The sequence below is a fragment of the Notamacropus eugenii genome, chromosome 6 (assembly GCF_028372415.1).
Source record: "Notamacropus eugenii isolate mMacEug1 chromosome 6, mMacEug1.pri_v2, whole genome shotgun sequence".
NCBI classification, from domain to species: Eukaryota; Metazoa; Chordata; class Mammalia; order Diprotodontia; family Macropodidae; genus Notamacropus; species Notamacropus eugenii.
In genome coordinates this window covers 313971943-314103638 of record NC_092877.1, presented here as the reverse complement: position 1 = coordinate 314103638, position 131696 = coordinate 313971943, and the positions used below count along the sequence as shown (strand labels likewise).

Here is a 131696-nt window from a genome sequence, read left to right as displayed (position 1 = left end):
GTAACTGCATCCAGATTAAGAAGTTGTTTTGTCTAACAACATTTCTGTTACAATGGTCTCTCAAATTTCATAAGAGAATTTAAAAATTTAAAAATACAATAATAACTAAACAATATCATATTTAACAATATTAAAACCTGAAAAAACACTTCAGATGACATCAATTGCATTTCCAAATTATTACATATAAAAATCATTGATCCTATTAACTTTGGCATTTTGAAACCACTTTAGAGTTCTCAGACATGGAACAATTACATTCAATTAAAGAAATAATAATGATGTAGTGTTTAACATATGCCAGTTATTGTGTTAAGCACTTTACAATCATACATTGTTTTGATCTTCACCACAACCCTGGGAGGTGAGTATCATGTATTATTTTTTCTCTTTATAACGCAGGAAACTGGGGCAAAAAGAGATAAGATAACTTGTTTAAGGTTATATAGCTGATAAATTTGTGCAGCTGAAATGTAATTTGTTTCCCTACATTTTTCCAGCATTTTTTTAACACCTGTATTTGGGAATCTTATCTGGGATAAGAGGGATTAACAGTAAGAAGGTCCCTGAACTTGTGGAGTCTCGTGGATCTCTGGTTTAAACAGTCATTCAAGGAAGGGTTAACACGAGGTTGCTATAAAGTGCAAACTGTTTATTTATCTTTTCTTTCTTTCTTCACGCTAGGATTACTTCCAAACTAACTACCTTCCTTTATTGTCCTAGAACAATGAAGGTATTAATCTTTCCATTTACTTTTAAAACTTTTAGAATTTAATTCTTAATTTTCCTTAAAACAAATTCTAAATAGTGGTACTCCAAAGCTTACTAAGATATTTCTGAAGGGAGTGAGTTCTTGGAATTGCCCCAAGGTCCCAGGAGTTCTCCTCTTCAATCTAAAAATGATTAATCTTCAAACTCTTTTTTCTGCTAAGATTTTTTAGTAGTTCCATAACCTTTGATTATCTCACTTTATTTTATAATTCCAACATAGCCAAAGCTGAAATGATAGGGGAAAAAAATGTCTTACAGGTTAATTAGGTCCTTGAAGGCTTGATAACACTTTCTATCCAAGAAGTTTCTAAAGATTAATAAGGGCAGGGCATTCCTTTTGAATGGGATACTGTTTCTGGACAACGTTTGTGCTTGTCTACTTATGATTTCTCCCAACAATTAATCTAGGTGTGAAATTATTAAGCGACTGTTCAATGATGTTATCATTTTCCACAGATCTTTCCTAATAACGACCAAATTCTAGAAACATTTTTAGTTCATGAGAATTATTTGGATTTGGTTAACCTACGAGTACCTCTGTCTTCTCAGGTATAGTGTTCAATACTTATTCTGCTGAGATACCATATGACTCATGTATTATCCAAGTACTTTGTAGATTTAACACCCGTGCATTGAAAGTTTTAGATCAATAAGTTGCTAACTGAGCTAATTCCCTTAAGAGTTACTTAGTATGTTTTTCCAACTTACAGTGAGATCATCCAGATAAACCACTGTCTTGAAGGGACTGTCTACCTACCTATCTATCTATCTATCTATCTATCTATCTATCTATCTATCTATCTATCTGTCTGTCTGTCTGTCTGTCTGTCTGTCTGTCTGTCTGTCTGTCTATCTGTATGAATATATATGTGTATATATGGACATATACACACCTACACATATATGTATACATATATGCACATATGTGTATATATGCATATATATGATATATTTTTGATGGACCTGGAATTTTGTTGATCTTAGTTCTCATTCTATCAGTGTAGCTTCGCAGCCCCTCTAGTTTTTAATAGATGGTCTTTATATGCTGTAATGGTTTGGAAAGTTCATCACCCTACATTCAATATAGTGATGAGGTTTTTTGTTTTTTGTTTTTTTTTTACAAATCTGACTAGGTTAGTCCTTGGATAACATACAGTCTACCACTGGGCTTGTACTTAAAGCCTTTCAAACTATGTAGGACTTGCCAAGAGCTTGAACTATGCTGTTATTTATCCTTCATTCTTGAAAAGGACCATGACATCAGGAAGGCGATGCCATGACTTGCAGGGCTGTACAAGGTCACCAACCTCACTTCTTCCTCCAGAGCCATCTGGGTCTAATGGCAAGATATGGATTAGGATGATTGGAAATGGCCCCCTTAAACTATGCTAGCCAAGTCTTCAAGAATCAAAGTCTCAATGCCTTGAAGAGGCATCAGAAAAAGACTTTAGTGGAGGAACTAACTTCCAATACCCACTGATTTCTCTATGTTCTGCTGTAAAGTGGGGATGAAATTCCCTGGGAGCAAGCCCTCAAACTGGTAGAATACTACCAAATAAATAAGTCTTCTTTTCCTTTTCTTTCCATGTCATGTCTTTTGTTATAGTCAGACTTCCTAGCAGAAACTTCACTCCATCCTGAACTTGTAATATGGTGTATTGATTCACTTTAGTTGTCTTATTCAGAATGTAGTAGTCCCCATAGATCCTAATCTTTTAAATTTTCTTGATTAATATTATGGTACTCAATAATGCTATTGACTCATAGCTTTTTCAAGTGATACTTTAGAATATCTGCATTTTAGATAGGGAAATTTTCCTGGGCTTCTCTCTGTAGCCAAAATAGAATCTTCACTTGAAGACTACCTCTTCTCCCATTTATTGTATTGCTATATGTTCTTTACACTGACCATAAGCTAGCAATGTACAAAAAGGTTTTCCAGTGTAAGAAACAAATAGTTCTGTTTGATCTGTTTCACACAGAAGGAAAAAATTACAAACTTATACAACTTACAGAACTGTTTTCTGTTTGTTTTTAAAGATACTGAAAGTCACTATTTCTTCTGAAGGTTACTAAACTACTTCCTTCCAAGTAAGTATCAAATAATGAACAGTGGGCATCCCTACTTTACCCACAAACTTACTGAGAAAGATTCTAGTGTTCCTACATTATAAATAATGCTAGATAAATACTTTGGAACTTGTTAGGGAAAAATCCTTTTCTTAACATGCTAGAATGAATTTTTTTTTGTTAAATACATTTTTGGTCTTTTTTTGGTATGTGTAATATTTTTATGCTTTTGTTATCAATTTAATTAGTTATTCTAATATTTTCCCAACATTGAAAAGTGTTTGAATTTTTTGATACAATCACACCAGTCAAAATGAATCTTTTGATATTTACCACTGCTATACCTTCTTTGATATTATTTTATTAAATAATTTTGTATCTACATTCAGTAATTATATTTCTTCATTTCTCCTCTAATTTTTTTCTTTCTTGGTTTGGGTATCAGGACCATATTTGTTTCACAGAAGAGGGTGGTTTTTTAGGTACCATCTTTCCCTATTTTTGAAATTAGATTATGTGGCTTAGGGATTATTTATTCTTTTAGAATTTTTTTATAATTAATTCTGGTATTTTTTAAAATTCAAGAATAGGATAAAAAAACAAGTTAGGAACATTAAAAACAAAGAGTTAAACTATTTATGTATAGTCAAAGAGGAGAAGAAAAAGGGAAGAAAGGAAAATAGGAGGACAGTAGGAGGAGATAGGACCATCAGACCCTCTCATCTGTATCTGCTTCTGAGGGGATTAATCCTGAATTCTGAGCCTTTGTCCAGAGCACATAATGAAGCACATAAGAATTCAGGGGATTTATGTGAATTTCAGATGGATGCAGTTTTAGAGACACATCAAAAGACAGCCACACTTTATAATATCCAAGCAAAGTTCAGAGATGATATTCTCTTTTTATCAAATAGCATTGCCTTTTAAAAAAAATAGAATTTAAGTATAATTTTAATAAGATACATCTGACATATTTCTGCTCTTATTTAAGATTCTTGTACAGAAAGAAAGTCTTTATGCAAAAGAATTCTTTTGTCATTGATTTTGTAAAGACACACAGATTTTAAAATATTCACCAAATACACACATTTCAGGAGGTAATTTTTTTGTGATAAGATGCATTTGCTTCATCTTTATTACTATTACAAAGCAAAAGAACAATCTTTTTCTTTTAGCTCAAATGTCCTTGAATGTACTTTGTGACAAGAAATGCAGCACATTCTCAGCAATATACAAATGCTATTTCTTTTGCCCTTATATCATAATACTTTTTCTAAAAACTTTTCCTTTTAATGGACTGTTTTTATAAAGTTGATTATCTTTGGAACAACATGAAAAATGACTTCCATACTTATATTTATCAAAGCAAATGATTCTATGTGAAACATGCAATATGTTCAAATTGTTATAGACACCACTTTTTAAGCAAGTATTTGCACAGTGTTTCTTTCTGGCATTAGTGAAATTGTCAGTGTAAAGTTCAATACTGTATAATGCTACATAATTTTCATGAAAAAATCTATCAGTTGTATTAATTTTTTCTCTTGATGTGGTAGTCATTAATAAGTTTGTGAAATATAAAATTTCTTCCTATATAAATTCCAGCAACTTATTGTACATTTAAAATTAAGTGACCATCTTTTAACTATATATGCCCTCGGTCTATTTGAAATGTGAAATGAAAAAAAAAATGTTTCCCAATTAATTGAGCACAAAGATCTCTAGATGTATTACTGATTCCCCTTCCAACTATGTTATCTATAAGGACAACCATTCAACACTTCTTTGCATAATATTTGTAAGGTACAATCAAGTCTTTCAACATAGCTGCAGGTCGCATCAGTAATTCTTCTCTCAGATGAAAATCTTTACATTTAGAAATTCTTATACAATGCAAGTCATCCTTTTAATGTTGTAAACATGGTTTTTGAAAAGGTTTGTTTTTCGTCATAATAAACATCTACTTTTCTCTGGAAAAATTATTTTATCTTTCCAACATATTCTGCATATGAATCTCTAAGAATTTTAATTTATTAGGTTTCATGTGATCTGCAATTAAAATATTTGTATAAAGTAAATGCAGTCATTTTCCCTCCACATCAATAATAGTATATTTGTGTATCTCAATGATAAATATAATGAATTATACATTCTGGAATTGAGCCTTTTATTTTACTTTTTATTTCTGTGTTTCTGTATTCAATTTTTTAAATTGTTTTTGTGGACCTTGCCTTCACTAATTTTAACTACTCCAAGAGATTTTTCTTCAAATCTCATATATTTATCAAAAGAGAATATTATCTTACTGGGGGGTCCCAATTAGTGAAAGCCATGCTACATAGTAAGAAGTGAAAGCCATAAACTTAAACTCTATGAAAGACTGAAGTACAGACACGGTGACCTGTTAAAAAAATCATAATTCAAACACTGAGTCCCAACAGTGCTGGGTAAATGCCTGGATGTCTGGAAACCAGGTTCAATACTAAGTATAAACTAAAATATTATCTAAAATATTAACTAAGCAGAAAAAAACAAAATATCTTCCAATTCTCAGTGAAGCACCCTATGGCTCCTCCTCCCTCTGTCTGATTTCTATAATTACCACAGAGATTTTTTGGGGGGGGGTCTTTGTGGGGATCCACTGAACCATCTGGTGGCTGCCTAAGATTGCCTTTGTTTGTAAGTAATTACAATGATTGATTAAATTCCTATAATCAATCTGGAGCTTTTTGACCTCTTCCTTTGGCATTAACCTCACTCCACTGTTATGGGAGAGGTACAAGGTTCCCCAGCCAGGGGAATTCCAGGCCCTACATTTACTTTAAATAATTAGGGAACATAAACTTAAGGACCATTAATTTAAATTACATTTTGAACATTTCAAGAGACTGTAACTATTCGTGTGTTCTTTCAGTTTTTCAAGCTATTTTAAAAAAATCAACTTATAATATATTTATCAAAATGAATTTCTTCGAAAATGTGGCCAGTTTTATAGTACTCTATGAAAATCCAACTCCAATGCTTCATTGCAAAATGGAGGTAACCCCAGGTTCAAAGACTATGCCAACCAAATAGTTTTTCCATGCTGGAAGAGTTCCAGAGTAAAGCCTATTCACTTCATTCAGTATCAGTTCATGAACGGGATTTATCGGGGCCATTTACCCCGAGCCAACAGGTTTACCTGACCAGCAGGGCCTGTCGATCCTGAAGGAGCTCACTGTGAGTAACGGATGAGGCGGGAGGCAAAGATGTAAGGCAACTCCGTTTATTCAAACTAGCTCAGGCACTTATATAGTATCATGTACGCCTTAGTTCCGTAAGCAGCACAAGCAAGATTAAACTAGTTTAAGCAAGTTTTGCTACTGCTTTCCAGCCATGTTTCAGGAAGCATCTGGTGGTGAACGGGGGCGGAACCCTTCCTCCCAGCGCCATCTTGTTCATGCCTTACCAATCTCCCCTCAGATTACCTGAGCCGTGATTGGTGTACACCGTCCAAGAGAGCTGAGGGTTGGCAATTCCCTTACAAGTTCATATAAGTCTTCCTTGTTTTCTCTGAGACCATCCTTTTTTGTTACTTCTTTTGGTAAGTAGAACCAGAAGAACAGTTTACGTAATAATAAGAACACTATAAAGGCAAATACCTATAAAAGACTTAAGAACTTTGATCAAGAAGAATCATGAAGAATGCTACTTATCTCCTGGAAGAGAAGTTGGAGAATGAGGCAAACATTTTTGGACATAACCAATGTGGGAATTTGTTGTTCTCAAAAAAGTATATTTAATAAAATTTATTACATATTTATAATGATTATGTTCTTGTTTTTCTTTTTAATTTGGGTGGGTGTTAGTGAGGTGGGAGAAAGAAATTAGGGATAGGGTTGCCCTCCTACCAAAAAAAAGGAAAGAAAGTAATTAAAATATTTTTGAGATGCACAGTAAAGAAGGAAACCTAGAAGGAATCACAGAGAAGCAGAAAAGCTTCAAAAATTACATGTTAAGCTTTTAATATGCTTAAAAAGAAAAGGAAGCTGTATGTAATAGAGATCTGCAGAGACAGTAGTCAATAAACAGTCAAGACAATATACGTTTATTAAGAACCTACTGCAACCCAAACTTCTCAAGAGATGAACTCCAGAACAGTACAGGCCTATTGGAGAGAAGAGTTGGCCAGCACAGCAGCAAGAAGCTCAACTCTATCATGGAGGAAGCAGAAATTATACTTTTTTCTCTGCTGTTATTGTGTTATTCAGATAATGAAGTTCCATAGGAAGGGCCTCTCCAACAATCTCAAGTGAATTTTTCTTTCTAAGAAGGGTACAAGTCTTTTTGATATTATTAGTACGTTGGATCTTCTCTGACTTTGTCACCATGCTCCTATGCCAGATACTTCCCAGTCTCCTTTTTCATCTCCCTTTGATGGGTTGTTTTTTTCCATTAGATTGTAAACTACCTGAGGGCACGGAATGACTTTTTTTTGCATTTGTTCAGCATAAGTGCTGGCCACAAGGTAGGTGCTTAAAAAATGCTTTTTTGATTGATTGATTGACCTGTTAATACAGGCATGTAATTGGAATTCACCAGAAAGTCAAGGAGGTATTTTTTTTTAAAAAGCAACTCCAAATTTGTTTCCCTTAAATCGTTTTTTATTCTGAATTTAAACACCAAAAAAGAAAATTTGCATATACATTCAAAATTTGAAAAGAGACTATATATGAAATTATGAATTTCCAATTCATTTTACTTACTTTTTAAAAAGTATATAATTCTAACATTTTCAAAATGCTTGCACTTGTCTCTCCTGTGCATTTTTAAAATGTTCTATCAACCTGGCAGAGTTTGATCTAAGAAAGATAAATGAAAAAAGACAGAAAGACTTGTCCAAATCTATGTCATATTTCTCTCAATTGGGCCTCATATAGTCAAAGACTGAGCCCTAAGGGAGCCACTCTGTAATTGGGCTCAATTGGGGGACTGAGGTGTCCAATTTATATACCTTTTCAAAAGAGGTTGATGGGAAATACCTCTTCTATCAGACCTCTCCCTCAACCAGACCAGACCACTCCCAGCCTTGGGCTATCTAGACAGAAGAACCTGTCTCCACCCAAGCCAGAGCAGAACACAATGGAGCTTCTATACCTTTGATTAAATCATTTCAGTCTTGGATTGGGGTCTGACCAGGATAAAGAGAGTCAATGTAATGTTATTATCAGAAACGCCCTTCTGAAGAAAAACTGAACTTAAAGTCAGGACTTTGAAAGAAGGAAGCTAAGGGGGAGGGGGAGGAAAGCTCTGAGTTTCCAAGATAATGATTAGTAAAAACAATTATTTTTCACAGTTTGAATGGCTTTCCTTTTTCTATCAATACTGCTAAACATTCCTCCCATGCCCCCAACACCCACCCAATTGAAAAAGTAAGTGTAACCAAGCAAAGCAAATCTCACTTTTTGCCATCGCTAAAAATGTATGTTCTGCTCTGCATCTTGAGGACATCATTTCATGCTTTCTCATATGTCCTCTGGAGACATGGTTTGGTCATTACATTGATCAATATTCTCAGGTTGTTCAGAGTTATGTTTCTTTAAATATGTACAAATTGTTCTCTTGGTCATGGTGGCTTCATTTAGTGTCACTTTTTGAAATCTAATCTTTTGCATTTCTTAGGGCATGATAATATAATGATTACATTCATATAGCACAATTTCTTCCTCCATTTACCAAACGATGGATACCACCTCCTCCCCACAACCCACTTCCACCACCTTAAATTGGAGTTCTTTGCTTTTCTTTTTTTCCCTTTCAATTCCTCCTGGTTGGGGAGGGGCTAGGGTTAGGGGATGGGAGTTTGTTTTGCTTTAATTTAATCCCTTCCAGGTGTTATTTTCCTTCTTAGGATGTGCCCCTCTCCCATTCTCCTGATTTCCTTGTTGAGTTTTATGTATTTTTTGCATCTGTCTCTGTCTGTCTGTCTGTGAGTCAGTCAGTCAATCAGTCTGTCTGCCTGTGTCTTTCTCTGTTCAATCTGCTTCAGATAAGAGTCAGGCTCATTGAATGTTTGCTCCTGCTACTCCTTCCCTACTTTCCCCATATTTGTATATTATTCTTTTCACACACCTCAGTTATGAGAAATAGCAAGTTCCATCCCTTCTTCTTCATTTCTATACTACCATATATATCACTTTTACTTCCTTTTTTCTTTTTCTTCTTTAAATCCTCAGGATATAATCAATCTACTCCCAGGTTCTCCATTTTTTATTTTTGACTCTCTTGATACCTTCTGCAAACATGGAACTTCTGAAGGGACACTTGTTTCTTCTTCCCTAGTAGAATGTTAGCACTGCATCATAACACAGCCTCTTCCAATTGCTCAGTTAAATTTGACTTTCTCGTTTCTCTGGACTCTTGTGTTTGCACTTCAAAGTTCCTGCTTAGCTCTGATCTTTTCATCATGAATGTTCTATTCCATTAAAATATATGTTTTTCCCTTGTAGGATAATTCTCAGTTTTGCAAGGTAAGTTATTTTTGTTTGTAAGTCTACATCTTTTGCCCTTTGGAATATTGTATCACAAAGTCTCATCTCATTTATATCATATAGTTACCAGGTTTTAGGTGATATTGATTATAGTTCCATGATACTTAACCTTGAACTTTGTCTTTCTGGATGCTCCAATATACACACACACACGCGCGCACGCGCGCGCACACACACACACACACACACACACAAACCATTTCCTTCTAGATGTTTACAATACATACATACATACATACTGTTAGAAGTGAGCCCATCTAACAAGCCCCAAACAGTGAGAAAGATGCTCATCTTAAATAAGGAACAATACATGTTATGAAATCAGGAAAGATTTTATTAATCTTTGTGTCATTCCCCCTGAATGGCACGGTAGCCTCCTCAGTAAGGTTACAGGAAGACTACGATACGTACAGAAAGAGGGGGCTTCTTATACTGTTTTCCTAACTTTGGATCTCCAGTGATACCATCTCCTGGTCGTGTGACTCCATGTTCTCTCAGATAGGCACTTCCTCATACAGTTTCTTGGGCCTGTGCATTAGTTTCTGACTTCTAACCAGTCCATGCTAGGTCACGACCCTTATCACCTAGAAATGTGGAAAACAGAAATTTCTTGCCTCCCACAAAATCCCCCCTTTTTTTTCTTTATTAAAATTTTTGTTTCCACACCTAAATCCAATTAATACTTCCTCGCATTCTTTCCACTATGAATTCTTCCCTTCATCTATCTTCCCTTTATATGGAAATGGGAAGGGAGCAAAGTTGACCAATGCATTGACAAATTACAAGAGAGCAGTCCCCTTTCATAAGTATAGATACAGAGATTCAAAAGCAAAAGGTAAATTAATGAATTGTCCATTTAGAAGTTCCATCTCATACAGTAGTCTGGAGAGGAATATCATCTGATGCAGTTTTCTGGTTCAAGCCATCTTCAGCACAATATCTCTGCATCTTCTTTTCTTTATCTTCTTGTAGAAATCCAGGTGCCCACTCTCCTACAAAACTGACCTTGATACAATTTTAGATTACCATTCTTAAGCTTTATACTCTTATCACTCTTACAAAATCAAAATTGGAACTTTGGCCAATTGCCATGTTTAAGAAATTCACATTAGAACCCAGTTTTTACATTTTGCATTAATTTACTATTCATTTCCATCAGGAGGATGAGATTTCACTGAGTCAATAAAAGGCTCCAGTACTAACGTAAATACAATAAATAATCATTTTTAACACAGTACATATCATATCATAAAATAATCCCAACTTCTAGTCATGTGATACTTCTTTGAAAGCATTTACAATATAGACCACAAACCATTTTTCTTTTAACATTAACTGAGACAAAATAATAACTATGTATGCTAACATCACAAGCCCTTGACCTGATTGTTTCCACACTATTACTAAGGATTAAAGGACCCTAACTTGTTGTTGGTCTAAATCCCAAGCCTAATAGCTTAATTTTAGACTTAACCTCAGATGTTCCCCTTCCAACAATATATTATTTAATAGATCTGGTATTAAGCTTACAAAACTTTTGATTATAGGAAATGGCCACTAAGAGTAGGGACATTTCAGGGAAACAACATGTCCCTAACTTCATGTCAGTTCTAGGCAGGAGTAGATTGCCAACTGGCATTCAGCCAGAATTAAAGTCTTCCAGGTATCACTGGGGAAATTGAGTCAGGAGAATCCTAACTCAGCCTAGGCTGAACAGCCATTCTTCCAACCTTCCCATGAGATCACCACTTTGCAGTTCATACCAGCATCTCACAGGCTTACTGGCATCATAAATCAGTGGCTCAGACAGTCTCTCTTGCTGTCCACACCTAGAGTTAGAGTCAGAAGAACAGTCAGTTAACAGTTCCATAAAATCTTAAAATAGCAAGCTACAATAATCAGTTTCAGATACGGCTATAATTTCACATTGGCTAAGGAAGATCTTTAGAAGCAAGTCTTAAGTAGCTTGCATGCTTTTCTAAACTTTTTCTAGTTCCTGATTAAATAACAATCATAAAATCAAATTTACCATTATAACCATAAGTTATTGCTCCAATAGATTTAATCTTTCCCAGACTACTCTGTACCTTCCTAACCCTGCTCAACCTAAAAAATGAGCTCCATGTATGATAAGTTCAAACACTAATTTCAACTTATGTTCATGGAATGAATTCAAATCAAAACAAAACCATTTAACTTTTCCATTAACACAAAATATTTTACCAGAGGTTACCTGCCTTTAAGAAACTTAGACTGTAATTCTTTCCCCCAGACTGAAGATGTCTCTTATTTAGTCTCAGTAGTTAATTCAGGCAATTGTTTTAATGCAAATTGCTTTTATATCATTTTGTAACAGGGAAAGACCTTATTCCAAGTTGGGATCTTTATCTCTTACCCAAAAGAGTTTTAGTTCAATTCGTCTAAAAGGACCCTGGAAAGCCTCACCTTGAAAACTCCTTGTCTTGATCTCCCTCCCCTTGTTGACCTTGATGAGCCCAGAGAATATCTCCCTGTTAAAAATCCTAGAACACTGGGAGCAGCAGAAGGGGTAAACAGATTCTCACCCCATGAGGCTAGTAAGATCACTAAGGAGGGTTCCTCTTGCTGTGGACAAAGGCGATCAGTGCAGGATCAAAATTTTCTAAGACTGTCCCACCCCAACAAACTTGGAGAAGATCCTGAACCCCAGGGGGGATGAAGCCAGCAACTGCCAGTACCAGGACCCTAGGCATGCCTCAGCATCCCAGAGGAATTGGGAAGACACTAGAGCAGACAGCTGAGCTTGCCTATGCTCTAGCTCAATAGATGAGACCTGCAGTGTCCAGACCACCCCTCCCCCATCCTTGATGAGCTAGCTCCAGGGTAACTGTGGGGAAACCCAAAAAAGACCTCACTTGGCCTCTGCTTTCCAACACCAGCCAGCTCAGCACCAGGTAAGCTGCAACATTTTGGCTTCTAGCTGAAAGAACCTGAGGCTACAACACACAAAGCTTCAAGTTTTAGGCACAAGAACTGTGGAATAGAGTTCCCTGTCCCACAGATGCAGAGATCTACTTTAAAAGCCAGTAAAAGGTTATTATCATGAGTAAGAAGCAAAGCAGAAAAGACCACAAAGCTTCAAGTTTTAGGCACAAGAACTGTGGAATAGAGTTCCCTGTCCCACAGATGCAGAGATCTACTTTAAAAGCCAGTAAAAGGTTATTATCATGAGTAAGAAGCAAAGCAGAAAAGACCATAGGATCTATGTCAACATTGAGACTGTACTCCCATCCAAAACTTCAGAAGGGAATATGAACTGGTCTGAAGCACAAAGAACCTTCTTGGAAGAGCTCAGGAAGGATTTAAAAACCCAAATTAGAGAAACAGAAGAAAAACTGACCAATGACTTTAAAAATATGAAAAAAGAAATCACAGAAGAATTTAAAAGAGCAATTGGACAAATGGAAAAGGAATTACAAAACCTAACAGGTGAAAATAACTCCCTAGAAGGAACAATTAGACAGATGGAAAAGGAGATGTACAAGTTAACTGAAGAAAACAATTTGATAAAAAATAGAATTGGGCAAGTAGAAGCTAACGAATCTATGAGACATCAAAGATCAGTCAAACAGAATCTAAAGAATGAAAAGATAGAAGAAAATGTAAAATATCTAATTGGAAAAACCATTGGTCTGGGAAGTTGATCTAGGAGAGAAAAATCTAAGGATTATTGGTCTACCAGAAAGCCATGATGAAAACTCCTTGACTTTCCCCACGTGAACTGGCTCTCCTGAGGTCCATGAGCTTTTCCCTGTTACTATGTACTATCAATCTAAATCTCCAGGTTACTGGATGCTCCCATCAAGACCATGGCTGGAACCCACAGACCACCTGGGGCCACCCTTCCTCAGTCAAGGACTCCTTCCTGGTTTCCCTTATCTTGTCCATTATCCTCCAACCCCTCATGAAATCTGAAGTTATAACAAATTGGCTTACAAATATAAATTTGGTAAGTAAGCTTTTCAAAAATAATTCAAAAGATTTTACAAAACATTTCTTCATACAACAAATATTCTCCTCTTCTAAGAAGAGTTATGATTTATCACAAACCCCGTATGAACCTAATTGACAAAATTTACAAAAGATCTAAAACCAAGGCCTTTTCACATTTGGCCATAAGCTTTTATAAACGTACTTTTGCAAATTCTTGATTCATAGCAAAAAAAAATTTTAGCTAAAACTTTCTTCTTAGCAGAAATAAACTTTTTAACATCCTTAGATGGAACAGGCTTGAAAATTTCACATATACATCTATCTATCTATCTATCTATCTATCTATCTATCTATCTATCTATTTATCTATCTATCATCTATCTATCTATCTATCAATCTATCTATCAATCTATCTATCTATCTATCAATCTATCTATCTATCTATCTATCTATCTATCTATCTATCTATCTATCTATCTATCTATATGTGATATGTGTGTGTGTGTGTGTGCATTTGTGTGTATTTTTTCCCAAGGATTCTCATTTTCTCAATAGGAATTCTACAATACAGAAGCTCTTACACAGAATTCATAACAGTTTTTTTAACCAGTTCATCATTAATTTAGCAATGCAATTCCTAATATAACAACATTTAGATTTACTTTAAAATTTAAACTTATTTAAGTTTACTTAAAACTTAAAATAAGCCATTACATACATTCACCATTCAGTTGAATGCATTTCCACATCACCTTGAACAGTAATTCATCTCCTTACCACCATGGGGGCACACTCTATCACCTGATATCCTTTCAGATAGAGTCATCTCAAATTTAATTGAGCTATTAATTATCAAATCAAGTTACATGATTTTTTTTTCTCTCTTCTTAAAAGACTTCCTCACACTCTCACTACTTACTGAAACCATCTGAAACTGACTCATTTTCAATCAAAACCTTTATCTTTCCAAGTCTCTCAATCCCATTACTCAGATTATCCAGTTCCTCCACATCATAACTATAATTGTCTGTACTGGAATATCTTTCTAGCTTAAATCTACCATTATATAGCAAACATCAGCATTTTCATTGCTTATTTATAACCAAATATAAGTTTCAAATTATCAAATTTCTATCACATCCTTTTAAAACCCCAATCTATATATAACAAACTCCAAATTTAAAAGTTGTGTAACAATTTCCTCATACCCATCCTTGTGTTAAGCATTTTACAATCATAAATGTTGAATAACAATATCTTTCTGCTTAATCCTGATAGGAAGAGCATTCTCAGATGCTACCCTGTATTCCTTCAGGACAGATTTTAACTTGAATCATATCAAACCTGGATTTATAATCACTACTGATAAACATTTTTGCCCTTTTTAAAATACTCTTGCTACTTAGAAGAAAACTTTATTTATAACTTCCTATAATCTCTTTTTGATCTACTTCCTTAAAGAACTGAAATGCCCTTTTATAGCTCCCCTCTCCCTTCCAAGGTCCACCAGACCAGGAGCTTTCCCAATTAGCTCAGACTGGGAGGGAAAGGGGGTAACCTCCCCTTAGCACATGGTCTAGGCACATGAATACTGCTGTCTCATCCATCTGCCTTGGGAATTTCAGGCTCTAGAAAGAGTTGAAATCCCACCTGCTCTCCTTAAATTAGCAAAAAATCCAGATACCTGAAGAACCTCCATACTCACCCCCCTTGTCTTCATTCTTCAGAATCTGGAGAGAGTCAATGCCTTCAAAAGAAGTCACTGAAATTCCAAAGTGAACTTGCAATTTTAAACGCACTGTCTGGTATCAGTTACATTGACCCAATTCAAACCTAACATAGATTTTAGCTTTGAGATCTCATCAAATCAAAACTCAACTTTTCCCTGCAGACTACCTGAGGTTCATTTACCTTTATCTTTCTTTTCACATTCAAAAACGTGACCAGGGTTTAGAATGCAAAAAGAAAAAAATTTTTTTAACAACTTCTTAAAAGTTTTCAAACTTTCTATTAACACCATTCATGCAACAGATCAAACCAAACAGTAAAACATTTTTTTCTCTCTTTCTCTCACTCTCCCTCTAGCCCACTCACTCCTCTGAGGCTGCTGTAATCAGGGAGGGAAGGAGAGGGGAAGATTAAGAGATAGGAGAATTCCAAGGGAAAGTCCAGGTACAGCCCTTGCTACTCTGGCTGGCTACATGGTTGCATTTACAATTTAACAAAACACTTTACAAACACACAGACATATACAGAATAGATAGAACAATACAGTTCTTCTCTTTTTAATTCTTTCCTCCAAAGTTTTTATTTCCTTAAATTTTTTTCTTGTTTCATTTCTTCCAGTTAGTTACATGGTCCTTATGAAAAAATCCATTTTTCTCCCATAAGTCAATGTTTAGAGTAATTTTGGAGTTACTTTCTTCTTTTTGAATATCTCTGGATCTATAATAATTCTTTATAATGGTGGGACTTTTCTTTGATTTACTCATTTCTCCAGCTCTAGATCCTGAACTGGGGCTTTGGGTTGAGGTCTGACTCTGTCCTCTCTTGTGCTTTAGGGTGGGATAGTTGACTCTGGTTATATTCTGTGTCCCAGCTGCCCTCCACTCCCACCATTTTTAAAGACTAGAGTGCTGGATCTTTGGGGCTTCTAGTGACCCCTAAGGATAGAATGCTCAGGACATGAAGGCCCTGGACACTTGTGATTTCTCAATCTGAGTGCTGCCGTGTCTGAGGTAAAATAAAGGCTATCCTATATTTGATATTCATTGTTACCTTGATTGATTGCATAGGAAAGAGTGAACCCTTTTATTCATACCAATGGATGTCTAGACATGGGTTATATTCTGAAGATTCCCAGAGGAAAGTCTGGGGTGGGGATGGGGAGCAAAATGAGCCAAAGAGATATGGTTTTAGGATATATCTACAGTTCAATAAACCCAGGGCTTTGTGCACTGGGCACCAAGGTCAATTTGTTTGACTTATTGAATATTTAGGTTGTCAGAGTTCTGGGGCAATGTTGAATGAGTCATTTGACTCCAAATCCATTGTACTTCCTTTAATGCTTATCTGATCTTGCAGGTAACTCAATATTTATTGAGTCAAGAAAAAAAAAGAAAAAACATACTACTTTTAGAAAGGAGTCAGGACATATGTGATCTATACCTAAGGAATAAACAATGAATTTATTCATTAAGATTTTCCCTGAGGATCTATTGTAAGAAGTAATAATATTGATTGACTAGCGGAGTTAAGAAAGTCAATATAAATGACGAGAATACATTTTGTGTGATACATATAGAAACTGCAAATATCAGATGAAATATTGATTGAGTTGGAATGAATCCAAGAAAGCAGGCCCATCTGCCTTCAGGGAAAACTAGAAACCCAGACAGCTATACATAATAATTGCACTTGCCCAGACCATACTTTGATGTTACTTACTTTTCTCTTAAAAAAAAGAAGTCCCATATCTTCTGATTCTCCATCTCCTCTGACCTCAATCTCTTTCTAGCGCATTTCTGGTAAATAGTACAAGGGTGGAGCCAGTGGAGGGTGCACAGACACCGAGTGATTGAGATTCCTTCTACATTAGACCACAGAAGATGAGGACGGGAGGTGTTTCATTTTTTTCTCCTTGTAGACCCCTAGCGACTAGCCCAGTGACTATTGCACGGTAGGGGCTCAATTAAAGTTTGTTGAATCAAACTGAATTGGATCTAAGAGGATATCCCTGACCTCTCAGGGAGTGTAGCCTGCATTTGGGGAGTACCACTGACATACATGTACTGTAGTGCAACATGATTTATCTCAGTGTCCTATAACTCAAACCCTTGGGAGAAAGGGATCATGCCATCTGTTCTTTAGATATCAATAGAACCCAGTTTTGGTGTTTAGGGGTTCATGAGAAAGGTAATTGTTAGTCAACTCTAATCTAGTTCAGCTAAGGTAGACTGTTCCTGAGGGATATATAGTGTTATCAATCAGATTCTCTCTGATGTTAGTTGCAGGGCAGGGAGGGGGTAGGGAGGGTCCAGACTTCCCACCCTGAAGGAAGCTGGGAGGAGGGGAGATAGACAGAGGATGAGCCTGAAACTGGAGAACTTTTTTGGGAGAGAGAAGTAAATGACTTCAAAGTTTCCTCTGCACTGGTATGATTATTTCCATCACCATGACTGGTAATGACGTGACTGTCTTCCTTCTGCGAATTCCCTGAAGGTAGATGGATCTGCTTTTTAAGAGCCATTCCAGGTCAATCAATAATACTTTATTTAATATTTACACTTCTATATAAAATGCAAACTGTATTTTAGTCATTTATATTGACATTTTTAAACTCAGATTGTCAGCTAACATTATTATGCCTCAGAGCAGATGTGTCACAGACCCTACCTGCACTTAAAGGAAACCTTGAAGAGGGTCTGGCAAGCTGGTAGTGAAGGTGGTAGTGAATGAATGTAAAACCTCTACTCTGAAGACCAGAGGGCCCTCAACCCTGGAAAATAGAGGATGGAAAAAATTAAGATAGGAAGTATCATACAGGACAAAGGACTAGTCAAAGTCAGGAGACCTGGAATCAAATTCCAGCAGTTTCATTTTCTGGCTGTGTGACCCTGGGCCAGTCATTTCTGAGAGACAGTGTGATGCCATAGGGAAGCCTACTGGACCTAGAATCACAAGCTCTGATCTGGATTCCTGACTCTGGCTTGTCTCTCCCTGCTCCCATCTATCTTTTAGTCACTGCCAAAGTAACTTTCTCAAAGGTCTGCCCATGTCACCTCTTCCCTCTCATTCCCCATTGAATAAACTCCAGTGGTACCCTAGTAATACCAAGATTAAATACAAATTCCTCTGTTTGCCATTTAAAGCTCTTAATAATCTGGCTTTCTTCGCTTTCCAGTCTTTTTTGATTTTACTTTCCTTCACACACTTTATAAACTAGCTACTTGCTGTTCCTTACACAACATTCCATCGCTGAGAGTTTCTCTTGCCTGAAATGCTAAGAGATGTGAAATTGCACCTTCTTCCAGAGGCTTTTCCTGGTCTTCCACCTACTTGCCCTTTGTAGAGAGGACAAGATACTCTGTGAGTGTGTGTGTGTGTGTATGTATAATACACACATATAAGAGATACATGTACATATATACATCTATTTTTTGTTGTTGTCATGTCTCACTCTTTGTGACCCTGTCTGGCATTTTCTTGGCAAAGATACTGATGTAGTTTTCCATTTCCTTCTCCAGCTCATTTTGCAGATAGGGAAGCTGAGACAATTAGCGTTACAGCTAGTAGTTAAATGTCTGAGGCTGGATTTGAATTCAGGTCTTTCTGACTCCCATCCTGCTTTCTAACCACTGTGCCACCTAGTGGCTCATACATCTTGTATGTACATGGTTATTTACATATTATCTCCTCATTCAAATGTGGGCTCCTTGAAGCCAGGGTCTATTTTTGTCTTTCATTGTATCTCTAGAACTTAGAACAGTGGCAGGCATATAGTAAATGCTTAATAAACAAATGCTTTTGACTGACTGATTACTTCCTAAGTGTGTGACTTTGAGCAAGTCAGTTTACTTTCTGGGCTTTAGTTTCCACATCTTAAAACAAGAAGGTTGGAGCAGATGATCTCAAAGATTACATGGTACAGTGGAAAGATCCTTTACTCAGGGTTCATAGGACCTCAGTTCAAATTCTACTACTGATGTTTGCTACCTAAGTAGACTTGGGAAAGCCTCAGACTTGGTTGCATTATCTGCAAAATGAAGGAGAGAGGTAGCCAAGATGGCCTCTAACACTCCTTCTAGCTCTCCATCTATGATTCTGAGTTCACTAGGGTTCAAAGTTGGGCTCCCAGAACATGGCCCTAAGTTGCATAACTTTACAATAGAAGTCTTTTACCTGGGGTTCATGGATAGTATTCAAGGGGTCCATGAATGTGGATGGCATTAGAGGTGAACCTAAGGTGAATATTCTAAGAGATCAGGTGCAACATTAGGAGAAATGAGGTAGTTGTTAGTTATGCAATAGATAACAAAAAAGGAGATTAATTGTCCTAACATAGAAAGCATATTCAACATGTACTTAGGTTTGCCTTTGGTATATATTATCTCTCTCAGATCCAAATGATGGAGGAAGCAGGTCATGGGAGCACCACCTGGCAACTTGTGTTGTCCTAGGCACTTGCCAAGTCTGAGCGGCCCCAACCCAACTGAGGTGATACTTTTTAATGTCCTCAGGCACTGGTGTGCTGGTTGGTTGTTGTCCTTCGTTCTCGAAGAGGGCCAAAATGACATTACCATGATAAAGTGAAGTTTCAGTGTGTCTGACTGTGGCTGATCAGACCAATATGAGCTCAGAATGCTCTACCACAGATTGGGCACAGATAGCCCCTGTGAACATTTGGGGTGGACACTCCCACTTTGTGCATCCTATGTTTCCTTTGTGCTGTTTCAATTCTGCTTTGCTCATAGAGCACAGCACCGTTTCTGATGTGGGCATGCCATGCTGAGCAGTCCTATGCCAGTGTCTCCCATGTCCCACAAACAAATCCAAAGTTCTTGAGAGAGACCTTGAGAGTGTCCTTGTATCGCTTCTTCTGACCACCATGTGATTGCCTGCCCCATGCGAGTTCTCCATAAAATAATCTTTTTGGCATCAAGTTCTCCATAAAATAATCTTTTTGGCAAGCATACATTTTGTATTTGAATAACGTGGCCAGCCCATCAGAGTCGTGTTCTCTGATGCATAGTTTTAATGCCTGGTAGTTTAGCTCAAGCAAGGACCTCAGTGCCTGGTACCTTATCCTGCCAGGTGATGCTCAGAATCTTCCTAAGACAGTTCAAATGGTAGAGATTCAGTTTCCTAGCATGGTGCTGGTAGACTGTCCATGTTTCACAGGCATACAACAATGCGGTCTGCACAACAGCTCTGTAGACCTTCAGTTTAACAGCTAGCTCTCTGGGGAAAAAAAATGCACATGTCACACTTTTAAATAAAACTGCATTACTAACATCTTCTTCATTCTTTTGCTGTGTTGTTAAGTCTAGACAGTCAACAAAATAATGAATCAAACCCTGATTTGTGGAATTTGTGGTGTGTGAATGCTCACACTGAAAGCTGAACAATTGCTCTCTTTAGGTTCCAAGCCTTCGCCGTTATTTGACCAGAAGGCAGCAGGGGCCAATCAGGTCCTGCATACGTATTTATTTTTACTATCTTTGGTTTCCTTTGTAATCCTATGTATTTTATTTTATGCATTTAAAACTATTTTTTTAAGAAGGGGTCCATAGGCTTCAACAGACTGCCTAAGGGGTCCATGACGTAATGAACTATAGCTTTAGAGAGTGGTGCAAAATCTTGGCTTATATATATATATAAACACATGCCCTTGGCAAAAATAGAAAACCCAGGCAAATAGTGTATATATGTATACAACACATGAACATGTGTATACGTATGTATATGCATATACACACATGAATATTGTATGTATAATACACACATATTATATACACATGTGTGTGCATGCATGCATGCGTGTGTGTGTGTGTGTGTGTGTGTGTGTACCTTAGAGTTAGTATGGGGTAGTAGATAGAATGCTGGATTGATGTAAGGATGACCAGAGTTTGGATCCTGTCTTAGATACTTACTGGTTGTTTGAACCTGGGCAAGTCATTTAACGTCTGTGAACTTCAGTTTCCACATCTATTAAATGAGAATAACAATAAGTCATCTCTTGGGATGCTTTATAAATGCCAGATATTATTATTATAATAACTCTGACTCCATATCTGTGACCGTAAAAAAAGTATTGAGAGGGGAAACAAGAAACCATATTTAGAAGCTACCTATTTCTCAAATTGAGCTGGAGTTTTTCCCTGTCTTGAGGAATCTGGAAATATCAACCTGAACTTTTGAAAATGAGGAATTATACTAGTGAGTCATCAGTGACTGTACTATCAGGTGCCCAGTGGATCTTCCTAAATGTTAGCTGCTGCTGCTGGTGGGGGTGGGGGGTGGGGCTGGTTTCAGGATCCCAGAATGGCAACAGCAGAGCACTTGAACTATTTTCAGGCAAAAGGGAACCTTGGTACTCCCCTGGACCTGACGTCAGCATAGGGAAGAAGGCACTGGTAAATTCCAAACTCAAGTACTCAGATGATGTAGGTGATCGGCCTGTCAGCTCTCTCGTTAATTAACAGGGATCTGATTTACAAAACATGGAGAAATAGTCCATATGTTAAGTTCTTGGAAGGGAAAAAATTGTCATAGAAATACAGAGTGATCAGAAATCATCAGAGTGGGCAAATACTGGGAAATGATATCAAACTTGCTGAGCAGAAATGAGTCTTAAGATCACAGGATCGTTGCTTATCATCTCAGGGAGGGGAAGAGAGAAAGAGAGGGAGAGAGGGGAAAGAGAGGGAGAAAGGGGGAAAAGGGATAGAATTTGGACCTCTAAACTTTAAAAAATGTTTTAACATGTAATTGAGGGAAATATTAAAAAAAGATCATAGGATTATGGGATTGAGGACTGGAATTATCTAATAAAACTTCTTAACAGATGAGGAGATTTGTGCTCTCTGGAAGTTTCTAGTGCGTCAAACAGTTATAGAAGGGCACCCCAACAGTATAAAAGGATAAATAGTAAAGGAAATGCTGACATTTTACATAAGCACAAGTACTACTGTAAGGAACATTTGGGTCTGTTAGTTTTTGTTGCTGGTCTTTGATTTGATGAATTATTAGGAACAAGTTATTGTGTATGTGTGTGTGTATATATGTATGTGTGCATGCATATATATATGTGTATGTGTACATACACACATACATGCTGGTGGGACACTGACTGAAAGCCATCATGCTTTGCTTAGTGCTATAGTTACATATTCACATAACTATTGTAGCAGCACAGAATTTAGAGATATACCTTTAGATCATTTAAATCCCTCATTTTACATCTAAGGAAAGTGAGGCTCAAGGAAGTTACATGACTTTTCCAAGGGTTCAGTTAATAAGTAGAATGACTAACTCCTCTCATTTTATCCAGGGGACCCAAAGATGAGGAAGACTTGCTCAAGGTCATGTGCTTTATGAGTGGCAGAGTCTGAATTTTACCCATCTTCCAACTGGAAATTCTTCTCTTTACTCTTATGCTAGCATCTCTTCTATTTCTTTATAGCCCATGCAACCATTTGCCACAGTCCTTGGCACCTAGGTGATCCTCAGTAAAGGCACAGTGGCTCAGAAGGCGCAGGGTTGGTTATCAAAAGACTGTCCCTTCTTTGTGGATCAATTACACTTAACAATCGCAGTACGCTACTTTTAAATTATATTCTTTCTTTCTTGTCTTAATCAACATACCCCTATTAATAGGTTGTGATTCTGTTTCTTCTTTCTAGTTTGGGCAAATTTCTGTCTCCTGCTTTAGTTTCTTCACGAGGAAACCATACCTCATTGTCCCATGAACATGAATTTTAGTATAGTATTTGCATTTCGTGGGTGGAAAAGGGCAGAGGGTTTGGAATCTAGAATTTGAAGACCTGTTTTCACCAGTAATTTGCGATGTGACCTTGGGCAAATCAGCTCACCCTTCTGGTGCTGAGTTGTCTTCTGCAAAAGGAGAGGGCTGGACAAGATAATCTTTAGGATCTCTTCCAGATTTTTATCCTGTGACAGGTAATCTCCACCGGCCTTTACCGCACAAAAATTCCACGACCCTTTAAGACCTGACAAAGAAACTGACATTCAGTCTCCTTTAGGAGGAAAAACAAAACCCAAACAAGGGGGGGGAGAAGGCAACAGGGGAGGAAGCCAATAAAAATGTATAAATAGATGGACACGCCACCTCGTCCTCGAATAGCTCCAGGGCTCTAGGCTCAGTCCTGGGTTCTTGCCTGAGGGCCAGCTGTGCAGCCTGAAAGGAAGTGCGCGCAGGAGAGGGTTAGCTCGGCTTCCACATCTGGCTGGAGTCCCCGCCTTCCTCCTTAGAGGGCAGCAGTGGTAACTTCCCTGGGGCCGGAGAGGCTCCCAAGCCCGCACAGGGCATGCGCTCCACTTAGCACGGGGGAATTGAATAGGAAAAACAATTAGAAGAAAAACGCCTTCGCCAGCCTCCAAACATCCCGCTTCAGGTTCCCGAGTAGTAAAAACGGCTGCAGGGAAGGGCTGGAGAGAGGAGCCCACCGGCCATGGCTGTGGCACGGCGTTCTAGGCTTCGTGCTGGCTGTCCCAAGCTGGGGGCTGCCCCGCACCAGGCGCTGGTGACCGTGACCGCAGCGTGATGTACCCGGCGCCCGGCCCGGCGATGCCTTAGCGCTGACTCGCCTGGCAGTCCGGCCGGTTTCTGTCTTCAAGTAGGCTGGACATCCAGCCGCCCGTCGGGATCTTGGCTCGCCACAGACAGACCGAGGCAGACGCAGGGAGACGGGGTCGGGACCGCTTAGGGTCCTTTCCACCTGGTCCTGCGGAGTCTCCAGACGGTCCTGGACAGCTCTCCATGGGGCTGCGGGCCTGGCTGAGGACGCTGTGCTGCTGCTGCCCGTGCAGATGCCTGGGAGACCCGGAGATGCCTGAGAAGGAGCCCCTGCTCAGGTAAGGGAGATGCCAGGGGGCCATCCAGCAGCCGGTGCGCTAGAGGATGCTAATCTGGCGTCCTCCGCGAAGGTGGGACCTGGGAGACCGCTGGTCCAGAGTTGTCTGTCCCTGATACTGTTGCCATAACCTGGTGTCTGAAGCTTTTTATTCCGTGCGTGCGCCTGGCTGTGTGTGGCTGTGTGTCCCTCCGTGTGTCTCTCCGTGTGGCTCTGTCTGCCCATCCTTCTGGCCACACTAAGGTCCTCTTGAGCTCTGCTCTGGATTTATACTGGGTTCAGTGGGATCCACAGAACTTTCTTGGCTGTGCAGTTATGGCCGGAGTGTACCGAGAGGGCCTTTGAAGACACAAATGAGAGCGGATGCTTTGAAAGGGGAGGAGTATCCGTGTGTTTGTGGACCTCTGAGCAGACTGTCCCAGTTTGGAAGGGGGGAACTGTGAAGTTATCTTGACTGTTCTGGAACAAGCCACTGGGAGTGATGGGTTTCTCCCTTGGAAAAGAAGTGGAGATTGTGTTTCTGTCCTCTGCCTGGTAGACAATCCTCTATTACAAGGAGACAATTCACTGATTTTTTTAGGAGTGGGGGAGGGATGCTTTCTTTGTTAAGGACAGTTTACTCATATAAAGTTCTGGCTCTGAATAAATTGAGGCTCAGGAAAATTGCTGGGAGGGAAGTGTTCAGAATAGGGTCAGCCTAAAAACAGAGGGATCAGAATAGGAAGGGCAGAGTGGCCGACTTGAACTTTGGAAAGACTTGGGTTTGAATCTTGCCTTGATTACCTATTACTTTTGTCACCCTAACCTTGATTAACCTCTGTGGGCCTCAGCTAATAATAGCTAATAGCTTACATTTATATAGAACTCATTGTGTGCCAGTCACTGTTCTTTACAAATATCATCTTTACAAAATTTTACAAATATCTCACAACAACCTACCTGGGGTGGGATAGATGCTATTAATAATACTAATAAGTAACATATAGTATGTCCTATGTGGCACACACTGTGCTAAGGGTTTTACAAATGCTATTTTCACAACTGATATTCGCAAATGATTTTCACACCAACCCAGGAAGATGCTATTACTGATGATAATGATAGCCAGTATTTATAAAGCACAACTTTGGAAGGTAGTATTGCTCCCATATTACTGATGAAGAAACTGAAGAGAGGTTAAACAACTTGTGTAGTCACGCAGCTTATTGGTGTCTGTGGTCAGTTTTGAACTCCGGACTCAGGGTGCTTATCCACTTTTCCACCTGCGGCTCCTCCACCTGTTTCCTCATCTGTAAAATGGAAAGGTTGGATATTTTTAAGATCCTTTGCAGGTCTACATGTATGATCCTAGAAATAATATTTTTAGGGTTCTCATTTTTTAGGAGGGCAAATGCAAATGAGATACCTGGGTTCAAATCTTTCCTCAGATAATTACTATATACATGACCTTGGACAAGTTACTTAGCCTCCTGGGCCTTAGCTGTTTCCCTGTAAATTGATTCCTATGATCTTTGGTTTAGGAGACTCTCTCTACTGCAGATTTTTTGACAATTTCTAGTCTTAGCTGCGTAGGCCATTGAGAAGTTATGTGACTTGCCCAGGGTTACTCCACAAATTGACGCAAGCAGGACTTAAATCCAATCAATCAAAAAATGTTATCAAACAGGACTTAAATCCAGTTTATCAATCAGTCAGTATTATTAGGCACTCTGTTAAGCACTGGGAAAACAAAAGGAAGCAAAAGGCAATCCCCGCCATCAAGGACTTTACTGCATGCAAACAAATTTAAACAAAAGTAATTATATACAGGACAAATAGGGAATAATTAACCAAAGGAAGTCACTAGAATGAAAAAGGCTTCTTGTAGATGGTAGGCTTTTAGTTGGTATTTAAAGGAAACCAGGAAGGTCAGTAGTCAGAGCAGAAGAGGGAGTGTATTCCAGACATGGGGTATACCCAAAGAAAATGTGCAGTATAGAGAAGGAGTTTCTTATTGGTGGAACAGCCACTGGATTGGATTGAAGAGTATGTATTGGAGTAAGGCATAGGAAGAATGGAAAAATAGGAGGAGATTAGGTTATGAAGGACTTTGAAGGCCAAACAGAAAATTTTGTGTTTGATCCTGGAGACAATAGAGAACCACTGGACTTGACTGAGTAGGTGACTGATATGATCATACCTAGCTTTAGGAAAATCACTTTAGAGGCTGAATGGAGGGTGGATTGGAGGAGGCAGCCTGACCCACCAGTCATTATTGCAATAATCTGTGCATGAGGTGATAGGGTCTGCACTGGAGGGGTATCAGTATCAGAGGACAGGAGACATATTCCAGAGATGATGCAAAGGTGAAATCAACAGGGCTTGGCACCAGCTTAGGGATGTGGGAGAGAGAATGAGTCCTTAATGACTCAGGTTGTGAGCCTGAGGGACTGGGAGGATGGTGTTGACCTCTACAATAACAAGGAAGGTAGAAGAGAGGAGGCAGGTTAGTGGGAACGATAATGACTTGTTTTAGACATGTTGAGTTTAAGATGTCTACTAGGCATCCTTATTCTCCCTCCTTATTCCAGGCTGGATCTCACTTTACCCCAATCTTATGATTTTAGTAAAGCATTTTTTTTGTGCACTCTTTTAGTTTGAAAAGTTTGGAGTTAGAGGATCTGTGTTCAAATCCTACCTTTACTTCTTAGTAATCTGTGTGAAGTGGCTTCATCTCTCTGAACCCAAGTCCCATAGAGTGAGTGAGATGGTTCTCTTCTACAGGCAGTGTGGTGTGCTACACTTCACTAGATAGTCTGAATATGTTACTACACCGTGTGAACCCTGGCCAGGTTTCTGGGCCTTGGTTATTTCATAAGAAAAGTGGGAGGATTGGATTATATGATCATGAAAGTCCTTTCTATCACTCTGTCTCTGTAGGTGTGTACTGTCTTTGGGCTGAGGATTCAGAAGCATAAATTATTATTTCACACCACCAACATTCCAGAGTTTTGTGAGGTTATCCCTTTTTCAGTAGAAATTTCATAAATGATACATTTAAAGTAAGTGAGACAGAATTTTGGTGGCATGCTGTAGATTAAAACCAGCCAACCTCATATAACACTAGTAGCCTCATAGAAAGGAGCCACAATGAAATAATGAAACCTAAAACCCACCCTAAAACTCCTTCCAAAAATGTGAATTTTATTTGTGAGATAGCTCATCTTCCAAGGTAAAATGGTGGAATATTTGATGCTACAGGATGGAGAGCATCTTCAACGTTTTTCATGTTGAAAAAAAATGTAGATACTTTGATTTTTACAGTCATCAATGCAGTGAAGGCTACAATGAAGTCGCGTGGTGCCACATGGGTGAGTGCTGCCAGAAGCACCTTGGATTCATTATGCATTATATTTTGAATTAATTTTGAGTCATTGAATATTCAGAAACCTTTTACTATTGTCAGATTTTTTTGCATCCACCCCCCTGCCATTCAGTTATGTGACACCATGTGGGGTCATGACCCACAGTTTAAGAAGTATTAATATAGAAAGTAAATCACATTTAAATTAAGCTTACAAATTGCTTTCCTCAAACCAACTTCATGATCTAGAGAATGCAAATATTGTCATTCCCATTTTGCACCAGAGGAAACTGAAGCACAGAGAGATTTGTAACTTAGGCACATATGAAGCTATAAACTGATTTAAATTGAGAAGGGATCCTATATGCCACCTAATCCAATCCTCTCATTTAAGAGAAGGAACTGGATGCCTGAAGAGTTTTTGACTTGTCTAAGGTCACATGATAGCAGTGACTGGCATGGTAGCTCTTATGGTTGCTCCTGTGTCAAGTGAATGAGTAATTATTGAACACCTACTATGTGCCAGTCACCGTGCTAAGGGCTGGGGATACAAAGAAAGGCAGTCTCTGCTCTACAGAGCAGCCTAAAGAGGAAGATGACATAAAACAATTATGTATGAACAAGATAGATACAGGATAAATTGGAGGTAATCAGCAGAGGGAAGGTACAGGCATTTAAGGCATCTCTAGAGGCTTTTTGTAGAAGGTGAGGTTTTAGCAGGAACTTGAAGGAAGCCAGGAGGTGGAGATGAGGAGGGACAGAATAACAGACCAGGTGGGAGACGTATCTTGTAGAGGATGCCAGATTTACTATTTTAGTCTTGACCCTCCATAAGGAGGTTGTAAGTTCCTTTAGAGGGTAGGGAAAATGAAAAGATTTAGGTGCTAAGTGCCATGGTGGATAGAGCCCTGGGTCTAGAGTCAGGAAGACCCGAGTTCAAATCTAGCCTCAGACCTGTCACTCTGGACGAGTCATTTAATCTCTGCCTCCATTTCCTCAAATGTAAAATAGCAGCACCATGGGTTGTTGAGAGGATCAAGTGAGATAATATTTGGAAAGCACGTAGCATAGTGCCTAGAGTCTAGGTCCTAGGCCATGGTAGGCACTTAATCAATGCTTGCTTCCTTTTTTGCTAAAAATCAGTGAGTAGTTTATCTAGTTTTCAAGTTTTCATAGACTTGATATGATATAAAAACCACTTGTGAACTATGTATATTTTAAATTGCACCTAGGAAGTCTTGGTTTGCCTCTATTAAATCCAGGACTGCCTCATCTAGGAATGGACACTCAAATCTAAGGGTTTGACCATGTAATTCAATTAAAAACCCAGGACCCCATTAGCAAATCCTTCTGAACTTAGGTTTCAAGTGATAGGTAACTGGCTGTGTAATGCTGGACGTGTCAATTGATATGACATCCCAGTTCTGGGGCAGGGCAGACTTGGATGTTTGGCCAGGGTTGATAATACTGGTAGGATGGCTTTGAAGGTGGTTACATGCTCTGTACCAACCTAAATATTGGAATGAGATTCCTTTTGGAATACCAAAGCTCCGGACTCATCTGCTAAGAGCCATGGGTTGTTCTTTGGAGGAGAACCTCACATTTTTCTCTGCTCCACAATTAGCTTAATCTATGCTATTGTTTCTCTAATGTTTCTTAGGTTTTCATTTGTTTCTCCTCTCTCCACCCTCTTTATTTTTTAACCCATGAACAACTTTCTACTTTATCCAATGGTTTGTAGACTAGAGTTTTGGGGTTCCTTGGGAGAGTGTATTGTTCACAGAGAGCCTTGGTTTCCTTCCCTACAAAATGGGAGTGAGATACCATGGAAGCCTCCTTAAGACTCGGAGTTAGACTATCTTGAGTTTGAATCCTGGCTCTGTCACTATACATCACCTTGGGCAAATCTTTCAACCTCTAAGGGACTCAGGATGGATCTCTTTTATCTGAAAAATGAGAGGGTTGGGTTAGAAGATCTCTTCTAACCCTAAATCTATGAACCTGTGATCCTATCTCCCAAGTCTTAAATGCCTCACTTATGATCAAAAAGCTAATAAAGGTCAGAGAAAGAGTTGGAACTCAGTTTTTTCTTGACTCCAAGCCTGATGTCTGACTAAGTGGTGAGCTACAAAGAAAAGAGAAATCCTCATCAATTACTGATTCTACCACTTAGTAATTATCTGACCACATTGGAATCAGAGCATCACAGACTAAGAAGTGGAAGGGACTTCAGAGATTTAGACTCCTCATTTTATAGATGAAGAGACTAAGAGGCAGACAGATTAAGTTACTTGCCCAAAATTATACTGGTGATAAATAGAGCAGAGACACAATTTGAACTCGGGGGCTCTTTTTTCCCTGGACTGTAAGTTTCAGAGGAGACATTTGGGTCTAGGTCCTCTGATATCTCCTTCTACGCCATTTAGAGCTCTTTTTCATACACTGCACCAACACAACAGTCCAGTGCACAGGTAAGAGGCCCTCTAACCCCTGGAGTCTGTTCTGTAGTCTCCTGTGACCCAGAGAGTCACATGACTCCCCTTGGCTGCCCTGCAGAGTCAAGCAGAACACAATATTCTGGTGCTGAAATTGGAGACCTTGGAAAGGGAGCCTTGGTATTGTTGAAAGAGCCTTAAGAGTTGCAGCTTCCCTTTCACTGAAGGAAAGCCAGTCACGAGCGCTATTGTAAATGTTTTCAGAGGAATATCATTCCTTTCTAATTATTAATGCTGCCACCATTATATGGCAGTTATAAGGAGGGTTCATCTGACGGTATCACTTAACTGTTTTACCAAATGTTTGCTGTATTTATCCTTCCACAACTTTTAAGGGTAGGAGATAATAATGAAAACAACTGCAGTAACCACTGACATTTATATATCACTTTAAGGTTTACAAAACACACTATCTCATTTGAGGCTCACAGCAGTCTCAGGAGACAGACATCGAAAGCATAAACTAGCCTCTTTTATTGGTAAGGAAACTGAAGACGTGGAGAAGTAATTCCCCTAAGGCTGGACAGCTAGAATCAGAATCAGGATTTGAACCCATGGTTTCCTTGCTCTAAGCTCCGTAGGGGCTCTAGGATGGACCTCTAATTCACAATTCTTCAATTATGGTCCCTATATAGTCCCTAAATGGACTATATTCCCTTTCAAGTTTTCCATGTTTTCATCTAGCATGACCTGCTTTTTTCTTATCTCAAGGTCCATCTGCAGTTCCCCTGTATATTATTAGTATCCATGACTGTGTCTCTGAATGGAGAATAGGTGTTGGTTGAATGAATGAATGAATGAATAAGCATGCTTAACTTTTTTTTTTTTTTAACATTTTTCACTTAAATTATTTTTTATCTTTCATTTTGTTTCATCACCCTTGTTTTCATTTTTCATTTGTTTTTACATCACCTTCATTTCCCAATATGTTCCTTCTTCCTTCCCCACCATCCCCTTCTCCAGGGGAGCTATCCCTTGTAAAAACAGATAAAAAAAAGGAGGCAAAAAACAGGTTAACAAAAATAACCAACACATCAACGAAGTCTGTCATTTCAAATATACATACATACATATATATGCACACACACAGTGTATATATGTATGTATATACTCATATGTATACGTACATATTTACAGCATATATATACATATGTATATGTTTATTTGTGTACACACACATATATATGTACACACACATATACATACACAAAACATACACACATTCAAATATGCCTCTGCAAAGAGGGGAGGGAGATGAAACCTATTTCTTCTTTAGTGCTTGGCTTGCTCATAACTTTGTTACTTTCACTTTCTTGTTGTTTTCCAATGACATTGCTGAAGCCCTTGTGTGTCTTGTTTAGGTGGCTCTATTTACTTCACTTATGCATCAGTTCATTGAAATCTTCTCATGTATTCATGTCATGGTTTCTTATAACACATTACTATCTTTTAAAATTAATTCTTTAACATTAAAATTAATGTTCACATACAATGATTTATTCAGCCAGTCCTCAATCAGTGGGCATTGACTTTGCTTCTAGTTTTTGGCTACAAAAGAAAGTAGCATACTTCATTTTCAATACGCTTCCTGGAAATTTTGGTGGTTACCCATTAGAAAAACAACGTAGCTTCAGCTGGCTATGGGTGACTCTGGCTTTGTGTCTAGATAGCAGCTGTGTTAGTAACAAGTAGATCACAACTGGGGAGTGCATAGGTAGCCCAACTGGCTTGCCTTGTCACCATGCTTCCAGAAAATTGCCGTTTGTAGCAGTCTTATTTGGTGATTCAGGGATGGGATAATAATAGCTGACATATATATAACACTGATAATAGGAGCTTACACTCATCCGGCTCTTTGGGCACACATAGTCTTATTTGATCTTCACAACAACCCTGTGCAAGTTTTGTCATCCTCATTCTCCACCTGAGAAAGCTGTGGTTCAGATGGGGGTTAAGTGACGTGCCCTAGGGTCACATGGGTAATAAGTGGCCCAGCCAGGATTTGAACTCCTTATTTCAAAACCATTTCTCTAGTAGGCTACACCAAGGATGCTGAGGGAAGCATTACCTACATTTGTCATTCTTTTTCTAGGTCAGGGGTTCTTAACCTGAAGTCCTTCACCTTTTTTTTTTAAATTGACAATCATATTTCAATATAATTGGTTTCCTTTGTAATTCTAAGTATCTTATACATTTAATAATATTATTCTGAGAAAAGATCCATAAGCTTCACTGGACAGCCAAAAGTGACTACAACATACAAAAAAATGGTTAAGAACTGCTGTAGGTCCTCCAGCATTGAGTAAGTCATTTACATTTAGTATGTCTATGACTCACTTTCCACATCTGTAAAACACAGATCCTTAGGTCTTTGGGGGTTCAGTTCCTGGGGAGAGGCCAACACTCAGCTTGTAACCCTATACCCTGTTGCCTCTCCAATCTTTAATCTTCCTACATCCAACCTGGAAGGGCCTTCTACTTTATTTGAAAGCCATTGCTACATCCCAGCATACTGTTGCCTGGGCATCTGACTAAAGGGCCTCACGTGGCCCACTGAGTCATTCAATCATGTGCTCTCCATATACCCAAGCAAATACATTCTTGGCAAATTGTCTGCCTCCTCCTCAGTGCCTCCACTTCACCACTAATCCTGAAGACAGTGAGAACATACCTTGAGACAAATAGATTATATTTCAGCTTGATCTATGTGAGAAAATACCTCCAGATACACAAGAGCTGGTCTAATAACCAAAAAAAAATCCTCAACCCTTGCAGAAAGTAAACCTTGTGACTGTGTAGCCTTCAGCTTAAACAACGCATTCCTTACATTTTCATTTTTAAAACATTCCATAGTTGGAAATTTCAGAATTTGACACGTGCTTGATTTTAGCATTTCTTCCCCCAAAGGTTAAATACCTTACAAGACTAGCTAGACTATTAGGTGCCTACTGTACATCTAGAGCTGTGCTGGGTGATGTGGGAGATAATAGTAGAAATATAATACTATCTCCTTTCAAGGAGCTTACTCTGTAATGGATGGAAAAACAACTTATATGCACTTAATAAATGCCTGTTTCCTCCCTCTCAATTCTTAAATTCTTCATAATTGAATAACACTTTATCAAGTTTTGATTAATTCCAGCCAGGTGGCACATTGGGTAGAGCACTGGACCTGGAATCAGAAAGATCTGAGTTCAAATCCAGCCTCAGATACTTACTAGTTGTGTAACCCTGGGCAAGTCACTTAACCCAGTTTGCCTCAGTTTCTTCTCCTGTAAAATGAACTCAAGAAGGAAATGGCAAGCAACTCCAGTATCTTTGCCAAGAAAACTCCAAATGGGGTCATGAAGAGTTGGATACAACTGAACAGACTGAACAACATTGCATTCAATTCAATTCAACAAATATTTGCTTAGCACAACATGTGCAAAATCTCTGGGGAATATTATAAGATTGTCTTTGATCATAGCAGAGTAGATGGAGAATTAAGAAGGCCCTTAGAGGTCATCTTGTCCAAGCTTGTCTTTTTTACTAAGACGCAGGGAAGTTAAGTAGTCACACTCAACATAGGGGCAAGCTGATAGTAGGTGGCCCAGATGGGATATGAACGTAGGTCTCATGTCTCATATTCCAATACGCTTTCCTCTGTACCATGCTGCATCTTCAATACTTTTTAAAATATAGGGAAACCAGAAATTTGTACTCTTTGGTGGATTTTGGTATGGGCATATTTATTTCTAACTATATTAGAATGTGGCATGTAATATCAACAAATCAGATGTGGGCCTATTTTATTTTTATAGCTGTAGATTTGTTTATACCATGTGGAATCAGTAAAACTCACCCTCTTACCTCATAGTTTTGCTTTGCGTTAAAATTGAAAAGTGATTGTTATCTTCCCCATTACAATGTAAATCCTAAAATTCATTATATTTGTAACATGTTGCCTGGTTTACCATTGAGCTTAGTAAGTGTTTGAAGATTGTTTTATTTTTTAATGCCCTTCTGGGTAACATAGTAGAAATCAATTAGGTAACCAACCAGAGCTCTACCCATGAAATGATCACGATTTTGCATATGGCAGTTATAGATTGGGACTTATTAGACAGTGTTTCTAAAATATTTATTGGCACCAGATGCTTGCTGATGGCTAGAAAAGCAATTTACTTTTTGCCATTTTTTTCTGCATTTTATCTTTTTTTCCCACGACCTCATTTTTGGCATTTTTGTATTATATTGATATAGGGCAGCTAGGCAGCACAGTGGAGCATTGGAAGTAGAATCAGGAAGACTCATCTTCCTGAGTTTAAACCAGCCTCAGACATTTACTAGGTGTGTAACTCTGGGCAAGTCACCTAACCCTGTTTGCCTCAGTTTCCTCATTGGTAAATGAACTAAAGAAGAAAATGGCAAAATCTCTAGTATCATTGCCAAGAAAACCTCAAAATGGGGTTATGAAGAGTTGGACACACCTGAAACAACTCACCAACATTACATTGATACAGCATATAAAGAGGGCTACCAAGGTAAGCTCTCCTTGCCTTTGGAGGATGACAAAATAATACTATTAGTAAGTGAGAGAACTGGGATTAGAACCAGGCCCCCCATGTCATAGTCTCATTTGCTTTTCAAAGTTTTTTCAGTGATCGTGGGATTTAGAGTGGGAAGCTATGTTAGAGGTAGTATAGTCCAGTCCCCTAATTTTCAAACATAAGGAAACTGAGGCCCTGTAAAATGTCATACCAGAGTTTACTCTGCTAATATTTGCACAACTTGCTCTTGTTCTGTTTGTTTTGGATCTGTGTGGCACAGGGCAGACCAGACCAGAGGAATTTGGAAGGGTCTGGTAGAAACCTTAAGTCCAGGCAGAGACTGGGACTTAGCATGGGATTGCTGAATGTTCAGGCAGGAAATCAGAGTCTCAGGAGCTTAGAAAAGGCAAAGAGGAGACAGGAATAAGTTGGTCAGCAGAACCCGCCCTGGCCAACTGAGTTCTTCCCCCTGATCCTTGTATAGCCTCTTGGCTTTCCACACCTTGTGATACCCTGATATCTTTCTGTTGTACTACACTATTTCTGGCTGAGTGAGATGGGGAGCAGCAAGGCTGGGTTTATCCCTTTCATTCCTAGGATTACTGCATATCCTAACTTCTTTATTAGTCCCTTCTCCCTGTATGCATAATCTGCTGCCCTTATCCAAATTCCAAGAGCGTGAACATTTCTTGTCTGGGCACAGGGGAATTGGGTGCCTGCCAGCAGCTGGCCGATGAGCAGCCAAGACAACAAATGTGGATAATGGGAGTCAGAGGGGGACCAGGAGTCAGCAACAGCGGAGACAAACAAGGAATGCGAAGCCAGAAAGGTGCCGTGTAAGATGGATTCCATCACAGTGGTGATGTGGGTCCAGCGCAAGAAGCCCGATGCTAGAGAATTTAAAGAGGATGTAACAAAAGCCAGTAAAATAAGAGCACACACATGACCAGATTAGTGAAATTTGATCACTTTGAGGCTTGTATTCTGCCTCACACACTTACTAGCTGTGTGACCTAAGACAAGTCACTTAACCTCTATGGGACTCAGTTTCCTTATTTGTAAAATGAGAGGGTTGGATTTGACCTCTAAAGGCTCTTGAAACTCTTTATCTATGGTCCTATGAAGTAGATAGTAGTAGTAGATAAGGTCACTTGTGCAAAGCTTTAGGGGATACAAGTATAAGAAAGCAAGATAGTCCCTGACCACATGGAGTTTAAGTTCTAATGGGGGAAGACGACTCAGAAAGAGGGGAATTGGAAGTGGACTCTCGGACTTTTCCATGGTTACATTTGGGGGGAAGAACAGGGATCAGTTTCACAAAAACTGACCAAAGCCCTAGAGTGGGAAGAGGCAGTTGGTGATACCTTGCCAAAAGTATGCTTGTCATTCACTGTTCATGCAAGAGCAGCCCCTAACTTTCCTACCTTCCTGTCTTTGCCCATGCTATTGCTTTTGCCTAAACAGGGACTCTTTCAAGGTCTGACACAAATGCCAACTCCCCATCCAGCCTTTACTTCTTTTCATCCTTTCCCCAAAAGCCAGATGCAATCTATTTGAAATTTGAATAGCAGTGTTCCCCCCACCTCCACCTCTCCCTGGAGACTTATCATGTTCTCTAGTTACTTAAGTACTTGTCTCCTCAGCTTTCTCTTCTCTCTCTCTCTCTCCATCCCCCCATCCCAACCTATATTATAAACTCCAGGAGGAAACTATGTCTCAATAAGACTAGACTCAGAGAATGTGACTTCATATTATACCTTTGGCAGTGAGCAGTAACATACCTACCAAAAATGTTTTGAATAAAGTGGATTATGCGTAGCTTTTTGATAAGCAAATCTGGTAATGGGACAATTCTAGGTTCCAGGGAAAGGCATTATATTTAGATTACCAGCAAACACACAGGCAGCTAACATCCGGATTCCTGAAAGGGGGATATTTCTGCTTTCCTTTGCTTGGAAATTTATTACCTTTCTATTGAAAAAGAATGGAAGTTTATGTTATGTATGTAGAAATGGGTAAACTTACATAATAACCATTTTAACTATAGGAAGACTGTGTGGTTTAGTGATAGGAGATCTAGACTGGTGATCAGAAGACCTGGGTTCTGGTGCTGATCATTTACTAGCTGGGTACAAATCCCAGTTTAATCACCTGTAAATATGGGGATAATAATTCTGGGAGGATTGGACTGAGATATGTCATAGCTGTAAGTGTGGGGTAAGTTAGCAAGTTAGTTATGGATGAATGGAATCAGGGTTATGTAGCTGATACTATTTTATAGCACCTACTAAGTGTTAGGCACTGTGTTAAGTGCTTTGTAAATATTATCTCGTTTGATCTGCACAACAACTCTGGAAGGTAGGTGCTATTTTTATCCCCATTGTATAGCTGAGGAAACTGAGACAAACAGACGTTAATAACTTGCTCAAGGTCACATGGCTGGTAAGTGTCTGAGGTTAAATCTGAACTCAAACCTTCCTGACTTCAGGCCTACTGCTAGCCCTTCCATGGTATTATGTATACTGACAAAAGAAGCTGGGGAATGTTTTATGGGACTATGAACAAATCACTTAACCTTGTGGAAAATCAACTTCCTCATCTATAAAATGGAATTAATAATGCCTGTAGAGTCTACCTCCCAGGGTTATTATGAGGATCGTACAAAATAATCTAGGTTGTCCAAAAGTTTTTTAATGTGTTAAGGCTTAAAACTTCACTAAGACTTTTGGGACACCTTGCATATGTAAATCACTTTTCAAATCTTAAAGTGCTATATGAATTACATATCTTATTATAGCTTTTGAGATAAAGGGCTCTCCTTGTAATTTAAGAAGAGAAAGTGAGTGAAAAGTTCGAAGACTTAGTCTGGAGCTCAGAGTAAGGCACATGATATGACATTAGGTCATGGATCATGAATGTGATATAAACACCATCTGTTCAGAGTTTATATGAATTGAAGGCAAAGTAGCCAGGAGGAAATTCTCTGAACTGATACACTGTTAGTAATATCATATCCAATGATAATTTTCATACTCCACAGCCTCTGTTAATGTGACTTGAGGCTCCCATTCCTAAGTATCACCTCCATTGGTCCTAACATGGTGTTTTCTTTAGGTAAGTGGTTCAATGAATAAAGAACTTACCCCCTCTCAGCCTCAGTCCCTCATCTGTAAAATGGGGCTAATAACAACACCTATCTCCCAGGGTTGTTGTGAAGATCAAATGAGATAATATTTGTAAGTCACTTAGCTCATTCTCTAGTACACAGTAGGCATTTACTAAGTGCCTGTTCCTGTCCCCTTTTCCTGACTTCAGGGTCAGGGGTGTATCCAGGAGACCACACTGCTGCTTCAAGACCACCAAGCTGTTTTCATATTAACAGATCAAGATGCAAAATAAGGCTAAAAGCTATTAAAACTTAGGTAGGCAAGTTAATTTTGCCTTCAAAAATGTTAGCTTCATAAGTGTTTGGATAAGAAGGCAGACTTAGGTTAGGTGGGGAATGGAAGATTTTCTTGGTTGGTTTTTGAAGTCTTTTCATGCTCCTTTGAGCCTTAGTCTTAAGAAATAAAATAGTCACATGACCTTTGGAGGTGAATAGTAAAGTCCCTGAAGTTTATATCATCAACAAAAAACCTAGACTCATGAATGTGGGACCTTCAGGGATCTAGTCCCCCAGCTCAAGGTCAGTGGTGAGAATTCACTTTGAAACTGTCCCTAAAGAACTTTTTCCCCTACTGATTAGGCTTTGGACAATATACTATCTCTCCCAGAGTCCCTAGCAGGGATGAGCAGCCTTTGTAAACCATTCAGGATCTTATTAGCTGAGACACAATTAAAGATAAATACAGAAAATCAGTTTAGTAATTGATCCTTAGAGGAGGTTGGGGGTGGAATCTCTGAGACTTTCTAATCCTCTCTACAGGAGCAAAAAGCATCTGTTCGGTATATAATATCATGGGGGCCTCTCAGTATGCTTTTGAATGCCTGATGTTAATAAAATATTTATTATCAGCAGATGGTTGTAGAGATTGTGGGAGAGAGGGTGGCACAGGGAACAGTATGTGTGTGAGGGGGAGTGGAAGGAGTAGTAGAAGCTCTCTTTTTCTTTTTTTTAATCACTTCTTTTTTTTTATAGTTTATTTATTTTTACATTTCAACATTCATTTCCACAAAATTTTGAGTTCCAATTCTTCTTCCCATCTCTCTCTTCCCCCCACCTGATAACACCTTGCATTCTGATTACCCCTTCCCTCAATATGCCCTCCCTTGTATCACACCCCTCCCTTCCCTTATCCCCATCTTCTCACTTTTCTTGAAGGGCAAGATAGATTTCTATACCCCATTACCTATATTTCTTATTTCCCAGTTACATGCAATAATAATTCTCAACTTTCATTTCTAATTCTTTGAATTCCAACTTCTCTCCCTTCCTCTCTCTCTACTCATCCCCACTGAGAAGGCAAGCAATTCAATACAGGCTACATATGTGTTGTTTTGCAAAAGACTTCCATAATAGTCATGTTGTGTAAGACTAACTATATTTCCCTCCATCCTACCCTGTCCCCCCCTTTATTCTATTCTCTCATTTGACCTTGTCCCTTCCCAAAAGTGTTCAGTTCTAGTTACTCCTTTTTGCCCTCCCTTCTATTATACCTCTCATCTAACTTGTCCCCCTCTCCCCTACTTTCCTGTGGTGTAAGATAGATTTTCATACCAAATTGAGTGAGCATGTTATTCCTTAAGTCATATGTGAAGAGAGTAAGCTTCACTTTTCTCCTCTCACCTCCTCCCTTTTCTCTTCCATTGAACAAGATTTCTCTTATTTCTTTTATGAATGATAGTTTGCCCAATTCCATTTCTCCCTTTCTCCTCCCAATATATTCCTCTCTCACCCCTTAATTTTATTTTTTTATAGCTATCACTCCTTCTTATTCAACTCAACCTATGCCCTCTGTCTACATGTGTGTGTGTGTGTATGTGTGTGTGTGTGTGTGTGTGTGTGTGTGTGTGTGTGTGTGTGTGTAATCCCTCCACCTACCCAAATACTGAGAAAAGTCTCAAGAGTTACAAATCTTATCTTTCCATGTAAGAATGTAAACAGTTCAGCTATAGAAAGTCCTTTATGATCTCTCTTTTCTGTTTACCTTTCCATGCTTCTCTTGATTCTTGTGTTTGAAAGTCAAATTTTCTCTTCAGTTCTGGTCTTTTCATCAAGAATGCCTGAAAGTTCTCTCTATCATTAAATGACCATTTTTTCCCCTTAAAGTATTATATTTACTTTTGCTTGATAGGTGATCTTTGGTTTTAATCCCAGTTCCTTTGACTTCTGGAATATTCTGTTCCAAACCCTTCAGTCCCTTAATGTTGAAGCTGCCAGATCCTGTGTTATCCTGATTGTATTTCCACAATACTTGAATTGTTTCTTTCTAGCTGCTTGAAATATTTTTTCCTTGACCTGGGAACTCTGAAATTTGGCCACAATATTCCTAGGAGTTTCTCTTTTCAGGTCTCTTTCAGGAGGTGATAGGTGGATTCTTTCAATATTTAATTTGCCCTCTGGTTCTAGAATATCAGTTTAGTTTTCCTTGATAATTTCATGAAGTATCATGTCTAGGCTCTTTTTCTGATCATGGCTTTCAGGTAGTCCTATAATTTTAAATTGTCTCTCCTGGATGCATTTTCCAGGTCAGTTGTTTTTCCAATGAGATATTTCACATTATCTTCTATTTTTTTTTCATTTCTTTGGTTTTATTTTACAAATTCTTGGTTTATCATATAATTATTAGCTTCCCTGAACTCTACTCTCATTTTTAAAGAACTATTTTCTTCAGAGAGCTTTTGAACCTCCTTTTCCATTAGGCTAATTCTGCTTTCTAAAGCCACCTTCTCCTCATTGGCTTTTTGGACCTCTTTTTCCAGTTGAATTAGCCTATTTTTTAAAGGTATTATTTTCCTCAGCATTTTTTTGGGTCTCCTTTAGCAAGCTGCTGACTTGCTTTTCAAGCTCTTCCATGGCCTGGGCCCATTGTATATTCATTTTGGAGGTACTGAATGCAGGAGCCTTAACTTCCTCTGACAATATTCTTTGTTCTTCCTCATTCTAAAGGATGGAAGGAAATACCTGTTCACCAAGAAAGTAACCTTCTGTGGTCTTACTTTTTCCCCCTTTTTTGGGCATTTTCTGAGCCAGTTACTTGACTTCTGAATCCTTTGTCAAGAGGAGGGTCCTAGTGCTCCTGCTCACCCCAGGACCCTGCCCAGGGCTGAGATTCAGATCAGGTGCTCAATTCCCCCAGAAGCTTTATGCTCAGTGCTCCAACAATGGAACAATGGACCTTGCCTGCTGCCTGCCTGCCATGACCTCCAGAAGCTTCAGCTGCCTAGCCTGCATCGAGGCCTTGGGCTGGGGCCAGGAGTGGACTCTGCTCCCTTCTTGATCAGGTTGAAAAAGCCCTCTCATTCACCTTTGGTGTCTGGGGGTTGAGGGATCTTCAAACTGCTCCTGCTTCCGGGATTTTTTCTCTTCTCAGATCCTGGAGGCTGGGCTGGGCTCCACTCTGAGTCCACTGCAACAGACCTTTCCCATTGGCCTTCCAGGTGGAAATCTGCTCCACTCTGTCTTTCTGTGGCTTCTGCTGCTCTAGAATTTGTTGAAAGTCTTTACAGGTATTTTTTATGGGCTGTGGGGGAAGACCTAAAGTATGTACGTCTTTCTACTCCGCCATCTTGGCTCCACCCCTCTCCTTTTTTTTAGGACCTTTTGGGAACTATGTATTCAGTTCTTAATCCCACAAATTTGTTAGGTCCCCCATCTATTCCAAGCACTGGGCTAGGTGCTTGGGATTACAAGAATAAAAAAAAAAAGAAACAAAACACAGCAGGAAATAGTCCCTACCCTCAAGGAGCTTATGTTCTACCGAGGAAATACAAAATAAAATAAATAAGGAGTGTTGGTGAAAAAAGAGGAACCAGGCAGAATCTCCTAGGGAAATTTGAGGAGACAGAGAAAGCACCTTTCACTGGGGTCTGGGGGAAGGGGCAGACTTAGGGAGGGCCTTTGTAAGACATGATACCAGACAGATCTAGGCCTTGAAGGAAGATAGTCCTGAAAGACTGAGAAGAGAAGGCACTAAAAAGGGGGTTGGGGAGTAGGGAGAAAGCACAGGCAGAGAATAGAATTGGCCTCTGTCTAGCATGACTTTGTTCTCTTTCTTCTAATCTTTCCACAGGTTTTTTAAATCCTAAACCCCATATATGCTTGCTTTGTAAAAAGAGGCCTTACAAAGCCTAATCAGAAATCTCGGGACAATTTTCTCCCTTCTCCATTCTTTTGGTACAAATTTTTCATTCCTTTATTCTTGCCTTCTTACTGGTCCAAAGTTATACAATTCTTTCACTTTTCACTCATCTTGAGGATTGATGCTGTCCATGATGTGAGGGAGGAGAGGTAAAGGGTGAAATTCTCTTATAGGATATAGAGAACAGTGGGACCCAGTTAGTGGGAAGCAGATCCAAACTGGTGGTGATCTAGCAAACTGGCTGTGTATGTTGGGCATTAGAAATCTAGGCAGTCTATATAAAAATCCACGTCAACTACAAAGGACCTATGAAGAAAGATGCTACCCACCTCCAGAGACAGAACCAACATATGGAACTGTAGATTATGTAGTTTCACATACATACCTGTGCCAAATGTTGGCCTTCTCTAGTTCAGGGTTGGGAAGACAGGGAAATAGCTTGGACCTCAAATTTAGCACAAACGAAGAAACAGAAAAAAAGAAATCTAGACGGGTGAAAGGTCCAGTCCAGGAAAGTCACCGAGGGCATGGAGAAATAGACAGAAAATTGTAGGAGCAAGCAGAGAAGGTCTGGGGACCAGAAGGTTAGAGAATATTAGCAAGAATTCTTAGACAACAGCTCCATATTGGAAGCTACTCACTTTATGCCTTATTTTATTACTTTTGGACTCACAGGTGTTGACTATAGTTGGGAAGAAAATAATTCAGTCACTGATGGGTCGACCCTGACCCTGATTGATGGGACAGGCCAGGAGTGCTCACATCATTGGGCCTCACAAGACTTCTTGAGTTTCTGTTTCCTTGCATGGAGGAGGATACTGTGGGTTATGGTATTATACCCAGAAGAGAAAAGGAAATTGTGGTCTGACAGAGAAAGAGTGGGTTACGCCCTTGGTTGAGATGTTATTGTCATTGGTGAGCCAACTGAGGTTCTGGCTGATTTCTGACTTTGCTGCTTTGAGGAAGTTTAAAAAAAGTGGTGAAACTAAATACCTCTTGGATTTTCTTTAGTGATTTGAATATCCGTTCATTTTCTTCAATTCTTGAGATAGTGAGATGTGGCATAGTGAGGCAAGTGAGTAACATAATGAATATAGTACAGGATCTAGAGTCAGGAAATCCTGAGTTTAAATCCTTGCTTGTATTTAATAGCTATGTGGCCCTGAACATGTCACTTAACCTTATTCAGTCTCAGTTTCCTCATCTCCAAAAGGGAGATAATTATGGTTCCTATTTCACAGGGTTGTTGTGAAGATCAATGGGATATCCTTGCAAAGTGCTTTGCCAACCTTAAGGTACTATATAAATGTTAATTATGATGATTATTACCTAAGTCTTTATTTTGTACCTTCCACATCCCTAGTGTAGAAGGAGATAGGAGAGCAGACCATTCAGCAAATATTTATTAAGTGCCAACTGTATACATAGTGCTCTGCTGGCATGAAGGGAGATAATTTTAGAGCTAACACTTGCATAGCGCTTACTATGTGCCGGGTACCATGCTAAGTACTATACAAATAGGAGGTAGGTCCCTACTATTATGCCCATTTACAGATCAGGAAAACTGAGGCAAACAGGCTAAATGACTTGCCCAAGGTCACATAGATAGTGAGTATCTGGGTCTAGATTTGAATTTAAGTCTTCCTGAAAAAAAAATTTAGGTAAGATATAGTCTCTGTCTTCCAGGGGTTTAGGGTTAGTGGGAAAATAAGATACAAACACAGACAATTATTATAATGCTGTAGAGTGTTATTGCCTTAAAGAAGTATAAAGTACTCTGTGAGGTTTGAGGGGGAGGATCATTACTGAAAAAATAGGGATTGCTTCCTGAACTTGCACATCATTCTTGTTCAGGGGTTGTGGTTTTCTTCTCCGTATTGTTCCAATTTTGATATAGCTGCTGCTGGAGCAAGGATATATGGTCCTTAACCTCAAAATGATTTTCATCTTTTGGGAACTAAAGTCTTCCATAAGATCTGTTTATACTTGTCAACTTAGTAAACATCACAGCTAGCACAGACTAGTTAAGATGTTTATATGGCTCCTAGTTTTATCTTTCTTTCAATTATTAGATTGTTAAATTCACATTAATGATGTGACAGGAGATAGCTGAACATTTTATTTTGGCCAGGAAAAGGTTTAGATTAGAATTTCATCAGATACATTGAATTGGATGGGCCCACCAAACCTTGGGTTCCATGTGACAATTATATCTTGTGAAGCCTCTTGAGACTGAGCAAAGGAGAAGTTTTGAGTCTGCTGGGTTGCCCAGTGGGTAGAATGCTGGAGTTACTTGAAGTCGGGAAGTTGAGGTTGAATCCTGCCTCAGGCGCTTATTAGTTACGTGAGTCTGGCTCTCTCAGCCTGTCTTGTCATCTTGTAAAACGGGGATTATAATAGCACCTACCTCCCAGTCTTGTAAAGATCATGACATACATATATGCAAAGCACTTTGCAAACATTAAACAGTTATATCAGTGTTAGCAATTAGCTGTGATCCAGTTGTGGGAGCTTCAGAATAGGAGGAGTTTTCTTATAGCAGCTAATCAGCATGGACATACCTATTTGAATTGCAATTGATTCATTTTTGCACTAAAAGTGTGATAAAAGGGAGTAAGGGACATTTGTGGGACAGAAATACTTATAATTAGGTATAAGCCATAAACCTTGAATTTGAGGAATTGATTCACTTGATCACCCTCATGAACCAGAAAGAGCACGATGTTCTCTTGGAGAAAAAGAAACAAACCAGAAAGCATCTAATGGAACCCAATGGGGAATATTAAGATTGAGTCATCTGAATTCTTATATAGAAGATATAGCCAAGAGTAGGACTTCCTAAATCTTTCTTGTATTTCCTAAGTTGTTTCAACCCCCTGACAAAGTTAAGTGGATGATAAAGGTTGAACCAGTTTGGCCCTGGGTTGTCCCTTTGATCATTTATTATATTAAAGAATGACTGAATGATTTTTAGGTAGTTTCCTCCAGGGAACTGGAGCCTCTATGTATATATAGTCCCTCTTCCATCTGTGGTTCTTTTCTCTGATTTTTTCAGTCTGCATTTATTCCCCATTTTAAATGCCAAGACGAAGGGGGTAGCCCAGATGTGTGAAGAAGCATCCTTCATGTGGTGTTAAAATGGCAAGGAGACTCTCTTCCCAGAGCGTGGAGAGTTCACACTGAGCTTACTTTGTCATGGTACACAACTCCTCAATGACACAAAAGATGGATTCAGGAAGGTGCATGTCAGGTATATTATAGTGGAGTTGCTTTTCAGGCATGAATTGGATTGACCAAATGGCCACTGAGGTCCCTTCCAACTCTGATTTTGAGAAATCATTATCAGGCCTTCCTGGGCATACCTTCTTTACTTACATATTTGGCACTTTACTGTAACCAGAAATTGGAACTAAACCATCAAAAAATCATCTTGAATATGGGAAATTGGTAGCAAGTAGACTACTCCAAAGGTATTGTGACTAAGTAATAGAAATTTTTGTTGATTTGCTTTTTGCAATTTTATTTTGTTAGCGTCTAGGTATTCTTGAAAGGCTAATTGTCTAAGTCAAAGAAAGAAGGGTGCTACATATGATTGTTCTCTAAATTTACTGTACTTTGTACTTCTCTCCCTCTCTTTCCCCCCACTTTCAATTCTAGTGGCAACAATCCTTACTCCTCTTTTGGAGCAACTCTAGTGAGAGATGATGAGAAGAATTTATGGAGCATACCTCATGATGTATCCCATACAGAAGCAGATGATGATAGGATACTGTATAATTTGATTGTCATTCGAAATCAGCAGCCCAAAGATTCAGAGGTAAGTCATCTAACAATAACTTTGGAGAACCTACTCTTCACATTGTCAGGTAGGGTAAAATATTGGTAATGTGGATCTGTCTGAGGTGAAGTCTTAAGGTATTCATTGTTTGGAAGATAAATGGACTTCAGTTCTTATTGTTTTTGATTTTTCTCTTCACCAGCAAATCACTTTGGCTCTCTTTGATTAAGCAACAATAGGTACCAGGCCAAGCCCAATTTGATCATTGTTTGTACCCTTTTTGGCTCAGTTGTTTCTGTTTTGGTCAGGATTCCTGAGGGTCTTCCCCTCTCAGATCTATTTTTTTTTAAAGAGACCATTCTTTGCCTCATTTCTTGTTAAGCCTTAATCACTGAATGGATGCTGCCTCAGTCAGACTGAGACTTTGGAAAGACCTTAGCTTGAAAAGGTCAAGGTCCCCTACTGCATCCTGGACCATCTCCAGTTGTCCTGATCCATATCTGGCCACTGGATCCAGATGGCTCTGGAGGAGAAAGTGAGGCTGGTGACTTTGCACAGCCCTTCCTCACTTTACTCGAATTTACTTACATGTCATGGCATCACCTCCGTGGTGTCATAGTCCTCTTCGAGAATGAAGGACTAACAGTAGCAACAAGACAGTGACTTCTCTGCTCTTGCAGTGGTAATAGCAGAGAGCTAGAAAAGGGGGGCAGAAGGTACTAAGAATCACACAGGTTTTTAGATTACCAAAAAACTTTTAGTTTGAATACTACTACTCTAAAGATCCCCATCCAATGAGCAGTGGATTTTTTATCCCCCATATTGCTGGAGGAGCTGAATCATATTAACTTGACACCTTGCTATATACTATAGTTGCTATAAATGAAACCAGAAGGAAGGAGGAAATTGCTGCTAAATGGAAGGATGGCTCACGGGTATTCCTTGCCAAGGAAAAGAAAGGAATTGGCAGAACAGTTTTTTATCATTTGTCCAAAGGCAACAAGAAACATTATTTCATGGCATGTTTGGTCATCCCATGTTGCAGTATTAATAATGAGTATTGACAAAAAGATCACAATGAAAATAATTATAATCCATACAGCAATAGTCTTTGCCGATGATGAAGGGGTAGCATTTCTCTAAGAAGAACTTGAAAAATGCCCCAAATTAAACCAACATATGTTCTTTTACAGGGTGACTTGAGGGCAAAAGTGGGAAAAGTTGAGTCTGGGGAGAAATATATGGGAAAGTGTAGTTCAGGAAGAATAAACTGAAGTGCCAAGGCCTTTTTGATTACGAAGAAGCCATAACTTTAGATCATGAACATTTTAAAATCTGGAATGTCGTAGACGTGGCAAGCAGCAAATAGTACCATAAAGAACAAAACAGATTTTATAACAAAACAAAGGAAAAGACTAGCTAATGATATCAGAATTATCCCCAGATCAGTAGCCTTTGTAGTCAGATCATCCTCTCATCAGAGCCAAGACCAGAATTATTATGAACCAAGAAGAAAGAAGAATAATGAGAAAAAAGATGTCACTCAAGTGAAACAATTTAGTTCTGAAAAATTAATTGGAAATAAAAAATGGGAAATGGAAAACAGAAGTGATATCAACACTGAATATAATGATTTTATCCAGAAGTTTATCCAGTGTAAATTAATTGCTACAACAGGGAGACCAAAAACGCCCAGAGGAAGCAAACACCGTAGGACACATCTGACTTACTTACCAGATGGAGAGAGATGGCTGCCAAAGGCAACACTGAGTTAGAATATACACGTTTGTTTGTAAGGACAATGGATGATTATAAAGCAGAGAAAAGCAATGGAGGGTAAAATCTATTTGAAGAAGTCTTTTGGAGATATTCAACTAAGTAAAGTCATCCCAACAACATTCAAGGATGAAAATGGAAGGAGGACAAGGGATTCCTTGTGGATAGTGAAGGTACTCCAGATGCTCCTGCTTGCATATGTCTTGTTTCTTGTAGCCTCAGGCTCCAAGATATCACAGAGCCTCCTCAAAGATAGTTGAATGTCATCTGTTTGGTCTGTCTGTCCACAAAGGAAAGACCAAATGTTTGAAGCCTGGCTATTCCTCAAATTTCAGCTTGCATTTGGATAGACGCTTCACAGAGCTTGTCTAATACTTTATATATTTGAAACACATAGGACAGATGGACTGTGTCTTAGGTCCAAAACTGAATAGGAGAAAGAAATAGGATCTGGATTTCCTTAGGGGAATTGTAAAGATCACTTGCTAATCCCAAGTTTCTCATGAAAGCAAAGGCCTGTCTTTTTAGTACTGACATTTTAGCTGTGTTGCTGTATGGCAGTAAAGACATGTGGGTATCTTTCCTCTGAAGAACTAAAAATGAGTAGTACACAGAGGACAGTGAAGGCACTCATTACCAGACTGCACATACAACCAATGAAGAACTCTGAAGAACAGGAGTAAAGGATGATGTCATCCAGGAGCTACAAGATAAGCAGAGAAGCTAGACTAGCAAGAATGAGGGATGAAAGGTAGATCCATTAGACTTTTCCACTGTTACCTTTGCAATGTCAGGAAAAAGTGAGGAAAGTCTCCAACACTGACTGGACCTCTGATGGCAAACTTTTGGGAGAACATGGATAAGAGATACACAGGATGGGCAGCTATGGCTGAGTTGGGATCTGCAGTGTTGGTGGGAACTCCTGAATCAATGAGATGACAGGTCCTCCTGCTGATTTAAGCATATGCCAGCACAAACTAAGTACTATGTTGACTTGGGAGCGAACGATGTGTTCTCTGGCCTCCATGTCCTCATTTATAAAATAAATGGACTATTTTATATTGCATTATAGTCAATCAACCAACAAGCATGTATTCAATTCCTACTTAAAGTGCCAAGCATTTTGCTAGATCCTAGGAATACGGAAACAAAAATGAAATGATCCCTGTCCTCAAGAAACTTATTGCAGCATATAACCTATTGGGGGTGGCAGCATGTGTGTGTGTGTGTGTGTGTGTGTGTGTGTGTGTGTGTGTGTGTGTGTGTGTGTGTGTGTATGTGTGTGTGTGTGTCTGTGTATATATATATAAATATATGTACGTATATTTATATATATATATACATACATATATATATATACACATAAAATAAATACAACGAAATTGGAGGAGGAGGGTCACAAAGAAAATGGTATTTGTGCTGAGCTTTGAAAGTAAGTGGGGACATAGCTGAGGAGAGAGTGTATTCTAGGCATGGGGGACAGGCACCCAGAGATAGGAAATGGAATGTTATGGGTCAGGAAAAAGAAGGAGGAAGGAGGAAGAGAAGTAAGAAGGAGAAGAATATGAAAAAAGAAGAGAAGGAAGAGGAAGAAGATGATGCCTTCTATCATTCAGGGATTTCCAAGGAAAGACCTTCAGTAGTCCACTTTAACAAGTAGCTAAGATTCATTTATGATTTACCACAGATTTATGACTTACCACATCGCTGCAAACTGATGCTGTTAAAGTGCTTGAAAATAGGTGGCTCAATGAAGTACTGTACAGCAAACATTCCATCAGAAATGTTGCCCAATGTATTTGACATGCCCTTTCTTCATAGATAATACAGCATTAACTATACTGGATCGAATCATCACCATTCCTCAACTTCTGAAATCAAAATGAGGTTTTACCAGGCAGCTTTGGAAAGTTTTCACGTAGGAGTCACTGATTTTGGACCATCACGCAGACTCTGTTTTGTAAAAGTAGCTTTTAGCACACATCAAAGCAGTTCCCGCCCTTGTGAGGAATGAGTTTAATGGGATCTCACAAAGCTACTTCAGGAGGCTCTTAAGCCCTTAAAGTTCTTGACTGGGAAATTAAGAAATAGGTCAGAAGGTGAGGAATTAGTGTTTTGAGAGTACCAGTAGCTGAATATGAGGAGGACTGGCTATTTTCCCCCTTTCATTCAAAAGAAAAGGCTTCATTGTAGATGGCATTTGCCAATATTTTATGACCAAGATACTCTGACTGTTTATATAAAATGTCACTGAGTATACCCCGTGTGGAGAATGCAGATTTCTCACTTTCTTTTTGTTTTTAAAAAACCATTTCCCCCCAATTCCATGTCAAAATGTTCAATATTTATTTTTTCTTAAGTTTTGAGCCTCTGATTTTCTTCCTTTCCCACCATTGAGAAGGTAAACAATTTGCCATAGGTTGTACACACAGACTTTCCATTATCTTGAGTGTTACAGTAAAGAAGAGCTGAAAACTTGTCATCTCTTGGACTTTGGCTATAGAAAAATCATCTATGTATTTGATGTGTACAGGGACTCTTGGGTGGAAGATACCTTCTTTCTATTTGTCCTTAGGACTGGTGCCATCTTTGTTGTTGTTCTCTGGTAGAGGAAGGTCCTACCCCAATCCCAAGCTCAATTCTTAACTTTAGCCATTTCTTTTTTTAATTTTTTTTGGCTCTGAATAGTGATATTTTATTCAGTTGGAGCAACTGGTAAACAAAGAGTAATGTTGTAAATTAAGATAGTATATTCATGTGGAGAAATTTAAAAAGTAGGTATGGATCAATGGAAAGTGGAAACACAAATAAATGGTAGGGATATTTTTTCATTGACTTAGTAAGATAAAATGATCCAAAAGAGATAATAGATGAAGAGTTTGGGAAATAGGGGGAAGGGGAAGTGAAGAGGCATTTGTTAAATATCCATTATGGACCAGACACTGTAGTAAGCACTTTAAAAATATTATCGTACCTGTATCAATTTCTTGCCATCTCAGAAAGGAGGCAGGGATTAAATGAGGGGAAGGAATTTGGAACTCAGTTTCAAAAATGAAAGCTGAAAATTGGTTTTCAATGTAATAGAAATAAAATAACATTATTTTAAAAAAATCAAATTATTAGCTCATTTGAGATCATTTGAAATCTCAATTAAAATATAACGGGAGCCTGACAAAGAAATCTGATAACATACTAATGTGGCACTTCAATTGTCCAGATGATTGCTAGGACTTTCTTTTAAGTTCTCGATCTGCCTAAAGTCATGGTTAGATGAATTTATCTTTCCAATGGTTGGCTAACAAACAAGGAGAAATTCTATATTAAATATATCTCTCACTAAAAGAAACATTTTGTGGAGATTATTAACATCCCCTGGGGTTTGTGACAAATCCCTGAGAGAATTTGTGACATAAAACAAAAACAAATTCCAGGCATCACCACTCATACTCCCTTAATTTCTGGAAAATAGTATTTTAAAAATTCAGAGAAACAACAGGTGATAGTCTGTGGGTTAAAATTCATCTGGATAGGGGAAAGGAGATGGTAGTCATTTCTTTATGGGCTGAGGAGAGTGATGCAGGCGAATAACTAAGCTGCAGAGGAGTAAATTTGTCTCCATTAGAAGTGCATGACTTTAGTAAAGAAAAAAGACGTCATTAGACTTTATAATCCAAGTCAGTCAATCAATGTGTGTTTGTTCTTCGATTCCAAAGAAGACCATGCCATCAGAGAAATGATGACATGACTTGCACTTGACTTTGTTTTGAGTGAGGGAGGGCTGTGCAGGTCACCAGCCTCACCTCTCCTCCAGAGCCATCTGAATTCATCAGGATGAGTGGAGATGACCGAAGATGAGGCAATTGGGGTTAAGTGACTTGCCCAAGGTCACACAGCTAGTGAGTGTCAAGTGTCTGAGGTGAGATTTGAATAGGTCCTCCTGACTCCTGCACTGGTGCTCTATCCACTGCACCACCTAGAGCCCCCAGTCAATCAATAAGCATTTATCAAATGGTTACTGTGTATTAGATACCATGCAATGGATGCAAGTAAAAATAGTAATATTACTTAGCATTTATGTATCAACTTAAGGTTACAAAGTGCTTTACAAATATTTTCTTATTTCATCTTCACAATAACCCTGGGAAGTAGATACTTATTATCCTCAATTTACAGATGAGGAAACTGAGGGAGAAAGACATGTTTTACCCAGGGTCATACAGCTAGAAAGTGATGGAGATTGAATTTGAATTTAGATGTTCCTGATCCTATATCTGTGTCTAGATATAGCTCTGTCTACATTACAGGCATAAGGAGCAGTCTGAATAAAGGTCTAGAAGCTAGAGCCTAGATGATGCCAGCTTGGAGAAAGCCTTAATGCCACAAAGTTAGGCAATAGAGAGCCTTTGAAGACTTTTGCCTGAAGGCATGTGGCATTACTGGATCTCAACTTCTTTGGGTCTCAGTTTCCTCATCTGTAAAAATAAAAGGGATTGAACTCAATGGCCTCAAAAGTCTCTTGTGGCTCTGTATTTGCTGTATTTTTATCTATGCCAGAGTAATAATTAGATGCATTTGTATCTACGTATTTGTGCCAAGGCACATGATTCTTTTTCTTGTGCAAAGGGGAAACCAATTGGCAAAAATCTTTTCTTGGGAAGAGCAGTTTGTGTTTCTGTTGGTGGGAGTAGACTCAGTTCTCTCTTTGGTCCCTGACCTCTTACCAAGCAAGAGCAGTAGCAGTTCCCTATATACCTAAATTAGGAAGGGGAGAGGGTGGCATTCTCCTAGAGTGGCTTATGTGGTGATCAGGACAGACAATACTGAGAGTCCCTGGAGAACCATAGCCACATTTGCCGTTACTCTCAGTGGTATGGTTTTTTTCAGTTTTTAAAAGAGCGGAGGAAGCTCTGTGTGCCGTGAGAACTCAGGGAAAGCCTGACTTCTAGGTCTGTTTAGACTCTTCTCTTTGCTGGGGCATAAGCCTGACCACAACCCAGGCTCTCTTGTTCCTGATTCTGTGCTTTTCCCACTACCCCTCAAAGTTGATTCCATGTTGGGCATTTGTTAATATTCTTTTGATACCCTCTTCCCCCTATTTTTAAGTTTGTTTTCCTCACAACTGTGGAAATTAGTACTATTAGAACATCAAAACTCCTTATTTAGATATAGTCAATTTCCTCTGTTAGCTTAGTCATCTGTGCTGCTGACCAATGGTAGCAGCTGAATTACAAAAAGTAGTTTCTATCATGTGGGCGTTTACTGTTCACTCCTCTACAGATGAAATATTTGGCACAAATTTTCACAAGGCAAAAAGTTCAGACTAGTCCAGAAAACTGCTTCTTTGAGGAAAGTGATTTAATTCAATTCACATTCTAGGCACTGAGGAGACAAAGAAAAAACCCCAAATAATCCCTAGCCTCGAGTTTATTTTCTGAGGGAATACAGCATGTGAACTACTAATTCATTTCAAGTTAAAATGAACTACACTATTTAACACCACACAATTAAATAGGGAGATCAGGAAAAATCTCACAGAGGGGGAGGCATTTGTGCTAAACTTTGAGGAAACAGGGTTTGAGTGAGACAAGGGTGAAGAGGAAGGACATTCCACATACAGAGACCCATCTATGCAAAGACACAGAGGTAGGGGGATGACCTTATGACCTTGAGCAAATTACTTAACCTCTTTGGGTCTCAGTTTTCTCATTTGTAAAATGAAGTTGACTGGACTCACTTTTTCTGTCCCTTGCCATAAATCTACAATACTGTGAAACACCAGGGCAGAGCTTGATCTTAGGTCTCCTGATGTCAAATCAAGGGATTTTTCCTGCTAATTCATGTTGGCCTCCATGCTGATGCTCTAATACCAGAGCCAGAGTTTATCCAAAACTTTAATGCATAGTTTGCTAGGATAGGTCTGTGTAGCCTGACCAGCTATGGTGACTCAAGATGCCAGGCCTGTCTTAAGCAAGTCCATCTTAATGATTCACATGCGTCGATCTGGTAATCTGTCATTTGGTAGCATTTAATTTTCCTACAGTTGCCTAAACACAGACTAATAGAATACTTCCCTTGTGTGTACTTATTCAAACAAAACATAAGTAAGCTAAATAAAATAGAGAATTTATACTAATAATAATAGCTAGCATTTATATGGTGTTTTAAAGTCTACAAGATATTTACAGATATTACCCCCATTTTATCCTAACAACAGCCCTAGGAGGTAGGTGCTATTATTATCCCTATTTTACAGATGAGGAAACTGAGCCAGACAAAGATTAATTGTCTTACCCAGGATCACACAACTACTAAATGTTGGGAACCAGGTTGGAACTCACGTGTTTTTTTGCCTCCAGGTCCCATGTTCTATCTACAGTGACACCAAGCTACCTCAGTTCCATTTAACCACTTAAATTAAAACTAGTTTTTACAAAGGGTGATAGTGTGAACAGAAGAACTCCAAAGATACAGCAACAACAGAATTACAAGCATTTCACAGATAATTCATTGTGTGCTCTCTCTCTCTCTCTCCTTCCTCCTCTCCTTAACACATTCTCCCCCTTACCCAACAAATAGATAAAGGATACCAATTCCAGAATTGGAAGCATCCTTAGAGGTCATTTGATCTAAGTCTATCATTTTACAGGGGCAGCTAGGTGGTGCAGTGGATAGAGCACCAGTGCAGGAGTCAGGAGGACATAAGTTCAAATCTCACCTCAGATACTTGACACTCACTAGCTGTGTGACCTTGGGCAAGTCACTTAACCCCAGTTGCCTCATCCTGGGTCATCTCCAGTCATCCTGATGAATATCTGGTCACTGGATTCAGATAGCTCTGGAGGAGAAATGAGGCTGGTGACCTGCACAGCCCTCCCTCACTCAAAACAAAGTCAAGTGCAAGTCATGTCATCATTTCTCCGATGGCACGGTCTTCTTCGGCAACGAAGAATGAACACACATCATTTTACAGATGAGGAAACCATGAACTAGGCAATTTGGAATGACTTGCCCAAGGATTCATAAATAGTAAATGGCAGAACAAACATTCGAACCCAGATCCCATGACCTTCTCTCTGTCAAAAGCTCAAAGCTTTTTTCATTGGACCATAATTGACCCAATTCTACATTTTACTTTGCTAGAGCATATTTGGCCTGTGATAGAATTTGACGAGGAGGACAAAAAGTCTTTTTACCTAGAATGAAGCAGTTTTACATTCTGTTCACTATTCAGAATAGTCATTTTCTGTCTGAAGTCAGCATTCAAAGCATATCAAAGAGATCAGCCTACTTTGGAAGGCAAGCTCATCCCTGCGCCAGAGGCAACTTTCAATGGTAAGACACTCTTTTTTGACCTAGTCAGTTTTGTCTTACAGAAGGACAGATACATATCTGTGGGTTGTTATTTCTTTTGCCTGTGTTTATCTGAGTTCTGCATGAATTTATTTATTTTTTGTCTCGACTCAGCTCACATCAGCCTGACACCTGTTTCTGTTCTGTACAAGGATGTACAGAATGTGCAAGGATGGTTGCTGTACATCAGCCATTCTAGGTCCTTTGTTTCCAACCATCTTCCACTCGCTGCCCCCCCATCATGAAAATGATTTGGAGAATATCTCCCCTTTGTCTCTCTTTTCCTCTCCCCCCTTCACTCCCTTCTCTCTGTTTGTCTGTCTCTATGCCTTTTTCTCTCTCACTCTGCTCCTCCTTCACTCTTTCTCTCTCTGTCTCTGTCTCTTTGTCTGCGTCTCTCCCTCATACTTTATTCTTTTCCTTTTAGAGCACACTCCATTTTGCCTTTGGAGGCACAATTGTTGACTGACCTTTATCTACTTCTGATTTTTTTTTTGGCCATTTGTTTCATGTTGACCTTTAGTTGATTAGAGTTTCTATGTATAGGAATCATATGGAACCCAGAACCTTTTATCATGATCATGGTTCCTTTGAAATTCAGCCCTGAGATGTCTCTATTTGAGTATTATGAGATCATCTATTCAAGGTTGGTCAGCGTCCAACTCCCTTTATTTTTCAGTGGAGGAAACTAAGATCTGGGATGGGGAAGTGACCTGACTAAGAACATGCACTGTTTATTTCTTGAGCACCTTCTTGGCTGCCTAATTCTACCTCCTTTCACTATTGCTTGTTCTGCCTTGTCCTTTTTACTTCTTTCTAGACTCCAACAGATGCTAAGACCTTGAGAGTCTTTCTGATTCCTCCTCTTTTCTTTCCATACTGAATGAGTCACAGACTGACTTAAAAAAGTTGGTCTCTTGGTACAACATATGCTGGCCCCACACATATTTTTCCAGTGTTCTTGTGGGAATTTACATTCAATATTATATTTATATATTATATATTTGCATTCAGTGTTTAAGGTAATATCAGCTGATATTCATAGGCATAAAGCAGTAGTGTGAGGTGCTAAATCTCATCAGCAGACGCCTCCTCCCCACCCCTTGCATTTCTAGATTTTCTGAAATTTTATTTTAGGGTTAGAGAAATGCTGTTCTAAATTCATGTTTTATTGAGTTAGGTAAACATCATTTGGTTCTACTTCACCTATGAGGGTGGAGGAAGTTGAGCTGGATAAATTCATATGGGTTAGGCACATGGGAAATTAGAGATTATGCTGGGGGGTGGGGGAAGAATGGTATGATTGTAATTCCTTCCACCAGGGAGGCTAATGCTGGCAGACCTCTTTAGTTTGGGAGTTTGAGCTGAGGTAGGGCTAAGCCCATTGAGTGTCCATACCAATATGGTGACCCTTACCATGGACAGAGGGTGGGGTAGCAGGGCACAAAGGCTGCCTAAGGAGGGGTAAACTGACCAGATCATAAATGGAACAGACCTAATCTGCAAATCTGACCAGCAGTGGGCTTGGGCCCATAAGTGACTGTGCTGAAGCTCCAGGATGGGAGAGATAGGGAAACCTAATCTCAAAAAACCCCAAACCCAAACCAAACCAACTCCCCTACCCCCAAAAAAAGCTCAGGAGAAAAAATATTAGATTTAGAAATGAAAGCAAGAGGGAGAAAGGGAAGAAAGATCGAATATGCCAATGTGGAATGGGAAGAAACAAAAGACATGATGGAGAGTCCAGTTTACTTGAACCTTGTCAAAATGGCATAGCAGGAAAGTAGGAGAAAGAAGACCTTTGCCTCTAATCTCAGTTTTGACATTTATTAGACATGTGACCTTGGAAACTAGGATCTACTTTAATTATACATGAGTAGAAGGGATCAGACAAAATAATCCCTAACGTCTCATCTGACTTTAGGATTCTATGAGTTTGCCTCATTAAAGTGAATCTTCAATTAATACTTTCCATTCATCAAAATTAATTCAACACAATGAACATACAGAAAGCACCTAGTAGGTGTAAGCCGTTGGATCAAGTAGTTGTGGGTAGGATACCAATTCCCTGAGCTTAAGAATTTTAGTTGGGGAGTCAAGTCTAACACACATGATAATATTCCAAACCCTATGTCCTGATTCTTTGTTTTTCTTGGATCTGTACTAAATAAAGCGCATTGAGGAAGAGACGCTGAGAAGAGGTATAGGCTTTCTATTGGCTATAACCATGTGATGGTGTATGGCATAAATTCCATCTTTTTTGGGAAAATTATGATGAGGACTTCATAGGAAAAGTAAGTTTACTGAAATTTTACATAAGCAATATTTAACTCTCCAGCCTTTTCCGTCTCACCTAGGCCTCTCATTTGTAGAAGTATAGAAGTAAGTATATAATAGCAGTGATGATGATGATAACTAACATTTATATAGCACTTACATGTCAGACACTGCGCTAAGTGCTTTATAGTTTTCATAAATGTCATTTGATTTTCACAACCACCCTGTGAATTAGGTGCTTTTATTACGTCCATATTACAAATGAGGAAACTGAGGCAAACAGAGGCAAACCTTGAGCAAGGTCACCCCAGCTAGTAAGTGTTTGAGGCTTTGAACTCAGGTCTCCTTGAGTGCAAACCTGGAGCTGGGTTCATCTCTTTTTTAAAAAATTAATTAATTTTTTGTTTTCAGTGTGCTGGCTTCATCTTAATATTAACTACAGAGGTCTCCCTAATGTTAAGTCTTTTACACACACACACACACACACACACACACACACACACACAAGCACACAGACACACACATGTGTACTGGATGTGCTAATAAATCGTTAATGATTCTGAATATTTGCTAAAAAGAATTACAACTTATTTTTAATTTTTATTCTTTCCAGATTGGACATATGTTCTGAGTAATATTAAAATTAGCTGGCTTATATGAACTTTAGCTAGAATTTGGGATATATGCTCTTAGGTATTTTATTTGACATTAATTTTTAAATTTTGAATTCCAAATACTCTCCTTCCCTCTAGCCCTTCCCCTTCCCATTGATAAGGCAAGCAATATGATAGCCATTATATGTGTGAAGTGAGGAAAAACATTGCTTTGAACTACTTTACCATTTAAATTCATAATAAAAAATAAATGGTAATTAATCAATGTTGTGATAAATATGAGGAAGTAACATGATGAAGTAGAATTGCTTATTTTGTGTATTGCTAACTAACTTTGTTTATGACATTTCTCTGACTATCAGATGGGAAGCTCCCTGAGGGCAAAGATCATGTTCTCTATTTGTTGGTATTGCTCTCAGCACATAGCATGCCGCCTTGTATGAAATAGATTCTCAAAAAATAGCTTTTGATTGAATGAGTTTTTAGATCTGAGCTTTTTCTCATAGGAGCTCCCTTTTTACTGTTAGTGTTCTATAGAGATGGAAACTGGTCTAATGTTCAGAGAACCTAGATATAGGTATAGTTGGAAGGTCTTTAGAGATAATCTAGCCCAACCATTCTCAAAGTATGGTCTAAGGACCCTTGAGGATCCCTAAGATCTTTTCATTGGGTCTTCAAGATCAAAACTATTCGCAGAATAATACTAACCTATTCTAATATTTTAATAATCCTCCCTTTTCTGACTACATATCTGTGAGGGCATATCTGTGTATATTTTTCTGATATACTTTAAGCAGAAAAAAAAATGTATTGCAAAGAATTGGCTGCAGAAGCAGATGAGAATTCAGCTGTCTTCTATTAAGTCAGATATTAAAGAGATTTGCAAAAATATGTGAAACAATGACATTCTTCTCAATAAATTTTTTGCTTTGGAAAATGGAGTTATTTTTCATTAAAAATATCTCATTTATGTTAACATGCAATCAATTTATTGTTATTTATAAGTGAATTAATAAACATTTAAAAACATATCTATTTTTATTTTTAATATGGTAAATATTAATAGATATAATCCACATAAAGAGAAGCTCTTTGAGGTCTTTTTAAGAGTATAAAGGGATCCAGAGATGAAAAAGTTTGAGAAATGCTGATTTAGTGTAACCCTCATTTTATAGATGAGGAAATTGAGACCAGAGAGTATAAGTGACTAGTCTAAGATCCCATAAAAAATAAGCAGACCCAGAATTCTTCTGATGCCAAATTCAGTGTTTTTCGAATTGTACTGCACTAATCCAGTTGCTAGAGGGGTGAGGAATGGATTATAATTTGGAGACTTTTTAGCAGTGCTTTAGGTTAACACTCTGTCCTCTCCCTCTGTCCAGCCTAATCATATTATTGCCTGAAAAAATTGCCTGAAAAAATATGCTTTTCTGTTTGAATAGCTCTTCATTTTTTTCTGTTTTATTATTACACGTGGAAATTTGTACTGAGTATACAGAAGATGACCTTTTGCTGAAGGTCAGCTTCTGACTTGACTTAGGGTGGGCTGAGCACCCAGGGAATGGATGTAACAGGGTTCCATCACTTGGATTTGAAATGTCAGAATTTAAAGCAAGCCCTCTCCAAATTAGACAGTCAGGCTTTAATTCATTGCTTTAAAATTCACAGGGAGGCCCAGTTTCTCAATTCTTAAACAGGGGGAAAAGAACCCAACTCCACACACAATAATTAAACAGTAAACACACACACACACACACACACACAAAACAGAAGGTAAATTTAAGCTTATCTTGGCCCTGGCCTGGTTTATCAAGTTGGTGTAATAAAAAATCAGGGTATTCACTCTCTCTTCAATGACAGAAGATTTTTTTTAGGGAGGTCTAAAAGAATAAACAGTCAACAACAGTGAGCCAGTATTCTTTGTTAATAGTATATTGCATCTGGCAAAATTTTCTAGGAAAAACCAGTCACTGTGCTTGACTTAACTTTGAAAATGCTATATTTGCTATATCAAAGAAAAGCTTTTTCTTAAAGTCAAGAATGTATTGAGCCTTGCCGTCTGTCTCTCTTTTCAGGAATACACAAACTTTTTTTGTTCATTCCAAAGGCCTTTGTCTTTAACAAATCCTTTTGGGGGGGTCATGATGATTCTGGAATGTATCCAAGCAACTCTTGTCCTATGGAATTGGAGAAGAGTGTGTCTTGTGTTCTAATGATTTCTCCCTCTAAACTTACAGCAGTCTTCCTGCTTACAGATTGGGTTTAGTTGTTTCCCTCACAAGTGCCTGATAATGTAGATGATAATTAAGCAGACATTATTTGACCAGTGCAGCCACCTTTTCCTCTTTGTTTAGTGGATTTAACTCCACTTTGAATAAACTAAAATTATCCATTCTTGCTACATGAAGCCCAAGGGAGTCTTTGATTCTGAATCTCCCTGGCTGTCCCCCCATGCTTGATGTGCTCTGCCCCCACTGCTCTCCACCTCTTAGCTTCTCTTTCTTCCTTCAAGACTCAGTTCAAATCCTGCTTCTTCAATGAGACCTTTCCTAATTCCCTCTCACCCACCTTCTAAGAGTCTTTCCTTCTGAGATTACCTTCCATCAGCTTAGCATATAACTTATATGACCATATGTATCCTGTGTGCTCCTAGCTAGCTATTTCCAGGTTTAGAAGGTGAGCTTTTTGAGGGCAGGGGCTATTTTTCCCTCTCTTTGTATTTCTATCACTTCACACGGTGTCAGGCATGTAGCAAGTGCTTAATAAATACTTGTTGACTGAGATGACTGGCTGTAGTTTGCTATAAGAATGAAAAAATGGAGCCCAAGGTTGGAGGCTCCATGGAAGGAAAGGTAACCAGATGGGCAAAGAACTAGTCAGTGAGGGCAAAACTGTTCATGAGGATACCTTGGCATCCTGAAGATGTGGTTGAAAGGGTATACCCTATACAGTCAAATGAAATCATGTTTGTAAATCTCTTCGCAAACCTAAAGTGCTTTGGAAATATCCATTCTCACCATCATTAATAATAACACTAATTATTTTTATTGCCTTAAGAGATTGAACTCTACTTTTCTGCTGAGCATTTCCTCCAGCTGCAATTCCCCAAAGTGCTTTGGAATAGGATCACATTTTTTCTTAGCACTAACCAAGTCTTCCATCTTGGCTCCGTGGCCATAAATATTCACCAAGTTATTACACACGTATAATATTATTGAATATGTAGAATCCTGAAGCACAGCAGAAATGTTGGCTGTGTTTTAGAAGCCTGTCAACATTTTGGAGCGGGGGGGTGATGGTCTATTTTCGTGTTCTCTAATAGAAGGCAGGTCAGGCAGCTTATGTCAAAAGTTGGTTACACCCATTTGCAGTTATTACTACATCTAATTATAAAATAGTTTCTGGAGAAATTAAGTACCCCTCCTTTTGTTGTGATTGTTTTCTATTATTAATGAACCACTTAATTGTGATTTTTTTCCCACCTGGGCTTGGAACAGAGTTTGAAAGCCTTCTTTCTACAGAGGAAAAATGGATTTTTTGAGGCAGCCGGTTGTATGTCCTTGGTGAAATTGCGTGTAGGGCATAATTCGGTTGTCCCTAGTTTGAGGGATTGAATTTTGGATGAGGCATAGTAAAACCCGGGCTTCCATGTGTGCTCACAGGTCTCTGCTGAGTCATCGAGGGGTGTGTCTGTGTTACCTAAGGGCAGTCACCACAGAAATCTTGACATTCTTCTCCCTTAAGCCTAAAGGGAATTTTTCAGTTTTTCCACTTTGGCTTGACTGACAAAAACTATTGAAAATTATCAAAGAAGGCAATAGGGATTAGAATGCCATGGAGATAATACTGAAAGGAAGGACAGAAGAGGACAATATGGAGCTGTGGAGAAAATATTGGATCTGGATTTAAATCCTGCCTCATTTGGAGAAGTCAACCTCTCTAAGCTTCAGTTTCCACATCAATAAAATGGCAGGGTTGAACTATATGGCAAGTCCCTTTCAACTCTAGATCTAGGATATGAAACAATTTTGTTTTCCTATCGGGCACCATGGATGCTTTTGGGCTCAGATGGGAGTTAGAAGGAAATCATATTAAATTTCTTTCACACTGAAGTGTAAATGGCTGATTCAAGGATTGTAGAGGTAGAGATTTTAACTTTAAAAGAGAATTTTGTTAACCTAAAGGATTTTATAGTTGGTGGAATGTGTGTATGTGGAGAAATGTTTTTGTGCATAGGTGTAGAGGTAGTTTTGGAGTATGCTTCCAGTGGGTAGCATGGTGCGGATAAATGCTTGTTGATTGATTGATTAGTTGGACTGTCTCTCAATCCAATGAGATGTCACTTGCAGTTTGGAATTCCTCAGAGGATAACTTGGCATACTATTTTTGGACTTTTATATGTTGGCAATTGGAAACTGCCATAGCTTCCTATCCACTGGAAACAATATATTGTTGAGTCTCCTGGAAACACAAACATTTCCATGCCCTGATTGAGATGAATAGTTTCTGCTGGCATTAGCCGATGGTACTTGGGGTTGGGTAAAGATCAAGCCATTTCTTTGGCAGGACCATATGGCTTTCCCATCCCCAAACTACTTTCTGGGTTGAGTGTGCTGGGAGGACATCTCCTGTAAGTTGCCCATTGGTTTAGATTTGTGTGGGGATTTCCCAAATCTGGAATTTGAACACCTGGTAAACTAAGTGTGGTGAGCTGCTTGGGGATTTCCACAGTAATGCTTTTGATATTCAGGTTGCAAAAACTAAGGGCATTATGGGTATCAGTTATTGATTTCTTCTGTATCTTTTAAGTACTTAGTTATTTGGGAGGAGCTATGTGGTGTAGTAGATAAGAGTACCCGACCTGGAGTCAGGAAGACTCATCTACTTGAGTTCAAGTCTGGCCTCTGGCATTTACTAGCTGTGTGACCTTGGGCAAGTCACTTAACCCTATTTGACTCAGTTTCCTCAGCTATTAAATGAGCTGGAGAAGGAAATGGAAGACTGCCAAGAAAACCCACAATGGGATCATGGAGAGTCAGACATGACTGAAAGATTGAGCAACACCACCTAGTTACTTACAGTTGTCTGCTTCATTTGGGTGTGAGCTCTTTGAGGCTAGGGGGTCATATTTTTTTTCCTTCTTTGTATCCCCAGTGCTTAGCACAATAAACACTTAATGACTGAGTGCTATACTCTTTTAGCTCTCTTGTAAGTGGTTGGGGCCATTAGAGGTCCAATTAAGAATACTTAATTTAAACCCCACTAGAGTTCAGAACTAGTAGAATCACAGGTCCAGGCCTATTATTATGTTTTAGACTGGGAGGTAGTATAGTGGATAGTGTTGGATTTGGAAAGATCCTGCCTCAGATACTTATTAGTTATGTGATCCTGGACAGGGTTGCTTAATCTGTGTGCTCCAGAGGCCCCTCGGTGGCACAGTGGATAGATCATTGAAGACCCAGACAGTTTTTGCCTTTCTTTGTATTTTCAGTGTTTAGTATAATTCCTGGTACATAGTAAGGGCTGCTTGCTGACTGATTGACTGCAGGTTCCTTAGGTGATCTCAAGGAGGAGTCAGCAGAAGGGGAAGGGATAGATATCACCCCTACCTGCACCTCCTTCCCCCAACCTTCACGAAGATAGTTCCCTTCTCTCTGCTTTGCAGAAGAACAAAAGGTTTTGGAATCAGGTGTCAGTGGTCCTTGGAAGCACTGAGTTAGAACAGGAAGATGACAGGACACCTGGAGAAAGGAGGGTGTCATTTAAGGACTGCAGGTCCTGTAGGAGTCTCACCTCATTCTTCTTACCTGGTGAATAGGGGGGAGGTTTTATAGGCCATGAGCTGGGCTCAGGATGCCAAGTGGTGATGAAATCATGGGCACATAGCCAATGTAGGGCATGTAAGACTGTAGATGAAGTTGTTGACCCAGTATTGCAGTGAATCCAGGTCCTGGCAACACTTAGCCAACTCTAGCTCTATTTAGTTTTGAACACATGGTTTTCAGACAGTTCATCATTTTAAAAAAATGGTATGTAATTCCGTGTGGCCTATCAGATGATATGGAGAATCTGGGTTCCTAGCACCCTGCCATCTCCCTTTATCATCCTCTTTCCTGCTCCTGCCTCAGTCTCATCTGCTGGGCATCCTGTGCTCTGGCCCTGAAAACAATCAGACAGCACAATCCTCCAAGGCCACAATCCTTAGAGTCTTGTGCTGGGATGGAAGGTAGGACAGAGAGGGATCAGGTCTTTTAGGCTACAACAATAAAAGGCAGAACCTCAGTGGAATGGAACACAAGACTATCACATCACCTTACTGTACCTGTTTCTCTGCCCTAGTTCTAGGCAATCTTATCCTTAACATGTTGTGGCCTGCTTCTGATTTTTTTCCCACCTACTCGTCTCCTACCTATAAAAATTCACTAGATGCAATTTAAAGCAGCAGTTCTCAAACTTTTTGGTCTCAGGGACTCTTTACACTCTTAAAAATTACTGAGGACCCAAAAGAAATTTTTTAAAAAAATATGTTCTATCAATCAATATTTGCCATAAAACTGAACATTTAAAGTATTGATTAATTCATTTAAAATAATAATGTCCTCATATTAACATACATAACTTATTTTATGAAAAAGTGCAATATTTTCCAAAAAGAAACCAATTAGTGAGAGGAGTGACATTGTTTAAATAATTTCGCAAATCTTTTTAATGTCTGGTTTAATAGAATACAGCTGGATTCTTATATCTGTTTCTTCATTCATTCTGTTGTGATATGCAGTTTTTGTTGAAATATATGAAGAAAATCTGGACACACAAATATGCAGTCAGAAAGGGAGGAATATTTTAATAGGCAAATAATATCTTAGTAATATTATGAAAATAGTTTTGACCTTGGGGGCGCTCTGAAAGGGTCTTGGGACTCCAGGATACATGGACCACTCTTTGAGAAGTGCTGACATGAAGCCATGAATAAAGTAACAGGAGAGAATCTCTTAAAATTGCTCCCTTTTTTATCTTTGATCAAACTCTTCCACTTATCTTTGTATGTTGTTTTTTCTATTAATTTGTAATTTCCTTGTGGGCAGAGACTATGCCATTAAATATCATTTTTATTATTAGTCTCAGTTCACTTTGATCTTTAGTGCTTTACTGTTCGCAGTTTATATTGCTTTTGTTGGAGGGCGGGAGGGGCGGGAAGGCAGCTAGGTGGTGAGATGGATAGAATTCTGGGTCTGGTGTTAACAAGATTGAGTTCAAATCCAGCCTCAGACACTTACTAGCTGTATGACCTTAGGCAAATCATTTAATCCTGTTTGCCTCATTTTCCTGTAAAATGAGCTGGAGAAGGAAATGGCAACTCACTCCAGCATCTTTGCCAAGAAAATGCCAAAAGGGGTCATGGAGAGTCAGACACAATTGAAAAATGACTAAGCAAACTAAAGCAAACTTTAAGACTTGCTCTATGGCATAATGGATGGGCCTTATTTACTTAAGGCCTATATGAAAAGTTTTGTAATAGAAAATGGCAGGAATAATAATTATAGGAGGAATAAAAATAATAAATTAGTAATAGTGGGAATAGTAAAGGTAGGTATGTGGAAACAGGGGAGGTCACTCATTCAGTCAGGGCCAGAACACATTGTTCCCCTCCTGCAGTTTGACTTCTTCAGGCTGCTTCTTCATTCATGTATAACTGTAGTAACCCTGTGGTCCAAATTTTTATGTGTTTTGTGTAGCAAATTCAGTGGAGGTATGAAAAATTGCTGTTTTTGCAGGCCAAATCATAGAATTTTAGAGTCAAAAGGGACTTGAAAAAGGGATTATCCAGCTAGACCTCCATCATTTTGTACATTCATACAGATGAGAAAAATGGGGATAGAGAGGCCAAGTGATTTCAGATTAGATAGCTAATTTGGGTTATTATAACCAAATAACTAGTTTGGATTGTGAGGGTTTCATTCATAAGGAAAACTTTCCTATTTAAATTTCAAAAACCAAACTAGCAAACCCATGGAGTAAGCATATCCTTATATAACTTTGGTTGATACCTGGAATTAAGAAGACCCGGGTTCACTATCAGATTCATAGATTTACATCTGGGTGAGATTTTCGAAGACAGTGAGTCCAACCCTCCTGTTCTGCTGATGAAAAAGCTGAGAAAGAGTCCTTAGAAGCTGTTCAGTCACATTTTTTCAGTCTCATCTGACTCTTTGTTACCCCATGTAAGTCTTTCTTGGTAGAGATACTGTAGTGCCTTGCTATTTCCTTCTCCAGGTCATCTTACAGATCAAGAAACTAAAACAATAGGAGTAAGTTCAACTCTTCATGACCCTATTTGGGGTTTTCTTGTTGGTTTGCCATTTCCTCATTTCAGCTCATTTTACAAATGAGGAAACTGAGGCAAATGAGGTTAAGCAACTTGCCCAGAGTCACACAGCTAGTGTCAGAGGCCCAATTTGAACCCCTGTCCTCCTGATTCCAGGTCCAAAGCTTTAGCCACCGTACCACCTAGCTGCCCTCATAAAATAGTGTTAAAAGAAAAAAGTATGAAACACATTCAAATAGAATTTCACAAAATTGTCTCAATTGTAGTTAATATTTCTAAGTTTTAGATCCCTACCTTTTAGGGTTGTGAAAATCAAAGGAGATAATGCTCATAAAATGTTTTACGCATTATTTTGTGGTATATAAATATCATTATTATTCATTTTTTTCATTATTATTATCTAGCATTATTATTCAGTTCCCATGGACCATATAGTATCTTGTAATAGATACTTGTATAATCAGTCAGATATTATTTGACTGGGTGAGAAAGGTTAAACCCGAACATAGCAAATTGTCTTTTTCATCTTGGGTCACTTTCTAACAGCAATTGTCAGTTATTATTAATGTTACTGGAAATATCAATAGATTATATGACTCTTGGATATGAGTAAAGTATGAATTATATACGAGTCTCACCGTTTTCTGGCTTCCTTGCCTTCTGGCTTTTGCGGCTTCCCAGTTTAGCAAGCTGACATTTCCTGGGAGTCATAGTCTGGGCTAGTTCTTGCACGCTCAAAATATCTCTTCTGCTGGCCCTGCTAGGCTGGCTGAAATATATGCGTCTTGTCACTGCTTTGGTCTAAGCCCAATTAAAATGCTAAGTCATTATCTGGAAAGGAGTAGCAATTTAAAAACTATTTTCTGCTACAAACCTGTCTAGCCTCACCTTAGTTCAATTAGCCTATCCGGATGTTAATAATGTGAACAGAGCCCTTAGGGGATGGGAATCAGGACTGGCTAGTTTTGATTGGAGGTGGGGAGGGGGCAGGATAGGCAGGAATAGATACAGAATAGGGGTTACTGTTGCTCCGGAGAATCTCTACTAGATGGTCTTGAGCATGTGAGGTACCCACAAATAAGAGGGAAGCTGTGACTAGGGAGGTGGCAGAGGGCCAGTGAAGTCAAACTTCCCATTTCGCAGTTTTACCTGTGCCTAGCTACAGATGTGTAAAGGAGAAGCTAATCCAACACAAGGAGAGATTTGACATTAACATAACATGGGGATGATATGTTCCCACATAATTTTGATTTCTTGTGTTTGTCTCGATGTTTTGAGAGTTTTTTTTTCATTATACTGTAATTTGGAGGTTATGAATGTTTAGTATGGTAACATCTATTAAAAACATTATACTTGAATTTTTGTGGGTCACTGTTATGTGTGGGTAATTATGGGCAATGTATATTATCTGTGATAATGCTCTGGTTCTAGTATATTACTACTACTACTTCTACTACTACTACTACTACTACTATTACTATTACTACTACTACCAGTACTACTATCACATGCTTTGCTTTTTCAATGGAATTCAGATGGAAACAATCCTGGGACAAGGTGCTATCCTGCTACATTATCCTTTTAAATTCAGTGTTATACAGGTTACCATATGAATTGCTCTTGATGTTATTTTATTGGTGGCATGTTTTAAATAAGGAACAGTTTTCTATATGGACATGAAATATTGTAGAATTTTTGCCATACTTGGGTTTATTTCATATATTTTTCAGCATGGGAATAAGCCATGAGTGCAGAAGTGAGTCAAAGGCTGTGCAATAATCTACAAAGACAACGTTTATATTATGACAATATAGATGATGGTTGTTTGTAGATGAATTTTTAATGGTAATGTTCAACAAACAAAAAAATAATAAACCACTAAACATTGAAAATATAGCTGTCAATTGTATTAAAATACCACTTGGTAATTAAAAAGTCTGTTAATGGTATCATTAAAAATGTATCTCCTAAACACAAGAAAACACTGCAGAAAGTCATAGAAGTGTTAAATACCACGTATTCTAAGCTGCTTGAAGCAATCAAGTACATAAAAACATTGTTGTTATTCAGTCATGTCCAACTCTTTGCCACCCTATTTGGGGTTTTCTTGGCAAAGACACTGGAGTGGTTTGCCATTTCCTTCTCCTGCTCATTTTACAGATGAGGAAACTGAGGCAAACAGCACAAAGCGACTTGCCCAGGGTCACACAGTTCATATTTGAATTCACGTTTTCCTGACTCCAGATCTGACACTGTATCCACCACACCACCTAGCTGCTCCATAGAAATCTTCAGTAGAACTCTCTACTTTTGCCATGGTGGTGTTTGCCATCTGACTTCAGGGATGTTCCTTTTGAGAGCTTCACCTTTTCTCCTATCACTCTTTTTATGTTATGATGACAGCGACTGACATGTACTGTGCACATGAAATGTTTTTATACTTTCTGTCAAATGCTGTGGAGAAATACATTTGTTCACAATGCTTGCAACAGACAGCTTTTTTTAAATATATGTTACTCTGTTGTTATAGTTACTCTGGTAATTGGATTCATGCTATTAAACTGAAAAAGACTTTAAAAAAATTCAGTCTTAAGTATTACCATCTCCTTTTCATAATCGTTGGAGATATTAGTGTTGTTTTTAGGTATAAAAACTTCCTGCCTGTCCTTATTAGGTATAATTTCTGGAGTTTGTATTAAGTGGAGATATTCAATGACTTCAAGGTCTTCAATGTTTCCCTCTTCATATTTTAGTAGCTTCTTGATATCATCTCTTATTTTGTCTAATCTAGACTTAGGGAATAAAGGTTTTTGTGATGATTTTCCTGCTCTGGTCATGAATGCATTGTTGTGTCACTTGGAGCTGAAGTTCCTAGTGAGGACAAGTCATATGATGTGCTTTCCTATAACTTTTGGGATCTATTTCCAATTTTGCTAATAGAATGCTGGCACATGATGAAAGTATTCATTGGCTTCAATCCATTTCATACTCACTTTTGGTTTGTCTATTTTAGTGGTCAGTGCCATTGACATTGAAACATTTCCAGAAGATGGAGTATTGGTATTTCTGGACTTTTTGATGCATCCTGCCTTCTTGTGGAACCACAACACAAAGGAGCACCACAGGTTTCCCTCTCCTCCATTTTGATTAGGCCAATCAGTAACCCTTTACCACCTGGCTTATGGATAGAGCATTGGCCCTGGAGACAGGAAGACTCATCCTCCTGAGTTCAAATCTGGACTAAGATACTTACTAAGCTGTCTGACCCTAGGAAAGTCACTTAACCTTATTTGCCTCAGTTTCCTCATCTAGAAAATGAGCTGGATAAGGAAGTAAAAAGTACCTTTGCCAAGAAAACATGACTGAAAAACAACTAAACAAGAAAGCACTTTGCTATCTAGTCATGTTATTAGACCTCCAGTAGAAATGTTTTGAAGGACTTATTGGGATGAATTAAAGCCTACTATGCTAATGAGCAAAGATATCCAACAAGGAAATAATATAATTGGATTTAAAAAATGATGACTGCTGAATTCAGGACTCATGAGGTAGACTTGGCCACGAGTCTCAGCTTGTGCCCATAGCTAGTACCTAATGAAATCTGGTGTTTAATTATAAACAAGTGGGGTAACCTGTGTTTCCAAGTAATTGCTGAAAAGCTACTTTGTATGTGGTATTTTCCTGTTGGTAACCTTGACCTTTTGTAGATTATTACAGTAACTAGCAAATCTTTTTTGGGATCCCATGCTTCTCCAGAGCACTGAAATGTAATGTTTCTAGTTTATAGATTGGACTGTTTGACCTTCCTATTGAAAAATTATTTGCTCCCTATCGCATTTAGGATAAAATATAAATTCTTCAGCCTAGCATTTAAAGCTCTGGCTTTAACTTACCTTTCCAAATTTATTTCACATCACTCTTCGTTCATTTGTGGGGGGTAGGGGAAGGGGAGGAAACGCAATTATTTCAATACATTTTCATGGACTGAAAATATAGAAATTCCTCTACCATTTTGTGATCTAATATTAGAAAGTCCCCAATTACTATGTAAGGACAGATTAAAGTAGACGGTCTCATGCTCTTCTAGCAAATACTTACTGACCTTGGATAAGAAACTCTGCATTTTCTCTAAGAGGATTGCTTTCACAATTGTTGAAGTGTTTGGTCTCTTTGTCATGTCTCCTGTCCTTGAACAGTGAATGTTCTCTTATTCAGTTAATATAAATCCTGCTGCTTGCATTCCTCAAATTCCCCTTTTCTCCCTTGATTCGCCCCCTCCCCCCCTTCTTCTCCTTTCTCTATCCCACCATCTCCTGTGAAATGCTTTATTTTTCTGTTCTATGTTGCCTCAGAGTAATGGCAATTGGCCATGTATTCTACTGGAGTCTGAAAGGTTATAAAAACCAAATCTATACTCCAGGAGTCTGAGTCTGCTATCAGTGAGGGCAGATTTAATACTCCATGAAATCTCTTTCTTTTCTATTTGGCCTCCTGTCTTTGGTCTGCAGTCATTGGACACTTGCCAAAGGGTATGTCTCTTCCAAGACTCCGAGCCTTCTACTTTCCAGTCAAATTGATTGTTGCTCAACATTCTATCACCCATTTTTGTGTTTTTGCAAAGGCCAGTCCCTATGCCTGGGCTTTATTTCCTCCTCACCTTCTCTTAGAATCCTTAGTTTCCTTTAAGGCTCAGCTTAGGTCATACCTGTTACAGAAAGCCATTGTACATGCCCCCCGTTTTTAGTGCTTTCTTAAATCTGAAATTTGACTGTATTTATTTCTTTGTATGCATACTGTAGAATGCAACATGCTGGGGCATGGTGGTGTGGTAGTAGATAGAGCACCTGATCTGAATTCAAATCTGACCTCAGACACTTAGAACCTGCGTGACCCTGGGCAAGTCCCTTATCCTCTGTCTGTTTCCTCATTTGTAAAAAAAAAATGGGGATTATAGTGGCATCTATACTCAAGGTTGTTGTGAGCATGAAATAAGATAATATTTTATAAAGCACTTTGCAAACCATAAGGCACTATATATTTGCCATTATTATTATTCCTGCAGGCCAGGATTATATCATATTTGACTTTGTATTTCCAGGCCCTAGTAGAGCACCTTGCATATCCTAGATACTGAACAAATATTTGTTGGCTTCAGTTACAAGCAATTTGAGATGCATTTGAATACTGGGAATGAAATGAGATTCCTTGTAAAATATTAAAAGTTCAATGGAAACCTGAGAATATTTCTTTTGCAATCTGAGAAGACCCAGATGTTGTAGGAATCCCATTTTCATGGAAGTTCATGAATAATTATAACTGATATTTGTAAGGTTTGCAAAGCATTTCATATAACATTATCTCATTTGACCCTTAGAATAATGTCGGGAGATAGGTACAATTATTGTTTTCATTTTACGGATAAGAAAATCGAGGCTCAGGGAAATGACTTCCTCTTGGTCACACAACTTTAACTTCTGAGGCAAGATTCAAATCTAGATTTTCTGAACTGCTGAGTTTAGCACACTTCCCACTATATCCAGTTGCCTTTTAAGATTGTAAAGACTTTTTGGGTCGTCGTGTATTCTCAGTTATCTTGGCTTGAAAACCCCTTGTGACACTGACATTTTGCTAACAGTACGCAGAAACTTTAATTAGGTTTATTTAGGAATTGAGTCAGTTTAGAGCTCCCTATTTTTAAAAAAAAGTCGTTTGAAGAGAGCTCAGGAAAGGTAATTGAAAGGATAGAAAAGCTGGAAAATGGAACCCAGGAAGAAAGGTGGAAAGAGTTGGAATTAGCATGGAGAAGAAAAGGATTCTTAATAATAGACTTCAAATATAGAGAGGATAATTATAAGTAAGATGGTTATGATAAGTTATTCCCAATTGCTCTTCTAAAGAAAACCAAGCAGAAAAAAGGCGCTAACTCTAAAATATGATATATTTAGGCTACAAAAGGAAAAAAACAAAAACAAAAACCTTTCAAACTTCAAGGAGAATCCTGGGACATCAAAATAACTTCATTAGATTCAAACTCTGCTGAGCTGAAAAACTCTTCCTATGCTATACAGAGAGGGTGTTTAAATAAAACAAACGGTAAGATTTCAGGTCTCTTCCTGTCCTTCCTCTTTCTCCTTTTCTTTTTCCTCTCCCTACCTAATTATTCTAAACATCCCTATTTCTGTCCAGCTCTGGCAATGTTCTCAGCTCTGCTGAGCCAAGGGCTGTGTTCCAGCTTCTCTTACTAGACTCCCTCCTTACTGCTGATATCTTCTGTCTTCTGTCCCACGTTCCCTAAAGGCCAAATCAAAGAAATACCAAACAAAGTATACATTCTAGTGAAGGTTTAGAATATTTAGACAGGGGTAGGGAACCTGCAGCCTCAAGGCCACATGTGGTCCTCTAGGTCCTCATATGCAGCCCTTTGACAGAATCCAAACTTCGCAGTTTGGTTGTCCCGTGAAGTGTGAATTCAGTCAAAGAATGCTGCTCTTGAGAGGACTCAGAGGATTCGAGGCCACAGGTTTCCTGCCCCTGTTTTAGAAGATTTTCCAGTTTCCACACAAACAAACAAACAAACACAAAGTTTTTGTTCAACAGACTTCACTGAAAGCAGATCAGTGCTATAGTCCATCCACCAGCACATGGAAATAGTTTTGTTAAATGGAAACTATGCTAAATTAATGCCTAATACAAAGGCATTTGTCTTTAATGAACTCAGGAGACACTGGATTAGGTTACTCATAAAACTGGTGAAAACTGCTTTTTGATGGCTATTTCCAGTTCATGTACCTAGATGATAATAGTCACCTGGGAGCACCCCAGAAAGTATAGGACCCTTCAACATACAAGGCATGGTTGTTTCTGGTAGTAATAGGCACAGGAGACGGAACTCTTTTTGCAAAATTTTGCCTGGAGGCCAGAAATCAAAGTCTTCACAATAGAAGTAGCATGGTTTGGTGGAAAGAAAATAGGTCTTGGAGGTAGGAAAACTGGGTCTGAAAGGTACCATGATATAATGGCATTCATAGAAAAAAGATCTGAGTTCAAATCTTTCCTCAACTTTTTACTTGTGAGACTATGGAGGAGTCATTTCAGCTCATTTATAATATGAGGAGATTGGGCTAGATGGTCTTGAATGCAACTAACATTTCTATATTGATTATAACATTTGTTACAACACGGTAACATTTGTATAGTGCCTCTTCTGTGCCAGGCACTCAGCGTGCTAAGTACGTACAGATGTCAGCTCACTAGATCCTCACAACATGGGGAAGTAGGTGCCATTTTTACAATTAAGGAAACTGAGGCAGAGGAGAAGTGACCTGCTCAGGTTCTGAGGTCAGATGTGAACTCTGGTCTTCCTCCTGATCCCAGGTCTAGCATTCTAGCTACTGGCCACCTGCTCGGAGCCTTTTTAAAGTTTGAATCCTGTTTTCCCTTTTGTTCATCTACCCTGATTTCTTTTAGGCCATGGACACAACATAGCAGAGTAGGAAGAGTACTGAGTTAGAAGACGTAGGTTTGAATCCCACTTGAAGTAATTCTGTATATGTAGAAATTTCATTTAACTATAATAGTTACAGGATTTTGATATCTTTGGGCTTCAGTATGTTCATCTAGAAAACAAGGAGGCTGGATTAAATGATTTCTGGGGTTCTTTTCAGCTTTAAATTCTGTGATTCAATGAACCTTTGTATGTGCATACACACACGTATGGCCCTGGGCAAATCATAACATCTCTCAAACCTCTATTTTTTCATCTGTGAAATGGGAATAATAATGCTTAAGTAAGCTTTCTCACACTGCTTGTGAGGAAATCACTTTTACAACCAAATGCAGTGTGGAAGTGTGAGTGTTATTATAATTACTTCTTGGATGCAGAGGTATCTAAGTCTTAGAAAGTCCTTCCAGTTCTGTGAGTCTGAGTAGTGTATGGGGCAAAAATCAGCCCTAGAATAGGCAATGTTGAGAAGGTATCCCCTTAATAATAGCTCAGCTGAGTGGCCATAACAAGGAACACATGACCATTCCAGTATGTTTCTGGCTTTCTTCCTTAGTTTAGACATACAGAAGAATTGTGGCTTTGTGTTAACATGTTGCTTCCCCTTAGTTAAGCTTTTTGGGTCAGTATAAAAAAAGGTGAGATTTACCAGAGAATAGAGAAGATGCCTTGTCTCTTCATTAACCAGAAGCATTGTGGTGGCAATCAGGAGTTCTCAGCTTCTTGTGCGTGTCAGGCCCCTTTGGCAATCTGATGAAGCCTAAGGAGCCCTACTCAGAATCATGCTGGTCAACAAAACTGTCCTTTTCTTCTCTACCCATACAGGGGTTTAAAACCCAGGATACCAGTTCTACAGTTCGAAGTGAATTCAGAGTCCTTTAATCTAGGATCCCCTCTTAGCCATCCCCTACCAAGTACTCGTCTTATTTACTCTCTGCTTAAAGATTTAGAAATGAGGAATCCACTTGCTGCCTCTATTGGCAGCCCATTTGTTATAAAGTTTTTCTTTAGGTTCATAAATATTAAAGCTAGCAGGGACCAGGAAGGGATCATTCAGTGAAACACCCTTATTTTGTATGAATTTTATAGCCTCATTTATAGGGAACTAGAGTCAAGAGAGGTTAAGTAACTTGGCTAAGGTCACTGGTGAGAGGCAGAGAGACTCCATCTGACACATCGGACAGACTCAGCCTCCTTTCTCCCTGTCCTGGGGCTGCCTACAATCAGTTTAAAGCTCTCATCCTAGAACTTTTTTATCAGTACTCCTAATTCTGCCCTCTGGGGCCTGGCTGATCAAAACCTAATCCTCTTTTTTTCTCCTGAAAGCCCTTCAAATGCTTGACTAGCAGTGAAAGTAACAAGCCAGTAGATTGGGGTTCAAGGTGACAATAGGATCTTTCCAATTCACCCTACCATCTCTAGTGCGAGCAGCCAGATCAAATTTACCCATCCAGCTTGGCAGAAGTGGATTGGAACTCTTGAATCTGGAGGGGAAAAAAGAAACCTGCCTCTCTCACTGCTCTGCTGGCAGCATCAGCAGCTATAAACTGCCTCCTGATTATCTGAAAAACCAGATAGAGAATTAGGTCAAGGACTTCCCATGTAAAGCTTTACGTTTTCTGAGCTTCTGCTGACCCCTGGCTGCATGATATTAGTAGAAGCAGCAGCAGCAGCAGCAGCAGGAACATTTATATTTTGTAAAGTCTATAAAGTGTTTTACGTATGTTAATTTATTTGATCCCCGTATATCAAAATATATATAGAGAAAAAAAGCCATAAGTCTGGGTTTACCTTTGCTGCCTCCACATCAAACCTTTTGATACTATAGACAGAAAGGTGAAATTGGCAAAGGCAAATATAGGATGTCTTCAACACAGTGTGGACTGTGTTGTTCAGTTGTTTCAGTCATGCTTGACTTTGTAATCCCATTTGGAGTTTTCTTGGTTAAGACACTGGAGTGGTTTGCCATTTCTTTCTTCAGCTCATTTTACAGATGAGAAAACTGAGGCAAATAGGGCTAACAACTAGTAAGTGTCTGAGACTAGATTTGAACTCCGGACTTTCTGACTCCAAGTCTGGAGTTCTATCCACTGCATCACTCAGATAAACTAAATAGTTGTGCCATTTGTCATTTAAATGTAATTACAACTTAGCAGAAGCACTGGAATTTAAGAATACCTCTTAAGGACCAAGCAGCATTGATGGACACAGAACATTTGCACATACCAGAGAGAGAAAGGTGAAAATGTTTATTTTATTTTTTAAGGGAAACTGTAGCATCTTTTGTAATTATTTGTATTTAAAGTGCATTTCTACAGATAGGTGAAATTGTAGTAAATTATGGCAAAAACCATTTAAAAAACTCTTACATCAATGAACACACTCGAAGTGTAAGATTAGCTGTAGGGCTTGGGGTCAAAATTTCATAGAATCTTAGGGTTTAGAGGACCCTTAGAGATTATGGGATCATGGTACCAGAGTATTTAGAGCTGGAAGGTATAGACCTCAAATATCATCTGGTCCACTCTTCTCATTTTACAAACATGGAAAGAGAGAGTTTACATGACTTGGTCAAAGTCACCCAAGCTGGGTAGACCAATAGGAAAAAAAAAATTTAATTTTCTTTCCAGTTGCTAGATGGTTTGAATAAATTGTTTACTAGACAATTGTTTACTAGTGGGTTGAAATGCCTCCATGTGACTCTCTTTGAGTTGCTTCATTCTTTAATCAAAAATCATCCCCCTTTTGGAGAGGCAATGTGCAGATCGTCCAAGTCTGCTATTCACTGGGGATCCTGAATTTTGACCACAGCTTTGGCTTTGAAGCATCATGCAGGTGATAGAGGAAACAAGTAGACCTGAGGAGGTCTGCCCCCCTGTGGGTATCACAGGATGTTGCATGAGATTACTTCACCCGTAAGACTCTTGTCTCTGCCTACGGCGTGTGAAAAGGAGTAAGCTTCAATATCAGGCATGTGCTGGTAGATGTTCTGACAGCTGCTCTCCAGAATAAATAACAATCCAGCCAAACAACTAACCAAATGAATGAAATAAAAAAATAAAGCAATGAAGAGGAAGTCTAAATATGAATTACATTTACATGTGTGTGTGTGCGTGCGTGCACAGGACACATTTTTAAGTTCAATCTCTATTATTTACATGTTATCCATTACTTTCTTAGGTCTAGACAATCAATAGAACAATCAATCAAGCCCTAAGCTGTAACATTTGCCGATTCCCCAGGTAGAAATGCTCACACCCAAAATTTAACATTTGACTGGAGAGCCAGTAGGAGTGGGCTGCAGCCACTGCCCTCAGTGGGGTTCTGTTCCCCAGCACCACACTTAGAGACTGTCACAGATGGAAAGCGGCTCAGATAGCTTGTGGTCTTACCATATGGGTCAGGACAGGGACTTTCTTGTGATTTCACCGGCACAGTGAGGGGACTCCCTCTATCAGTGCAAGTCAATCTCTTCTCTGCAATTATTAGAGTCTTAGATAGCTTCCTGGAACATGAGAGATGAAGGGAACTGTCCACAGACAGCTATCATGACTTCCCTCCATCTTCCAGCATAACAAGAGCTGCTGGTCCACTGGTCATGAGAACAAGCCTGGTTGTGTGTCCTCTCTTATTCCCATTTACTCCCCTTTTCCTTCTACTTTAGAGTTGCCATTCATGCCTAAGATCTAGTACCTTTCCTCCCTTCTTCCCACTTCCACTCCCCACCTTTTTCCTTTCCTTGGGGTCTGGTCCTCTTGCCCTTTTGCTTGCTTGGGTAGTTGGGCATGTAGCTGCAAGAAACAGCCTCAAGTAGACAATGGAGGCACTTCTGTGTAATGCACATGAGTAGGTATACTTTCTGAATACAGAGTAAATTACCTTTCATAGGTTACTCAGTCCTCTTTTGCATTGCAGTGTTCTATGTATGACCTGGTAGTACAGTATTCTTAAGGAGAGGTTGTATCTTATTCTAGAAAGAGTGATGTGCTTAGCATCAGAAGATCTGGGTTTGAGTCCCATTTCTTTAACCTGTCATACGTGTGACCAAAGGTAAGACATTTACCCTCTGAGTCTCAGAGTTTCCCCGGTAATCAGAAGAGGATACTATGATTTACCAAAAGGTATTTGTGAAGACATCTTTGTAAAGTACAAAGTCATGAAAGGCTGGCCTCAGATCCCTGAAGATATGGGTTCTAGTCATGCCTCTGACATATACTAGGTCACCTCTTAGTGCTCTAGGCATCTCTCTTCTGTTCATAAGGTGCCTATTGACATTGGTGGAGAGTCCTATCATCTGGGAATTTCCTATGAACTCACAGATGAATGAAATCAAAAGGCCAGTCTCATCTCCTTCCCTCCCCAAACCACTTTAGAAATGTTGGGTATTAATACATTTCTTTTCCTAGGCATGACTACAGAAGGAGAAAGCATGGTGAAAATGATTTAGCAAATATTAAGTGCTATTGCTAGTGTAAATTGATGGGAAATGGATGGAGACTGTATGGGACCTTTCCTTCCATTCCATTTTTTCTGGGTTAAAATTTGACCACTTTCCCTCCCACCCCTTGACTCTGTCCAGTGATTATCTTTGCCAGTCTTTGCCAGTCTTCCTTCTAGATGGTTGACATTTCCTTAAAAGGCTGACCCATACACTTGCCCTATGCTTAGTCTAATGTGTGATAGCATGTTAAGTAAGGCATGTGCCTAATTGCCTCATGATCAGTAAAACTAGGCACCCTCTTAGGAAAAGAAGGCAAATCCTGCAGAGAAGTCTTTACCATCTGCATTTTTAGGGAGATAGATCTGGATTCCCACTTGAAACCAAACTGAATGTTTCAAGTTGGTTTCTAGTGTGCAGAACTCATTAACTTTTGGAAAGCAAGCAAATCATATGAATGAAACTGATTGTGTAAGCCTGTTTTTAAAAAGGTTCTCTAGGGGTCTGAAGGAGCCATTCATATCACACCAGGTTATATTCCGGAGGTGAGAAGAGAGTGGTGAGAACCCTGCCCTGACATTTCAGGGAAAGGATGATTGAATGACATGTTTTCTTTAGATCAAATGAGAAGTGGGGCGGAAAGAAAAGAGAGAAAGAAAATAGGTAAATTCCTGTATGTGGCTTGCCAGCGCTGACAGTTTCTAGCGTTGCTACAGAATAGAACTCTGTGGGAAAGCCCTATAGTACTTTCCTTCTTAGATCCAGGGTAGCAGTATTAAGTGGAAGGAGATGGGTGTGTATGTCTGAGAACCAGGAGTGAGGACTAAAATGGGATGAGGGTGTTGGTGATGACAGGTTTCTTCTAAGTCACAAATGAAGATTTATTCTCCCCTCCATAACTCCCCTGACCTCGCTTCCAGGCTACTTAGATCCATAAATTATTTGAGTCAAGTGGGTGATAAGAGGTCATTTATCAGAGGTTCTTAACTTGGGGTAAATTCTTTTTTAAAATTGATAACTATTTCAATATAATTAGTTTCCTTTGTAACATTATTTATTTCATTTTATGAGTGGAAATTATAGGCAGGCAGTTTGCGACTCATTACAGATAAACATGTTCTGATGACTAGAACTGTGCAACAATGAAAAAGGCAAGTCTACCTCCTGCCAAAGTAAACTTTTCTGCTACTGGAGTTTTTTTAAAAAGCAAATTGGATGCTAGATGATCCTGTATGAGGAATGTGATGGGGGGAGGAAGGGGTTGCCTGCATGGGTAGGAAGTTGGACCAAATGATGCCTAAGCTTCCTTCCAGTTATAATGTTCTGTCTAGTTCAATCTTCTTTCTTTCCTCCAGCACTTATTTCATAGAACCATAGATTTATGTATCCAATGATTGACATACCCTGGAATTTTCTTTCCTTGGAGATTGGGTGTTCCATGATTGGCAGCCATCATTGGAAGAACCTTGGTGTTAAGAAGATGAGTTAGCTTTTCTTTTCTTTTTCTTTCCTTTTTTTTCAGGGAGTAGCTAGGGATTGTTGAAAAGACCATGCAATTTTCAAAACAGCCCAGCCCACTCTCTTCCCTTTGTTCTGTACTAGACCAAGCTTATGGTTGTGTCTATGGGCTATTCATCCAGCTGCACGTATCACAGTCTGGACAAAAGATATTCTTCTTCATAGTATCCTAGATTGAGAGTGAGAAGGAATTTGAGAGATCATTACTTCCAACTCCTTCCTTCATTTTTCAGATGAGGAAAGTGAGATCCAGAGTGATTATGGTGATGTGCACCAGGTTACATAGTAAGTGGCAGATATGGGATGAGAGATTGCTAATCCATTTCACTTTCCACTGGAGCACAGACTCATCCTCTGTGTGTGTGTGTGTGTGTGTGTGTGTGTGTGTGTTGTTACACTAAACTCTTCTTAGGTGCTTGTAGATCCCACTAAGAAAGCTCTAAAGTTTTCCAAATCTTTTTGCCATCAGCACAATATCATCTGGAAACAGGAGCATGTAGACAACCTTCATATCTATAGGGAATCTCCCTTTTCCATTTGGATGCTGCAGTGGACACCCTCAAAGATACTGAAAAACACCTATTTGGAACGTGTGGTACCCTGAGGCAAAGAGATAAAAGGAAAATAAACAAAATGGACACCACGAAAGCAGAATGTGCAAAACTTTTTTCTCCTCTTAAAAATACTGCCATTTATTTTAGGAACTGGTGCAAGAGCATTTAAGGGATACAAATAGGTGCTTACTAAAGGTTCTTCATTTAATGACATAAGGTGAGGGGAACCAAAAGGAAACGATCAAATGGTTCTAATGTAGTCTGCCCCACAACCTGTACAGAAACTATGACCTTCATCCAGTAACATTTGGCTAATCTGCAGGTGGATATTAATATTTATCTCCCTAGAGCAGGTCTTCTTGTTTCTATATTTAGCTACACAGTAGTTGTCTGATTTTATAGGTCCACCTTAGTACCTTTAAAATACATCTCTGAGTCAGTGTTGTGTTTGGAAATGTAAGTTCTCTGAGGGTTGGGGCAGGTGTCTGTTTAGTTGTATCTAGTATACAGATTAGCCTAATGCCAGAGACATGTGGGCATACTTTTTGATGGTGGTGACGGAAAGTACAGTAAGAAATCTAGAAACTGCAGGATTGCTTGGAGCAGTTTTTCGTTTAAGACACTTGCATAAAATGTATATATTTTTTGCTATAACTGAGATTCTTTCATTAGAGAAACACTGTTTTGCATAAAGTACAATATACCCATTGTGTGTAGTGTCTGTCCTTGGTACCAAGAGTAGACAAAGTAATATAAATTAAAAGAGCAGCAAACAGCTCTGGCTGGGCGGGGAGAGAGGGAAGGGATCGAACCAGTCACTCTTTTTGCTTCCCTATTTTTTTTTTTAAACTCCATCTCCCTCTCACCTTCTCTGACTTGGGTTTAGCTAAATAGCATCAGAGGTTGGAGCCCAGTCATTTCAAAAGCAACATTCATGCTGTGAGATCTCCACTTGACAGTTTCTCGTGAGTACACTTTGGTGTAAGGGGAAATGATGTCAGGTGTGGACACTGTCTATTTTAGCTAGCGCATCTCTGTTCACTATGGGAGAATCTTGACTGGTAAATTACCTGGCCTTAGAATGCCGCAAGGTCAACTTGAGAAAACTTAAGCTTTTTACCTCCTTGTAGGTGAAACCTGAAAAAAATATTAAATCTCAATCTTCCTATGCTCTTTGAATCCATCAGCAAACCATATTGAAATTATGCCTTTCCTCATAAGCACTTTGTCCTTCCTACTCTGATAACCATTTTATACTACAGCTGCTGAATTAGGTGTCAAAGGGCTTGATTCAGGACCTCCCTATTGACACTTGCTACCTGTGTGACCCTGGACAATCCACCTTTATGGACCTCAGTTCCTCATCTATAAAATGAAGAGTTTGGAGTAGGTAGTCTTCAGATTCCCATTCTGACCCTAGTAATCCTATTAACCTATAACCTTCATACTGAAGTCTCCTGGTATTTCTTGACATATTAAAGGAATAAATCTGCATGTTAAGGGGCACATTTTTCTAGATCAGAGGTTCTTAACGTTGTTTGAATAATAGATACCTTTGGCAGTCTGTGAACCCCTTCTTGGAAAAATGTTCTTAAATGTATAAACTAAAATACATAGGATAACAAAGGAAACTAATTATAATGAAAGTAATAAAAGTTATAAAAATATTTTTAAAAGCCCAAATTTTATTATATATTATATATACATACATTATACATATAATATAAAATATAAATATAATATAAATAGATATAATATAATTAATATTATAGTATTAATATACAAATGTGATTAGTATATAACATAATATAAAGAATATTAATAATATGATTTAATTAATAATATAAAAGTCCCTAAATGAAGAGCTCATATTCTAGATTAACAAATCATTTTTGAAGTTCATTCTAAACATGCAGAGTTGAAATATTTTAACTGCTTATTTTAGTTTGAGTTTGAATTGATAGAGCTCTGCTTTAACAAGTAATTAAATCACAAATTTGCCTTCTCTTAGAGACCAGATTTTGTTCCTTGCGATGCATGACGAAAGAGGAACTCTTTGGCACTTTTTAATAGGTTAGACCTTCCATGATGCCAGACTGACATGTGATCAGCTAGTTTTTAACTTGAAACAATTGTAAAGTGCTATCGTCCACTCCTAGGCTCATTCGTGACAGATGAAAGCCAAGGCAGCAGTTTAGCAAAACGAGTAGGTACAGCCAACAGCCATGCGGAATCCAAGAAAGTTCATGTGCTTAGTGACCATACATGTTAAGAAAACTAAATGCGTTCTGAAGATCTACTCATTTTATGACCTCTTTCTTTGAATCTGAAAGTATCTCCTGAGGTGGACTAGAGCTAGCTCATAAGGCTTTTTGAGAGCTTATTGTAAAATATTCAGTGTGAACATTAACTCCTATGAAATCAGCAAGCAACACAAACCAAGGCTTGGTTGGTTGTTTTATTGATTGCATAGACGTAATAAGCTGTTGGAGAAAATGTTAATGATGCAGATTAAGCTTAAAAGGTATGATATGTACATTTTGGGTTTTTTTGTCAGTTGGTTGTTAAACATTTATCAGCACACCCTTGAGTATTTCTCTAGTTTGAACTGTGACTTTCCTGCTGATTTTTTGATTCATTGGTGGGAATTCTGGATGTAGTTAATACTTTCTTGAGTGTTGTGTTTTATCCTTCAGGAGGAAGAGCATGGAATTTGGCATTAGAGGGCTTGTGTTTGGAGTCCATTTCTGGGATTGTTTGACCTTGGACAAGTCTCTGGGTCTCATTTTCTTCATCTGTAGTATGAGAGGGGTTAGACATGCTGAACTGGAAGATCCTTGAAGCTCAGACTCTATAATCTTACATAATCCCATGACTCTTGAATGCTATCTTGTTATCTTTTATTAAATGACACAAATTCATGCGCTCACATTTTATTTCTTTAACATATAAAACTTGGATTTCCTCTTGTTGAGAAGACCATGTGGAAGGATTATTGTGTCATGGAAAGTGAACTGACTTTGGAGTCAGAGAACCTGCCATGCAATCCTGGCTTTATTACTTAGCCTACTTAACTTCTTACAGTCTTAGTAACTTCATCTTTAAATAAGGAGATAACCTCCAATGCCTTTCAGTTCTAGATTGGTTTTTCTTTATCTGTTTGATGTATCTTTGATTGCATCACCAAACAATTCTTTATTTTCCCTTTTATTTTTAATTCCTTTATATTTGTCCAAAACTGAGAGAGAGAAATTAAAATTGCCTTCCACTATTGTGAGTCAATAAATGTTTATTAAGCACCTATTATGACCCAAGCACTGTGATAAGGGGTGAGAGTACAAATATAAATGAAAATAAAGACAATCTTTGCCTTCAAAGAGCTTACAATTTAATGGGGAAGACAATACACTAAAAGAAGCTAAAAGTGGGAGGATAGGTAGGGGAAGGGAGAGAGAGGAGGACAGGGAGAAGGCACAAGGAGTGGGGGAATGATAAAGAAATCTAAAAACGTCCAAAAGCAGGGAAACTGGTAGGAAATGAGAAGACTGTGGTGCATCCCCTCCTTAAATGGGAGGCATTGGAGCTCATATCCTGATTTTCCAGTCAGAGTTCAATCAGAGGATTGAATGAGAGGATACTGATGAGATGTAAGTACCAAGGCTGATTCAGTCTTTCTGCAGGAGAATGAGATTTCCCAGTGATGAGTTTCCTGAGGAAAGAAGGCAAGATGGTGAAGTCCATGTCTATGTTTTACAATTCAATTAATTTTTTAAAAATCATTTATTTATTTATTTAACTTTAAACATTCATTTTCACAAAATTTTGGGTTCCACATTTTCTCCCCTTTTGTCCCCTCCCCCCACCCCAAAACACTGAGCGTTCTAATTGCCCCTATCACCATTCTGCTCTCTCTTCTATCATCCCTCTCTGCCCTTGTCTCCATCTTCTCTTTTGTCCTGTAGGGCCAAATAACTTTCTATACCCCTTTACCTGTATTTCTTATTTCCTAGTGGCAAGAACAGTACTCAACAGTTGTTCCTAAAACTTTGAGTTCCAACTTCTTTTCCTCCCTCCCTCCCCACCCCTTCCCTTTGGAAGGCAAGCAATTCACTATAGGCCAAATCTGTGTAGTTTTGCAAATGACTTCCATAATAGTCGTGTTATATAAGACTAACTATATTTCCCTCCATCCTATCCTGTCCCCCATTACTTTTATTCTGTCTTTTGATCCTGTCTCTCCCCATGAGTGTTGACCTCAAATTGCTCCCTCCTTCCCATGCCCTCCCTTCCATCATCCCCCCCACCCTGCTTATCCCCTTATCCCCCACTTTCCTGTATTGTAAGATAGGTTTTCATACCAAAATGAGTGTGCATTTTGTTCCTTCCTTTAGTGGAATGTGATGAGAGTAAACTTCATGTTTTTCTCTCACCTCCCCTCTTTATCCCTCCAGTAATAAGTCTTTTGCTTGCCTCTTTTATGAGAGATAATTTGCCCCATTCCATTTCTCCCTTTCTCCTCCCAATATATTTCTCTCTCACTGCTTGATTTCATTTTTTTAAGATATGATCCCATGCTCTTCAATTCACTCTGTTCACTCTGTCTCTATGTGTGTGTGCGTGTGCGTGTGCTTGGTTGTAAACCCACCCAATACCCAGATACTGAAAAGTTTCAAGAGTTACAAATATTGTCTTTCCATGTAGGAATGTAAACAGTTCATCTTTTGTAAGTCCCTTATGACTTCTCTTTGCTGTTTACCTTTTCATGGTTCTCTTCATTCTTGTGTTTGAAAGTCAAATTTTCTTTTCATCTCTGGTCTTTTCATCAAGAATGCTTGAAAGTCCTCTATTTCATTGAAAGACCAATTTTTCCCCTGAAGTATTATACTCAGTTTTGCTGGGTAGGTGATTCTTGGTTTTAGTCCTAGTTCCTTTGACTTCTGGAATATCCTATTCCACGCCCTTCGATCCCTTAATGTAGAAGCTGCTAGATCTTGTGTTATCCTGATTGTACTTCCACAATACTTGAATTGTTTCTTTCTAGCTGCTTGCAATATTTTCTCCTTGACCTGGGAACTCTTAAATTTGGCCACAGTGTTCCTAGGAGTTTCTCTTTTTGGATCTCTTTCAGGCGGTGATCTGTGGATTCCTTGAATACTTATTTTGCCCTCTGGTTCTAGAATCTTAGGGAAGTTTTCCTTGATAATTTCATGAAAGATGATATCTAGGCTCTTTTTTTGATCATGGCTTTCAGGTAGTCCCATAATTTTTAAATTGTCTCTCCTGGATCTATTTTCCAGGTCAGTTGTTTTTCCAATGAGATATTTCACATTATCTTCCATTTTTTCATTCTTTTGATTTTGTTTTATGATTTCTTGGTTTCTCACAAAGTCATTAGCCTCCATCTGTTCCATTCTAATTTTGAAAGAACTATTTTCTTCAGTGAGCTTTTGAATCTCCTTTTCCATTTGGCTAATTCTGCTTTTGAAAGCATTCTTCTCCTCATTGGCTTTTTGAATCTCTTTTGCCAATTGAGTTAGCCTATTTTTCAAGGTGTTATTTTCTTCAGCATTTCTTTGGGTTTCCTTTAGCAGAGTGTTTAATTGTTTTTCATGCTTTGCTTGCGTGTCTCTCATTTGTCTTCCCAGCTTTTCCTCCACCTCTCTAACTTGATTTTCAAAATCCTTTTTGAGCTCTTCCATGGCCTGAGCCCATTGAGTGGGCTGGGATATAGAAGCCTTGACTTCTGTGTCTTTCCCTGATGGTAAACATTGTTCTTCCTCATCAGAAAGGAAGGGAGGAAATACCTGTTCACCAAGAAAGTAACCTTCTATAGTCTTATTTGTTGTCCCTTTTCTGGGCATTTTCCCAGCCAGTGACTTGACTTCTAAATATTCTCTTCACACCCACTTGACCTCCAGATCCTCCCAGCCAGCGCTTGGGGTCTGAGATTCAAATGCTGCTTCCCAGCCTCAGGGCTTTGGGCAGGGGCAGGGCTGCTGTTCAGTGTGAGATCAAGTTCAGCTGCTCAGGTGGGGGCAGGGCTGCCTCAAGGGCCCCGTTCCCTCAGGGGGTTTATGCAGAGACCTTCAACAATGGATCCAGGCTCCTGCCTTCTTGGGGAGCCCCTGTCTGCTCCCACCTCCGCTGCTGCCTCCCGAGGGGGCCTGAGTTATGGGGGCACCCCACTCCCCTCTTGACCCGCCAAAGAGACCCTCTCACCAACCTTTGGCGCCCGTGGGTGGAGCGACCCGTGCGGCCACTGGAGATCCCGTCCCTGAAGCCTGCTCAGATCTGCTCCCTGCTCAGATCAGCTCCTCTTGGTGCAGCGTGGCCAAGGCAGGGCTGGGCTCCGGTCCGCAGTGTGAAGGACCTTTTGCGAGAGGTTTTCAGGCTCTCTGGAACAGAAATCTCGTCTGCTCTGTTCTGTGGCTTCTGCTGCTCCAGAATTTGTTGGCAGTTCTTTTTTTACAGATATTTTATGGGCTGTGGGTTCAGAGCTAGCGTATGTGTGTCTGTCTACTCCGCCATCTTGGCTCTGCCCTCCTCAATTAATTTTTAATTTATAAATTTAGTTGCTAAAGTATTTGGAACATGTAAGTTTAACATTGATATTATTTTATTGTCTGTAGCTCCCTTTGGTAAAATGTTTCCTCTTGGTTCTCTCTTTTTATGTTGTGAATGATTGATTTTGCTTTGTCTGATAGCATAATTGCAGTTCCTGGTTTATAAAATTCACTTGATCTATAGTAAATTTGATTCTAGCCATTATTTTTTATTCTGTATATGTCTTTGTTTTTTAGATGTGTTTCTTGTAAGAAATGGATTGTAGGGTTTTGTTTTCTTATCAAATCTGTCATTTTTTTTATTTCATAGGATTGTTTAACCCATTCACATTTAAAATTATAGGAGATTTGTATTTTCCTTCTTTTGACTCTAATGATTTCCCCCCCTCAAATTAGGCTTTTACCCCTTGTTCTTCTGTAAAGACATGTTGTCTCTAGTTATTTTACCTTAATATACTTTAACATAGCCATTGTTCCTAACAGCTCTCTCTCACTCCCAAAGCCCTTTCCCTCCATTTGTTATCCCTATTCCTAGTTCCAGAGTTTTGTTTTACTTGTTACTTTTATGTAATTATCTATATCTCTCTATTCTTTCTTTTCTGCTAAGTAGTCAAGGAAATCCCTTCTTCTTCCAACTTTGTTTTATTATTTTTTACTTTACAATTTTCATTTTCTGTGCCTTTTTCTCATTTTTTTCTTCATTATTTCTCTTTTCTAGACTTTTTACTCTTTGATGCATGGATTATATGCTTCATTTCTTCTTTAGTCTCTATATTTCTCACTGAATCTAAACTTCTTAGATAAACATTTTGAGTTTCCTCTTCTAAACAGCTCCTATTATCTTATAGATCTTGCCTTTGGTGTCATTTTTTCCCCATTTTATACTTCACTTGTGGACATACCAATTCCTGAAGGAGAGAGGAGGATAGAAATATTGCCCCATAGTAGAAATGCTTTAAAAGCAAAAAACAAAACAAAAAAGAAGCATCTATTTCTTTCATTATTTGGGCTCAAGTTTTCAGGATATGTTATTTTGGATTATATCTTGTGCTCCTTTGTTATTTGGAACCCATTTTCCTAGTCCTTCCTCTGGTTTTCAGTGGGTACAGAGGGCAGGGCCCCTTCAATGAGACAAAGAAAAGAAAGGCCTCAGCCTGGGAGGGAAACAGCAACCGTTACTATTGATAATTATTCTGAAGCCAGGAGGGTCTGGAAGAGAACCTTTTAGGCAGGGGGCAGGGGCCCCATGGTGCCTGAGCTTCACAGTTCAGTAGGCTCAAGGTTCAGGGAAGGGAAGGAAAGGGGAGGGGAGGGGAGGAGAGGGGAGGGAAGGGGAAACTTTCATAATTTCAGTTTTTCCCTCTTAGTCAGATTTCGACTCTTTCCCTATTGATGATTTTCCCTGGGAGCTGGACCTCAAAACTAAATAAATCTTTACCATAATGGGGATTTCATATTTTGCAGGTCTCAGTCTGAGCCCCCAAGTGGCTTACAGAGAGCCACAACTGGCACTGCCTGGATGTTGAGCTCTTTTCCTCAGGCTTAGTGGAGTGCCAACCCTGCTGGTATTCGCCCCAGATTTCCCAGTTCTCTGGCTGAGCTCTGAAACAACACAGAGTGCTGCCAACTGCAATACCAGCCAGAACAAGCATCTACCTTTTCTTTTCCTCCAACATGAGGTTTGGAGAGTCAGATTTCATTTCTATGGGAAGCCTGAGGATTGACTTGTATAGCTCTTTATGGTGGCTCATGGGGGAGGGACTGCTGAGCAATTACATTAAGGATTAAAGATTAGCCTTCTCATCTGTTAGTACATTGACTTGTTATCTCGTTTGGTTCATGGTGTCCTAGGCAGGAGAAATTGCTTTATCTCTTGCATTTAATTCCTATTTTGGAGATGTTTTTTTCAAGATCAGAGAAAATGTCTAGTCCTCCATCTTGTTGGTCATGTCATCTAGAAATTGTTGAAATTTAAGGCTTATAAGTTGTCATTAAATTTTAAGGATTTTAAATTTAAACACTTTTTGACTTTCTGAAGACTGATTGAGCCTCAGTTTCTCATCTTTAAAGTAAAAATAGCACCTGCTTCACATAATTGGATTAAATGAGATTTTATATTTAATATTATATATGTAACATATATACATAAAATGATAATGATGATAGTCATTATCTCATTCATTTCAGGTATTCTGATGGAATTCTAAAAGGAATAGCTCTGGGACAGGTTACTATCTTCCTATTAATCTTTTATCTTTAATGTAATGTGTAGTATATTGCATGGGGGCTAAAATGACTTTTTTCTGAAAACTGATAAATAGCATATATGGGTATATAGCTTGTCTTTTATAACTCTCTGCAGATGTCTTTGGCACAGCTTCAGTAGGACAATGGGGCTGATGTGTGCTTTATGTTGGTCATCCATGGTTTTGATTTCTTCTGTTTTTCAAAGCTTTTCATTCCATGTAATTTAGAGATTATGCACAGTCTCTTAAACCATGTGCTTACATTTTAATGGATCAATTTTATTTCTGTTTGACTACAAACAGTTATCTATAATGACACTTTGATTTTAGTATGGAAGGTAGCTACGTGGTGCAGTGAATGGAATTTTGGACTTGAATTCAGAGAGACTTGAGTTCTAATTTGACTTCAGACACTTATTTTTTTGTGTGACCACGGACAGGTCACATCACCTCTCTCAGCCTCAGTTTTCTTACCGATAAATGGGGGATAATAATAGCAACCGCCTCACAGGATTGTTGTGAGGATCAAATGAGATAACATATAGTGCTTTGTAGACCTTCAGCATAGAGAATGTGAGTATTATACTTCCCATTTTACAAATGATGAAATTAAGGCTCACATAGCAAGCAGACCCAATTAGTACTGATCAGGGAGATTGTGTGGTGCAGTGGAAACCATCACTGGATTTGAAGTCAGTTTTGAGTCCTAGCCCTGCTAGCCATTAGCAACAGAATTTTGGTTGGTCAGTCAACATGTGTTTATTATGCACTTACTATGTGTAAGGCAAGGTGCTAAGAACTGGGGATATAAATAGAAGCAAAAATATAGAACCTGCTGTCAGGAAGCTAACATTTTAATGGGGGAGATAACATACACCCAATATGTATGATGTATGCCATGCAAATGAAAATATCTCAGAGGGAAGACACTGAAGGGAGATGTTGGAAGAGGCCTGTAGAAGGTTGGATTTGAGCTGAATCCGATAAAAAATCAGAAAAGCCAGGAGGTGGAAGTGAAGAGGGAGAGTAATCCAGATACCGGGGATAGCTGATGGAAAGGTAGGGACTTAGGAGATAGACAGTCCCACATGGAAAAGAGAAGGAAGGCCAGCATTGCTATCTTGTAGGGTATATAGAGGGGAGATTGTGAATGATTTAAAAGCCAAAACAAGGATTTTAGACTTGATCCCTGATTTTGTTGCTACTGTCCTTGGCAAAGACTCTGGAATGTTTCCTTCTCTAGCTCGTTTCACAGATGAAGAAACTGAGGCAAAAAGTGACTTTCACAGGGTCACATAGCTAGTAAGAGTCCAAGGTGAGATTTGAACTCAGGAAAATGAGTCTGCCTGACTCCCAGCTCAGGAGTTTATCCGCTGTGCCACCTAGCTATCCTTGATTGTTGGTCCTGGAGGTAAAGAGTCACTGGAGTTGATAGAGTGTGGGGAGAAAGTCACTTTACCTATGTGGGTATTGGTTTCCTTATCTGTAAAAAACAATTGAGCATTAAACTAAGTAACTTCTAAGGCCTCTTCAAGTTCCAAATCTATAATCTTCTGATTAATATTAATATTATCAAATGAGGTAATATTTGTAGAGTACTTAGCACAGTGCCTGGCATAGATTAGGCCCTTAATATATGCTTGTTCCATTCTCTTGCCCTTTGACCTATGATTTCTTAGATCCGAGATTAGTACTTTTTTTAGAACATAGTACCAGCACAAATTCATTGTTACTTCTCTTCTATAAAATCCAACGTCAAAGACACAAAGGTTAGTCAGCACATGCGGTCATGACAGAGTATGCAGGGAGCCCTCTCTTTATTTGTGACTCCACACAGTGTGAGTCTATCTGTGAGAATTAGTTAGCCACCAAAGTCTATGAGCAAGGAGCAAGGTTAACCTTGAAATAGTAAACTATCCTGGAGAACAAAGGTCTTCATTGAAGAGAGAAGAGTTTTCCATGAAATTGGAGGAGCCAAGGTTTCATGAGACTTGCTCCTTAAATAGAGCATTTAGAAGCATGTCCTTTTAGGCAACACCACTGGAATGGGGTTTTATGGTGAATGCACAGGGCCAACATCCTTGTTCTGTTAAGCTCCAGGAAACAGAAGGATGGGGAGGTGTGAAAATGATCATTTATAACATGACCCGCCTATGGGCTCTTGCAAAAACACGTTCCAGTAACTGTCATTTTAACAAGTGCTTAGCTCTCAAGTTCCCTTTGAAGAAAGTGGAGAGATTCAGATTTCAAAATTCTGGCGTACGAGGAGACTTCCCAAGAAGACCAGAACAGGAAGTCTGCAGAATTGGGCAATTTTGGATAATTGCTGAGTGCCTGAGATGTCCCCTTTGTTAAGAAAGGCAGAGTTAGCTCAGAAGATGGGAGCCTGCTTCTGTCATCAGGTCATCAACGCTGAAGTTCTACCCTGTTGGCCTCTGCATGGAACGGAGGAGGTGACCGCGAATTCTTGAATGCTACCCTAGGGCAACACAGAGCTCTGTTGGATCCCTGCAAAGCTGGGAGAGCTTTGATTGCAGACCAGATTTCATGCGATCATAGATTTAACATTCTTTCCCCTTATTAGCCTAAAATTGGCATCGAGTCTCCTAGACATTGAGCCTACTTACTTTTCCACGTACTGTTCGGGTCATTCTAGGGCACTCTGACAGGGGACTGTTACTGATGGTGACTCCTTCTGTTCTATTGCAGACTCAGGCTCCATAATTCAAGGCTTCATTTGCTGCTGTAGAAATTCCTCAGGCAGGAAGTAATCTAATGAGGGGCGGTGGACTGGGTAGACTCTAAGGTCTCTTCTAATTCAAAAACTGTAAGCTTCCATTTCCTCCACAATGGGAAGCCTGTGGAGAAATGCAGCTGTTTGATGCTTCCTTTTCAATGCCAGCCAAGGCTATGCCATAATATGATCTGGAGGGTCATGTGTTTGAACCTATGTCAGTTGCTTTTAATAAAATAAGAAAGAGATAGATGGCTTGCAAGTTCTTTGACCCCATTTGCTTAAAAAGCTTGGAAGCCCAGAGCAAGGCCAAAGGACATTGTGGGAGGTACAAGTAAAGGTGACTTTTTATTTTATGATTATCCTACAGGAATGGCAAAAACTCAATTATGACATCTACACCTTACGGAGAACTCGAAAGGATGTGAGAAACAGATGGAAACGCATTTTGGAAGATTTAGGTATGGATTCTGATGGGATTGCCAGGCTCATTTTGAGGAGCTGTGGCTATTGAATGAGGTGTTTTTTTTCTTCATTTAGTGAGGTTTTTTTTTCATTGTTGCCACATTCTTATAAAAAATATTCTGATATAGAAAAACATTTTCCTCCAAAATGATCTGCCTTGGATTTTTTGTTTTGTTTTTTGATTTGAATAAAAAAATGCCCCAGTAATTGCCTGACTACTTTTTGTGAATTATTTGCTCACTTCTTTCTCTCTTACAGTCACGAAAAGAGAAATGCCTGAATGTTCCCATTATGTCACAACTCACTGTCTCAATGATGTATACACACATCTGGTTTTTAGCTACCGTATTTTTAATCGACTAATGTTGTATGGTTCTAGATATACAAAGTGGGTAGAATGCTGGACTCGCAGTCAGGAAGACCTGAGTTCAAATCCTACCTTAGACATTTATTAGCTGCATGATCTTGGGCAAGAAACTTAACCTCTGAGCCTCCTTTTCCTCAGCTGTAAGATGGGGATGATAATAGCACCTACTTCAGGGTTTTTGTGAAAAGCAAATGGGATAACATGGTGCTTTGTAAACCTTGCTATACACAAATGCTAGCTTTATTATTCTTATTACTCCCCTTATACAGTTACCAAACAGGTAATTTTTTTTGCATTTAAAAAATTATTAATAATAAAAATAATAGTTCTTAAATAGTACTTTTAGGTTTACCAACCATCTTATTTTATATTTATATTATTTTATTATATGATATTATTTATTTATGATAACCTCACAAAAACCCTGGGGGTTAAGTGCTGTTATTATTATCCCTATGAGTGGTGGATAGAGCTTTGGGCTTGGAGTCAAGAGTTCAAATCCAGCTTTAGCTGGCTTTGTGACCCTGGGCAAATCACATAATCTCTGCTTGTCTCAGTTTCCTCATCTGTAAAATAAGGGGGTTGAATCTAATGGCCTCCAAACTTCCTTCTAACCCTTGATCTATGATCTTATGACCCTCAAAGTGGGCAAGTCTTTCCTGCGGAAATGTACTAGACCAGCAATGGGGAACTTGCAGCCACATGTGGCCGCGAGGCCACCCACCCCTATGCAGCTAGACCATGGGTTATAACCTTTTAATAACATGGAGTCAAGTGATTCTGCTCTATTTTTTTGGGCACGGAGTTGGTTCTGCCTGACTTAGCAATTAGAGATACGTATTAGAGCGCTTGTTGAAGTATTTTAATTAGGTTGTTAGGGGAATGACAACAATTCACACTTACACAGCTCTCTAGCTAGTGAAGCAGCCACTATTCCATTATCTCCATTTTACAAAGGAGAAAACTGAGAATCAGAGTTAGTCATACACAGCTAATAAGTAGTAGAACTGAGGTTTGAACTCAGGTTTCCTAACTCCAAGTTAGCACTCCTTTCCACTGCACCATGTGGGAGCTTGGATCAAGAGGAAACTGGAAGGAAGAATGTCATTCATAGTTTTGGACAATTTAAGGAGGAGGGAAGGCTGAGATGGTGGCTCTTCCCACCTGGAGCTTTGAGTACCCAGAAAGAAGAATGGGGGTGGGTGGATGAAGGAATGAATGACTAGGGTTATGGAAGAAAGGCTGCAAGGAGATGGGGAGAGGGATACAGAAAATTTTGCCCATGTGTCCCACTGAAAACAATTATTTTCCTGCAGGCAAATCGTTTCTTACTCAAACCACTGCTTTAAAATTGTGAATTTTTCTGTTCTAGGCTTTCAAAAGGAAGCAGACTCCTTGTTATCAGTGACTAAACTCAGCACCATCAGTGACTCTCAAAACACGAGGAAAGCACAGGAGATATTGTTAAAACTTGCTGAAGAGACAACTATTTTTCCAACAAATTGGGAGCTCTCAGAGAGGTACCTCTTTGTGGTGGTAAGTGGATGACTTTTCATTTTCTTTGCCCTAATATTACTGCAAACTCTCCTACCTTTCTTGCTTAGCATGTGAAAGAATGGATTATGATATTTCTTAGATTGTCAAGTTCAAAGTGAGAGTAGAATCCCAGGGTATATACTCTTTGGGTTCTGATAGTCGATGCATGGAGGAAGGTGGCTGTCATGACAGTGAATTTTTGTCTTCAGAACAAGGCTTGGAGGATTGTTGACCTTTATGCCTCTCTTATTTCTGGCTTTAGCTGCTTGTACTTGCCTATATCCTTGAATATTTATATTAGGGCATGTCTTGTTGAGAGATTCCAACCCTCTCCACCCCAGCTTAGACTTTGACAAATCTAGCTTTGGTATCCCTTTGTTGGCTGTGAACTGATGAAATAGTTCATTGTAGGTAGATTTTGTCCCTTGGGTTTCCTTCTTGCCCCTTATACAAATACTCTGAAATATATCTGATAAGATTTGAATTGGGCCAATAAGGGTAGCTAATGGAAGAGAGAGATCAGCTCTCTCCCTCCCCCTTCCTTTCTCCATATCATAAGATCATGGAATTTTTCAAGCAGGAACTGGCTTTAATGACCATCTAGCCTCACCCACTCCTCCTCATTTTATAGTTGAGGAAGCTGAAGTCCAGAGAGGTTAGGGTTCCAGAGGTAGTAATTAGCAGGCCTAAGATTTAGATCATAAGGTCATAGGATCATAGGTTTAGAGCAGGGACCCAAGAGATTCTGTTTTGATAAATAGTGAGTAGCCCACCCCTGGAGATACTGTTGATGAGCTACATGTGGGGATGTGTTTCTAAACTAGCTCAGTCCAACCTCCACGTTTTACAGATGAGGAAACTGAGACATGGAGATGTTAAGTGACTTCCAAGATTACACAGGTTTTAAGTGGTAAAACTCGGATTTGAGCTTAAGTTTTGTCACTCCAAATTTCACACTCTTTCCATTGCCTCATAATCAATATCTTTACAATAGTCAACAAGTGAGAAATCCTGTTAATGAAAGGTAATGATCATGCTAGCTAGCATTTAGATAGGCTTTAAAGTCATAGAGAATTTCCTTGTATATTATTAATCTCCCTTGATGTCCACAGGAACCCTCTGAATTAGTCAGGGCATCTAGGAGTCAGGCAGTATGGTTTCAGGATTTGGAATCACTCCATCACAGAAGCTCGGAGTTGGGAGGGCTTTCAGAGGACAAACCTGGAAGGTTGGAGGTCTAGATTTGAATCTCAGCTCTGAAATTTTCCAAGGCTGATATTTGGCAAATCACTTGACCTCCCTGGGCCTCAGTTTTCTCATCTGTAAACTGGGAGGGAGAGTAATAGTATTTGCACTTCCTACTTCACAGGGTTGTGAGGAAAATGTGTTTGTGAACCATAAAGTACTTCATGCAGGTGAACAGGGAACATTATTATTATTGGTGTTGTTAGCATCCTCATTTTAATAATTAAATTTAAGAAATTTAAATTTTAATTAAATAAGTTTAAATTTAACAATTTTAATAAGTGCTTGTTGATCTATTATTGATATAGCAATACAACTGAAAAAAGAAAAGACTTATAAGTAACCTTGTTTATGTAGGAAAGTAGGCCTCTGTTTCCTCCTTTGTGAAAAGAGGGACTTGGGTAAATAATCTCCTAGGTCATGTCTAGTTCGGATATTTTGTCAACTATGAACACTCCTACGGGTTTTATTTGTGTGTGTGTGTGTGTGTGTGTGTGTGTGTGTGTGTGTGTGTGCACGCACTCACCTGAAGGAGCTCACTGTCTAATAGGGGAGACAGTATCTGAACAATTATGTATGAATAAGCCATAGACAGCATAAATTAGAGATAATCAAGAAAGGGAAAGTACTTAAAATTTAAACAAAGTGTTAAATAAATGTGTTGCTTGGTTAAAGGTAAATGTTTATTTCATATTTTAGTTTTTCCCAATTACATGCAAAAGCAATTTTTAACATTTATTTTTTAAAATTTTGAGTTCTAAATTATCTCCTTCCCTCTCTGCTTTACCCCTCTCTATGAGTAGGCAAGCATTTTGATATAGGACATACATGTGCAGTCATGCAAAACATATTTCCATGTTAGTCATGTTGTGAAAGAAAACACAACCCCCACCCCAGAAACAAACCTCAAGAAAAATAAAGTAAAAAAGTATGCTTTGATCTGCATTCAGACTCCATCAGTTCTTTCTCTGGAGGTGGAAAGCAACTTTCATCATGAGTCCTTTGGAATTGTCTTGGCTCATTGTACTGCTGAGAATAGCCAAGTCATTCGCAGTTGATCATCATACAATAATTGCGGTTACTATGCACAAGGTTCTCCTGGTTCTGCTCATTTCACTTTGCATCAGTTCATGTAAGTTAAAGGTACATGCTAACAAAAGGTGTCACCTTCTAGGAATTTCACTTGTGACTTTAAGGGTCTTTTGCCACTGCACTGATAGAGAGTAGCCCTGCTTCATACATTTGCATTTTGCTTTGACAGGATCGACTCATTGCTCTTGATGCTGCAGAAGAGTTTTTTAAAATGGCAAGTGTCATTTACCCCAAGAAGCCTGGACTGACCTACTTGACTGATGGCCAGAAGGAACTGCCTCAAGTTCCATTTCCAAGCCCCTAAAGAGATGGACCTGAAACATAACTTGAATTTTTCCCTGGGGACTCAGGGCAACCAGCCAAAGTACCATGGATTTTCTGTGGAGAATTACAAGTAGGAAGAAGACAAGGGAAGAGAAAAAAAAATTCTGTGTTGTGAATAGGAAACACACATCCATGTGCAGAAGGACAAAATACCTTGCCCAGCTCCAAGGGCTCCAAGGAAGGGCTAAATTAACCCTGGTGTGGGTCTTGTTTTAAGAGATGATTACAGTTCAGATTATTGTCCTTAGATAGGACTCATCGTGTATGTTTAAACCATCAGGGAAACCCATGGTCTCAGCTCTTCCTTTGGAGAACTTTAAACTCTATGCTGGTTCTCACAAAAGGAACATTCAATAATTCAACAGACTCAAAGCAAATTTATTCAGTGCCTCCTATGTGCAAAGCACAGTGTTAGGTGCCGTGGAGACAAAGATGAATAAGACATGGGTCCTACCCTTAGGTAGCTTATAACCTAGTGGGAGATGGGGCAGTTCAGGGGTGGCAGGGTAGGGAAAGCTAAGATCAGCTAAATGGATCTTAGTTGATAGGAAGCTGCTGATTATCCCATGTCAGGATGAATTACTTTCAAATAGCATACAATAAAATCTGCTGAACCCAACACTAAATCTAAACTGAATGTGGTGTAATCTTTCTTTGGTCATTCAGAAAACATATCAGCTCCTCATGGTGCCTCAGGTGCATCACTAGTAAATTACCTTTTATGCAAAAATGATGTTGGGCCAAGTTACTTGAGATGTGTAGAAATCCTGGTTTGGAAGCAGGGTGAGGCAGTCCAAAAGTGGTAAAGGCTGCTTTGAGGGGTAGTGAGTTGTCCATCACTGGAGAAATTCAAGTAGAGACTGGTGAGCTACATGTTAGGGAACATGTAAAGGGGGTTACTTTTTGGATAGGAGCTAGAATATATGACCTCTGAGATTCCTTCCAACTCTGATCTTCTATCTTTCCAATTGCTAGATTGCTAGAAAACTTAGGTTTACTGTTAATGAGATGGAAAATCTGGGCCTTACATGTAAGTACAGAGATGGCAATTTCTCACTCAATTTACAATTTACCTCACTCTCTCTATTATATATAGGAGTCAGAAAGATAGCTAATTAAAAGCTGTTTTTTTAAACCAGATTTATCCATTTTGCTTCATTTCCAGTAGAATGTAAGTCCCGTGAAGGCAGATATTTAAGTTTTTGTCTGTGCACCTAGCATCTAGCTGAAACCGTGTCATATCTCCTTAATAAATCTTATTGAATTGTTGGCATTTGTCAACCAAAACAGATTACTGTTGGGTTGTTTTTCATCTTTTTCTGCGTTGCCCATGCTCTTTTATTTCTTCCTCAACCGCTATAATTAGTAGACAGTGGTTATCCCCTAAGGAAGAAGCACAGTGCTTTTGTTTTTTCGAAGGGGCTGCCCTTGACCTGGAAGCTACACCCAAGGTCTTCAGCCTAATAGCTATGACTGTGTCTGAGACCTTTTCTACCTTCAGTTCCAAAGGGATACTCAAATGAAATAACACAGCTGGACAAATCCTTTTCAGCCAACTCTTGAAATGTTCCTTGGATAACTGAGAAATGAGCCTTGATATCTGATTGCCAGGTTTGCCTAGATAAGTGAGCTCCTCATACTGACTCCCTTTTAAGTGTTAGCATTTTATTTTCCAGGTTTTAAAGGACTAGGATTTATTAGTTGGTTACTGTGAAAAATCATGGTACTTGTAACTTTTTATTTTAAATTCAACCCCACATAGTTGACCCTAGTCTAAAAGGTGCTGACTGTTTCGTTTCTCCAAGAGATTGTGTCTTGAATATTTTTTATCCTAGCTTTCTATTTTGTCAATTCAGTGCATTTTATAGAAGAAATTAAGAGACTATTTCTGTATGACCCACTGAAATGATAGATAAATATAGTTCCTAGTTCAATAAGCAGCAGAATAGAAGGCTTGCTTCTTCATACATGGTATTTGTGGAGAATTCAACTTAGATACATTTCTAAAGGCAACTTTCTTGTCATGTCTCTGTGTTGTTCCAACATAGGCTAAATTGGGACGGTAAAAGGACTTTGAAAAGCAAATTGTTTTTATCTCAGTTCTTTGATTTTCTCTTTTCTGCTTTCTGTCTTCTTGTTTTTCCAAATAGTTGAGATTGGTTGCATTCATGGAAAACATAAAGCTTAAGTGACTATTCCTTTACTTATGGTAATGAAATGCAACTCTGATTATAAGAACACAGTGAATTATACAATTTTTTTTTCTCTGAGATGCTAAAGGGTTTTTATACACACCTCTCATTTATTCTCATAATATTTTTGTGGAATACATAAATATAGAGAATATACAAGTAGATATGTATCTACGTCAGTTTCCTTTCCTTTCCTTTCCTTCGTACTTTGTAATTTTTAGTTTGTAGATGGGTAATTTCCAGTTATGGAGAGAGCCATAACTTGCTATTATTTTTGTACCAGGAGTAAGCAATACATAGTGTATCCAAGGCCAATGGTGCAAAATAACTCAAATTAGCTTCTTATTATTTTTTAAAATTTAAAAAATTTTTTTATTTGTTTTAATTAAATTTATTTATTTTAAGTTTTCAACATTCATTTCCACAAAATTTTGAGTTCCAAATTTTCCCCCATCTCTCCCCTCCCCCCACCCCAAAATGCCAAGCATTCTAACTACTCCTACCACCAATCTGCCCTTCCTTCTAACATCCTTCCCTTCCCTTATCCCCATCTTCTCTTTTGTCCTGTAGGAAAAGATAAATTTCTATACCCCATTACCTGTATTTCTTATTTCCTAGTAATATGCAAGAACAATACTCAACAGTTGTTCCTAAAACTTTGAGTTCCAACTTCTCTTCCTTCCTCCCTCTCCACCCATCCCCATTGAGAAGGCAAGCAATTCAATATAGGCTATATTTGTGTAGTTTTGCAAATGACTTCCATAATAGTCATGTTGTGTAAGACTGACTATGTTTCCCTCTATCCTATCCTGCCCCCCCCCCCCATTTCTTCTATTCTCTCTTTTGACCTTGTCCCTCCCCAAGGGTATTGACTTCTAATTGCTCCCTCATCCCATTGCCCTCCTTTCCATCATCTCCCCATCCTAATTATCCCCTTCTCTCCCACTTTCCTGTATTGTAAGATAGGTTTTCATACCAAAATGAGTGTGCATTTTATTCCTTCCTTGAGCCAAATGTGATGAGAGTAAGCTTCACGTTTTCCCTTTCACCTCCCCCCTTTTCCCCTCCATTGAAAAGTCTTTTTCTTGCCTCTTTTATGAGATAATTTGCTCCATTCCATTTCTCCCTTTCTCCTCCCAGTATATTCCTCTCTCACCCCTTAATTTTATTTTTTTAGATATGATCCCTTCCTATTCAACTCACTCTGTGCTCTCTATGTGTGTGTGTGTGTGTGTGTGTGTGTGTGTGTGTGTGTGTGTGTGTATGTATAATCCCACCAACTACCCAGATAATGAAAAAAGTTTCAAGAATTACAAATATTGTCTTTCCATGTAGGAATGTAAAGAGTTCAACTTTAGTAAGTTGCTTATGATTTCTCTTTTCTGTTTACCTTTTCATGCTTCTCTTGATTCTTGTGTTTGAAAGTCAGATTTTCTTTTCAGCTTTGGTCTTTTCATCAAGAATGCTTGAAAGTCCTCTATTTCATTTAAAGACCATTTTTTTCTCCTGAAGTATTATATTCAGTTTTACTGTGTAGGTGATTCTTGGTTCTAACCTTAGTTCCTTTGACTTCCAGAATGTCATTCCACACCCTTTGGTCCCTTAATGTAGAAGCTGCTAGATCTTATGTTATCCTGATTGTATTTTGACAGTACTCAAATTGTTTCTTTCTAGCTGCTTGCAATATTTTCTCCTTCACCTGGTAACTCTGGAATTTGGCTACAATGTTCCTAGGAGTTCCTCCTTTTGGATCTCTTTCAGGAGGTGATACGTAGATTCTTTCAATATTTATTTTGCCCTCTGGTTCTAGAATCTCAGGACAGTTTTCCTTGATAATTTCATGAAAGATGATGTCTAGGCTCTTTTTTTGGTCATGGCTTTCAGGTAGTCCCATAATTTTTAAGTTGTCTCTCCTGGATCTGTTTTCCAGGTTAGTTGTTTTTCCAATGAGATATTTCACATTATCTTCCATTTTTTCATTCTTTTGGTTTTGTTTTGTGATTTCTTGGTTTCTCATAAAGTCATAGCCTCCATCTGTTCCATTCAAATTTTTAAAGAACTATTTTCTTCATTGAGCTTTTGATCCTCCTTTTCAATTTGACTAATTCTGCCTTTTTAAAGCATTCTTCTCCTCATTGGCTTTTTGGACCTCTTTTGCCAATTGAGTTAGCCTATTTTTAAATTTTCTTCAGCATTTTTTTGGGTCTCCTTTAGCAAGTTCTTGATTCACTTTTCATGATTTTCTTGCATCTCTCTCATTTCTCTTCCCAGTTTTTCCTCCACCTCTCTTACTTGATTTTCAAAATCCTTTTCGAGCTCTTCTATGGCCTAATACCATTGAATTCAAATTAGCTTCTTAAGAGAAATTAATTTGTGAGGTAGAGGCAGGGGGGTAGGTCAGGGATTCCAGGACACTGCAAGGTTGCCATGGGGTGGAGGGGTATGTTTGTGGAGTTTATTTAGAAAGGAGAGTAGAGCTGGTCAAGAGAACCTTACCCGGAGTGTGGGAAAGCAGAGAGGCAATGTGTCATGTGACAACTTCATGTTTTAACCAATTATTTTTTGCTACTAAGGGTCTAAATTCAATGATTTCTACCTGTTGATAGATGTCATTTAGAAGTACCTTCTAAATTTCAGTGCCCTAGACTACCACGTCAGTTACTCCACCACAGTTATGGCTCTACAGATGGAGTAGTTTCATGAAGGAAGCTTCACATCATTAATAAAAGGCAGGACTGGTATTTAGTAAGGCCTCATTGACAACACTGATGCAGCTGCACCATAAGCCAGATGTCCCCATATATCTCAATAATGTCCAAATAGAGTCCCTGTCCAGGAAAGGAGAGAATATTATGACCTTGTGTTTTTTCAGCTTCGTCTGTAGCCCAATGATTCACTGACATCAAGACCTGTCCTTCTGGGTGCTTGGAAGTACTAGAATGAAGCCAGAGCGAGACTTACGGAGCATTCTGATCCATACAAGGGAAAAGAACTGAAGTGATTCTCGTAATTACAGAGGCTGCTGAGCCAGATATGTGTGTGGGGAGTATTGTGAGGTTCAAATGAAAAAAATGGCTATAAAGTGCTTTTTAAAAATGAATCATTATGTAAATGCCAGTTGTTGTTATCACTGTTCATCCATTACCATCATCATCATCGTTATTAGATTCTAGTCCTCAGGCCTCTAGGCAATTTTTTGAGATGGTAAGTTGCCAAGGAGATGTTGACCTGCACTGGTGGGGGAAGTTTCCTTACCTGGGAGTTCTCAAACCAAAACCGTAGGTCCAATACCTGGCCCTAGCTGTAAATTCCATTTTAACAAATATGACCCAAAGTTCTAGCCTGTTGAGATCTTGGTGGGTCCTGACTTACCCAATGTATGGGTTATCTTTCCCAGATCTCTGTCATCTGAAAATTTAATAAGCATCCTTTAATTCAAAGCGTTGATCCAGATATTAATAGTACAGGTCCCAGATCCCTAGGAACACTTCATTAGAGAATTTCTAAGTTGACAGTAAATCATTAATGAATATTCTTTGGGTCTAACTAGTCAACCAGTTGTTCCTGGAGAGCCAGGTACTCACCCTTTTCTTCTGCGTATTATTCCTATTGGAACCTTCCTTCATATGGCATCTATCATTTGCAAACTATAAAATGATTGATGACATTTGAAGGTTACCCAACCTCTTGGGATCCTGGTATTTTCATCTCAACCAAAACACAAGTCCATCAACAATACGACTGCCCTGACTTTTCACTGCCCTTCCAACATTAACCGTTCCCTTATTTTTCATCTTTGCCAATTTGTAGGCAATGAAATGAATTTGTATGTGATTCATGGCTTCAATTTGCACTTTTCACTATTAGTGATTTGGAAAAGTAACTTTCACAGAATCACAAAGTCTCAGGCTTGGAAGGGACCTCAGGTCATACAATACAACTAATTCTCCAACGATATCCAGGTGGTTATCCTAGTTACCTCTTGAAATCTCGAGTGGGAGTTAACTCTTAGGAGTAGGTTCTCTATTTGGAGTAGGTTCTCAAAGAGATACTGAAAGACCACCCACCATGCCCACCCATTCCTTGCTGCTATACAACATATGCTACGTATCATTCTTACTGTACAAAATACGAAAATAGTCTTTTTGCATCCTTTATAAAGAGAAATATTATTTATCAGATCTTATGGATATCCAGTGTTCCGAGACATGTTATAATTGGATATATATTTTCAGGTAACTATTATTCATATCCCTAGCATGTTCTTTAGTTTATGGAATACCAACTGAACTGAACACATCTGGTGTGAAGGACCTTAGAGATTGTAGACTTGGAGGTCAAAGGGACCTTCAAGGTCATTTAGGCCAACTTGGAGGAAACTGAGGTTGAGATAGGTCATCTCTTTGAAAAGGAAAACTACATAGTTAATACACTGAGAAAAGGAACATAAATTACTGTATCTGAAAGGCATTTATTATAAAAGACTTTTAAACATTTCTTTGAATTCAAATAAAGATTTTTATTCATTTTAACATCACTGTTCATTTTGTCTTTGTGATTCTCTTTCCAATCATTCTGCAATATATATTAAATGTGTATTTATAGGCTGCTCAGATTTTAAACAAGTAAAATGTGGGTAAAGTGTGACCTGTGGTAGGACTAGTATAATATTTAATGAGACTCATTGAGGAGAATTTTCATAAAAAAATCTTTTTTAGTGACTCAATGTTTCATGGAAGAGAGAAGATTCAGGATTCTTAAAAGTTGAATCTGAGGAATGTAAGCTCTGGCAGATTCTACAAAGTTAGGCAGTTTTTGAGAATAGCTCAGGAATAGGTTTTACCTGTCATCCAAGGATGAGCTGAGCTAGGCATGGAAAGGCTTAGAAGTTTAACTGGTGGGTTAGAAATCTTTGTGGGTTGTAGAGACCCATACGAAATATACAAAAATACAAAACAGCTCTCAGTCCTTGATGACCCTCTTCCAGTTCTCCAGTGATGGTGATTAAATGGTGGAAAAGGAGAAAAAGGTTCTAGGAATCATACAATTCTTAGCCTTTTTATAAACTCAAATTTAATTGTTGATAATCTTGTATTTTTTTTTCTGTTGTTGTTCCATGACTCCTGGCTTGGCACATCGCTGGAGGGATTGAATCACATCCATAATGACATTTTTTTCTATAGATGAATCTAGAAGACAGACATTTCAGCTCAATGCAAGCATGACTGATGGGTTTCCCACAGAAAAATGAAGCTTATAGAACTGGTTTCATTGTGTACTTGAGAGGCAGCCTGATGCAGAGGAAAGAACACTGGCTTAGATATAAAAGGATTCAAATCCTCTCTCATCATTTATTACTCATGTGACCTTGGCCAAGTTGCCATGTGCCAATATCTAGAAAACAAAGAATTATGTGAAGATTTTGATAAAATCTTCCTAAATGAAATCAAGCTATACCTTGATACATGGTGATTTCAATACAAAGATAGTCATGGGCAAGGAGAGTAAAAAAAAAATTATGTTGGAAAATATATGATAAAAAATGAAAGAAATTAAAGAATTCTAGACTAGGCAATGGACATATCACACGAATCCTGCCTTCATGAAGAGAGTTGGGAGAGAAAACACCTCAACAAAAATTCAGAAAACTTATCTCCAGATTCAGATACTTAACAGCTGAGTCACCTTGGGCAAGTCACTTGACTTAGCTGAGGCCAAATTTCCTCATTTATAAAGTAAGGTTTGCAATGCTTACATTATGGGGTTGTTGTGAGGGGAGTACTTAGTAAGCTACAAAGCACTACATGATCCATTATCATGATACTTTAGTATAATCATTTATCCAATCAATATAAATTGGAGTAGAGTGATATGGTTGTGAGAGCACTAGATTTGTTGCTAGAAAACTTGACTTTGGATCCCAGCTTTGGTCCTCACTATGTTTGCAACCTTAATTCACCTCCACAACTGTAATTGAGGGGTTTAGATTATTTGATCCCTAAGATCCATCAGTTTCAAAATGTGGAAAATGAACAAAATGAACAAAAACAAACATCAACTCAATTGCTTTAAGAAATCTAAAAGATAAACCCAGTCATTATAATGGAGAACCTGAAAAAACATAGAAATCTCTCTTACTCCCTTTGCAAAGTAAAGAAATAAGGCAGCTAAGGACAGCATTGCTCATTTGAACAAAATTATAGAGAAGGATAACAGAAGACTGAGTAATTCTTCATCACCAAAACTTGAAAAGAAAATGAGCCTTCAAGAGTCTTTAGTGTGAAATCCAACTAAGCCAGCCCACCCCAATAAAACTTAAAAAAAAAAAAAAAGTGGACGAGAAGTAGGCATGAAATAGATCGAATAATGTTTGTATTCTCATACATGATAATAGTTAAATTAGCTAACACCAGGAACCCTCTATGCCTTAGCGTAGCTAAGGAAATTGGCAGACTCCAGTGACCAGACCTCCACATGCTTCATTGTAGCCCCAGGGAAACACAGACACCCCACCAGGCCTCAGCACACACCAGACACCATCACTATAACTCCAGCTCAGCACTGATAAGCTGCCAGATCCCTATGGTCTCCAGCAGAGCCAGCCACTCCTTACTAAAGCCCCTCAACACAGTACCAGACACGTGGATCCCCTGTGGGCCCCAGGGCAACATTAGTGTAGCACTAGTTAAACAGCCAGGGCCTGCAGCCACTGGCACAAGAAGCCTGATACACAGCCCCTTCCACTCTGGGAACTGAGATCAAATTTAAGAGAAAGGAAAAAAGCCAAAAGAGAACAAAAAGAGCAAACAAAAACCAAAAAAAAGAATCTGACCACAGAAAGTTATTACAGTGATAGGGAAGACCAAGACATAAACTCAGAAGAGGATAACAGTGTCAAAACATGTAAGGGAGAAAAGCCAAAGAAAAATGGGAAGTGGTCCAAAGCCCAGAAAGAACTCATGGAGGAGCCAGAAAAAGCTTAAAAATCATTTAACAGGTAGATAATAGTGAAACAATCACATTTCTATTCTGTTATCCCAGGGTTATACTCACTATACTAGGTGAAGAGATGGCAACAATAGCTAACAAGATGAATTTGGGAACAGTGCCCAGATCTGATCAAATATAATCAGAAGGAATCTGTCCTGGAGGTGATATGATTTTAAAGGTCTTTTTTTCTAGTCATAATAGTAGTTTGGGAACTTGGCAGGGTTGGTTTTACAAAAGAATCTGCAGGACAGTAATACTTAAGACAACCAGTCTTTATTACTATAGATTATTTTAATTCATATATGGAAAAATGTCAAAGTAAATTTTTTCAGTCTCCTCATTTTTATTTAAATTTGTTTCTAAATAATATTATATTTTTCCCCCAGTTACATATAAAGAGTTTTTTACATTCATTAAAAAAATGAGTTCCAAATTTTCTCCCTCCCTTGTCTCCCTCCTCCCTGAGATAGTAACCAATTTGATATAGGTTATTCATATTCAATCATGTAAAACATATTACCATATTAGTTATTGTGAAAAAAAAGGACACAGACCCAAAGGGAAAAAAAGCTACAAAAAACACAAAAAGTGAAAAATAGTATGCTTCAATTTGCCTTCAGATCCCATCAGTTTTTTCTCTGGAAATGGAGAGCATTTTCATCATGAGTCCTTTAGAATTGTCTTGCATCACTGTATACCTGAAAATAGCTAAGTCATTCCCAATTTATTATTGTACAATATTGCTGTTACTGTATACAATGTTCTTCTGATTGTGCTCATTTCACTTTGCATCAGTTCATATAAGTCTCAAAGCCTTACGGAGACATAGAGATTGGGGTGGGGTAATCAAGAATATGACCAGGTCAAGTGACCAGAATCTTAGGTGCAGAAGCCTTAGGGAATAGATAGCAGGAAAGGGGTCACTAATGGTCCTATGAGAAGCTACCCTTTGGTTTCAGCCCACTCAATTCTGCCAAGCTCTCATCACTCTTCCTACTCAGGTTCTTTTGTCACTTTTCACATCAGGGAAACTTGATAATGTGGGTAAAGGTCATGGATCTTATGGGAAGGGAGGAAGTTCTTGCTCAAGCATATTTGAATGATTTCCCATCTCTGATGGTCAGCGATAGAAACATCTAGGCATTAGCCAGCAAGGCTGATTAATGTGGGGCATGGAAGTTATCAGAAAAGAATGGAGGTTGGAGAGGGGACTATTAATAGGTAAGAAGAGAAGTTAGGTCCAGAATAGAGGCAGCCTGCTAGGAAATATTTAGCCAAAAATAAAAATTCCAAAGAGTTGTTTTGGACAATTGTAGCACTCAAGAAATCAGCAAGAACAGACTCTATGTCTACTTTCTCATCTTCATAAAAGTTCTATGACAAGGGTCTTTGTGGGCATGTAGGCTAAGTTTGTGGAGAACATGAGAAGTGAATCAGGCGAACAAGGTGATATTCTGCAGCACCTTCACACTCACATGACTAATTGCGATAGGTGGAGAGGAGAAAGTCTTGCTGGGTCTTTAATTTACTTGGTCAAGCATGTCTGAATGAATTCCCATCTCTGCTGACAAAGGCACAAATGTACTAGATCTAGGGATTAGCCATGAGAGGTTTTACTGATTTTCCCATGCCCATGTTAAAATTATATAAGAGTATGTATAATTACAGAGATTTAAATAAAAAACTTAAAAAAACACAACCTTGCTAAGCAACACTAAGTGAAGTATGAAACAGAAAGATATAGATACTTATGGTGTGTCAAAGTCATTGCAGGTGTTCTGCGCAGGGTCTAGACAGTAAAATAAGGTTCCTCCAAGGTCCCTATTTGTAGAACACCTTGAATAGGCTTCATCAAGCTCCCTCACTGAAATTTACAGAGTCCTCCAGGCTTGTCTTTCAGGAGATATATCTCAGACAGGGACTACGGATGTACCAATGTGCTGGCCTCTGTGTTGAATAGGAGGGAATCAGGCTGGAGAGCATTTGGGAAGTTCCCTAAGTGTTTTTCAGAGATTCTAAGGTCCTCACCACTACAGGAGCCTGTTTGTTGCATGCCATTATTCTCCTGTAGCAACTCGATGACTTCAAGCCATAGAATCTTACAGCCCTGAAAGAATAAAAAAAGTTGCTGGTGACCCAAATAGCAAGAGAAAGATATATAATTGGTTTAAGAAGCTTGAAGCCTATGACCAGTGATGGTTCATGTTAAAGAAATGTAATTCTCAAAAACTCACACCTATCAGATCTGCAGAGATGACAGAAAAGGAAAATGGCAAATGCTGGAGGGACTGCAGGAAAACAGGTATATTAATGCACTGTTGGTGGAACTGTGAACTAGCGCAGACATTCTAAAAAGCAATTTGTCTGTTAGGTGGTGCCATAGACATGAATCCCATTAGATCACTAGATCATAGACATTAGATCTCATTACAGTATCTTTCACCCCAAACCAATTGCTTTTCTGAATTTCCTTATTACAGTTGAGGGCACTACTATTAATCATGCAATCAATAAACAATTATTAAGAGCCTACTATTTGCCAGGCACTGTGCTAAGCACTGGGAATACAAAAAAGGAAAAAAGACAGTCCCTGACCTTAAGGAGCTTGCAATCTAATGGGTGAGACGACATGCAAACAAACGTATAGAAAGCAGGCTATGTGCAGGATAAGTAGGGAACAGTTAACAGAGAAAAGGCATTGGAATTAAGAGGTGTTGGGGAAGATTTCCTGTAGAAGGTGGGATTTTAGTTGGGACTTAAAGGAAGCCAGGGAGGTCAGTAGGCAGAACAGAGAAGGGAGAACATTTGAGGCATGGGGGACAACTAGAGAAAATCCTGGGAACTGAGAGATGGAATATTTTGTTCATGGAACAATCAGAATACCAATGTCAAGAGATAGAGGAGTAAGTGATAGGGAGAAAGGTACAAAAAGCCTGGAAAGGTAGGAGGGCGACTAGGAGCTTTGAATGCCAAATGACAGTTTGTATTTTACCTTCCTAATGCTCAAGTTTGCCCTTGTGGGGGAAAGGGAGCTACTGGAATTTACTGAATAGTAGGGGTGACAGGAACAGACCTGAACTTTAGGAAAATCACTTTAGTGGTTGAATAGAAAGCAGATTGTAGTGGAGAGAGATTTGAGGCAGTCCATTCTTGAGGTGATAAAGGCCTGCACTGGAGTGATGGTGGAGGAGAGAAAGGGGAATATTTGAGACGTTGAAAAGGTGAAATTGTCAGGCCTTGGCAATGGCCTGGATGGGGGGGGGGGGTTTGAAAGGGTGAAGAATCCAAGATGATTCCTGGGTTGTGAGTCTAAGAGACTGGGAAGGTGGTGTTACCCTCTACAATAATAGGGAAAGTAGGAGGTGGGGGAGGTTTTAGGGGGAAAGATTATGAGTTCTATTTTGGACATATTGATTTTAAGAAATCTATTGGACATCCAGTCCTAGATGCCTGAAAGGTAGTTGGGGATGTGAGATGGGAAGTCAGCAGAGAGACTAGAGAAGGAAAAGTAGATTTGAGAATCATGACTATAGAGTGGTAACTAAATCCATGGATATTTATGAGATTACCAAGTGAAGTAACTGAGAGGGAGAAGATTACCCTGAACCCTGAAGGACATGGAAGTTTAGAGGGTGTGATCTTGAGGAGAATTCATCAAAAGAGTCAGAGAAGGGGCGTTCAGAGAGATAGGAGGAAAACCAGGTGAGAGTGGTATCCCGAAGACTTAAAGAGAAGAGAGTTTCAAGGAAAAGATCAAGATCAATAGTGTTTAAGACTGCAGAGAGGTCAAGGAGAATGAACTGAGAAAAGGCCATCGGATTTGGCAACTAAGAGTTCATTGGTAACTTTGGAGAGAGTACTTTTTGTGGAATGATAATATGATCAGAAGCCAAAATATAAGGGGTTAAGAAAAGAGTGACAGGAGAGAAAGTGGAGGCACTTATTGTAGACAACTATTTTGGTGAGCTTGAGGATCTATATAGGGCAGAAGGGATATAGGATAAAAGTTAGGGGGAAGGAACGAGCAAGTTAGAGTTTTTTCAGGATAGGGGAGATGTTGGTAGGCAGGAGAAAATAAGCCAGTAGGGAGATAGAGATTGAAAATAAATAAAATGACTATGCTTCTTGTCAACAAGGTTTATAACCACAAGGTCATCCTCAACTCCTCACTCTCCCTCAGCTCACACATCCAGTCAGGTGCCAAATCTCTTGCATCTGAATCCTCTCCACTGGCCTCTTTCCTGGTCTATTGCAAAGTTTTGCCTCTGAGTTGGTGTCCCTACCTTCAGTTTCTATCCACTCAAGTCCATCCTCAATAGCCACTGAAGTGCTGTTCCTAATGCCCAGGTTACACCGTTACTTAATTAACTCTAGGGGTTTCCTATTTTCCCTAAGATCAAAAAAATAGATTAAATTACTCTTGCATTCAAAGCCCGTCACCACCTGGCCCCATTCTACATTTCCAGCCTTATTAAAAGTTATTTTTCTTTGTGTACATATGCTATGTTTTTCTTAGTTATTTCAGTTATAGCTAAATCTTCATGATCCCATTTGGGATTTTCTTGGCAAAGATATTGGAGTGATTTTCTCTCTCCTTTTCCAGCTCATTTTCCAGATGAGAAAACTGAAACAAACAGAGTGAAGTGACTTGTCCAGGGTCACACAGCTAGTGGCTGAGGTCAGATTTGAACTCAGAAAAATGAATCTTCCTGACTTCAGGATCATCACTGCCAACATAAGCAATCACTCAGCCAAAGTGGCTTTATCAATCCTTCTCATACATCACTGCATCTTTTGGTTCTTCTCTTTGTACCAGCTGTCCTCCATCGCCCTTCTTCATATCCTTAGAATCTCTATGCTTCCTTCAAGGCTCATAATAAGTCATCTCCTACATGAAGTCTTCCCTGATCCCCCTAGCTACTATTTCACCCAAAATACCTTCTATCTATTTTATATGCTTCTACATAAATCCATGTTCTCTTTCTTCCTCCTCTAAAGCCTCCCCTCTCCCATTAAAAGCTTTTTGAAGGCACTTTGTACTGCATCGGGTATAGTAGGTGTTTAATGTCCAGGAATAGGAACTTCATTGTGATTTCACTGATATACAGAATGTAATTTCATTGATATAGGGAGCTCCCAGATGAGTTAGCTCCTCTACCAATTCAAGTTGGCACCATTTCTGTAACTCAGAGACATAAGAGTTGATTAGAACACTATTAAGTGATCTGCCCAGAGTCATACAACCAGTATGTATGGGAAGCAGGACTCAGAATCTTCCTGACTTTGAGTCCAACTCATTTCTATCTATCCTGCAACACTGTCTCTCTGTCAACAGGCATAATAAATGCTTGCTAATAAATAATTAACATGCATAAGAAATGCTCATTAATTTATTAATTGATTTTTTCCAATTCAAAATCCACTCTTAGGATAATGGAAAAAGTCATAATTCTTAAATAAACATGTCTGTATTAAAATGTTTTGCTGGGCCATAAGGACTGTCATTCATCCATATATAGCAGGTCTAGTGGTTCCATATATGAGTCTTCTCAGAGTTCTCTCTTTGATTAAATTGGAGAGCTATGGGTTTAATAGGAGAATACTTGAAAATCCAGATTAACTCCATTGACAAACACAAAGTTTACTCTTTAGGAGTCTTTTAAGTAACACAAAGGAATTTGGAAGACCTCAATTCATGGGATGATTGGGGCACATTCTATCTGGACAGAGTAAGGAGCTAATAATGGTGACTGATGGAGGTCCCATTCAACATCATATTCCATGATTTCAAAGATCCTTGTAAACAAGACACTCTGTGCTATTGTCCTTTAACCCAACATGAGAAGTGTTCATACTGTAGTGACCTCCGTCAGCCTCCACTGTTGTAACCTCTAGGCTCTTGTGTCTCTTTTCTGAGGGCTGATTTATACAGCCACAAGGTTGATCTGCTGTTATAAATCTCAGTAAACACTAGAGGTCACTGTTGATTCACACTGTATTCTGGCCAGCATCAGACATTTTTTTTTTTTTTCCATTTGCAAGCAGTAATCATTCCAAAGGCCTAAATCAGTACACAATATTCTATTGATTTCCCCCCATTAGTGATTGATTTTGAGAGTCTGTTTTGATAAACACTTTTCTTCTTCCAAAGAACATTTGCTGGTTGGCAGAAGAGAGATGGAGGATCTTGAATGCTTCCCTGGGGGCAAAAAACCCTGCATCCCCCATTTACTCTTTCTTTCAAAAAAAAAAAAAAACACACAAAAAATACTTCCCTTCCTTCTACTGTCCCAGCCAGCTTCCTTAACAATAGCTGTGATTTTATCTTGAGGGGAAAAACCTAGTTATTCCCACCTCTATTTTTTTCTGTTATTTGGCAAAACTGATTTAATTTTCTTTTATAATTAATACTGAAATCAGTTACTTATTTAATCTATTTCTCATCTTTTCTATTGTGTGCAGATTTTAATAGTACTATGCTTGCAGATTACCTCGGTAACAATGCATAATTAATAATTTAAATGTCTTCATTTTTCACTGCTGGTTATCTTTATAGGCAGAATGGGAGGAATGATGGAAGCAGAGGACCAGGGTCAAATCTGTGCTTTGGTATTTACTGTCTCTGTGCCCCTGGATAAATGTCTTCATCTCTCAGACTTTCTTTGTCTGTTAAATAAGAGGTATATATTAGAAGGATCTTTAAATAGTCTTTCTAGGCTCTAAATGAATTCTATGACCTAGTGATGGACCTTTGTGATCAGAATTAGAGAGGAGGAGGAAAGCAGACTGGATCACCTTTGGACAATCACAAAGTTATTTTCATAATCCCTCAATTCTCCCGGAAATGATAAAGGCCTATCTTTCTTCTTCTTCTTCTTCTTCTTCTTCTTCTTCTTCTTCTTCTTCTTCTTCTTCTTCTTCTTCTTCTCTTCTTCTTCTTCTTCTTCTCTTCTTCTTCTTCTTCTTCTTCTTCTTTTCTTCTTCTTCTTCTTTTCTTCTTCTTTTTTTCTTCTTCTTCTTTTCTTCTTCTTCCTCTTCCTTTTCTTCTTCTCCTCCTCCTCCTTCCTCTTCTTCCTCTTCCTCTTCTTCCTTCTTCTTCTTCTTCCTCTTCCTCCTCCTCCTCCTCTTCTTCTTCTTCTTCTTCTTCTTCTTCTTCTTCTTCTTCTTCTTCTTCTTCTTCTTCTTCTTCTTATGTTATTTGGCTATCAGTCACAGAAGACTATAATCTCCAAAAAACTGAAATTGAGGATAGCCCAAAAGTGGACAGATTCATGGTGGATGTGTGCAGGTCACAATCCATGACAACTGAGATATTTGGCAGGAAAATTGGTATAAAGGATATTGTCAAAGAAAAGTATGACTAGAAAACAAGAGGGCTAGTCATACAGCAAAAACCAGAGATACCCAATTGATAGCTTACATGTTTTTAATGTCTGTGTGACATCAAGAGAATATCATTAAGACTCCTGATACATTGAATGCGTCATCTCTTACAAACCTATGGGAAGATGAGTACAAGAACTGTATGGAATGAGTAGACATGGGTACATTGTCATCTGCATCACTGGAGAGTAACACTATATCAGCAAGATCAGAAGTGCATTGGGGTATTAACTAAGTATTGGAGTATAACCTAGGATTGCCTTCATACCCTTATCGCTGTATCAGACTTCCTATCATAACTACTACATTATAAAGTTGGCAACATTTTTATTCATGTGTCTGTAAATTTAGGATCACAGATTTACCCTCAAGGATCACCTATTGTAAGTCCATCATTTTACAGTGGAGGAAACTAAGGCCCATAGGAGTTAAGTCAGTTTTCCAACTTCGTAGTGCAGGAGCCCTACAATCATGGAATAGGTGACTATTAAGAAGACAAGTGCTGTACCAATCGTTGTCTCATGGTTTCTGGAGAAAAATATCTTCCAGGTTTTAGACATTTGACTTTCAAATGAATTTTGAAAATAAAGTCCATTTCTAAGTTGGAGACACTTTGTATTTATTATGGAAAATTTCCAAGTTTGGGTGTTTTTGCTTCTTTTTATAATTGGCAGGTCCTTTTATTGGACAGGAATGTGTGTCCTCCTCCATCCCATTCCTTTGAATATGCTAAGGGAATGTACTCTTTTAGATTTATGAGATAATGAATGACTCAGGATCAGTCTACTCAGTCAGTCAATTTAGAATGAGGATGAGAATGTCATTTTGCTTTGGAGTGCAGTCTAAAAACAGGGCTACAATAGCATTCCTTTGAATATGTCCTTTTCCCATCCTGTCTAGATCTTATTTTCAGAATTGGAACTAGGGTGGAACAGTAAGAACTTTGGTATACAGTGCTGACATTTGAAAAGGTATTGACAACATTATACTTCAGTAGGTAGAATCAGCCTAAGAAATCTTATTTAGCAAGAATCAGTTAAACTGGGTGAGGGGATGACTCTCCAATATGGCACAATTACCAGATGGCTTTCTTCCTCCCTCGGGGAGCTACCCTCTAGTGGTTCCAGACCTGTTCTGGGTCCCTCTCTTACTGAGTTCTCTTCCACTGTGGGCCTTGTCTCCTCTCCTCCAACTGATTTTATCTTTAAAAGAATGATTTAAAGGCCCTTTTGAGGGGCTGCTTGCTTAGGGTGGGAGGAAGAGGAGGATGCATTTCATGTCAGGCCCTAGAATTGCTAGTTAGAGAGCTGCTTGTTTTCTTCAGCAGTGAAAACTCTCACTAGAATAACTGTTTTCTCCGCATCATGCACAGCTTTAGCACTCCCTGAATGACAGATGATAATACAGGAGATTCTCATTTCATGGCCATAAATTCAGCCGTCTCTATACTCTGGGCATCGTGTAAGTGTAGTACTAGGAAGCTACTGATATCATTCATTCTGTTAGCCAGAACCAGCTATTGCCAGCTACTTCTATACATCCACAGCAAATGATAATTGATATTCCTAATATGATTCTGAGGCATGGCAGGCTTCTGAAGTGCCTTGTGAATCATCGAGCAGAGACTGGACTCCACACAGTTTTAGTGTTAAGCATATTTTATGGAATGTTCATTTAAAGCACAGGTAATTGAGTTAGTAAGATGCCTGCCCTGAGTCGGGAGGACTGAACTCTAATTCAGGCTTTGCCTCTAACTTGCTGCGTGACCTGGGAAAAAAAATCATATCATTTCCCCAGATCTCAGCTTCCTCTTCTGTAAGATGAGAAGGAATATCAGCTTTTTCCAGCCTCTAATCTGTGTCAAATTTTCACCAGTCCCTCAACTTTTACTACCAAGGGTTCTGATCTTTTGAAGTCATCATTCAAAATATTCAGATGGATCTGGGATCTTGCTACGGTGAGCATTCCCTCCAAAATGCAGATTGCATCCCATTCTGTGATTCTCATCCAAGTGCTTCCAAAGGTTTCCATAGGGAGTCTACCCAATGTCTCAAAGGTCTTCTTGACTTTCACCTGACATTGGAAAGTACTGGAGTATGCTGGTGGTCCACTGGGATCCCTGACCTTTGTCTCATGACTAGCCCCTCTTCTCTTCCCATCGTATAATTCCTTCATGACATCTTTTACTCCTGTTCTTTGAAATACCTTGTTCATGATATATTAGAGTTTGCTCCTGTTCATCACAATGCCTTCCCCAAAGAGGAGAATCTGGAACATTTAATTTTTCACGGAAAAACCCTCTTCAGCTTTGTTATACATTTCTAAATTGGTTGCCAAAATGGGTGTATGAATTGATAGCTCAACCAGCAGTATTATTGATCCAGTATACCCACAGCCTGTCCTATAGTGCTCCATTTGGTCATCTTTGCCAGTGTTTAGGTTGAGAGATAAAACTTCAGAGGTGTCTTAATGTGCATTTCTGTGATTACTAGTGATCTGAAACATACTTTCATATGATCATTCTCTCATGAGAGAGCTTCTTAACTGAGTTAAGATTGAGTCAGATTGTAAACTTCTTGGGAGCACGACTATGGCTTTCATTTCATTATATTCTCCATAGCACTTTAAACTGAGCAAGCATTCGGTAAATGTTGGTTGATAGCCTAATTGATTTGTTTACCAGTAGTTCTATGGCCCCATCAGATGACCTTCCTGAGAGAAGGCTACCTTCATGTCTATTGCAGCGTCTATGGGGCCTCAGTTTGGGCATTCTGGTCTATTCTGTCAAATAGCCTGGGGCACCCTTCCTTACTAAGGAGTCTGCTTAGCTGGGGTGTCTGCCTACACATGAAGAGGGAAAAAGCCCAATACATCTTCAAGGCGATGCATAATTTTCTTTTCAAATAGCAGAATTCAAAGCATGTAACAAGACCAAGGAATAAGGGACAGACAATGTAATAACTATACTGTTTTTAAAAAATAGCAAAAGAATGAAATGAAAACCAAGAAGCCATTCAATGGACAAGTGGATCCTGTCTGGATGACCTATGGAAAGGCATAAATAAGACTCAGGATACAAAGGCAGGGAGAGGCTGCAATCTGCACTGTTGGAGGAACTACCCACACTGAGGAGATCCATAATCCATTGAAATACCTAAATTATTATTATTTTTAATGACAAAGTACCTAGACTTTGAAGTCAGGAGACCTGTGTTCAAATCCCACTTCTGATATATAGAACCTGAGACAAACTACTTGTCCTCCTCAAATCTCAGTTTTCTCATCTGAAAAATGAGGGAATTAGATTGGATGGTCTCTAAAGTTCTTTCCAGTTCTAGATTTTCAATCCCACAGTTTTTGTCCTTTGCTAACTCCCTTACATAGGGGACACCTAGAAATGTTAATCATCCCTTGGAGATTAGGGACTGGCTTTTCTTCATCCTTTGTCTCATCTCTCAATACCTCAGAGAGTACAGCATGCCCTGTTGGCAGGTTTCTGTTCACTTAATGCTGCTGACTCACAGGCTGAATTGGCTTTGGAATTTTCCCCTCTATGGTTGCATTCATTTAAAAGGCCTGCAGATTCAGGAATTATTATCGGTGCTCTCAACTGTTTACTAATGTGGCAGCTATACTGATTTGTGCTTTAATATTTTTCAAAGTTCATTTCCTTGTAAGCACAATCCTCAAATTGCTTATGTTGGCTGTATCTGGGTGACAGCCCTGAGTGGGCAGAGACTCAGATCCAGGGCCGGAAGATGGCAGTAGAGACACGTTCATGTGCTCCCCTCAATAAAGGGATGCTATTTTCCTGTTGTTCAGTGTGGTTGAATATTTGTGACCTTGTTTTGTTAATTTTGTTATTGTAATTGCACTTAGAGGTGGCTTAGGGGGATGGGAAGTATGCTGGACTTAGCGACAGGAAGACCTCATCCAAATCATGCCTATGGTTTATTCCCAAGCAAGTAGTAAGTCCTTCAATGGAGTCTATGAGCTTTTTAAGAAATCTTTTGATAGCTTTGTGTATGATATACATATATAGATATATATATGTACACATACACACACACATATAAATATACATAAATACCTATGTATTTATATATTTATATACATGTGTATATGTATACATGTATGTACATACACACACACATACATATATATACATTTCAATATAATTGGAGGTTTTTTTGTCATTCATGTTATGCATTTAAAAACACTGTTCTGAGAAGGGTGCCTATAGATTTCTTTAGACTACCATAGGAGGCCATGATATACAAAAAATTAAGTTCTCTTTTAGATCTTCCCTACTAAGTCATAAATAGTTTGCAATCTACATTAGCAGAGGGAGTTACCACACCATGAGTTCCCTATAGGGATGAAATCACAACTCCTTTAAGTGTTCATAGCTAGCACAATCTGTTTTGTTTTGATACGAGGGAGTCTTATAAACTTTCACACAATGAAAGGTTGAAGGAATTCTCTTGAAAAAGCCAACCAAATCGTAATCTCCTTATGGTCAGGGAGTAGCATCTTATATGTCTCTTGTATTCTGCCTATCACAGTGTCAGGTACATAGTAGGTGCTCAAAATACCTGTTAAATGTGACAGATTTCTGGAATTCAAGGATGGAAGGATCAAGGATCAAAGACGTGATTAGGCTAAAGAAGAAATTAGCCTTTAGAAAGTATTTATCATCTTTGCCCCTTGCATAGAGAAAAATCAGGTAAAGCAGAGTGATGAGAATGAAAAATAAGGGGACCTTTCCCAGCTCCCTGGCTGAAAATTAAAGGCATTTTCAAGGATTTGTCAATTATAAGAAAGACCATATGAAAAGAGAGGCTGGATTATGACTTTCAGTATTGTGAACTTCACTGGTTTTGTTCCTTCTAGAAAGGAAATAATAATGTCCATGGAGGGAAGCGAGATCTCCAATCTCGTTTTTTGTGGACAGCCCCTGGCCACTTTAAAACATACCTCATATCGACTCTTGCCTATATGATAATAAAAAGCTCATGGACTCCACTGAAAAGGACTTACTGTGTGCTTGGGAATACATAGGCAAAAGTGGAACAGTCTCTACCTTCAAGATATAGCATTCTATGGAGGGGAGCAACATGAGCACAGATAATTAAGTACAATGTACATGCAAGGTAAATTGAAAGGGATTGGAGTGGAAGACTTGAGTAAGCCATAGGCACTGAATTCACATAGATTTTTCTTTTGGGCATTGATTAGGAAGGGAGCAGGAAGCTTTTGGAATGGGAGACACCTTGGAGAACATGTGTTGAAGAAAGGGACCCAGACCACAGCAGTGAAAAGAAACCCAAGGGTGATCTAGTCCAGCCCCCTCATTTTCCAGATGAGGCAATAGAGGCCAGACATGAACATATTTTTCACTTCCTTTCCAGGAATGCTCCAGTCTTTCCTAAAGGTCTGTTCAAGAACAGCTAGCCTATACAGTCAGTCCTATGGTGATCATGGAAAGTATGGGTAAAGAAGAGAAAGATGAGGACTTGTTCACTTCTGTGTAAACCACAATGGGAGTCCCTCTGGTTGAATTAAGTCTCTTCTCTTTTTGCAAGATAGATGGAAATGCAAAGGGTAGAGTGGGTGGAATTGTGGCTTGTTAGTTTTTTTTATGCCACTGGTGATTTCATCAGTCTTCATGACTTCATCAGTGTGGGGAACTCCACTCCCACCATCCTCCCTTCCCTCCATCAATGCAGAGAGACAACTTGTTAGGCACATATGATCTTAAGGATTTGACTGAGGCTAAATACCTTGCTTGGGGGTCACACATCCAGTGTAAGTCTGAGGTAGGATTCAAACTCACCAAGTCTTTCTGACTCCATGGCCAACTCTCCATTCATCTACCTCACACTGCCTCTTACTCAGAATTTTTTAAAAAATCAAGAAGATATCTTCATTGATCTATCTCTTTACACTCTCATGTATAGTCTTGGTTTCTTCACCTGTAAAATGGGGATACCTATGCTTTCACTGGGATTATTGGGGGTGTGGTGGAGAAATCCTTTGTAAAATCTAATGTGCTATCGAAATGTTAGGAGTCATTTCAATTTCAGTATCCTTGTCTGTACAATGAGGGATTAGATTAGATGATCTTTGAGGTCTCTTAATCTCTATAGCTCTGATTCTGTCCCATGATGTCCAGGGGGAGGAGAAGAAAAGGCAACAGAAAATTTAGGCAGCATAGTACAAGCTCTGGTTGAAAAGTTAGTGGAGTAGAGTTCAAATCTTGCTTCTGGCATACGTATGTCCTTGGGAAAAACTTGTGTGGTCTTAGGCAAATCAGGTACCCTCCCTTGACTTCTATGTTCTCATCTGTAAAATGGGGGAATTAGAATAGTTAAAGTTCCCTTCCAAGATTTCAAGCATCAGCTCTAGACTCTTCTTGTATTTCATAGAAAATACTACCAGTGTAAAGTCCAATTATAGGTGGAGATATAGCTCGATGCTTGGTCACTTTTTTTTTGGACCATGGGACTCAAGTTAAGTTAGCAAGGTCCTTCCCTGAAATGGAAGGTTTGGAAGGAAGCGACTCAGAGGAAGAGACCATATGGATGGAATGAATTTTTGGGGTAAGAAGAATGTGGCGTGGTGGAGGTCTGGAGATTTAGGAATGCAGCCCAAAGTGGAGTGAAGACACAGAACAAATGTTTCAAACTGGACATTCATCCAGAAGGGATAATGCAAGGGAGACATTAAGCCACTGCTTTGTATATATGAAAAATGTCCTGATGTAAATGGATGAATTTCACAGAGTAGCTTTACATGAGTCCTGAAGAAAAGGCAGCTTTGGAGTGGGGCCCCCAGTGGGAAGGAGATCCCCAAGCCTTCCTGTGAGGGAAGGGGCTGGGGGTGGGGGCTGGGCTCTGGGTCTTTGGCCTGCTAATTCGTTTTCATTCTTCAGTGTCCTTGTTTGTCCTTCACGTTGCTCTTCCTCTTTAAACCTCGAGCATGAATAAGTCCACTTAGCCTGAGGGAAGGAGCAGGAAACATGCAGGGTTGTTTGTACTGTAATGAAATATAAAGTTGAAAGGCTGAGGGAAGTGGGGGCAATTGGAAAGAAAGAACAAACAGGGAAATGCACTTTAAAAATTTTCTTTGAAGAATCAGGGCTCCAAAATCTCTTGGTGGCAGGGTGAGGAAAAGTAGATTTTTCATGTGACTTACTCTGAACTCCTCGAAGCTCTGCTGTCTCAAAAGTCATTTCCTTAAATCAAATGTCTAGTTCTGTTTCATCTCCTAACTTAGATTTTTTATTTTTATAACTCTGGGTTAAGTTCATTGCCTTGAAATGAATGAATTCAATGCAAATGTCTTTGCAATGAAGTGCAATGAAAAGAGCATTGACTCTGGGAGATAGAAGACCTGAATCCTAGTTTTCTCTCTTTTGTTTACTACTTATGTGAAGGTCCTGGACAAATAAACCACTTTATCTCAGTGTCAGTGTCCTCATCTATAAAACAAGGGGTTAAATTAGATGGCCTTTGAGGTCTCTTCTATCTCTAGATCTCTGATCTATCCCCTTTATGTACACTTCTGTGATGGATTGGCTGGGTGGTTGTTTGGTGCCAGTAAGGTCATGGTCATATGTTTGATCAAAGTGGCACAATGGATTGATTGGGAGTCAGGAAGACCAAAGATGGAACCCTGCCTCAGACACTTACTAGCTGTAATAAACTGGAAAAATAAATGTCACCTCCCATCAGCCTTCATTTTCTTGTCTGCCAAATGGGGATAATAATAGCACCTATGTCAAAGGGTTGTTGTGAGGAGCCAACGAGGTGTTTTGCAAACCTTGAAATGATTGTAAATGCTGGTTACCTAACTATCACCATCATCACCATCATCACCACTCTGTGAACTAGGTAGCTTTAGGATATAGCTATAGGCTAGATATCTTATTCTATGTGTTTCATATTCTATGACGTTTGCTATTATGTGAAAGCACAGTCTAGTCAAGCTGTTCTTTGGACTTTTCCATCATGTCCCAGAAACTTCTTCATCATGGAAGAACACTTGAACCCTGGATTCACACCTCAGAAGTACTCTGTACCCTTGGAACTCTGCTTTCTGATTGGATAGTTTCTCTAAGAATTTCCATTGAAGGAAGGCATCCAGGCTGGTCACTTCTTCATTTCTCAGCAGGCTGAATGTACTCAGGACCTCTCCATCTTCATTCTTACTGGGACTTCCGCTTTTCCTTTCCCCTCCCCAAACACTCTTTCAGTTACAGGTCATCTTCCTCATTAAACTGTAATTACTATTTCGGAAAATATAGGGACCCTTGACCACACATTTCTCCAGGGCAGGAAAGCAGCTGGTAAGACTATGGAGGAGATGATTGAAGAGTTGATAGTAAATCTAGTGTACCTATCCTTACACCAAAGTATTGCTTCTTTTGTAGGGCATCACAAACTATCCCCATTATTGGGAAACAATTTAAATTACATGCCCAAGGATGCAAAAATGTTACATGTTAAAAATAAAAACAACTGTCCTTTCCATTTTTTGTGATTCTCTTTATTCCAATTAAGAGGCAGCTAGGTGGCTCAGTGGTTAGAGCAGGAATCAGGAAGATCTGAGTTTAAATTTGGCCCCAGGCACTTATTAACTGTGTGTGTGTCCCTGGGCAAGTCACTTGACCCTGTCACCTCAGTTTCCTCATGTGTAAAATGAGCTAGAGGACCACTCCAGTATTTTTTCCAAGAAAACTCCAAATGGGTTTACAAAGAGTCAGATACAACTGAAACAACTGGACAACTACTACCATTTCAACTGGCCATAAATTCTTCCCCTATCCAAAGTTGTGAGAGGTGTTTTCTTCCTAGCTCCTCAAAATTGTTTATGATGTAAACTTTTCTATACTTAAGTCATGTATCTATTTGGAGCTTATCTTGGTAAGAATGTAAGATGTTGGTCTGAACCTAATTTTTGTCAAATTGCTTTCCATTTTTTCCAGCAGATATTATCAAATAGCAGGTCTTTACCTTAGTATTTGGAGTCTTTGGCTATATTGAACATTATCCTAAGATGTTCATATGTTGTATGTACCCATTTTGTTCCAATAATCAATTTTTCTATTTGTTAGCCAATGACAAATAATTTTAATGATTACTGCTTTAAAGTGTAGGTTGAAATTTGGTACTTCCAGTGCCCCTTCCTTTATATTTTTTCCATTATTTCCCTGGGCATTATCAACCTTTTGTTCCTCCAGATGAATCTTATTATTATTTTCCAAACTCTATAGAGTGGTATAGCACTGAACAAGTAAATTAATACAGCTAGCATTGCTATTTTTGACATTTTGAACTTATTTGCCTATGAGCAATTCATAGTTCCCTAACTATTCATGTCTGTCTTTATTTCTCTAAATACCTTTTGTAGATATATTCATGCAGTTCTTATGAGTGTCTTGGCAAGTAGATTTCTAAATATTTTCTCCCTTCTGTAGATATTTTGAATTGAATTTCTCTTTCTAGCTCTTCCTTCAGCATATTTATTGGTAACATGAAGAAATTCTAATGATTTAGGTGAGTTTGTTTTATATCTTGAGATTTTGCTGGAGTTATTGTTTCAATTAATTTTTAGTTGACTCTTTAGGGTTTTCTAAATAGACCATCACAGAAAGCAATAGTTTTGCTTCTTCTTTGGCTATGTTTATTCCCTCAATTTATTTTTCTCGTCTTACTGCAGAGCTGTCATTTCTGGTACTTTATCAATTCTGATACTATGTCAGTGGTGGTGAACATCCTCATGCTGCCTTTTATCTTTCTCCACTAAATATAACATTGGATCTCTATTTTAGATAGATGCTATTTACCATATTTTAAAAAGGTACATTTTATTCCTTTGCTTTCTAGTGTTTCTAAACAAATGGATATTGGGCTTTGACAAAAGTTTTTTATATTATATCATATATTATTTATATTATATCTACTGAAATAATAATTTGAAATAATCATCTTATTTTTGTTGTTAATGTGGTATGTCATAGTTATAATTTTTCTAACACTCAACTAACCTGGTCTAAATCCATCCTGATCATAGCATATCATCTTTTTAATATGTTGTAGTAGCCTCTTTTCTAATATTACTTCTAATACTTTTGTGATAAGTCATTGGGTATGTTCAATTTTATGTTTTCTGATTTGTCTCTTCATAGTGTAAGCATCAAGACTATGTTTATATAATAGTAAGAGTTCAATAGGATTTCTTATTTTCCTATTTTTGCAAGCACTTACATGCTATTAGAATGAATTATTATTTGACTACTTGATATAATTTAATTATAGATACATCTGATCCTGGATTTTTTTGGGGGGAGGGATTCATTTATGGCTTGTTTAATTTCTTTTTTTCTGAAAAATAGATTATTTAAGTTATCTATATCTTCTGTCAACCTGGGTATTTTAAATTTTTGTATATATATAATATATAATATATATATTCACCCATTTAAAGTAAATTAATAGTTTTGTTGGCAGATTTAGAGCTGAAAGAGATCTTAGAGGTCATCTAGTTCAACACCCTTATTTTACAGATGAGGAAACTGAGTCTGAGAGAGTTATGACTTGCCTAAGGTCATACATGTAGTAAGTGGCAGAGCTGGTATTTGAACCCTATGTTCTTTATATGAACTTTTCATTGTACCATGTTGCCTCCATTGAAGAACTGACATTATATTGCTGGAAAGGGGGAGAGGGAAAGAGAAACATACTTTTGCCTAGAGCAAGAGCAGCAAGGAGAATTATTATGCAGCCATCCAATGATCCAAGTTCTGACTCAATCTTTGTCATTAGTTCACTATTCACTCCTCTCTAGTTCTCAGTTTCTTCATTCATAAAATGTTGGACTTGGATCAAGTGATCTCAGGATATCTTCTAGCTCTAACATTCTATGAATCAAACACATGCCCCATTTTTTATGACTAGAAAGAGATTAAATTATAACAAGAATTCTAAAAAGCAGACATAATTTATGGTTGTAACTAAGTGCAATGACTTTGCCTTTAATTCAGGGTACCTGGCATTTTAGAATTCCCTTAGACCTTTGTTCTTAGAGGGAGTTTGAAACTATGAATATGGAATTATACATCACCTCCCCTCTGAGTAAAGATCCAGGCAAAATATATCTGTGGTATATTGAGAAGTCATTTGAGAGATTTCTTTCTTCCTTTCTTCTCCATTTTTTTTTGTGAAAAGTTTTTTTTTAACAGTCAGCTAAAACTGGGGAATTATTTTTCAGCTGCATTCTATTGTAAAGCTAACAAGAACAGTATCTCAGGACAAATCAGTTGAAATGTCATTAATAAACAACAATTTGTTGCTGAACAAATGGAAGCCAACTCCCAAAGGTTTGTTCTCGACTCAACCAAATAAATAACCCAACTATTTTCCACATTGGACGCAAATGCCTCACTTTGCCCATCAATGATACTGAGACAGTATTCATCTAATCAAGGGCAAAGAGCATCATTTTGACAAATGGAATGATGTATAAGGAATCATTCCATGGAAAAGCAAACCAGAATCAGTCTAGGCTTTTCCTGTGTATGTATGTACAAAACACAACAAAAAGGACCGTTTCTTGGTGAATGAACAGGTGAAACCCGCAATCCCAGAGAATTGAAGTAGTTCTCCTCACGTTGAGGGAACGTGGTTGTGGAGGGTAAATAAGACCTCATTATGCCAAGCTGAATGAAATACATTGAGTGACTACTATAGAATTGCTTGAAGAATTTACAGATTCAGAGTTTTCTTAAGAAGCATCCTTGGTTTCTACTTATGTGACTCTTTTGACTGAGGTCATTTTCTGTATGAATTCCTCCAATTTTCTTTTTCTAAACTTCAAAACCTCTCTGTGTCTTCACCTAACCCTTTCTTCCTTACTTCCTATATCAGAGAAAGTTTTGACCTTCCTTCTAGACAAGATTAATCTTCTTCTGACTCATGTCTTTGGTCCTGTCCCCTACCAGTTTCCAGAATCTTTCTCCATCTATTTTCCTCTCTCCTACATCTTCTATCTCCTGCTCTTAAATAGTGCCTTCTCTTCCACTTTCAAATATTTTCGGATCTCTCCTGTCTCGAAAATTAAAAACAACCCAACAATTTTCCTTGGTGATTCCTCCAGGAATTGTCCATACAAACCAGGAATTGGGCCAAATGATCACCAATGACTCTTTCAATTCCAAATCTAATGATTCTCTGATTTCTATAAGATGTCTGGGCCATTTCAATGCCAATCGTCAATTCAGAAACAAGCATTTTATTACATGCTTATAATTATTATGTCAGGTGCCAGGAAACATACAAAGTTTAGATGAAACAATACTCTATACCCCAAGGCAGCTTAAAGTCTAGTGGGGGGGGTGGGTAAAACATACTTATGTAACATATAACCCAATTATATAAGTACAGCAAAGTGCCTATATCACACCTGAAATTGCTTTTTCCAAGGTCATCAGTGATGTCCTAACTGCCAAATCCAATAGCTTCTCCTCTGTCTCATTTTCCTTGTCCTCTCTGTAGCATTTGGCACTATTGATCAATAACAACTTAATATGGCCCCCTCCTTCTGTGTCCATCATATTTGCCATCATATTTTTCCTCTTCATTTTCTGATGAGTTCTAAGTACCTTTTTGCTGATTTTTTAAAAAAAATACTTTATTTTTCCCCATTTACATATAAAACAATTTTTAAGATTAAATTTTTAAAATTTTGATTTCCAAATTCTCTCCCTTCCTTTTTCTTCCCCCCCCCCCCCCGGAGATAGTAAATGATTTAGGTCATAATGCAATCCTGCAAAACACATTTCCGCATCAGTCATGTTGCAAAAGAATATATAGACAAAATATATAGACATATATATAATGTATATAGAATATATAGACAAAAAAAGTGAAAAAGAGTATGTTTTGTTCTGCATTCAAACTCCATTAATTCTTTCTCTGAACGTGGATAGTATTTTTCATCATGAGTCCTTTGGAATTGTCTTGCATAATAATATTGCTGAGAATAGCTAAGCCATTCATAATTGATCATCATACAATATTGCTGTTATAGTGTACAGTGCTTTCCTGGTTCTGCTTACTTCACTTTGCATCAGTTTGTAAGTTTTTCCAGGTTTTTATGAAAACATACTGCTTGTCATTTTTTATAGCACAATCATACACCACAATTTGTTTGGTCATTCCCTAGCTGATGGACATTCCCTCAATTTCCAATTCTTTGCCACCACAGGAAGAGCAGCTATAAATATTTTTGTACAAATAAGTCCTTTTCCCTTAAAAAAAAAACAAAAAACACCTCTTTGGGATTGTAGTAATGGTATTGATAGATCAAATGGTATGCATAGTTTTATAGCCCTTTAGGCATAGTTCCAAATTGCTCTCTAGAATGGTTCACAATCCCACCAACAGGGCATGAGTATCCCAGTTTTTCCATATCTCCTCCAACATTTATGGTTTTCCTTTTCTGTCATTTTAGCTGATCTTATAGGTGTGAGGTGGTACCTTGGGTTTTTTTTTATTGTGCACTTCTCTAAGAGTATTTTTTTACTCTTCCAGCCCCTAAATGCAGGTATCCCTCAAGACTGTCACCTTCTTTCTTCTCTTCCTTTGTTATACTTAGTAGTGTGTTCTGCTTCTTATTCAGGCAGCTATTTTGGCCATAAGTCATAACCTACATTTTTCAATGTGTCGTTCCCTTTTCCCTTTCCCAGAAAGTCATGCTTTATAACAAATAACAGGAAAGAAGGGGAAAAACAAATGAGCAAAAACTGACCAACTTTAGTAAAAGCCTGATATAATATTTCACACACATATACTCAAACCTGTGCATGTAAGAGGGATGAAATACATTCTTGCTTCTTTTTTCTGGACCAAACTTCATCTTTATAATTTTATAGCATTCAAATATTTTTGCTCTTTCAGTTTTCATTGTTGTAGTCACATATATTGCTTTCTTGGTTCTGCTTATATAACTTCAAATCATTTTTCACCTAAGTCTTCCCATGGTTCTTAGTGTTCATCATATTCATCATTTCTGATAGCACCGGAGTATTTCAGTACATTCACACATCACCATTATTTTAGCTGTTCCTCAATTGACAGACATCAATTTGTTATAGTTCTTTGTTTGTAGTTCTTTGCTACCATAAAAAATTACTGCTGCAAATATTCTAGCATATGTGTAGCCGTTGGTATAGTTTAATAATATTTAAATTTCTGTTAAAGTTATTTGTGTCCATGCCTGGCTTATCTCTCCTTCTAACTTGTTATTTTCTCCAGGAGAGTTAAGACTTTGAGGGAAATACTTCCTATTTAGATATATGTTGAATTAGAAAGCTTCTAAGGTCTTTTCCAACTCTGAGAATCTTTAATTCTATGATTTAAAAAAAAAAATCCATGCTTTCTTCACCAGCTAGCACATAGTAAGAGTATGAGAAATGTTTCTTGTTGAAAGGGCAAGTTGTAGTTTCTGGAAATTACTTAGAATGAGTATGCCAATGGGAAAGGTGTGGAGGAAGGAATAGTGAGTAAAAGAGAGAAATTGAGAGAGGACTAAAGTCCTCTGGGGCCATTCATTTCTGGTCTACCTAGCAAGAGTCCTGCCCCTCACTGTTTGGTACTGGAATTCTGTTTACAGTTTTGTAAAACAGATTAAGGGCAGAAAAGCTCCCTGAGGGCATAGAACTGTCTCCTTTTTTTGCTTGAACTGATAGAACATGAGGGTTGGAACCTCCCAGAATCACAGGTTAGAAAAGGCCAGAGTATCTTTCTGCTGTGGTTATTATTAAAAATTTATTTCCCCTTAATAGAGGAGGCCGTTACAAAATCATCTTCCTGCTGACAGTTGTAAAGAGGACCAGAGCTGTTGGAAGTCTCCAAATGTCTGTGAACAGCTGGGTTTCTGGTGCTTTTTAGACAGCCATGGGAATCCCCTTTCCTGGAATTTTACCTTCTTCTTTGAGGTGTGGGGTTGGTTACTGGGAATGTGCCAGCTCAGTGGGCTCCCCAGGGAGGTGCTGTGGAGAAAAGCTGGGATGAGCTGCAAAAGAAAGGATCTGATGTTTTGCAGCATTGGGAATTCCATCGAGAGGGTTTGGAGCCCCTGAAAGTTGGGAGGAATGTTTGCTAGGTTCACCTGACCCATAATTGCTGGCTACCGATGCCTTGACATGTGGAGCCCAAAGAACACAAGCGCCTGGCTAAAGAAACTCTCAGTCTGTTTTGTGAAACCAAGGAAATGCAATGCAGAAGCCAGAAGCAGTGTGAAACTGAGTCTTGTCTCATAGTACTGGGCTTCCTTTTGGGTCTGCATGGCCTGGTGTTGATCAGTAAACCTGTAGACCTCAGGTGGTTTTCTCTTCTGTGACATAGAGCCACTGGATTAGATCAGGGGTCCTTAATGTTGTCTGTGCCATGGAACTAACAAGCCACACCCAGGAAAAACCCAGACAAACCGATGAAGCCTTCTGTATGAAACTAAAATTATCATTATTTTTTGCAAATTTCCAAAATTTGTTAATAAGGGCCCAGTTTGGGATTTTTTGTTTAGTCTGCTGCATCCTAGGAACCTCTTCTCAGAATACTATTTTTAAATGTGTAAAATAAAATACATAGGATTACAAAGGAAAACAATTGTATTTAGATGTAGTTATCAAAATATTAAAAAAACAATTAAGAACCCCAGACCAATGATCTTCTCTATTTCTTTCAGCTCTGATTCCCAAGTCACTTAACCTCCCTAGACCTCAGTTTCCTCATCTGTAAAATATGGGGATTAGACTAAATGGACTCTGAAGTTGCTTCTAGTTCTAGAGCAGATAACTTATGGATTACCATGTGATTGTACCACGTAAACGATGAAACAATAAAGTAAAGAGGCTCCCTATGTGCACTGTGGAAGCAATCTCCTTACTAGGAAGTAAAAAACCATGGAAAGGTTTTCAGTGGAAATGAGATAGTGATTTTATATATGCATATATATATATGTACACACATACATATATATGTACATACATATATACAGATACATACACACACTCACATATATGTACATTGGGTCATCTCTAGTCATCCTGATGAATATCTGGTCACTGGATCCACATGGCTCTGGAGGAGAAGTGAGGCTGGTGACCTGCACAGCCCTCCCTCCCTCACAACAAAGTCAAATGCAAGTTGTGTCTTCATTTCTCTGATGTCATGGTCTTCTTCGGTAACAAAGGAAGAACCCAACCCTGTGAGTAGATGCACCTGGCTGAATGGGGACCCAGCTAGCTGGCTAACTCAGCTCCTCTCCTGTCTGCCTCCCCCTCTCCTTCCTTCTCTCCAAAGAAAGGTAAATTTGGGTGGCCAAAAGATGCCCAGTTGACTTGGGTTTTGTTGGCTAGTTTCCTTTCCTCTCCTCTCCTCTCCTGTCCTCTCCTGTCCTCTCCTCTCCCTACCTAAGGGCTCTTCTGGACATATATATGCAGGATTTCAAGCAGAAATGGTGAAATGGTATACAGATAAAAAGATAATTTAGCATACTGTCACTCATGTTGAATCACAGTTTATTTCTTACTCTTAACTCAATATATATTTGAACAGATTTTTGGGAAGTCTGGCTACCAACTTGGGAAAGCACTCCTTTATGGATATGCCCTTACCCACTAAACCCACACTGCAGCATTAACCAATTTTGGAAACTTTGCAAAAAATAATTTTAGTTTCAGATGACAGAGGGCTTCGTCACCCTGTCTGGTATTTTCCTAGGTGTGGCTTGTTCTGGGAAGAAGCTTTTATGTTCAATGGCAGAAGACACTCTCATTCATTTGTGAGCCAAATCCAATGGCCTTTTCTCAGTCCTGATACTTTTTTGACCTCTCACCAGTGTTTGACCCTGTTGAGCACTCCATCCTCCTGGCTACTTCTCTCCTTTCCTGGCTCTTCTGAGATATGCCTGATTGCCCCCTTCTTAGCACCCTTTATTAGAGCATCATCTATGTCTCAATCATATATATTAGTATATGCCACAGGGCTCTGACTCAGAACTCCTTCTTCTTCCCTTTCACTCTTTCTTTTAGTGCATCAATCATCATTAGCTCAGTTCATCTCTGTGTAGGTGACTCTCAAATCTACATCTATCTGATGAACATCCCTGCATGGATGACCCGTAGACATTTCAAACTGAACGTATCTTCAATGGAACCCATTCTCTTTTCCCTTAAACCTACCCTTCTTCCTAACTTCCCTACTTCTGTGGCACACAACACCATCCTTCCAGTCAATCAGGGTGGTAACCTAGGAATCATTTTCCATTCCTCATTCTCCTTTACACCTCGTACAATCGGTTGCCAAATTTTGTTGATTTCGCCTCCATTGCATATCAATTCTTTTCCCTCTTCTCTTCTCACATAGCTTCTACCCTAGTTAAGGTCCCTATCTTAGCTTGCTTGGAGTATTGTAATAACTTTGTAATTGACAGCCTTATGCCAGGGTATCTCATTTCAATTCATCCTCTAAACAAGTGCCAAACAGATATTCCCAAAGCATTAGTCTAATTCTGTCACTCCCCTGTTCAAGCTTCAGTGGTGTCCTCTTGCCTCTAACTTAAAATATAAGCTCCTTCACCGGGTCCTTTCTGGAGAGTGAAAGATAAAATGACTTAGAAAACAAAGGTTCATGCTTTCGAGTATATCTGTTTATCAAACAATGCATGGCAAATGTGTGATGAATTGGGATTAGGACTCTTTAGCTTTGCACTGGACCCCACATACAGGAAGACACAGATTTTTATGCATTAAAAACAATTCATCAAATCAGACCAAATAGTTAAAAAGAAAACAATTAACCAGGATACAAAATTAGGTAATCTGATTTCTAACTGGAGGAAAGATTAGGCACTTTCCAAGCTGAGAGGGGAAGAGTAAACAGGTTCAATTCCCTAAAATTAGAAAAAGAGGTATCCCAGTCCCCACAAGTATCTGTATTCAATCAAAGAAACATGGAAACAGTAACTGATTGACCAGTATGGTACCAGTTTTCAGATAAGATACGAGAGTTTTTTGAGATATGTAATTATGAAAAAATTCCTTGCCTCTGTCTTTGGATCTGACCAGTTGACCAGGTCAGCAATAACCTAGATCCTTAGTTAAGGGTCTCTAAGAAGCAGGTAAAGATGGTCCAGCTTCCCAGTCATTAAGGGCTAGGATTAAACAAGGCTATAAGGTTGTTTTTTTTTCTCTGTCTCTTACAATTCCCATAATTCAGTAGAAAGGGAACTGAGCTAGTTCCAAAATTGAGTAACAAGATGGAGTCAGTGTGATTCACCTAATTACCACTATCATTTTCTATTTATTTCTCTTCCCTTCTCATTTAGGCTCGAACTTATCTTTTTGGACTTATCTCCTGCTAATTACACTAGATATTCTTAATTTTAACCAAAGTGCCTTGGAATCTGTGGTTTAGGAGGGAAACTCTTTTGAGTTCACTCCTATTCTTTTACTCATAGTTCCCAATTCTCAACAGCTTTCTTCCTATAGCTTTTCTGAGCCTGGGTGATAAAGCCTTATCACCCTACATGGCTCTCAGCTCTGTACGGAAAGCAAACAAGGTGATTTTTGCTATGTTCAATTCAATTTAGTAAATATTTACTAAGCTACTAGTATGTGCTGGGCATTGGGCTAAGTGCTGAGGATACAAAAAGAGGTAAAAGACAATCCCTGACCTCAAAGAGCTTACAATCTAATGGGAGGAGAAAACAAGCTTTGTATATAGGATAAATAGGAAATGATAATGAAAGTG

The 131696-nt window shown here is 38.7% G+C and overlaps 1 protein-coding gene, 1 long non-coding RNA gene and 1 other non-coding gene across 3 annotated transcripts; 1 reads left to right on the top strand and 2 right to left on the bottom strand.

The window, feature by feature from the left end:
* Nucleotides 1-15628: 15628 nt before the first annotated feature.
* On the bottom strand, nucleotides 15629-23295 carry LOC140509747 (uncharacterized). The gene is made up of 3 exons (XR_011968902.1): nucleotides 22937-23295; nucleotides 20996-21050; nucleotides 15629-20303 (listed from the first exon to the last, which is right to left on the bottom strand). It is a non-coding gene; the product is annotated as an uncharacterized lncRNA (long non-coding RNA).
* A 93-nt stretch (nucleotides 23296-23388) lies between these two features.
* MREG (melanoregulin) lies at nucleotides 23389-97604 on the top strand. Its single transcript, XM_072617602.1, has 5 exons — nucleotides 23389-23939; nucleotides 45267-45426; nucleotides 91655-91745; nucleotides 93489-93652; nucleotides 96159-97604. The coding sequence occupies exons 1-5, from the start codon at nucleotides 23845-23847 to the stop codon at nucleotides 96291-96293; spliced, it is 645 nt and encodes a 214-aa protein (XP_072473703.1). The 5' UTR covers nucleotides 23389-23844; the 3' UTR covers nucleotides 96294-97604.
* On the bottom strand, nucleotides 43419-43521 carry LOC140512907 (U6 spliceosomal RNA). Its single transcript, XR_011969967.1, has one exon. It is a non-coding gene; the product is annotated as a U6 spliceosomal RNA (small nuclear RNA).
* Nucleotides 97605-131696: the final 34092 nt, after the last annotated feature.

Excerpts from the sequence above, each read along its gene's own strand:
- MREG (XM_072617602.1), top strand. The coding sequence starts at position 23,845 with ATGGGGCTGCGGGCCTGGCTGAGGACGCTGTGCTGCTGCTGCCCGTGC. Across the intron at positions 45,427-91,654 it reads AGCAGCCCAAAGATTCAGAG|GAATGGCAAAAACTCAATTA; the intron begins GTAAGTCATCTA and ends ATTATCCTACAG. Across the intron at positions 91,746-93,488 it reads ACGCATTTTGGAAGATTTAG|GCTTTCAAAAGGAAGCAGAC; the intron begins GTATGGATTCTG and ends TTTCTGTTCTAG.